This window comes from Thermobia domestica, chromosome 12 (genome assembly GCF_964235325.1).
Source record: "Thermobia domestica chromosome 12, izTheDome1.hap1.1, whole genome shotgun sequence".
Taxonomy (NCBI): Eukaryota; Metazoa; Arthropoda; class Insecta; order Zygentoma; family Lepismatidae; genus Thermobia; species Thermobia domestica.
In genome coordinates, this window is record NC_137465.1 from 120,196,465 (window position 1) to 120,340,643 (window position 144,179).

The 144,179-nt window shown below is 35.4% G+C and overlaps 1 long non-coding RNA gene across 1 annotated transcript; it reads left to right on the forward strand.

Moving 5' to 3' along the window:
• Positions 1-35,599: 35,599 nt before the first annotated feature.
• LOC145665780 (uncharacterized) lies at positions 35,600-92,008 on the forward strand. The gene is made up of 3 exons (XR_014127644.1): positions 35,600-35,695; positions 63,700-63,845; positions 91,134-92,008. It is a non-coding gene; the product is annotated as an uncharacterized LOC145665780 (long non-coding RNA).
• The last annotated feature ends 52,171 nt before the right edge of the window (positions 92,009-144,179 follow it).

Below are 144,179 nucleotides of genomic sequence, written 5' to 3' on the forward strand. Positions count from 1 at the left end.
TATTATTAGACTTCCAAACTAATTATAGGTTCCATCTCCTCCCTTAAGCTTCCAGTCAAACCTGAAGTTGATGAAATTAATCGCATATAGCTTCAATGTTTATTAACATAGAATTAAAATGGTAAGAGATGGTAACGTTTTCTGCAATATCTTTAGCATCTCAAAAGATCATATAATCACCATCTGCAATACTATACAAGAACCGAAGTGGTTTGAATTTACTATTACTTCAAGCTTCAATACTGGTTTTCATAGAGCAGAAACGGTAAAATATATCGAGAAGTATTTCTTTCAATCGATTCATCGTCCCAAATATGGATTCCATCCATTAAGCGTCTAAATAAACTGGAAGTGGTTCAATTTAACCGTTTTCGGTTTCAATTTTGATCCTATCGAGCAAAAACAGTAAAATATATCAAGAAGTATTTTTTGTTCAATCGAATTAAGTCTCCGGTTTCAACGTTGAGCCAAATTAAACAGAAACGGTAATAGATGTCGAGAAGTGTTTTCTTGCAATCGATTAGGCGTCTCAAGAAAATATCCCATCGCTACTCACAAAACTCTACGGAAACCAGAAATGACTGAAACTTACTAATACCTCCGTTTTCACTATTGATTTCCATAAAGCATTAATAGGAGATTCATATTCCCAAGGATGAGTTTTGTCTCGTGTTTTTCCTGTTTGTTGAAATCAAAAGTGGTGAAAATTTACAATTTTTCGCTTAAAACATTGATCAGATAATGGATAAAGCGGAAGTAAATAACGACAACCAGTACCGCAAAAATGTTTCATCTCTGATTTTATTTCTTTATTACAATAAAAAGTGATAGACGTCAATTGGGACTTCCGGTTTCAATGTTAAGCTCCACATAGCCAAAACAGCAAGAGATAGCGAGTAATGGATTTTTGAAATGGATTCAGCGTTCGAGGAATAGGTTCTATCTTTGATCTTATTTCTTTACATGTAGTAATGGATTCATCCGTTACAACATGTAGTAATGGATGTACTACTTTAAGTTTGAATATTGAATTCCCATAGTTTGGAGGTTTATCATAGTCTCACATTGTGAAACGAAACTCACTTGTTATTAATATACGGTGTCTCTTCAAGATTTTCAGTGCGTTTATCATAACTACTGAACAAAATGGAAAGAAAATTACCCAAGATTCTTAATATTAGCTATCATTATCAATCAATGTGACAGACGCAAGCAGAGGGAAGGAATGTTTCCTGCTCAAGATTTTTACGTGGAGGATTTTTATACAAGGAAAACGAATAGTAAATGCACATGTATATATTTAGGAAATTATACTCTGCAGGTATGGTAGAAGGGAAAATTTTACGATTTTAAGATATTTCTTTAGTGCGGTTCCCTATGAAAGAAGTAAATTTAAGAATTGCAAGTTTTCTGATACACAGAATACGAATATTATGTTCAATGGCCCGAACAAGTAGATTATATATGTTATTACAAGTGGATAGAAGTACGGAAAAGAGCATGTTTTATAAAGTAGATCGTGGAAATTCCTTTTTTTTTTTTTTTTTTTTGTAAACACACTGATACTAATGTACCAAATGTAGTACCATTTACTTGCAGGTATGTTGTAAATTTCCCTTTTAAAAAAGGAATGGCGAACGGTCTTAATGTGATCGCCAGAACAGAATTGAGCAAAGATTTATCATAAGCATTCTTCATAATGGCCTATAAGTCATATATACGGGAACTTTAAAACAAAACAATACACTGAGCAAGGCTATGTTATAATATGTAACAAAACACACAATCACGTAACAGTTTCAACACAATAACTGTGTCTTCATCAGACTTCCACTCCTTCTGGCTGTTTGGGAGTTGGTCACCTCTTATGTACTCTCGGGAGATCAACTTTTAATTAGGCTCCGCCCCTTCATTAAAAAGTAACACTTGTGGTTTGAGTCCAGTACTATCAAATATAGAATCGATGGCAGAAGGAGACGATAGAAAGAGGAGGAGAAAGACTGCTTCTTTTTTATCGTTATGTAGATAACTGTTAAGCAGTATGGGAGGGAACGAAAAAGCAGCTGAAGAAATACATAAGAGACTGGAAGATGAAAAGAAAGGGATTAGACTAGAGAATGAAATAGAAGTAGAGGAGATAAACTATTTAGATATGAAAATAAAGAAGTCAGAAGGAGGAGAGTTTATTACATCCTGGTACCAAAAAGAGTGTGCAGCGGGAGTGTATTGCCACAAACGAAGTGATGTGGATTAGGGTACAAAGAAGAATTTCATTAAAAAAAAACATGGAGGAAAAAAAGGAGACCTAACCACGAATGAAGAACAGAGGAAAAGAGATTTAAAGAAGTTCTGGACACAACTTAGGAGAAATGAAATCAACGGAGAGGATAGGGTGACAAGAAACATAGCAATAGAGAGAAAGAAAGAGCAAGAAGACAAGAACAAAAATGGATTTGAAATAGAAAGTCTAGGCAAAGAAACAGAGAAGATAAAGAGAATGCTTCGGAAAGTAGGAATAAGGACGTACAGGAAAGGAGGAAACAGAATAATTGAACTGGTCAGGAAAACAAGAGAAAAGCAATAGCGGACAAAGATTAAAAGGGGTGATATATAAAGTAGGATGCCCGGAGTGTAACAAAATTTACATAGGATAAACAAAGAAGAAGATGGAAGAAAGGGTAAAACAGCACAAGGATGATGTAAGATTAAATAGGGATAACAATGCGATATATAAACATCAGAAAGAGACAAACCACATAATAGGGTGGGAAGGAGCAGAGGTCATCCGTCATAGAAGTACAGAAGAGAACTTTGGTGAGAAAATGGAAAGAAGCCAGGGGAATTATGAAGGCAGGAGAGAAGATGATGAATTGGAATGCAGGATTCCCGATAAATAAAGAGTGGGAGAAGATTCTGCTTAAAGAAGAAAAATAAAAAGGAAGAAGAAAGAAAGAGAACAAACTAATAAGAAAAATAAGGATAATTAAAGGCAGAACGTATCCAGTGATAAAAGTAAACTTTTAATTGGACACGTGTGCAGCTAGAAAGCGAAAGTGAAAACCACACAAGTGTTACTTTTTAATGAAGGGGCGGAGCCTAATTAAAAGTTGATCTCCGGAGAGTATATAGGAGGTAACCAACTTCTAAACAGCTAGGAGTGGAAGTCTGATGAAAACACAGTTATTGTGTCGAAACTGTTACGTGATTGTGTGTTTTGTTACATATTATCACATAGCCTTGCTCAGTGTATTGTTTTTAGTACAAAATGGAAACAAGGCCGAATAGAATAGTTACTGGAATTTTGATTCACAGAATGAAAATACCACATGTATACGAACTTAAGAAATAACAACCTGAAACAGAGAAGCAAGAATTGAATTATTAGTACATATTTCTTCGCAGTCTTTGTACATAAAATTTACTAGACAGGGGCTTTTTGAAACAGAAAAAACAATTATATATATATATATATATATATATATATATATATATATATATATATATATATATATAAAGGGGTTTTATCAATTCCAGGACAATTCTCGAATACACCTGAATATTTTTCAATATTTATCTCTCATTTAACAAATTACATTATGTATATTTACGTTAGGTTTCAAAAGAATGCTGTTAATTTCTAATTCAGTACTTTCGTCCAATTTGACATATCTACAGGTGTGTGGTGATATTTCTATAATTACTATTGAAAAATTACTCGTGACTTCACATTTAAGGAATCTAACAATCCTAAGGCCTTCATAAAGCTTGTTTTAAAAAATGTAAAAGGTATACTTTCTGTAAGTGAAAACAAATAGCTAATATCAAACCGAGTGCTTTATTGCAGGTAGTTTTGGGTTCGATTTTCAGTGAAGACAGAATGTTTTGTGTTGATTAAACATCTTGAGGCAAATTTAATTCTTTTCTCAATTAAGAAGTAACGTACTTCGGTGTACATGCATGGAAGATAAGAAAAATAATAGTGAAAAGCAATAGTAAAAGAAATCCATAAGACTAATGGAATGAGAGAAACTTTTGATGTTCTTAAGCGATACAAGAAAGATAGTGCAACTCATTTTCAGTTGCACTGTAAGGAAAAATAATACATTGATTTTGTACATCAAGCAGAAAAGCAAAGTCAAATTTGATTACCAGGAAAGTGATGGAAACGATCTTTTGTGACTGCAAGGGCTTATGCCATTAGGAAAGAAAATAACTTCAGCACCCTACTGTGAGACTTTTGGATGACTTTGGTGTTTTACCCAAAAGAGAAACACCAAGATGTTACCTTCCAGGATTGTGTTGATTCACGCTCGATCTCATGCAGCTGCAGCAACACAATATTTAAAGTGGAACATTTTTGACCTTCCCCTTACAATCAAGACTTAGTGCCTAGTGACTTTCAACTTTTCCCAAAACTGAAAAGGTCTTCAGTCATTGGCGGCAGACGACTATAACATCGGTAGTGAAAAACTTGTCTCATTATGATAGGTGTCCCAATAACAATGGCGATTATCTACAAAAATAGAGTTAGATTTAGTAAGTTTGAGGCGGGTTTTGTTTTGATATATTTAATCATCCTTCACCTTCTGGATGATTCTCGTATATATATATAGTCTTTGATTTTACTCATCAATTGCAACCGAAAATGATAGGTTCGAATATATATTACTACTTATGGCTCCAATTTTCATTCCCGTAGAGTGGAAATAGTAATAGGAGAAAAGTTTTTTTTTTTATATAAGGGATTACAAAAACCGATAACATTCTATTTCCTAATCTTCGGATGAAACTAAAATTAAAGAAACGTTATAGACCTGGAATTTAATATTGATTCATATACATAATAACTGTAAATATGAAAGTGATATCGAGAACTGTTTCTGATATGAAATCAGCGTCCGAACAAGTAGTTCTATCACCACCCCTATCCCTCTATTGCTACCGGAAGTTAGAAATCTATTTCTTCCGGTTTCAGCACTGAGTTCACATAGTTTAAAAGTTTACAGTAGTTCCACAATGTGAAACGAAACTAATTTGTTTCAAAAAAAAGTAACTGATTCAAGTAGTAAATAATAAAGAAGCAGTAAATTATCCCTCTTTCCCGTTTCCAGCTACAAACAAGTAAACACTGTGTAACATTAAAACAAATAATGTGACTATGGTTAAAAAATAACCATATATTTTCTGTTAAACGCTACAATACTAGTTAGCTATATCTAATAGAAGAATTCTACATTCTATTTCTTGATAAGATACAGTTCGGGCCATTATTATTTATATCCACCATTTTTATATATAAAAGAATAACCAAACTCTCATTTGTCATTTATCACTTTTACAGGAAATCATATATATATATATATTCTTACAGTGCACAAAGCAGCTACTACGTAGTCTTAGTGATTTTCTTAATTACAATGAATCCAATGACACAGACACTGCACCCTAAGATAATATTTTGCGTGATTGAATACCAGTTATTATCTATTTCTCTAAAAATAAAATAGATACTTCTCGTATCTTATTAGGTACAATTTCACCATAGTATTCGAAATATTTTCTACTCCTTCAAAATGTTTCCGTAGTTCAAGTTCGTGATTGTAAAATCCTGCAAAACTAGCAGCAAAAAAAAGTTCATCTTTCTTATTAGATACAGTACAAGTGATCCAAAGAAACCAAAGTGCATTAGTTCATTTAGAAACAGTGCGTAACTGTAAATTTCAATTAAGAACTTTGACATGGACTGTGGACTAACACACATAATAATCATACTCTTATTGTTTTGTCCTTGTTTCGATAGCTGGCGTAAGAATTAACAGAGCAATATCCTATCAAGTTGGTTGGAAACATTCCAGGCAAATATAATTATAGTATCTGCAGGCTCCACTGCTCCATCAAACGGTTTCTGAAATTTAAAGTCCTGTGCTGCTAATTATTCTTCAATATTTTTCTCATTTAAATCATTTATATTCGGTAACCAATTTGTAGCTTTTGGCTGCACAGGAATCTGATGTAATTGGTGATATCCCGCTGCCAGACCTAAACGGAACATAAACACAATGTTGAGCAGACAATGATGAATTAAGCAGATGAAGTTTCTATTAGTTGCAATTTAAAAAAGGTCAGAAATCAAGTTGGTGGTTGGTTTGTTTTCAAAGAGAACATTAATAGCAGTCGTATGATATTCCTATAAAACATCGGATTCGTAGTCACAGACGCCACGAAGAGTGAAGACATTACATAGACTATGTCCACTCTTCCGCCTTCCATTACGCTTGCAGCTTCGGATGCAGTACTCATTTCTCTCGTAGCGAGAGGTGGATTAAGAGCCAAGGTATTGGTGTGGTAATGGAAGTACTAAATCTCAATACAAATATATTTTGCATGCTTTTCCAACTTTACTAATTACATTTTAGGTAGTCTTTATATATAAGTAATTTTAGTAGTTACGATTGTTTATATGTATGGAGTGTATTAATAGTTACTGTAGAAACTTAGAGTTGTGTATGTAAAATAATAAACATATAGAGGTTGTTTCTAACAATTAAGGAGAACATTTTGTTATGATGCAAAACAAATGTTTAAAATATACTTTACAATATCATTGATGCACATCGAAAATAAAGTTTAAGCAAAAGAAAGGTACTATTCGATATATCTCATTCAACTAAAGAAGATGATATGGAGAGGTAAAACCTTATACGCACGGTATGTTTCGAGAAATCAATAAAATATTTGGGGGCCTAAATCTATATATAAAAAAGTATAGTTTAAAGAATTATTTTGTACGAGAACCACGTGACCAATTAAGATAAAACTGATACTAAACTATGCACTAATTAAGCTTCTTATTGTATAAATACTAAGATGATTATAATGCACCGTGTGATTAATGAGATATAGCCAAAATTATGTTTAACGTTTACACTTTTACTTTTGTTTAACAACATTATTCTACAAAGATGACTTATATTAATCGATAGAGACTTTGATTTGAACAAAACGACATGCTTAGAGACAAATTACCAAGGTATATAGAATTACCATGCTTAATTTTGCAAAATAATAATAATAATAATAATAATAATAATAATAATAATAATAATAATAATAATAATAATAATAATAATAATAATGAAGACTATTTATGGCTTTAAAAAGTACGTGATTTGATGCCAATAAAATTGATAGGTTTTATTCTGCTTAATCAAATGGTTAATTTATTTATTTACTGTGTTCGTAAAACAAATATTCACTGTGAAGTACTAGGTTGTATCTCTAGTTATTTGTCGTCTCCTAAAGGGGATACACATATGCCTAAAAGAGACACATACACACCGTACTTTGTTTTTATTGGAACAATCCTACACAATTGTACTGTTATAAAGTAAATATATTTTCTCCATATGTTTATGAGGATCGCCATATTTCACGGTTGTTTAATATTGAATATTTTACTATTTTATCACATGTTTATCTTCTTCGCTCATGCAATGATAAGGATTACTGTTGACTATTTTTAAAGATGTACTAACTATTAGTTTCAAGATATATATCACAAGTTACAATTTACCAGCGATCTTTAAATCCTTCTTAACGTCGTCTCTAAATGTTATTTCAAAACATCAAGGTGCAGACAAATGTATTTCTTGTACTTGGAAACAGTAGATTTGCACCGTTCCATTAAAACTGTTAAGCTTCCCGAAATAAAAATTTTCCAAAACGAAATCCAAAAATCAAAATGCATTTGAATAGCATTTTCGCATCCAAATAAACCTTTTATAGAGGAAGAGAGGATATAGTATGTAAAGAAGATTGTAAAATAGGATCTGGCATAGTTCATAAAGTGCTGCAGAGATCCAACAGTCAAGTGAAAAATTATACCAAACGGCAGGTGCAGTTTGTGCTATAAATTGTAGTGTACAACTACATATTTTTTAACACTGAAGAACGTTATTTAAGTAGTAATTCAGTAAAAATAAAGGTATTAGTGCTGTATCATCGGACGAACCTGAAAATAAAAAAAAAGTACTGCATTCGGTTATATTTGGTTGGATTAGATTATGTTACATTAGATTACGTTACATTAACCTAGAGCCATAGAAACTACTGTGTAAAAAAAAACACAAACCGATCTGTGCTTGGTAGTCACTAAAAAGCACGAATGCTATCTAACCAAGTCAAGGAAAGCGCGAGGTGTGTCCGAAAGGTGTAGGCGTGTCAGCGAGGGTAGCAAAAATATGTGAGTTTTGGCATCATACAAATTTCAATAGCACTTGTCATAGTTTCATACTAGTAACGCTTCACTTGTAAACATAAAATACAGCTTCTGTACACTGTGCAGAAATACATTGCAGTTGAGTTAGAAGTCACTTACCTTCGAAACTGAGGCTTCCAAACTTTCGCAATTTCAAGAAGAAAATCGTGCACAACAGTTTCTTAACTGTCGTTCGTTATTTTTAATAGTTCTATAAAACACACACATGTGATACCCTTATCATACACTCGCCATTTCCGCACTGCCTTTCGCGCCACTGTATCATAACAATTGTATCTCTCCGCGAAATAGTCCATTCGCTTCCACAAATGTATTTTTTATACTTGGAAACAGTAGATTCGCACCGTTCCATTAACCAGTGCCTCTTACAACATCAAAACAACCACTTTCTTAATTTTTACTATTTCCCTCACCTGATTTTCACTCATTCTTTCTCAGAAACTTAAATAAATTTTCCATTTGACCCGGTAAATTTCTTAAAATTGGTCCGGTGATAACAGCACTTAATCTAAAATAAACCTTTATTCTTCAATGCAAGATAGTATTGATACATCTCTTAAAATATCATTTTAAAATCTGAAAGAAAGATGGAAATTTGCATTTCCAGTTGCAACGAGCGTTGCTACTGGATTCAGTAACATTGAATACATTGCAGGGAGGTCCTATTTCTTAATTTGTGGAAGCATATACATGCATCATTGCTATTCTCACGCGCTGTCTATTAGCAGTTCAGTGATTACGACAACCATTAGTTAACTTCTGTAATACATAGTTACGGATCAGTGTCTACCGTAATTCTTAGTAGGGTGGATGAGTTATGGTAAACTTGGAAGAAGAGCGTGATTCACAGAACACAAACTGGCAAAGTACAAAATATGCGATGGTGGTAGCAGTGTTTCTTCCAGGTACAATTTCGCGATGATACCTCTTTCCGAGCTAAATAAAATTAAATTGCTATTGCCAGTTTCGTATTTAAAGGGGTGGCTATCGGGCACAAGCCTTCCCAAAATAAATTTGTTATATGCACAACTTCATTAAAATTTGTCGGCACCCAAAAGGAAAAATATAAGTGCTTATTCACGTATTTTGCATAGCCCCTCAAAACAAAATTCTAAATACGCCACTGGCTATTGACAATATTTCAAAATAGTGTCCGTGCGCAGCTCTCTCACATTCAAATTTTCTGGAGGAAAGCCTGGAAGTAGTGCAAGAAATTCAATTAGAGAAGCAGCCTAATTTTAGAGTTTGCAATGCACGCCAAATCAAGACTTGGTGTCTCGTAGATTCCGTTCTTTTCTGATTGACAGAGGCCAGATTATGCATTATGGCGGTTTTGTACGATAGTCTTAAGTATTCTAGATACTAGTCCTAAGTAGAATGTTGACGAATGAAATGAATAATTAAGAAAGGAAGAAAATAGGAGAACCCCAAGAAAATCCACGGGCACAGTGCTTGTCTTTCACAAAAGTCACTTGGCTCGAACTGCGATCGACGCAGAGACCCCAAATCTACATCTACAAAATCTACGAAATATTTTGTTACGGTAAAAGAATACAGGGGTTTAAAATAATAATCTTATCTTGTAAAGAAGTCTACACTCCTTTCATTCTTAATTGGAGTCTAAATTTTGATTTTATCGAATTCCCTGATTTAAAACATAGTTTCACTTAAGAATTGAAATAAGGAAGACCTAATAGGCATCATACATGTAATATGGTCTACATAATAAATAATAAATCAAATCAAATCAAATAAACATTTTAATAACAGAAATATTTGGTACTTACATTTACAATCACGGTACATGTTTTCCTTCTTGCACAACCCATAAAATAAAAAAAATCTATTATATATTCAGAGTAATTCCAGCATCAAATCTATAATCAAATTTAATAGTTTTCCTATTCATAAAATTCTTATTGATTAAAATCCAACAAACTACTCAAAATATTAATATTTACTAAATAAGGTCTTGAAGGAAAGAAATCCTCAGATCTCATACTCCTTTATAGTAGAGCAGCAGACAAAATATCTGGTCAATAAAAATTTAATATCTGTTTCCCTATATTCGCATACAAAATGCCTGTCATAAAAGTAAAAAAAAATCATAAAAATTGTTTCAAGCAGTTATCAACGTTGTTATTATAGCTATCGTGAGTATAGTACCGCATTTAATTATAATGAAAAATCAACGTTGGGATTTCATTCTTTCATTATAAACTCCAGGTCTAAAAAGTGGAATTTGTTACATTTATTAAACTTAAGGAACGATTGTCTTCTATTACGGTTCAATTAAGACTTTTCATGTCAACTGACATTGTTGAAAAATTGTATTTCTTGGAATGTTTTTGAAGAACCCAGTGATAAGATACACAACTTTACGCTAAGGCCTACAAAGCCACTAATTCCCCTTCGGTGCTTTACAAAATGACCTCCACTCACAAATGGATTGAAATTATTCTTTTAGAAAGCAGTTTTGTGCTGCCAATTAATATAACAGTTTAAAAACATAGGTCTATACAAATAAAAATGGTCAAGCATCTTTTATCAAGTACGCTTGGGTTAACTTCATATGAATTTGTCTATTAGCGGTTGAAGAGGAGTTGTTCTGTTAGAGAAAGTCTTCCATGATTAGCTTTAAGCCTGGGTCGCGGTGGCTCAGTGGTAGAGCGTTCAATCTATCTATCTATCTATCTATCTATACAACACCGTTTTTCATAACTTTGTATTACATTAGTATTTAAAGCAATAAAAGAACTTAGAAGGAACTGAATCCCCATAGCATATAAACTAAAACTACGTTTCTCAAACTATGGTCATCAGATCACAAGTAGTCCTCATGGTCTACCCTAGTAAATCTCTTAGATTGAGTACTAGCCGAAAAAGAAACAGGAAAAATAAAATTTAAATGACTTTCGTGTTACACACAATCATTGAGAGTGTCCTAGTTTGGAAATTTCATATACCTGGGTAGTAAGTGTCTTTCCTTTTTCTGCTAGAATTGACATTTTATGAAATGTATTACCCAATTTCGTATATAACATATTCTTGATGGTTTGCCTTGACTTACTGAAAAAAAAACGAAACATAATTTTAATTAATTTCTTTAAAAAGATAAGTATACTGGTATTAACATACACTCATTTAATATATATATAAATTTGTCTTCGAGTGAGACAAGATTATTCCAGTTCGTAGAAATTCTGGTTAATAAAAGTAATCCTCACTTGAAAATAGTTTGAGAAACTGATTTAAACTAAATAAAGCAAACGAATGTTCAGAAATATGTTTAAAAATCCGGTTCAAGTAAAAATTATTTTATAGTTATGTCAAAATACCTAATTGTTTTACAGTATATATTGCATGTCTGTCATACTGTGTCTTTCAAAAAATATGAAATAAATTTATAGTTTATAGTTAAAGCACTTAAAGAAAGGAAATTATGCTTTAATGTCTGCAAAATTCAGCTTTGTTACGTTTTCTCATTTCGTGTTTCGTGCTAAAGAAACATATTTTTAGCTCGATGCGATCTCTAGACAAAGGAAGTGGTCACGCACATTCCTTGTTTTAAAACCAACTCTCCTCAATCAATGCTGTATTCTTAAGAAGCTTTTCTCTGAATTTTGAGTGAATGAATTTCAATCTTTATAATTTAAATAAATTGTGTTCATTTGAAGAGAATATGATTGACTCATTTGTATCGATATGTTTTACCGTTGGATGATAATCTTTAGATCGAGACGTCGTATTAAAATATACGCAAATATGCGGCACTATTAAGGCTTCTCAACAGAATTAAATCGGTGTGTATAGAGGAAGAACAAAACACCGTCTAATAGCTTTTCAAGCGCTGGTACCCGGCTTTGATCTTCAATGAGATATATTTGCCTCACATAGAAAACGCCACTTGTGCACTCTAAAGAGACAAGAAAATCGTATCCTATATCCCTTATATCATACATTTCTGAGTACAGAAACAATCATTTCTTAGCAGAGCAGAGTTGTCTTCAACATTGGGATTTGGGCAGATTTGAGGCTTATTCTGGGGGAAGGGGAAGATGAGATTCATATTACGGCAGATGAATCTGATTTGTGAGGTGGACCTGTTGTATATTATATATCAGAAGATATAAATGAAGTGGCATTCGGACACAAACCATCATATTTCTACCCAAAACATACATTTCAAATCGGATTATTGGGAGGACAGTCCCCCCAGTTCAAGATTGAGGGAAAATGTCCCCCTCATCCCCCGGGATTTGCGCCAGTGCTCGGGTGCGTTGTAATAAGTTAACTGTGTTAATGTTAATTTCATATCAGAAATTTATGCAAAGGGGTTTATTCACAGTTTCATTGCCAAAGACCCCAGAAGGTAGATGTTGACCAATAGGTGTAATAGGAAGTACACGCCAAGCCTATCTAGAGACACTGTTATTTTGGCTCTAAAGCCTAGTCTCAGGAAGTTGGTCAAAAAGAGCAGCAAACATAAGGGGTTCATTGGTGATTTAGAGAAACCGAGAGGTTTTAGGAGTGAAATCAATATAGGAATAAGATCAGTATGCAACCGCATTTAGTATATATGAGAAGCATCCTTAGAGAATAACGCTAAGCTGAGTTATCGGCATAGATGATGGGTCATTTTTTTTAAAAACCTAAATATCTCGAAAGAAATCCAAGGTAGACGAAAGAAATGTATGTCTCGTATAGAACCTTTCAAGAGTATGCATATGGCATGCAGTTTGTTATAAGGAACATAGATCTTTTCTTTACAACAAATGTAGGTGCAAGTGTAACGATATCTTTGTATTTTCAGCGTAATTCTAAATATCTTTTATTATACTTCTGGGCAATGTGTGATTTTAAATTATGCACTAACTAGTTAGAAGAAGAAGGAGAAACGAAAAAAAAGAAATAGAATCAAAATTGATTCTAATATGTTAATTTGATGAATTGTCATAACAACGTTTTATAAATAAACGATATAATAGTTCACGAACCACCATATAAAGTATGTATGCGCAATCATAGAAGTGTATTTTATTTCAATAATTGTGTGCCACCATAAAGTACGGAAAGATAAATACAATATAAATTATTTTTGGGTGAATTTAGTAATATAATATAGATAAAAATATGACTGAGGACCTGTATATAACAAGTTATGCTGTTATACAAGAGCTTCATCAATCAAAAAGAATACGAAATTCGATACATTGTGCTCCTTGTTTACATCAATTTCTACATCCTTCTGTGGTAATCCAAACCTAGTTAACGTTAAAAGATTCTTTCCTAGACACAAGTTAGCTTGGTGAAATATTAAGAAATCGTTTAATATTAACATTTTCGGCTTAAAATGTTCTAAAACACGGAATTTGTGGTGAAAAGTCATTCCATTAATGCAAAATCTAACAATAGCCATATATATTTATAACTACAGGGTTCTGAGATACACCCAACACTTAAGTCTGAGTTTCAATAAGTTTTACATTTCTAGGAAACAATGATTTGTCTATGATGCTGATAGTAGAAGCAGAATCAGCAATGGCATTGACTGTCTTAGAATTTACGTCTATAGGAAACTTAGCTATTTCATTTTCTATATTTAAAGGGAATTGAATTAATTCCTGTTTCGATTTTCTAGCATTTTTACACCATTCGTAATATGTCACTAGATTATCTTTCTGTTGACGGTTTTGATTATTAGGTTGTACACTGTTATTCTCCGAACATGCACCACCTTCATGCACGGATGAACTTAGTTTAAACCTTGCATTTGAGATCCATTTGCATTTGAAGCCCGCGTAATTTGATAAGTAGGAACTACATATTGAGGAAAACTTTGTTGTACTGGTACCATTTGCGAAACATACCAATTTCCCTGTGACATACAATTTGGATCATTAACTACTGGTATTTGCCAAGTTTGGTACGTCTGGGGTACAAATGACCGTTGTGGGTAGTAATTATTTCGATCTCTACTTCTAAAATTATTTTTACCCCTAATTGATCTGCCTCCATATGAACCTGTTCCAAAACTATTTTGTGACTGATAATTATTTTGTCTATAGTTTCTCGAATTTCCTCTAAAATTTCCACGAACATTGCCCCTACGGAAACCTCTGTTGCTCTGGTTAAAATTTTGTTTAGCAGAATTATTTCCTTGTGTTATCTGCACACTAGTTTCTTTACATTGTTTTTGTGTATCATCAAAACTTTCCATTTTCAAAACTTTCCATTGTTCTAGTTGCTTCTGGACATTCTCCATTGCCTTCGATATTTTATCTTCTTCTTTGTTATTAAATTCCGACCCACTAGTTTCAAATTTATTATCTCCTGTTTGTCCAATTTCGAAACCTGCAAACTAGATCTTATATTATTACGCGATCGCCTATTTTGCCGCAAAACTATATTATCTTCATCTTCCTCTGACTCGGATAATTCGGCCTCACTTGATTCTGATGATGTTTCAGAATCTCACGACATATATTTGCACAATTTTCCCAATTTACGCAGTTCCTTTTTCATAGGTGAATTTAGCCTAGCATGAAGTTCATGTTTCTTCCTATTTTTCACCCTATACCTATTTGTTTCGAGATTATTCAAGGCTTGCATAAACTCATCCAATGATTCAAATTGCTGTACGCCTACTCTTTCTAAAAAGTATGACCTCAATCAATTAGTCAAAATAGAAATAATCTGGGTTTCCGTTAATGTAGGCGCTCCTTTATCTATCAATCCTAATACATTATATGTGTAATTCTGTACCGACTCATTGAACTCTATTTTGAATTTTAGCGCTCGTATCTACATTCTCTTTCGGCGTTTTGAAACACTTTTTTACTTCTTCCTTAAATGTCTCATATGACTTAGTATGCAACTGCTTCCTATTTATTTTCCTGAAAAGCATGTTATTACTAGATCTTTAGCCTCCTCGGACGATAATTTGTTTAACTTTATAGTGTCATCAAACGCAGAAAAGAACAGCTGAATAGTCATTTCTTTTGGGCCATATTTGAGAAAAGGAAAGGCATTGCTATATACACATTTACAATAGGTCTTGAATTTTGTGTGGCTGCTCCTGACTGAGAACTAGATTGAAAGACATTCGTTTGGTTAACATTTTCACCACGTCTATTATTTGCTTGGGAGGCAGATGGAGGGTCGCCATGTCTGATCTCTACGTCTGCTCATAAGTTTTATAACAATAAATATTTAATTCTTTGAATGTGATTACTGTACTGAACTAACTTCGTATTTCAAGATAACCTTTGCACACGCTTACTGTCTACATAAGCATTTCCTGTTACAATGCACTGCAGTAAGATATCCTAAGAATGCCTGACATGTGAAAAGCAACTCCATCATAAACGCAAAACACATCTATATGTATATGCAATATTTATTTGTTGTAAGTTACTACAGAATTTTCTATAGGAAATGGTATGCACATATTCAAACATATATACCAGCACCATCCTAGATGATAACAAATCTGATATGCCATGTATTTTTTTTTCATCCGTTCTCTGCATGATTTGACTCCTTACTCATATATGTGTGGCTTCGGGATCGATATCTATATTTAAACAGAAAATTGTATTACCATTTATGTACAAAGACGTTCGACATTAATTTTCTTTTGCACTCACTATCATAACATGTTTTTAACAAGGGCGCTAGCCATAAAATCCGGCGCTTATTCCACCATAACGTATGCCAACTTATTGGAACGAAATCCGGACGTCGATATACACAATTTATATCCATACATAGCTCATGTAATAATAACCATATTAGCATGGGGGCAATTTAGGATGCATACTCATAACAAAACTTAACCATTTAATTTATAGGTAGAGCGATGACTTTGTTAAGTTGGATAGTTTTGATTGCATAAATAAAACTAGAGATACCAGATCAAATACTTACCCAAAACTGATGCTGTGGTCTTATGACAAAATCAATAATAACTGTCATATTAAATTAGAAGTTAGACTTAGATGTGGAATGAAATTGGTAATGAAGTCTCATAATGGAAGTGTGTTATCAATTTGTAACCAGCATGCACTCACCAAGATTTGATCGGTGAAGATTTGATAGGTCGAACCTTCTTCTGTGATGGTGGCTTCAAAACTCTCTCGAGTTCACTATTCTTTTGTCCACCTATCTTTTCTTCCTCGTTTTTGGTAGCGTTATTTCTTCTGCTTACAATTACATTTTCAAGAATTACCTCATTACTCGAAGTAGGAAGTGTTTGTTATTGACTTGACTCATTGCTGCATAACATAAGTTATATTTCCTACTAAAAAAAAATGTTTTATCTAGACATAGTTTGAGTTGTTATGGGACTTCCTTAATTTCTCTACCCATATGAACGACCTAACAGCACCAGATTGGAAATTGAGTCTTTATTTTCATTTAAAATATGAAACTTTACAAAATATTAATATCAAAATTAATAAAATATTATTTGTCCTTTACCAATTCGCTTCAGTCATATTACACTGCCATAGTAGAGTTCATTCTATAAAGAGGAAATACCATTTTTGTTTGATGAAAATAATCAGGAAAACTACAAATTAAGAAACACCGGACTGGAGAGGTGGTGAATAAGATACAATTTCGTTTTTACTGAAGTGTATCGCTGATGTCATCGAGCCCATGATGATTTCATCCAAGTACACTTCATCATAAAATCAAAGGCATTAATTGATGCAATTTAAAAAAAAAAGTGTAACAAAAAATAAGAAAACAGAATTTGAGGGGAAGGTGCCGAATTCAAGTTCCATTGTTTTTCAGTATATATACACATTACGAGAGCAGGAAATACGATATAAACAGGCTGCATAAGTGGAAAACAGACCAACACTTTTTTTTATTACAAAGGACGGTTTCTGGAAAATGCCTGTAAAATCCAAATTTTTCACAAAATCACAAAGAAACTTCTTCAACGAGTTTCACATGAAGTACCTTGTACCCACGGGTCTTTCATTGTTGTTATAGATTTCATGGTTTCGGCTAGAAAGGTCAGCATTAAACAACAGAAATTGAAGATGTTTGTCGAGTTAGGTTATCACATGTGCACAATAGTTGTTGCAGTGAATCCGAATATTTTACTACAAGACATATTTTTTATGTTTATATAGAAACAGAGTCAAATCCCAGGGAAAGCTTCGACGTGTAAAAGCAGAGGCCATTGATATCACTCCTTCAAAAATCAACACTCCACTCCTAGTAGAAATGGAACGGTATTGATCGTCAATGAGATGAAATTTCAGCTGTATTGTTTCAGCAGTTGTCATTACATAGCAGGTACTCATCTATCTTGAAGGTACTCATGTTGACGACCCTGAAAAATGTAGTTTACCTCACGCCGCAGAAAATAAAGATGAACCACTCCTACAGTGCGAACACGAAGAAGCGGATGACCAGATTTTAGTGCACATTTATCACGCAGTAACAGTGAGTAAAATCAACCATAGACATCAGTGTTTACTCTCCAGACACGGATGTATTTGTAAACGGGCTACACCATTTTCAAATTAGTTGGAAAATTCTTGGAGTTCAAGAGCTATGGTCTTTATGAGGATCAACCAAGATTGTGAGAATAATTCATACCTGCGTTCCAGGGGCGTCATTTAGGGGGGCAGAGAGGGGCAATTGCCCCCCTGAGTTTGAGATTTATATAGAGTTTATCAATAAAATAGTAATAAATCAGTGAAAAACGCGAAATTTTACTGATATCAAGGGGTCTTGCCCTCCCCCCCCAAAGCAAAGTCTGAAATGACGCTCCTGCTGCGTTCTTATTTCTCATTCTTCCAGCTATTCAGTATTAAATGGCTGTAACAGTCTTCCAAAATTGGGACAAAAAGGCAGTGCTGATAGCTGGCAAAGCGTGTAGACCAGATGTTCTTGAAAGCTTTGGTAAAACAGAGTTATTTGATGGCATGATAAACAGAGCTGAAACATTCCAAGTGCGAACTCTTGGTTCACAGTTGATTACATTCGATTAGTTACGCTCGTATCAGTACCATCGAAACGACTTTCGCGGATCTAGTTTCTCTAGACCACATCTTCCACCTCCATATTAAAAGAGTGTACCTTCAGTGTTGCAAATGTTTGCACACAACCGATAACATACACATCTTATTTTCTTGTTGGTGTAGAAACAACAGAATAGAAGAAATTCTTAATGCTCAAGATCAACAAGGAAGCAATAATGCCACCAGACTTTCCAAATCCATGTTCGTACAGAAAATGCTTCAGAGAAACTGTGCCCATGTCAGGTTCTCGAATTAACCTGTTGTACGAAGTAACTGAGGAGGTGTTTCTTCGTGCCAGAAACCTCACAAATAACATTAAATATTTATTTTTTATGTGATGTATTTTTGTGTTTCAGTACATCATGTAAAATACTTCTTGTAGTGTTCAAACACTTGTTTGCTTGTCACATAGACTAGGGGCTTTAGATTTTCATGATTTGAATTTCAGACTGTGTGAAATCTCCCACAGAAAAAGGGTGTAAAACTCAAGGGGAAAATAAGTAGGCATTTCAGTTTGTTTATATATGTTGTTTCAATCTGGAAATCGGAAAATATTTTTGTAAAGTTAATTCCCTTCAATTTTGTTCAGATCAAAAATTTTCATCGGATGTGAAATTTTGTAAAAGTGAACATAAATGCAAAATATACAGGGAGGCAGAGCGACCATATTGGAATCCAAGATGGGGTCTTACAGACCAGACCCAAATCATGTGACCAATTCTTTTATAAAGAAGTGAACTACCCCAAACATGAATCTGTAGTCAAATACAGGGTACATTTCAGTGCACACGGGACCAGAGCATGCTGTTGCTTGGCCGCCATATTGATGATGTCATTTTGAATAATGTCCAAATTCTATTTCCGCTAGTAAGTACAGAGTTCCCAAACAATGCTTGTTAACTTTCCGAATGCTCTTTTCCTCATCTTTACAGAAAGTTATCCGCCATATATCCGACCATTTTCGATTGAAATGCTGGTACTATGGATTTGCTGACGGAAGCAGTGTTGTGTCTGATCTTGTAGATTCGTAAATGTTGGTAGTGACTGTTATCATCTGGCGTCAAAAATCAACCGGAATTGGAAGGGTTACGTAATGGCCCTTTTCCATGCTAAGTTTGGGTACGTACGCTTTGTGAAACAGTGTCGGGAGAATGAGTTAACACTCGGTGTGACTACTATGAAAGCTAGTGTGGTACATGACGCACAACAGTCTCCCCTTGCAAAACATTCACCGAAGAAAATCACCAGGATAAAGGCTGCAAACAAAGAAACACGCGTAGTGCTAAGGGGGATACGTCGATTGCGTGTCAAGAAAATCCCTTGATGCTAGGTGATATGGAACACAGATTTCACCTCGCACTGTCAACTGTGAAAAAACGATACGCAAGCCCCTCAGGTTGAAGTGTATGCGGAAATTATTGACCTGTTTGTCAATACAAACCAAATGTCGACAACTGGTTTGTACTTTCAATACTCTGTAATTTTTATTAATTTTCCGGGTAAAAATTGAATTTTTGGAAAATTATTGATCTACTCACCAATAAGAGTCGAATGACACCCATTTCGCCCCGGTCGAAAACTCATTCTGACTGATTCCTGATTTTATTAATTTCCACAATAAAAGTGGAATTTACGGAAAAATATTGTGTGAATTATTTACCTACTTGCCAATGGGAATCAAGTGACAACCATTTTGTCCCAGGCTAAAACTGGGCTGCATTACCCGGTTTAAAGAACATACCAACGTACACAGTGAGGAAGCCAAGGTTGGTACTGTGGTGGCAGATTACCTTGCTGAACGCGTGAATTATATGGATCCTGAGAGTTGTAGATTGTGATTTCTAAATTGTCTGCTAAGTTTCCTGAAATATCCGTGAAATTTGGTCAACATTTGTGAAAATCGAATTACACTTAAAGTACTCGATTGTACTCGATATGGTTTAAAGTTCGCTACTCAGCGACGAATGAATGCCGTACTTTGTCTATCGTTTGGGGGGGGGGAAGTGACGCCCAAATGAATAGATTTGTCTTATCAGCATTTTACGTATTTATCTTCTGTAGCTTATCCGAAGTTCAAAGAATTGACCCTCATACATCATATTCTATCAAAATTAAATAACGTTTACATTATCGGGAAAGGAAATGGGGAATTTATATTTACTTTATCGAATAATTTTAACTTTATCCAGTTCGAATGATTGGGAAACCTCCAAGAAAATATAAGCCCCATTTTTCATAATCAGAAAGTTTAGAACATATTTTGAGAGATTTTTTTTTCATATAATTAAATAAGAAAACCTTAGCACTTTTTCTTGACAAATTTAAACCACACGAAATGAGGATGATAAATGTGTTGTAATGAAAATATTCGTTATATTTTCGTCAATATCAAATACGTATAACGTAGTTCATACTTAAAAATTGTTGTGTGTGTATATACGCGTGAAAATTGCAAACAGAATAAATTTCAACCATTATTCTTGTTGAATTTCAATCCGAATGAACAGTATTGTTTGGAAGAAATGAGGGTTTAGCAAAAACAGGTTTCATTAAAACAGACAGACCGACTGACACACGTGGTTTGAGTCAAATAAAATGAATTGTTTTTAGTTTAACATCCCACTATTATCCCCTTGAGACTAAAGAAGAAGGATAATTATGAAGCGAATGATTGTCAAATTGACTTTTTGGTGCTCTATCACCGGTACTCGAAACCGGGACCATGTGTACCAAAGCTAGACGGGCTAATCACTGCAGTAGCGGGAAAAGCTTGAATATAATAAAAGAAGCTCTCTATGCTAGCAATTAAGATAAATATAGGGTTTCTGAAATTTACAGCAGAAGGCAGTGTTAACAATTGTACCTTTTCACGAGGCTTTAGTTACTTATACAATTGTACAAGTTTCGTTGCTCATTTATTTATTTATTTATTGAACAAATTCCCAGATACAGCATAACTTTGGCATTTTACACAGGGAAATGTTAACAAAAGAAAGAAAAAATAAGACAACAATAGTAACAACAACATAGAACAATGTCAAAAAAAGAGTGTAAAAGTAACATTATTCCGTCAAAACTAGCTTTGCTCTATCAAACACTGGGTAGAGCGAAAAAAAATGTCCACATTGGTTATTACTTGATTATAACTGTTGGTATTCTGTAAAAAAGAGACCTCTGTATAATTGCCAACCTTGGACGGGCAAGATGGAATAGGTGGGTATTCCGGGTGACGCGGGAAGGGACATGTCAGGATAGTTCCTGAAGTAATATTTCTGATCTTAAGTCTCCATTCACTATTTTATGAAGATATTTCAGGTCAGAGATAATTCTGCGTACTTCCGGAGTCTGGATATTCAGATGTAACAAGAGTTCTTTCTTAGATAATATTCGAAGTGCAGGAACACGAAAACGGACTATAGCGATAAAGAAATTAAGAATAGAATCAAGTCTGGAGAGATGTGTAGGTGCTGCCATGGCCATATAGGAGAGCAGTATTCGATCTTGGGCTCTATTAAAGTTTTATAAAAAAGTTGCTAATGACGAAACAGTGCGTAGTTCAGTGAATTGATAAAGAAGTCTCAACATGCGCATTGAAGATGTGGTCAGAGAATGTGAGTTTTGAAATCAAAGATGACACCAAGATCATTATGACTAGCAGAATGTGTGATAGGGGAATCATAGACATGGTATGTGGAGGGGACAGGAGACTTTTTCAAAGTAATAGTAATGCTGTCACATTTCTTACTGTTGAGTTTCAAGTGCCACATTTCACACTAGTCTATAAGGTAATTTATGTTTTCCTGTAGAGCAATTGTGTCATGGAGACACGATATTTCTCTGTATAACTTACACTTGTCAACAAAAAGCAGAAGGACACTAGGTTGAGCTTGTAAGTGCGTGTAGAGATAATCCATATACAGGACAAATAGCAGAGGCCCAAATACACTCCCCTGAGGCATCTTTGAGATCACGGGTTGGGGGTTATATGTCGCCCCTGAAAGACCAACTCTCTGCTTACGGTCCTTCAAGTAGCTGGTGATTAAAGAGAGAAATTTGGCATTTACATTAAATCTATTGGAGAGTTTATGAAGAAGATGAATTGACACAGAATCAAAGGCCTTCGAGAGATCAAAGTAGATAACATCTAATTGAGTATTGTTATTCATACACTTGACTGTACAGGAAAGAAGAGTACTTAAGTTTGTGAGACTTGAGCTTTTCGGTAGAAAGCCGTGCTGAGAACTGTGGATGTAACGTGAGGTACCAAGATGGTAGAACAAAGAAAGACTACTATCTAGCACGAGCAGAATACGTTTTCAATTTGTATATGTTAATTTCTTCAGAATTATAATCAATTCTAATAAGGTGACTAACATTATAAAATGGCGAGCAATAAAAATAAATATAAATTAAAGATTATAAAGTATATTGTTCCTCTCAAATACACTGTTGACAAAATAATTATAATATTTAAACTTTGAAATTCGCAGCATTAAAATGTCCTTACACGTATACTATTTACAATACTAAACAAATCTAAGAACTAGATAACGTTTTTTTCCACAATGATTTGGAAAAACAGAAAGCATTGAATCATTAATTTAAACTAATGTTTTTATTATATTCTCAGATTAATTCAACTTCTACAATAAAAGCATCAATAGGTTATTATCATTCATACAGTCTATTGGTAATCATCACAAGTATATACATATCATATATTAACTGCAGACAATTTCTTAAGTAAGCTATGAAATCAGCAATACGCTATTGGTTGAATCCTTCTGCAACTGTACTTCCAAACCTTTCAGTTTACACAGTTAATATATTTTTTCTATATTAATTTATTTTTACATTTTAATACATGACAATAGAAGTTTAACATTTCAATTGTAGTGGATTATTCTTACAATGACAGTCTTAACAGAATTGGAACAGGCGGTCACCAAAAATTTCTCCGAATGGTAATCAAATTTAGATGAGTCTAAAACATTGGTGTTGATCCTATCAGGTGCGATGATGCATTCATTACATGTATATTATAAGAATTAATTCTACAAGGTGCGTTGACACATTGCCTAAATCATCTCTAGATGCGTCCATGCATTACATATGTCTTTTTTACAATTCTGGAAGTGCATTCAGCGTTGGTGCGTTATACGTATACTCTCTACTATACTGAAGGTGTACCTATGTGGTGTGTTGATGCATACATGTATCTTCTCTATAATAATGCAAGTGCGTCCATGAGGTGCTCTGATGCGTTGCGGTGTGTTGATGCATTACACGTATCTTGTCTACAATACTGGACGTGCGTCCATGAGGTGCTCTGATGTGTTGCGGTGTGTTGATGCATTACACGTATCTTGTCTACAATACTGAAAATGCATCCATGAGGTGCTCTGATGTGTTGCGGTGTGTTGATGCATTACACGTATCATCTCTACAACACTGGAAGTGCATCCATGAGGTGCTTTGATGCGTTACACGTATACTCTCTACAATACTGAAGGTGCACTTATGCGGTGCGTTGATGCATTACACGTATCCTCTCTACAATACTGGATGTGCATCTGTTAGGTGGGTCGTTCCGTTACACGTATCCCCTCTACAATATTGGAAGTTCGAAGTTCTCACATTTCCCTATGGAAATCATAAAATAGAAAATAGTCTGAGAGAGATTTAGTATATTCTAATAATGGAAATGTTAGAAAATATATTTTTATTATTTAGTGATTTGTGTTTCATGGTAGGGATACGACACTGAATACTACATTTATGTGTGTGTGTGTGTGAAGGGGGGGGGTATTGATTCAATATATGTAGCTATGTGAAGGTCCTATAATTCAGTGCCTTCCTTAGGCTAAGTCCAGATAAGTGTGGAATTTCAAGAGGTTCATGAAAATATTGCACAACAGTTGCAGACGTGTTTTGCTCAAATTCAAATAAACAGTGTATAGTTTACAATGTTGATGAACATATTGATCTGTCTATCCATATTAATGTTAAGCTACTCTCCGTAGAAGAACGTGGAGCAATATATATGTATTTAACAAGTGTTTGTTCTTCTGCAAAGAAAATGCGAGAAAGAAGTATAATTTGGGAAATTCCAATTTTAAAAAATGAGAAATAAAAACATGTTGATTTTACGTTGAATCTTTATGCAATAAATGAATTGTTGGTGTTTCAACTTTCTGATAGCATCATGTAACATTTTGAACTTCTTTCTAAAATTGTATAAAGCGGATTAAAAAAAAAAAAAAAACAAGGAATTCAGAAAGTCAATATTCTTTCAGTAATGGGTGATCCTCAGTTGGTGACCGTTTCCCAGTGTATAAAAGCTACAAACTGATTAGACACGTAAAGCAATGATTAATTGTATTGTTTAAAACGAACTAGGTTAGTGCTAACTCGGGGATGCAATAAAAAAGTTCTCGGAAGAACAAGTTTTTAAAAGTTCCTGGGCTTTTAAAATTTCCAGGTATTTGAAATAGAATTCTTTATAACTTTTCTACATTCATTTCTACATTCTACATTCAAGTTGGTTCCCTTTCGACCCTTCGTTGCTTTCTGAATAGTGCTTATTGAATAGTGCTCTAGATTACTTACGTTCACAAGTGTGGAACGCTGAAATAGCTACAACCACTGTTACTAAAGTGTCTTCTATATTTTTATTCTGTAAGTTTGAAATTTTCAATTATTTATTACTAGCATCAAATAGCACCTTCGCTGGGTTAAATCAAGAAAAATTAGTAATATGTGTTATATGCAGTCACTTTTTACTACTTCTAAAGCGCTTTCTCATATCGGTCATTTTTGATCATTTTTATATTTCTCTCCTCTCCTCCTCGCTCATGTTGCGTGGCTGAATTTAAATTTGAACAACATCGGAAGTGTTACTGTTCATCACAGCATCTTCGAAAACTATGAATTTGGCACTAGTATCGGTCATTTTTTATGATTTTTATACTACTACTCTCTCCCTTCCCCATGTTCTGAGGCACGCATCGGAAGTGTCAATGTTCATCTCAGCAACCACGAAAACTATGGATTCGACACTAATATTGGTCATTTTTGATAATTTTTATGTCCCTCTCCCCACTCCCAAGTTATGGGGCTGAGTTTGGACGTAAACGGGAGTAGAAGTGTCACTGTTCAACTTACCAATCCCAAAAACTATGGATTCGACACTAATATCAGTCATTTTCGATCTTTTAAAAGTGTCTCTCCCCTCCTCCTCCTCCCCATTCTCCCTTAAGTTGCATCGTCAAAATGATATGACAAAAATCATCCTAGGCCCGAACCTCATGTATGTTGAAAATTTGTTCGAGATCGGTCTGGTGATTCAAAAGTTGTTAAGTTTTATATATATATATATATATATATATATATATATATATATATATATATATATATATATATATATATACAACTACCCCTCCCCTCCCCTTCCCCTAGGTTCACCCGTCAAACTTATATTTAAAAAAACAGATCAGATCTGAACCTCATCTACGTTGAAAATTTTATTACGATCGGTCTTGTGGTTCAAGAGTGATGAAGTCACAAAGACAGTCACTTTCATTTTATTTTTTTACATATATCTCCCCTCTCCCTCCCCTACGTTGCACCGTCAAACTGAAATGATAAAAATCGTCCCAGGCCCAAACCTTATCCATGTTGAAAGTTCTATAGCGATCGGTCTGGTAGTTCAAGAGTTATTAGTTTTATTCATATATTCTCTTCCCTGCCCTAAGTTCTACCATAGTTGTCCGAATTAAGGATACTACCTCATCCTCTAGAGCTACCCTGGTGTAGCGTTTAGTTGTGGCATTATCGGCGTAAATCTGTCTTCGACATTGGGGGGGGGGGATAAGACCGTTCCCATAACCTTTCTTTTTAAGCGATGTTCAAAATATTTATTAAGTTGAAAAACAATGTGATGGAGAATCAGGGGAACAGAGTTATTTTCAATATTGAGAGACGGGCTAATTTGAACCTTATTCTGGGGGGAGGGGTACGACTCATATTACGGTAGATGAATGTGATTTCTGAGATAAACTTTTTGTATATTATACATCAGACGATGTAGATAAAGTGGCAATCGGACACAAATCATCACATTTCTCCTCCAAAACAAATTTCAAATCGGATTATTGGGTGATAGCCTCCGACTTCCAGAATTGGAGGACATGTCTCCCTAACCTAAACCCCCCGGGATTTGCGCCAGTGTGTGGCATTGCCCTCAATGCGTAGCAGCCGTTACTGTATGTGGTACAGAATACATTGCACAACATTACACTTGCCGTTCAACAATGTTCGTCGACAAGATTTCTCTGATTATCTGTGCCCTTTAACGTTGAATAAAAAACTGACACTGACTTTCACGCTTCCTGTTCGTTTATTCATCCACAGTAATAGAAGTCTTTTTGCACTACCCGTTCGTAGTGCTTCTCCGAACACCGAACCAATTAGATACATGGGCGTATGTGTTTGTTATCCATCTAAAATGATAATCTTTAGTACGTCATACCATCCAATACAACAGATCCTGAATATGAACACATTTCCCTCATTCCCGCTTGGTGTTTAACTTTCACAAACTGTGGTGCAGTATATTTCGAAAGATTAACGATACGAGGTCTGCTTTATTCACTGATTCAGTAATCAATTTACTACTCCTATAATCGTTGACACCTCTGGAGAAAAATTCTTGACCTGATATTCATGAACTCTACAGGGTGTATCCCCTTGTAATTTTTTCTTCTCCCTTTTCTTTCACTTTTCCAGAATGACGTGGACTATTTTAAGGCTAGATTTAATCATCAGGAAACTCTCCATTACCAAGCGACAGGACTCAAAATTCAACGATCAACAACATTTTAAATGTTTCGGTTCATTGCACGTAAGTGTACGACAAGGAAGGTAAAATTAGTTTTCTTTTATACCTCTTAAATGGTAATAGATGGCACAAGGATTCTATTATTGCGTGGTGCTCAAGTCTTTTACATCCATTATTGGTTGTTACACCACGCTATGTGCTATTTTCGTTAAAAGAATCAAATATATTTCGCAAATGATCATAGTTTGAGAATATTAATGAAGGCCATCATTTTCACTGATGGGCAAGTATTATAGACTTCAACGTCAATCATATCAAAAAAGTAAATTGTTTGAAACCGTCAAAATAAGTTGATGATCAGGTATTGTTGTGTTGAAATAACAAAATAGTGGTCCAAAAATTAAGCAGCTTTTAGTTGTATGCATTTGTTATATTTGCTTTACTATTTCAGAGTACAGATACTCTTCGCATTACCCTGAGAGTGATTTTTAGCATCAACAACTCTAATAGCAAAATCATACAAAACAACGGAGATTATGTTTAAAATAACATTGCTTAAAGTTTTAGACGGTAATTGCAAATACCGTACTCCTTTGATAGTAGAAGTTAAGTAACTGACTATCAAAATTACGTAATACGTACTCTAAGATGAGTCATCAGCTTATACAATCTTACAGCACTGAGACATGAGAGTTTCCACAGTATCTCTGGTTAGATAAGAAATTAAGTGAAATTAATATATACATATCTGGTCTTATATCCGTTTATTAGACAAATAACCATATGCCAAGACAAAACACCTGTGGGCTTATAAGTTAATCCATTAATTGGAGAGGATAAATCTGTTGTTGTTGTTTCAAGTCATTACTTTAGAAACGTATTTACACAACAGATGGCGGATTGAAAATTCTTCTCGTAGCAGGCAACGCTACATCAAGAAAACTGTTTTCTAGAAATGGTCAGGAGGCACATGTATTGGCGACGCATCCAGTTCATGCTACTAACTTAAGAAGTCGAAAGACATCACTTGAAGTTGATTTAGCTTTTCTTTTCGTTATTCAAGCCAAATGAAATACGAACCTATAGCTTAAAGATTTAAGGTGGAATCGAAACATTTTTTAATCTGAAATTTTAGCTATGAAAAAGCTCCAAATAGCCACAAGCTGTTGAACAATACTGAATGACACGAAACACTCTAGAATGATTTTATTTATTGCTGTCAGTCGACCAGGATTTCCAGTAACTGCTCCGGATTGCAAAATGTCTTGGTCCATCCAAAACATAAGTTAATATCATTAGTGACATATTTAAGAAATCCTGCTTTATATAGTCATCGATATTCAACTAATAGAAATAATATACTTTCTGACACTCAATTTTGGTGAGTATAGTAACCTAGTATTTAATCAATTCTAATATTTCAGCAACAGGCAAACGTTATGAATATATTGTAAATTTTTGTAGCATTTTCCAGATTTTAAGTCTAGATTTTAAGAAGTTCTTATCTTATTCTTTATATATACCCACAGAAAGAAATTATATTGTGTATAAAATACATTCCATTGTTAACATAACTAGGCCACTCACATCCCGAAGAAACCAGAGATGTTCATGAAATTAATTAAAATACCTGAAAGAATGCAACTTATCTGTTAATTACGGTGTGGTTAAATGCACCATAACTTTCTATATCTTGTTAATTTCTAAATTCTCTATGATATTTCAGAGACTTACTTTGTTTCGTTTAGTACCTCATTATTTTATCAAATCTTGTAGTTTGATTTCTATTGTACGAAATATTTACTTGAGTACGTTTTATGATACATTTATGGGTACATTTTATTTTATTATATTCTACTCTTGCCGTGTTTTTCTACAGTAAAGTCCCGAAAGCTGGGCCTAATGTGGACCGAAGGGTGAGCGAGTTTGTGAAAATGCAGGCTTATCGAGAATGAAGTTAAAAAAGAATAAGGAAGAAGAAAGAGTGTTTCCCCAGAAAATACAGTACTGTACTTGCATGCATTGGTTGCTTAAGAATATAACAGAGAATACACTGCGCAATTACCCTTAAACAACGGAAAAATACGTACTTTATGAAGGCATAGAGCCTTTAATATATACTGAGAAAAATGCGTTCTCTGGACAGTGGTATATACGAGGGTCATTCGGAAAGTAAAGAACGTTTTGCGCTAGCGCGTGCGCGTGTTCCCCCGCTGCCGCTGGGTTATTGACCTGGGCATGCTTTAGCCTCAGTATGACACCAGCTGCGATCCACTACGGTCCGTTATTGCTTCGCTGTGCGACTGTAAAATGTGCGATACAATTACTGATCCCGCCAAGTGTGAGGTTCGTAGTGTGATAAGATTTTTGAATGCAAGAAAAGTGCGTCCGATAGAAATTTATAGACAAATTACTGAGGTGTATGGAAATGTAATGAATGAAGCATCAGTTCGTAAGTGGTGCATTATGTTTAATGACGGACGGACGAATGTGCACGATGAGGAACGCTCGGGCCGGCCTTCTGTTGTGACTGACGAACTCAAAGGAAGAATTGAGCGGAAAATTCAAGAGGATAGGCGATTCACTATTGATGGGCTGCACGAATTCCCAAAGTTGAAAGACTTTTTGGGTGGAAGCCACTACGGCAGTGATGATGAACTTAAGGAAGCTGTTAAAGCTGTTAGTGATTGGTTCAACAGTTTGGCGGCAACTGTGTATGCCGAAGGCATAGAAAAACTTGTACCACGGTATGACAAGTGTTTAAATTTACACGGTGACTATGTCGAAAAGTAACTTAAGTATCACATAGTATGTAACACAAATTTCGCCTTTGCATATCAGTTATTCAAGTGTTTATACAAGAACGTTCTTTACTTTCCGAATGACCCTCGTAGTACAAATATTCGCTACTACAGAAATCAGTATGGAGCATACGTTATTCATATGCTACATACTCACTGCCCTTAGATGTTACATCATGCTGCTGCAGGACGTCTGACTTCTAACAGTTTTCCGTATATCATATGCATATACTTGTGTTATATTCCTCAGCTATATGTTATATTCGTCCATTTGTATGTGAGATCCTGACCGGCTATATTGGTTCATACGGAAAGAACATATAGATGGAACACTTATACGGAAAGTATTATAAAACACGCGTTTTCTGTTATACGTCTGCTATAGTTAAGTCCAAAAACTACAGGAATTAAGCATGTAAGCTACCTTTTTAAGTAGGCCACCTATTTCTTTTCTCAGTGTACATGTAAATAAAATTAATGAATACACACTTTACAATAATTTACTTGATAAGACAGACTTCAGAATTTTTTCGCCCTGCCAGGGTATGGCCCAGTTATTGGGACGTCCGGGTTATCGAGTACCGAGTTTAAGGGACTGTACTGTATCTTTTTATCTTTTTGTTGTTGTTGAGGCTAGTTTTTTCGGGCCTAGTTCCACATAAGTCATAGAGAAAATCTCTTATCAATTTATTTTTGAATAGCTCTATTTCCTTATTAGGAGGCTATTTACTATAATATATAAGTACACTTGACTTATATAACTCATAAATATGTTTACTATTATAACTGTGGTCTATGCAATACAAATTTTTTTAAAGCATGTCAAACTACCCAATTCAAAAATAGTAGAATTGTCACTTATCATGTTTTCCTATCCCCTTGATACATATATGATCTTTTTCAAGACGGTTAAAACCTCGAAACCCTTTTGCGTAAGACAATGATTACATGAAGACGAAAATTTATATTTCTCTACTTACGATATTCATGTTGCTAGTTTCTTTACAATTTGAACGTTGCTATGCATGTTAATTTATGAAGTATTGTTATGGTAAGAGTCTTTGTTAACAACGTCCACTAAACGAAACTTACTTGAGCTTCTTCGAATAGTGAAATATTGTGCATTATTGAAAGTTGCAGTTGGCATGTATGTACTGGTAGAAACCTGACAACAAGAAACTCGGGCTAACTTTCAATTGACTTTTGTTGCTAATAATTTATGTTAGGACTTCTGTTTTCGGACGAGATGAGACAGAATTTTCGTGACGAGATTCGAGAGGAGACTGAGCCCTTCCAATAAAAACACATTTTTTTTTTGTGAATGAAATATTACTTCGAGATGAAACAGTCTCAACTCTATCTCGTATGCATTGCAAATTTCCATGTTCAATTCTCTGAAGGATCGGAAAGTGATTTAAAATAACGTACCAAAGTCAACCAACCTATGGTACTTTTAACACTTTCCGGATCCGGGGTTTTGGGGCTATTTTTTAGACTTTCAGTCAAGCAGCTACTGCATCGTCACTATTTATCCTAGCATCATGGTACATACCTCATTCTCTTCAGAATAGAGCTGGCTTTCAAATGGTACCACTTGCATGCTCATACCATATACCAGGAGCGGGAAAAATGATGTCAAAGGAAAATTTCGGAGGGAAATTTTTTTCCTCGCACTTTGGGCCCCTCTGGAGCGGCCCGGTGTGAACGTAGCCATCTAAAAGAATCTGATAAATAGTACTTGGTATACTGAATGTGTGTGCCAAATTTCAAGTTTCTATCCTGAATACCAAGGGCGGGAGAAATTTTATCAGGAATTCCCACCATGCCCCAAATTACCGTAAAACACCATGATCTCAGGTAAAAAATTACCCTAGAGTCATGTTTCGCCCATCATTCTCTTCAGAATAGAACTGCCTTTCAGGCGGTATGACTCACGTGTCTCCATGATGTACCCAAGGCGGGAAAATGAGGAAAAACGGGATTTTTTGGGTAAAAATATCCTTTTTTCAACTTTTAGCCCCCCTGGACCCCCCTGTTTTATCGCAGAGATCTGAAAAAAAATCTGGTTAATACTACTCGGTGGGCTGAATGTTTATGCACAATTCCAATTTTCCAGGTGCAAAAGTAAGCCCGCCAAAAAAAAATATACCGACAATGTCCCATATTCCCGTATACAGAGGGAAATTTTTAAACATTCCCTGAGACATACCTAATTACCCTAGGGTCATGTTTCGCCCATCATTCTCTTCAAAATAGAACTGCCTTTCAGGCGGTACCATTCACTTGTCCCCATCATGTATCTAAGGCGGGAAAATCACCTGAAAGGGATTTTTTGGTAAAAATTTCCCTTTTTCAACGTTTAGCCCCTCTGTACCCCCCTGTTTTAACGCAAAAATCTGAAAAAATCTGGTAAATACTACTCGGTGGACTGAATGTTTTTGCACAACTTCAATCTTCTAGTTGCAAAAATAAGCCCGCAAAAAATAATACCGAAACTGTCCAAAATTCCCCTATACAGAAGTATATTTTGATAAAAATTCCCTAATTACCCTAGGGCCATTGGTCGTACATCATTCTCTTCAGAATAGAACTGCCTTTCAGACGGCATGACTCACATGTCTCCATCATGTATCTAAGGCGGGAAAATTAGGAAAACGGGATTTTTTGGGGTAAAAATATCCCTTTTTTCAACTTTTAGCCCCTCTGGTTCCCCCATGTTTTAACGCAGATATCTGAAAAAAATCTTGTAAATACTACTCGGTGGACTGAATGTTTGTGCAAAATTTCAATCTTCTACGTGCAAAAATAAGCTCGCCAAAAATACTTTACATACCCCCCCCCCCAAAAAAAAAATATTACACGAAAATATATATTTTAGAATTATGACGTCATCACCTCCTATGTCTCGACGCAGGAAGGTGTGAAACCATACGTAATATCTTCTACAATGCCTCTGGACTTGAAAAAAAAAAAAAAAAAAAAAAAAACCGGACGAAAAAGCTCAAATAGGAGAGTTATAACGCAATGTACCATGAAATACCCCGTATGGTACAGATTGTACCATGGGATCCCCAAAGGGTTAAGTTTGTTTAGTTATCATGTGATCATTCACTTCAAAATTATATTATTTATCGTACCATACTTATAGCAGACAATTGCAATAAGTATAATGAATACACTATGTTGAGTATCATAGTTTGTGTGGTGTTGTACCATACTGTACATTATTACTGAGTGGAAACACGTAACATTTGCATGCCGATACCTGGCTTTCTCATCAAAGGCTTGGTCATAGCGCACCGACCCCTCATTGGTTCACACCCAACGTGAATTCTGTTGTCGCGTAGTATAATGTACTAAATTAATATTTCTGTTATATTGTCAACCAAAACAATAACTTACAGTCTTTTAATTTACTGTTTGCAGAATCTTTTAAACAAATATCCATTTATAGGAAATGAATCAAAGATTTAGTCCATTTTTCTGGTTTTTGGACTTAGCTCAATTGGCGTCCAAGCGATCAAATTATCTTAAATGTCGAGAAGTCATCTAACGTCTTGCGAGATATAAAGGATTCATATGAAATCGAATTATTTCAGTCTCGTGAATATTAGGTATCGAATATACAGTTTTCCGATAGTCGGGCACCCTCTATTTGTTATTGTTTTTTCCCGAATTCGCGCAATCGTATTTTAGCAAATCTTGATGTTTCTTCTTCTTCCCACTCCTCCGTCACTTGCCTACAATAAATTAAAAAAAAAGAAAGAAAGGAAAAGAAAAAAGTTCAATGAAAAGCTGCTAAGTGGAGGAATTTGTAACTATTAGGAAAGTAGACCGCTGGCGGTCAAGTCTCAAGTGACTACAGAAAAAGATAAAAGTGATACAGGTATATGTGTACTTGTTCATCTTAAGAAACAGGAGCTCACTGCCATATGTTTAATGCAGGAATGCAAATATGCAACAAAATTTTACTAGACCAGGAAGAAAGCTACTAGCCCACATCCAACAATATAAATCATTTACTTACCTTTGAAATAAATCATAGTGATGTTGAAAACTCGACTGCTCCGATGAACCACTCGCCCCGGGCGAGTGGTTATTTGAATTCTTGGTTTAATATTACTCGATGTAGTTACAGTACTTATGCAATTATAAAGTAAACTCTTCTATCTTTCAGATGTTTTGCATGAATCCGTTAAGTAGTTATTTGACTATGTTGTATTTTGTTGTGTGCAGGAAAAATATATAATGCATTTGTAAGACTAAATTTTTCATACATGCTTCTTGTTTTTACTCTTTTTATGTAGGAGTGTGGTTGCTGTTCAAGTTATAAGGAAATTGCTTATTAACGTAAGAGTGAATTTGTATGACGAATGCTCTAAGTTTAACGATGATTATGAGACAAATGCACTCACAACCTCATGGACTACAGCTATAAGTTACTAGACAAACCATACAAAGTCGTAAATGTGCATATGTGTGAAATTTCTGGGAATGCATTACTGTCCATTTATGAAACTGCATTTCAATGAACGTAACGAAAAATAATTCTTGTGTTTACTTGACTGCAAAGAAACAAATATCGATTCCAATCAGAGCAAATAGTGGCACGCAATTGAACATTTAAGAATTAGACGATACCAAAAAAATGAAATGAAATCTTTAAGTTTTACGTCCCATGATTATGCCGGTTAGACTTAAGGAGACGGTGGTGATGAGAATTGAGTGAAATGGTGGAATGAAGAAAGTGGGAGAAAACTGGAGAACCCCGAGAAAGCCCACGAGTACGGTGTTTGTCCACCACAAAGTCCACACGGCGCGAGCAGGGATCGAACCAGGGGCCCCATGCACTGCAGGTGAACGCTCTAACGCTTAGCTACCGCGCCCCCTAGACGATACCAAAAGCTTCGCACTAGAATATTTCAGATAAAAGATGCTTGGTTATCATTAACGCGTTAGAATGCACCTTGCGGGCTGAATGTTCTTTCTTTTTTTGTTTTCATAGAGGCGTGCGTGTATTGCTCCAAATTACGTAGAACTGGCTGATGCGCTTGCGTAAGCAAAGATATTTCGTGTCACTGTAATGGACCGGTTTGATCTCTATTACAGTGTAAGATTAACTTCCTTTTCTATGCGCCCTTATTGTTTATCTTTACCATTGGTAAGAGTTTATTAGTTATGTTAGTATTGCATTTATGCCATTATTTCTGTTATTTCGTTGTATAAGTCAGGGGTGCCCACAAGGGGGGGCTATGACGCAAACTGCGTCATTGAAATAATTGGGGGGGGGGTTAAAAATCTATATAAATATGTTTGATGGGGGGTAAAATTAATCGAAAAGAAGATTTTTCATGGAAGAACACCTACGGATAGACAATTGGGGGGTGCGTCATGGACATAAGGGGGGGGCACCACTGTATAAGTTAATGTTGAGTTATAACTAATCTGCACCACCGGTGTACTGGCGTTAATGGCCGTGAAATTATAAGCAGTTGTCTTCTTTTTCTTCTGGTGAATTAATATTTTCTGCTGTTTTTGCAATTTAATATTGAAATAGAAATAACCATAGAATAATTATTATAAGAGGTTTCAGTGGGTTTCAGCTGGTCTTACTGCTGAAATTAAATGACGTAACAGGATACGTGGCACCACCACGCAAGGCAGTTAGGAAGCACAAGCTACTGAAAAGAATAGCGAATGGATTAGTCTGTGATCGTTTTCGTAAGCGGAGGCGGTAAGTTTGTAACTTGGACTTTTAACTGCTATTTTGTTATTTTTTGTGCTACTGCATGGCATTTTATTGTTGTAAAATGACTAATACTAACAAATGTCTTGTTTGTGAGATATACCAAAAAAGATGAGATAATTCAAGTTTATTACAGATATGGAAAGCCTAAGGGCGGGGAGATTTGCTGTGGGGAAAATAACCTCTGGTTTTTAGTAAAACACTAGGTATTTGCCCCCGAGGTGTTTTTGCGAAAACCCGGGGTTTTTCAGTGAAGAGATTTGCTCATTATCAACCGTGGGGTGAAATACCCAGGGTTTTTCTTGAAATCCACTGACTTGCTGTACATGTGACTGAAAAGTATTATTTTCCCAATAGAACCCAGCGAACGTTCTTTGCTTTCCTGTGAGCACGGTTATATCTTTCTTTTGCAGCGTTTTGAGGATTTGGAATAGGCGTTAACATGTAGCATGTACAAGCATAACCACCGTCAGCTATTAATAATTCAGGAAGGTTTCTTTCTTCGGCTATGACTCTCAGGGAACAGTTCCTCCAAACTGTTGAATCATGGGTGGAGCCAGGCCAACGTGCAACGATATTTAATATTTTCATATTAGAATCACAAATTAGCTATGTATTGATACTATGTAGGGGTGCGCACGAGACGAGTCGAGACCGGATTTTCCTGACAAAATTCGAGTCGAGACACGGCTCTTCCAATAGAGAAATATACATTTTTCGAGTCGAGACATCACTTTTACAGCAAATGTTCGAGACGAGACAGCCACAAATCTCTCTCGTGTGCATCCCTAATACTATGTACCCCTTTCCTGTTTCTGTACAACTCTGCAGTTGAACCAGAGGGCGACAGAATTGGTATATGCGTGCAATCAATTGCTTTTGCTTCAAATGCACCAGGGATTGTGAGTCATAGAACTCCATTGTGAGTCCACGTATTGTATAATTTCTTTTGTGTGGCTGGTTCTCAATAACATCGCCCACGTAATCGATGTGGTCTGTTTCGACCATGTTGATTACAGGAAATTATTCCGTCTGAAAAAACACTCCTACCAGTAGGATAAATTTCCCCCAGTAAAGTGCTAGGTATTTAAACCTTGGGTTTTTTCACTGTAGACCAAATATCTTCATTTTTAAAAACCCAGAGATATTTAACTCTCCAGACGGAAAAACCACTAGTGTTTTGCTGGTGTTTTTTTTTTTTGCCAAAACCAAGGGGGCAAAAACCTCAGGTTTTCTTGACACACACAAACCAAATCTCTCCAACTTTAAAAACCTAAATGAGAAAACCCAGGGGATTTGAAAACCACTAAGCAAATATCCCCGCCCTAAGAGAAAAACCTCATATTCTCCAAACAAGAATCGAAATTATATTGTGGTTTCTTTATTTAGAACCTAAAGTTAGGTTTCCATATGACACCGCTGCAAAATATTATACTCTTATAATACATTATGAAATGAAAATTATAATTTTATAACACATGATTGAGTAGGCCTATATATGCAAAACGAGTCTCTAGGATATTCATTTCCACAGGTGGAGCGTTTGTGCACAACGTAGAAAACACAAGTATTTTGTGCTTACATGTGTATCATCACTAGTGTCAAACATTAGAAGGGCTATATTACGGCAAAATGAGTGAGATTATCTTACGATTGTGAATGCTGTTAAAGTTTAAGTACACCACATTTGGCAAAGTTACAAGTATTGTATTCAATACTCTGCATGGAAAGGCATATTTATGATGAACAAATTTCTGCAGGCGGAAGAATTAGATACTTAGTAATACATTCCATGTCCAAAAGTGAATAGTGCACACTCAAAGTCTACAAATTTAGTGCACACTAAATCATATACACATCGTCAAATTAGCTTTTGATCTGTACTTCGTTACAGCGCCTCTCGTGGTAAGATATGGACATTGATAACAAAGGAAGGGAGAATTTCACGTACTAGAAAAAATAAACATGTTTTTTTTTATGAACGACTTTCCAGTTATATTAAAGATAAATATATCGTACAGATTGACAATATGGGATAACCATAAAATGACTTAAGAGTTTCTTTCATGTATGCCAATAGCTTCAGCTTCTCGAACCTGCGAATAGTTGTCATTTCGGATCTTTCACGTGCAGATTAAAAAGAGCGGAGCGTGTGAGTGACTGTGTGTGTGTGTTGTCTAATGTGCATATAGCCTCGTAACAACATAAAAACCACTAAACTGTTGGCGATATTCTATTTTATTAGGCATGATTCCGCGAGGAAATATTTTAATCCCCCGGAAGAAGAGTAGCACTGGCGGTTAGGGCTCTCGCTACACTATTGCGAAGTAGCTTAGATATTTTATTGCAAATGAAAGTAGGCAACATGCAAGAGCCTTAGGATGCCGAAGGTACCGAGGGGAATGCTATTTACAATGATGTGGCTCAAAACTACTTTGGGAGTTCATACTGGGTATAATTGCTTCCTGTACGGTAGATACACAACAATGACACTATAGTTGTCGTAGTTCTACTGTATTGCTCCAGTTACAGGCATGTTGATTGGACTATTTCTATGATATTGCGCTAATATTGAAGTTCCTCAGATGTTACTCTTTCTTTGTGAATCTATAGATTTTACCTGTAAATCTTCGAAACACTTACAAGGATGATAAGGAAAGAGGTGGTGAAATTGAACAACATGAGAGCCAAAATTTACAGGAAAAAGCTATTATGCCAATATGAAATAGGGCTACCAATTTATAAGGATCACATATAATCAAGGTGGATAACCCTAATTAAAGTAATATGGTAAAAATAACAAGAAATGTAAGACTACTCTCTTATAAGCCCGCTTAAATGGAGTTCTGTACATTGCATGCGCTTAACTATCCTTTCGGCGCCCTACATCTTTCCTGAAACACACCCGCTATCTCTCCTACATGTTTTCCACTGCGAAAATGGTTACTCACTAACGAAACAAATCCCCTCGTTCAAGGATAAACATTAAAAAAACTACTACTAAAATAATAATAAAATTATGAAAATTAAAGAACAGCTTTATGAAAAAATACAGTATGTAATGTAATGGCTCTCATGGTTCTACTATACGGAAAATCATTTGTTTATATTCGTTTCATAGTGGGTACAGTAATGGGATTATATGAATTAAAAGGAAAACAAGTATTTACTTTGACCATTTCATTCAATGAATCGATTAGTTATGAAGATAGAAAAGAACGTGCCCTGCGGAACTCTAACTCGCCTTCACCCGCTGACGCTCGCTCCGCAATAATATGTAAATTAAATATTAAACTTTGGCACAAAATAAAGCCAACCTAGCTACTAACTTATATATCTATATATATATGGGCTAACAGGCAAGTTCTCAAAACCGGAACCGAATAATCAAATCACTGAATCGAAGAATTAAAAAAAAAATGTGAATGAAATGGCCAAAGTAAAAACTTACCAAGAGGAATGTGAAATCTTTGATAAATGTGGAGAAAGTAAGTTTTGAACTGTGTTTCACATTTTGGCAGCTGTCAAATGCAAAATGTACGGTAATTGGCATATTACAGTCTCTCTGAACAGTGCAAGGAAATTTGGTAGCTTTGAAATGAATTTGTTTAGAATCAAAACTAGAAAATAAGGTCTATCTACCAACGAATTAACATTTGCAGCTTCAGCTGCAGCTGTAGCTATGGAGAAATGAATAATCTAGGTATTCATTATTCTATGCTAGAACTTAACATTTTAATTCATATGCCATTAAAAATTTGTCATTTACGTGGAAATATCTGGATTACCGATAGCGTAATTATTTCAATTAAGCTACATAAATCATGTAATATTTAAGCACAAATGTCTTATAGCAGTATTAAAGAAACTATTTGGTTGTTTTCCCTACACTTGTAATTTCATTGCATACTCAAAGAATCACTGAAAGTGATCAGTGGAAATAATTGTGTATATTAATGTCGTTCAAAGGAAAAGAAAAACCTTAAATATTTCGTACTAGATTCAATAGTCCGGAATCCATGAGGATTCCGTAAATGGATTATCTTCTCTCTCTTGTTTATAAACAACATCTTTCACGTTTAGGAAGAATAGAACATCTTACTAAGTTAATTACAAATAATAAATTGTATGCCTGAAGGTGAATAGATATTTGTTAGGATTTTTGCGTCGACTTTTACCAAAATGAACTCTGATTGCAGGACACAATCTTAAAAGACAAAGCTACATATTTCTTTGTTTCTCATCAATATACAGTAATTACAACCAATTACATTAATACAATAGCATCTGCCCTAGCAGTAAATTTTAAAGGACTAGTTTATATCGACAGTATCTCTAGTTTCATGTGTAAATTAACTAATAGTAATTTAGTTGACTAAAACATGTTCCCCCCTTTCCAGATACAAAATCACGTAAATGAATATCACAACTCGCATCAAAGTCAAAAAAGTGCCTTCTTCGTATCTCCTGTAGGGTCAAACAGAGAGCGCTATCATCACTTGCGCTACTCATACTAACACCATTAATACTGAGCGAAGAAGCTCAAGTGATAGAGCGTTGGCTTCGTATTCTGAGGGTGGTACCTACTAAATAGGCCCTGGCCGATACCTTTCCAAATCTTTTCCATTGTTGTTGTTGTTAAATATCCAGTGTAAAATGGCCTCTGAGCTGTATCTGGTGATTGTTAAATAAATAAATAACTCTTACCTGGTCCGGAATGGGAAAACAGTTACTCTGTACGTAGCCAGTGCTTAAATTATTTCACAGTCACCAAATCGTGTGGTACATATCAGAGCGTATATACAAAGATTGTTAGTTACTTGTAGGTATACACGTATTCAATTTTATATTAAAATATGTATTACACGTTTTTCAAGAACACATTTTAACTGATTTCCATCAATCATAGAGTATCGGAAAACGTCCATTAGAAAGACTTAAGTACAGGTAAGAGGACAATATTAAGATGGATCTAGCAGAAATTGAAATACAAAGTAGAAAATGGATCTAGTTCGCGAAGGACCATTATAAAATTACTGTGCTATAAGTATACTGCCACTGCTATTACTACTAAACTCATAAAACTGTGTGGCCTATGGAACCGGGAGGTTCAATGTCGTGTTCACAAAAACTCTCCATTGGGTCAATCCATACGAAGTGGTCCAGAGGTGGTTGCTCGATCATCTCCGAAAACTATAAAACTTTGAGTGTGACGAGCCTTGTGTATGAGAAAGTCAATAACACTATTCACGTAGTCGTATGTACAAGTGTTCCTGAATGGCGGCCATCTTTGTTGTCGATGGACTGCCATTTTTTCATTTGCAAGTGTTTACGAATTCTACAGTTCCTCAGGACGCACGTACCAGACGAACTCCGAACAAAGACGAATGCTTACAGGAGAGAATAAGGTACGAGGAGAATATATACTCTTGTTTCTAAATAAATATGCAGGGTTGCAAACCAATCCATGAAATCACTAGAAAAAGTACATAAAATTACACTTTTAAAGGAGCTGTATTTTGGAATGACTTAAAGTGGGGAGTTCATAAGTTTTGTGCTTAACACTATTGCATATAAAGAATCTGCAGAAATATCCACACCTATGATACTACAAGCATCGTAGATTTATGGGTGTCCGAAAGTTGTAATTTGTGATTTTGATGCCATGTTTGGGGAGTAATATCACAGGAGGGCAAAGTGCTAAAAAATTACTGCTTAGGCCACAAAGTAACTCTGTATGTGAATAAACTAATGCAAAAAAAAAAAAATCATGACTGATATTTCATGGAGAAAACAGCGAGGACATGGTAAAAACGCGAAAAAAGCACGCTGGTGACGATGGTCATAGCCTGAAAAAATTTAAATGTTTTGATATGTTTCATACTGGATCTCAAAAACTACGCAGTCTACAGAGTGGACAATTTATCTTGACCTTCCGCTATAACGGATAAACCAAAAGAGAGAGAAAAGCTAAACATTGCACGAATTAACTAAAAGTGGATACATTCATCTTTGTATGTATTAAGCAGAAAGACTCAAGAAGCAGTGTTGACAACCCAATATGAAGTTATATTTTTTCAAAAATGAAATTAAATCTTTGAGTTTTACGTCCCACAGTATGCCGGTTAGGCTAAAGAAGACGGTGATGATGAATGAAATGGTGGAATGAAGAAAGTGGGAGGAAACGGGAGAACCTCGAGAAAACCCACGCACACGGTGTTTGTCCACCACAAAGTTCACTTGGCGGGGGCTGGGATCGAACCCGGGACCCCAAGCACCAGAGGTGAACGCTCTACCACTGAGCCACCGCGGCCCCTATATTATTTTTTTCAAATGGCACTAGGCCAGATTATTACATATTTCAAATCAACGTGTCAAACATAAACTTAAAATTCAACTTTTATTATTCAGTTTTGCAAACTAATGATGTTATACTATCACAAACATCCAAAGTTCGGAAGCTTCTAACTCAAATATACTATAATCCTGGAGATGCATAGGATAATGCACATCGAAAGTACTTTAGTGTTGGATACCGTGGTTATGGTATGACTTGTTTCCAACGAATAGCAACGAAGTTACAAGAGCTTGAAAATTTTATTTTTTTAGAAAGAATTTATTTCGAAAAGATGCTGAGATAAGTATCATATCTAGTTACTTGTGTGGTTTGTAATGAATGTGTAAATTACTTTACCATTTACTGCACTTCGTTATCTCAAACCGTTCCGGATATATGATAAATAATGCTGAAGTTTGCAAGACTGCTTGAATCGTGTAATTGCGATAACTTGTAATTACAGCTACTAAAAGCTATTGCTGTAATGCCATAGAAGAGAAGGAAAACAACAATCATTTTAAACATTTCCCACAAATACGCCATTTTCAACAGGATAGGATAGATAGGTGTAACGCAATCTTATGATCATATTAACTTTCGTAACTGAAGTTGGATTTCAATGATAATTTGCTGATACATTAAGTGCCTTAATACTGCGGTCCAGTTCGACGATGGCTGTTGTGGGTGCAAGGGGGAGCTAACCCCCTTACTATATAGACGTGGCAACAATCATGGAGCAAGAAAGATGGAACAAACGCTACTCGCAGGCTTTTGCACAACTGAACACAAACAAAAGCGGGTCTAATTGCTGACCCAAGCGTAGTTTTTGAGGTCTAAAATGAAACATATCCAAATATTTCATTTTTTTCTGACTACGACTATCGTCACCAGGGTGCTTTTTTCGCGTTTTTACCGTGTCCTCTACATGCAATATCAGTCATGACTTTTTTGCAATTGTTTATTCACATACAGAATTATTCTGTCGCCTAAGCAGTAATTTTTTAGCACTTTGCCCTCTTGAGATATTATGCCACAAACATGGCATCAAAAGAACCAACTTCAACTTTCGGAACCCCATAAATCTACGATGCCAGTAATATCATAGGTGTGGATATTTCTGCTAACTAAAAACTAACTAACTAACTCTATTGCCTATGGAACCCGGAGGTTCAACGTCGCTTTCACAAAAGCTCTCCATTGACTTCTATCCTTAGCTAACTGCATCCAGTTTCTACTTTGTATTCCAATCTCTGCGAGATCCATCTTAATATTGTCCTCCCATCTGTGCCTAGGTCTTCCTAATAGTCGTTTTCCGATTGGTGTTCCAGTCAAGACTTTGAAAGCGTTTCTACTTTCTTCCATTCTAGCTACATGACCTGCCCACCTAAGCTTCCTAGACTTGACGACCCTAACAATGTTGGGTAAACCGTATAAATGATGTAGTTCCTCGTTGTGAAGTTTCCGCCATTCCCCATTCCCGTTCTTCTCGGATCCGAATATTCGTCTCAGGATTTTCTTCTCAAATTCTTTCAGTCTTTGTTCTTCCCTCAGTGTAAGCGACCATGTTTCGCAACCATACAGCACAACAGGCATGATTATTATTATATATAGCCCTATTTTGAACTTCAAATTCCTCGACAAAATTGCGACGACAAAAGATTTTCACCTGAAGAATAGCACAAATCTCCTGCTTTCAGCCGACTTTTAATTTCTTCGTGAAAATTGTTTGGGTCTGTTAATACTGATACACTTTGTCGAAAGTATTATTTAATATTTTGACACATCCATAATCTGCATTAGCAGCTACTACAATCCCAACGAACTTCCATGTATTTAGTTTTTTTCTCTGCATTTAAATCTAAACCAGGGATGCAAATAAGCAACACAATTTTACTAGCCCAAGAAAAAAGCCACTAGCCCACATCCCACAATAAAAATTATTTACTTATCTTCCGCATGATATTAAATACTCGTGCGCACCAGTGGCCATTTGCATCCCTGTTCTAAACCCATGTTCCTGAAGCGTTTAATAGAACCTCTGCATTTCTTTCAATTGTTCTATTACTACTACTATTACTACTACTACTACTACTACTACTACTAATAATAATAATAATAATAATAATAATAATAATAATAATAATAATAATAACTTCTCCACCATGTATCGGCCTCTATATATATATAATAAACAAAATAATAAACTATTTTGTCGAGAATGTTAATTACTAAAAACAAGAAAAAGTATGTTAATGAAATTATTCAAATGAGCAGCGCAATTTGAGAAGCCACTTTACTACCCACTATCACATTTACTCAGCTATTTTTATTACAACCAGGCACCAACGTCATATTAACAAACTGGAAGAGCAGAACAAAGCTGGGTAACTATTAAATGCGACAAATGCAAATGGTACTAAAGGGTGTTGCGTGAATTGAGGTAAAAATTTCCGTCCAGTAAAAATAATAGTGGGTGGCCAGCATTGCTTGTGAGGAGGCCTGGACTATAATGTCTATGAGCAAGACCTGCTTATAACGTTTTCATTGTTACAAACTATTAGAAGAACGTTCAATAAATACTGTTGTATCTTTATCTTAACATTATATACAAGAGTGCTCACCTCTGAAGCGTGGAGCCCTTGGTTCGATTCCAGCTCCTGTCAAGTGGACCTTATGGTGGACCAACACAGTGTGATTTGTTTTTCTCGAAGTTTTAACCGTTTTCTCATACTTTCTTTATTCTATAATTTCGTTCATGATCATCTTCATTGTTTTCCTTAACCTCGGAGCATAATCGTGGGGCGTTAGACTTAAAAAAATCATTGTGCCAATAACGTTTTTCTGAATAGCGTAATTATGACAGTAACACCTGGAACATAATTATATATCGTTGTTTATTTAGTTTCCTTTTCCTTTACCATGTAGATACGGTATATACCTATGCATAAAATATGTGGGTGTGTTACAAAACCCCAATACCAATATTATAAACATCATAGTATGTGCGTAAAGAAGTATGTGTGTCCCCGTTAAGAAAATACGAACAATAGATACTGTCTGTTACTTAAGAGCTGAATTTGTTGCATATATAATACATAAGTTTTAGTTTTATAAGAAGTAAGTTAGAATATACTAGCCTGATATGGTTTCCTTACACAAGAAAGAATATAGATAAAATTGAACGAGTGCAAAATAAGTTTCTGCGATTTCGTTATTATTAAAAAAAAATACAATAAGGCCTCGAATTGTGAAAGGATTTCTGTTAAATCTTTACTAGAAGAATTTGATGTCACTTCATTATGTATCAGAAGAGAAAGAGGTCAACTTATGTTTGTCTATGAAATAGTTAATGGTATTATTGACAATCCTGACTTTCTAGGATCACTTTGTTTTAATATGAAAAAAATGTATTGCGTATTATATTACCGTTTTATTATGGTATATCACACGCTAATTTTCATCAATTTTTACCTGTCATAAGGCTCAGCAAAAAGCACAATGAATTGATACAACGTTACTCAAATATTGATTTTTCCTTACCATTTCAAGTATATGTATCAAAAATTAAGGAAGTAGTTTACATTTATGTTTGCTGATGGTATTGCATATAAAGCTTTTCTTTTTTACTTTTTGATACGTATCTGCGTAAATATATTTAAAATTTTCTGGAATTCAAGTGAGAAGTTTCAGTTATAGTAGCAAGGTAGAAATGAAAGTGATAGTAATTTTACTTGTAATTACAAATTGTAAAAGCATAATGTACTGGGATTTTTTTGTTGACTGTACATATGTAACGATTTTATTTCGCTTTCTTCCTTTCCTCAGAATTTGGCCTAGGTTGAATATTCTCCTGGGTACTGAAGGTACTCCAGGCTATCCAACCGTAACTTAAATTGTATTGCACAACAAAAAAAGAACCTTAATTAAAACATGAAAGATTAGTAAAATAACATCTGCAATAATGAAGAAAGGAAGATTTAAAAAAATAAATAAATAAAATTAAACTATACTTCGAATCAGGAATTTCTCCTGTTGAGACCACTGCGAGAAGCACTGTAACTGTTGATAATATCCATAAAGTTTAATTCTTTCGTTCTAAGACCACTTGCCAAATATTGTTAATCGAGCTTATAACTAAGGGATATTCCGATCTCATAACACAATGACTACTACTTCATACAGTACAAACTAAATTTATTGTTAGAACAGAAAGAAAAAAAATAAAACTAGACAGAGCTCCCCTTCCCGCACGGGGAGGAAAAGACTGGAGCACACATTGCAAATGGAAAAAAAAAGTATAATAAGGTTGAAAATTTAGTTCCAAAATTATCTTCTTAATTCCAAATTTATTTTCACCAATCTTACTTTCACAACAATTTCTACGCGCTCAGAACAACTTTTTGACGCACCTCTTAAGCTTCCAAAAAAATTTTGTTCAGGTTATAGTTAGTATCACACACTATAAACTCTGTTTCGTCAATCCGATTCTTAGTGCAAGTACATTTTTGCATTTTGGAGATTTAGAATTACATAGTACAAAATTACAAGTTCTGTTTATATCGGGTTGACCAAAAAAATTGTTGTTGCCTGAATTCAATTTCGACACAATTTTGTATTAATTTTTACAATTGTTTTTAAACACTATTACATCATTCGAAAGGAAAGGGGGGTGTAACATTTCTTTGGCCTGCTGACATACATTAGGAATACAAAAAAAACTATTACAAGGGTTTACAGCATGCTTATTAAATCGGTTCACAAACTGAATACAATTTTCACTCAACAGCTTTCCTAATGGCTGAGCACCCTATGAAAGTGGCAGCGGTAGAGATAGAGAATGGCCGGGCCTACATAAACACACTGAAGAAATAAAATATTATCTGCCTTCGAGCGGGCAACCTGTCTATCTCAGGCGCAACACGTCTCTAAATACACACTTTCTTCATATATTTAACTATTTCTTTGCCCATGGCTCATTAAATAGCAACTTCTCCAGTCTCACTTTTGTTTAGCACAAATTTTTAACTACTGATCGTATCTGCCAAATATTTCTTTAAGTTACAGGGTGAGCGGACAAGCTTCAGGTAATTCCATTATCACAAGCATTTATGTTAACAAAATGCCAGCAGGATAGAGAGAGAAAGCAGTGAACGTTCTAAACATCACCCCCGGTTTATCATTCCATACTTAAAGTTTACTAGAAGGGTCCTATTAACCCCAAACAACAGAGCCAATTTCAGATTTTGGTACACAATAGTTAACAATACTAAAACTAACCTAACCAACTAACGAACAAGGAAATCAATTCACACAAAACGAAAGAGATTTGAACGAAGATTTGATATGGAGAGGTGCTAAGCTAAGCGTAGATTTTTGATATTTGAAGTTCCAACCGAGACAAGTGGAAGTGGAAGTGAAGGGAGAGGAAGGACGAATTCTATCACCCAGGCGACTGGGGACCCATGCTTGACCGGAAAGATTTACTTTAAGCAATCATGTTTCCAGATTCCATTACTCTAAAGAAACATATAATGTTACTTCTATCATTGTAGAAACAATTTACAGTAAGCAGGCGTATATCTTAACTTATCTTTGCTCCCCCCTTTTTATCTGATATATAAAAAAATATAAATTTTCGAAAACCGAGAATTTAGTTCCTAGTTCAAATTTTTAAGGTTTGTCACGGTTTATAAAACATCAGCCAATTTGTCCGAAACTAAATTTAGACGGCAGCAGTCACTTTCCCCCACGCCTGGAATCTTCCGAGTCGCATGTTTCTTCCAGTTTTACAACTGATCTTCAAAATTTTACTTCAGCCGCATTATAATAAAAATAAGCATTGATGTTACCTTGTAATCCTGGAAACCAACGGTCAAACCTTGTAATTTGTTACATCCACTGCGAACTAATCCATTATGGGTAAGCCACGTGCATCATCACCAGGGAAGAGGAATTCTGTCGTAGTTCGAATTAGGGCTGTCTCACTTCATAGTTGTCCTTTAGGCCTTCACCCCACCTTCCTAACTGTATTTTTCACTAATAACTCACATATTAAACGCAGTGGGTTTCTTCTATTTTCAAGGTTTCAGTCCACCGTAGCTACCTGGGATGTTAACACACGCCATAGTCAAAACCGAACAAAAAAGGACGCTATACCCTCCCGGCGAGGATAGCTTCACTTCACCCCCCTTATTTTCCAATTGGTAGGTTTAATACCGGAAGATGTTTGAAATGTTAACATACTTATCCACCTATTAAATGTGGTAAAATAATTACGATTAAAGTAAAAATATCTAAATTATAACTACTTACTTGAAATAGTTTAAAATTAAATTTTACAAAAAAACTTGGTCCTTTGTTTTTCATTTTGGGTTTTCTCACTTGGTGGCAGCACATTCACGCACAGCGAGGACTATAAACGAACACTTGATGTGGCTTTGGATCGAACTCGAAGAAGGGCGCCATTTTGGGTCCTCAGATCCCAACAATCTCATACTAATATAAACAATTATACATGAGCGGAAAAGGGACTGTCTCATCTTCGGGGCCCACCGAAGAAAAATAAATTATCTCGATCGAGATTATTTATTTTTCCATCTTGATTCTTAATTATTTAATTCGAGTTCACACGACACCAAAGCTAACTCTTACCTAAATCGTCAATGAAGGTCAGGTAGAAGACAACAAACACGACATAACATTTAACAAGCCTTACCAATGAAAGAAAAAAAATGACATATTATTACTGATAACACACGACATAAGTAAACAAAGGAGAAGAAAGAAAAGAAAAAAATCCTAACCTATACCTACAAAGATATTAACTGAGAGAAGAGAAAAAACTTCTTAAACTATAAAAAAATTTCAGGTTCCACTGACAATTCACATTAACCCGTACGACATAAAATTACACCTAAGACTCAGTCAATGAAATCATCTGCTAGACATCAACAACACATACACAAATAATATGACATAAGACTATACCTAACCAAAAAAATAAAGTACACGAGAATGGAAATACACTACTAATGGAAGAAAGAAAAGAAAAAAAGAAGAAAAAATCAATGAGAACTTGACATGAAAATACACTAACAATGAAAGAAAAAAACGCAATGTGACATGACAACAAATTTATAGCTATTTTAACGTAAGGAATATCTTCCTACCACTAACAAAATCACAGTATAAAACAATCACATACCATAATTAAAATTCAAAGACCTACAACTTTTTTTTACTCATCATATAGCCTGTCCTTGGTTTCTATTTCCTTTACCTTCCAATCATTACGTAACCTGGTCTTGTATGACGTGAGGATAATCACGGAGAAGTTCTAATCTCTTCTCCTTGGTACAGTCAAATAATTTTAGGTTTTGAAAGTTTTGGGTTCCTATACTTTCGCCTTTCAACGTATAAAGAATGGCGCTGTTTTTCAGAATTTTCTGGACCACATAAGGGCCGACATAGCATTTCATAAATTTATACGTTTCATGCTTAACTGCAGATGAGAGGTAATGGGTTTTTACCATCACAAGATGTCCCTCTTTCAGGATTACCTCTCGCCCAATTTTCTTTACCCTTTTTCTTTCAACTTTTGAGGTCACGTCCGGGTGAATTTCAAGATATTTATCTCTAATATTTAAATTATTTAAATTTGAGGGCCACGGAAATGATTTCTTAAAAACTTCCGCCGCTGAATACGATAAGAACAGTTCAGCAGGCGTACAGTTTATACTACCACATAAGGAATAGTTTAAAAGTTCCTGCGCGAGCTTTAATACCTGACTCCATTGCGTTTGTCTCTCCTGACACTCCAGTCTAATAATACGATTAAGTTCTTTATGGCTGCGTTCCGCTAAGCCATTCGCATTCGGGGTGTAGCTGGAAGTAAGAACATGCTTACTACTGTTACGATTACAATATCCTTTAAAAAGCTTAGAAAGGAACTGTGGGCCACGATCAGAAATAATAGCCCTGGGATAGGGGAACAAATAGAAATATCTCCTTTCCAACACTGCTATTATCTCCTTAGCGTGGGCCGTTTTAAGTGGAAAGAAACATACGTACCGAGAATAAATGTCTATTATTGAAAGAATATAATAGAAACCATGACTTCCTGGTAATTTCCCCACGATGTCCAATCCTAATCGTTCATGTGGCATTCTTGCCTCTATGCTACAATCATCCTTTGAAATAATGCGGTTCGCAAATTTTGTTTCTGCACATTTTATACAATTTCGTATGTATTGTTTTATACTAAGTTTTACCCTTTTCCAGTAGAAGAATGATCGACAAAACGACCAACATTTCCTCATTCCGAAATGTCCCTTGGAATAAACTAACTCAACGATTTTTGTTGTAAGTTCCTGAGGGATAACTAACATCCACTGATTCGTTTTACGATTTTTGATATAAAGGAGATCCTGATGAACCAAAATATGATTAGATTTAGAAACGTTATCCAAAGAGCACCGAAGTTTAACACAAAGGGGGTCGGTACGTTGTTTTTCCTTAATTTCGTTAAAGTCTAGAGCTGAAGAATCCTGTACCGTAAGAAAATTTGCATACCGGAGCTCTTGTTCCTTAGTTACCTCAGGAGGATTTCAGTTAAGTATATCAGCAATTTGATTGGACCGGCCGGATAAATGTTCGAAAATTAAATCAAAACGTTGCAATTTCAATAAAATTCGGGTGGTACGAGGATCCAAGTTCTTCATTGTAAACGCATGCGTAACGGCAGCGTTATCACAATGAATATACGTAGTTCGACCCAAAACATATTGAGAAAAATGTTCGCAGAGGAACAGTACGGCTAAGAGTTCAAGTTCAAAGATTGATAAAGACAATTCATGTGGTCGAACACGACGACTAGCATAAGCTATCACCACAGGGTCTGCTTCCGGAGAAGGGTATTGGCACAAATAGCCTGCTAAATTCTCTGCACAAGCATCCGAATAAATATGATAAGGAAGAGAAAAATCGGGTTGGCCTAAAGCTGAAGGTTGACTAATGATTTCTCTTAATTTGAAGAAAAGTTCTAGCAATTCGGGTGTCATCTGGAATTTCTTATCCTTTTTAAGAAGGTCGAAAAATGGAGCTGTTAGTCCTGCGAAGTTAGCTATGAACTTTCGTCTCCAACCAATTAAACCTAAAAATTGCCTGACCTGTTTCTTGAATTTTGGAATAGGAAAACATCTTATCGGTTCGTTGTGACGCGGGTCTGTCTTAACTTCCCGACCACTTATCACATGTCCTAAGAAGTGGATCTCTTTCTGCAGGAAACTACACTTCTTGAAATTCAAAGAAAAGTTAGCCGATTTAAAAATTTCAAAAACACGTTCCAAATGTTCAAAATGTTGGTCTAAAGTGATGCTAGAGACGAGAACGTCATCAAGATAGACCGTTACGTACGATTTCGTAAAATTTTGAAAAAAGCTATACATTACATTTTGAAAAATAGATGGAGCTCTTTTAATTCCCATCGGAAGAACAGTCATTACATATTGTCTGCCTAAGTAAACAAAGCTGGTACAGTTATACGAAGAAGGATGAAGTCCTATTCCGTAATAGCCTGACGAGCAATCAAAATTACTGAAATAGCATGCTTTGGCAACACGATTGAGGATGTCCCCAATCGGCTCCACCTGTATTTTAAATGAAATTACCTTTTTATTGAGATATCGCAAATCAAGGACTGAGCGTACGCCACCAGAAGCTTTTTTCACACAATGGATCGGGTTGCGGTAAGGAGAAGGTTGTTCTTTGGCGATCCCTAACTTAATCCATTTTTGAAGTTCTTCCTCAAATGCCGCCTGCATATATTGGGGAATAGGATAATACGGACCGACAATAGGCACTTCATCCGTCAATTCGATCCTGCACAGGGGTGTTCTAACTTCGCGGATATTCGGAAAAGAGATCTCTATTTTTAATAAGTAAATTTTGTAAGCGTTGTTTCGAAGAGGAGTCGAGATCGTCTCGAGAGGAAATATAAGTTCGAATTTCGTCTTCACTAAGATTAGATTCAAATTTCGTCACTGACCTAGCTATATTCTCCAACCTAACTGAATCTGTCAATGAACCCACTTTAGACTGATCTATACTATTAGAAGTTTCGCTTACTACCGCAACTATCTTTTCCAGTGACTTTTGAAAAGGACTAATTTCGATTTCAACCATCGAAATACAAACTGAAAGTATGTTCGGGTTTGTGGTTTCAATAACAATTTCCTTCCCGGAATTATCCTTCAATCTAACTTCTCTTCTACATTTATCAATCACTCCTTGGAACTTGTCCAAGAAGGGACAACCCAAAATTAAATCAGTCCTTAAATATTTTATGACAAAGATTGGCACATCAAAAATCCGGTTCTGAATGTTTAGATTAAAAGTTTGAACACCCTGCACAGAAAATTTCTCCTTGCCGGCAAAGGCGCCCAAAGTCAATCCTGAATATGGTCTTAACTTAGCAGATGGAAATTTCCGCTTAAGTTTTCTCCATATCTCCCAGTCCATCAGGTTCAGATCAGAGCCGCTATCTATTGTACAATTTAACGTTACACCCCCTATATCACCACTTACTACCGGAGACGATGAAAAATAATGTTCACTAATTGGTTCTAATATTTCGTCTTCTACTACAAAATTTACATTGAAATAAACTGATTGTTGATTAATATCAAAAGTCTGAGAAATTTCATTTGGTTCCAACGGTATTAAAGTTTTAGGAATAGTTTCTAATGTCTGATCAATTATAATGGGGTCTTCATCCTTACCGCAGCCAGCTTCCCCATTTCCAAAAGTGACTGCCTTTCTAGTTTTCCGGGGCCGGAGCCCGTCTGTCTGGGGTCGTACTATTTCCGTTTATGTTTCCCGAGTTATTGGTAAAATTTGTGTTATCACTATTTCTCTCATTACTTCGACCGAAAGTGTTTTCTGATGACTCATGCCTATAGTTCGTATTTCCATTTCGACTACCACGCCACCTTCGTCGGAAGTTACGATTCCTTCCTCGGTACGATCCAAAGCCTTGATTGTTTTGCGCGTTTTGACCATTCCGATTATTTCTATTATCATTACCGTATCCTAAATTATCTCGGTTAGTACGTTGACTGTCGAAGTAGCTAAGAAAATCAGTTTGACTCCCACTTTCTACTTGTTGAATTTTATTTTTGACGACTTCAGCCTGTTTGGCAGAAAACCGTCTCGCAGGAGGTCTTAAATCACTCGCGTGCGCTTTTGCGTGACCCGACAGTGCTGCAATCTTAGCCATCAATTCATCGATGTCTGAACACGGGCTTACCATGAACAACCGCGAATCCTCAGCCGGCAAGCAATCCAGTAAAATATCTATCAATTCGGACTGGTCTGGCACTTCAGTTATATTGAAATAGATCTCGACTATATACCAAGCAAACTCAAGCAATGTAGAAAATTTCGTCCTATCGAATCTTAAAGCTTGCAAAGCTTTCTTATGGATCCTTTCCATACTGGCAGAACAATACTGTTTCTTAAAAAGTTTTACAAAATCTTCATAACTTTTAATATCGCGTGCCACTGATTGCAGCCACGCTTCGGCCCCCCGCATTAAACACTTCGATACTATTAAAAGTTTTTCGGCATCAGACAATCTATACATATCCAAACATCGTTGTAAATTTCGCAAGAAAGATCGGCCTGCACCTGCAGTCACCTCTCCACTAAAAACCGGAAAATCTTTAAGGTCTTTAGGTTTGATAATAGACGATGAGAAACTAGGGGAATTTTGGAAACCACTATTAGGTGAAAGGAAAAATGGGTTAGAAGTTACTGGATGAACATCAGGTTTTTGGCCTTGCCATTGCCATTGAGATTCCAAATTCGGGGTGGTTGTCATAAAAGAAGATCCGAAACAACTTCCTAAGTTAGTACTCTCATAAATCTTGTTTTGCCAATTACCTGCCCTATTATGATAATTGCCATTACCACTCGACAAAGGAGGAGTCGTCAGGTTGTATACAAAAGGATTGTTAGTGGGGATATTCCTACTTCGGTTACTTGTTTGAGAAAGCCCAGTTTCAAAGTTCACGTGCGCTCTTTTTCTAGGAATTTCCTGATCTACAGACTTGTCACTTTTACTATCGTCATGCAAAGCTAATTCTAACTTTTCTAATTGCTGTTTCAATGCTGTTACTTCACTTCCTATTTCGCATTGATACTTCTCTAATCTTTCATTTGTTTTGGAATTCTGTGATTTTAGCTCGCCCACTGCGCCCTCAACTCCATCCTGCTTACTTTTAACTTCTTGTAAAACAATATTCTGCGCTTCTATCCTCTCAGGTAATTGTTGCAAACGCGTATCCTGAGATTCGAGCCTACTTAAAGTTCCCTTCATATTATGCTCAAGTGTTTGAATTCGTAATTCATTACTCTCGACCTTCGTGCTAACTATTCCAACATTATCCATTAATTTCTGGCTTGCTACTTGCAATTCCTCATAAGCTTGTATTTTTACTTGCTCCAACTTAGAGGATAATTGCTGCACGGTTATAGCAGTTCGTTCAATTTTAGACTGCACCTCAGTAATTTGAGTCCCAAATTTCTCGAACCCTTCGTCGATTTTCTGGTTAACTTTACTCACCTCCTTTTTACTACTAACTACCTCGTAACTAATTTCGTCTATCTTCTTGAACAGCTTTTCCATCATTAACATAAGACCGTCTTCTCGCGAGACAGACGACACAGTACAATTGTCTCGTAAGACAGGTGACGAGGTCGCGATGGGTGCATTGTCAGAAATACCGTCATCAAGCGTAAACTCTTTGTTTCCCTTTTCGGGATCCTCGTCATTGCCATTGTTAGGCTGAGGTAGCTTAGCTGCTTCGCACCCTGCACATACCCAACGGTAGGAATCAGCGCTTACTAAAGCAAACATGCTAGAGGTATTCTTCATACCTACACAATCAAAATGAAACCAGCGAAGGCAACTCTCGCACATCACGGCTTTCACTTTCTCTACTCCTTCATTACTCACTACTTGATGCGCATTATCACAACATGCATATTCTTTTTGCTGAGAACCCGAAAAACGCTGTCCCCATCGGAGCCACTTCCACGAGACGCCATTTTACAATCGCTTTACAAACACAGTTAGCATAAAATAAAACAAAAAGACATTGAAACTTTCACTTCAAGAACACTATATACTTATATAAACACTCATAAGATATTTCCAGTCAAGCCTCCAGTCCCAGCACCGGAAAACAAAACTCACCCACCATCTCTCCACTTCACTTCCACTTCACCTGCTTAATATTTGAATTATCCATTAATATTATTACACGTTACTTCTCGAGCAGTACTCAGACAAGAGAATCATCCTAAGGCTGGGTCGCCATTTTTAATGTAACGATTTTATTTCGCTTTCTTCCTTTCCTCAGAATTTGGCCTAGGTTGAATATTCTCCTGGGTACTGAAGGTACTCCAGGCTATCCAACCGTAACTTAAATTGTATTGCACAACAAAAAAAAAGAACCTTAATTAAAACATGAAAGAAAAGTAAAATAACATCTGCAATAATGAAGAAAGGAAGATTTTAAAAAAATAAATAAATAAAATTAAACTATACTTCGAATCAGGATCTTTCTCCTGTTGAGACCACTGCGAGAAGCACTGTAACTGTTGATAATATCCATAAAGTTTAATTCTTTCGTTCTAAGACCACTTCCCAAATATTGTTAATCGAGCTTATAACTAAGGGATATTCCGATCTCATAACACAATGACTACTACTTCATACAGTACAAACTAAATTTATTGTTAGAACAGAAAGAAAAAAAATAAAACTACAATGACAGAGCTCCCCTTCCCGCACGGGGAGGAAAAGACTGAAGCACACATTGCAAATGGAAAAAAAAAGTATAATTAGGTTGAAAATTTAGTTCCAAATTATGTTCTTAATTCCAAATTTATTTTCACCAATCTTACTTTCACAACAATTTCTACGCGCTCAGAACAACTTTTTGACGCACCTCTTAAGTTTCCAAAAAAATTTTGTTCAGGTTATAGTTAGTATCACACACTATAAACTCTGTTTCGTCAATCCGATTCTTAGTGCAAGTACATTTTTGCATTTTGGAGATTTAGAATTACATAGTACAAAATTACAAGTTCTGTTTATATCGGGTTGACCATAAAAAATTGTTATGTTCCCTGAATTCAATTTCGACACAATTTAGTATTAATTTTTACAATTGTTTTTAAACACTATTACATCATTCGAAAGGAAAGGGGGGGTAACATTTCTTTGGGCTGCTGACATACATTAGGAATACAAAAAAACTATTTCAAGGGTTTACGGAATGCTTATTAAATCGGTTCACAAACTGAATACAATTTTCACCCAACAGCTTTCCTAATGGCTGAGCACCCTATGAAAGTGGCAGCGGTGGTGATAGAGAATGGCCGGGCCTACATAAACACACTGAAGAAATAAAATATTATCTGCCTTCGAGCGGACAACCTGTCTATCTCAGGCGCAACACGTCTCTAAATACACACTTTCTTCATATATTTAACTATTTCTTTGCCCATGGCTCATTAAATAGCAACTTCTCCAGTCTCACTTTTGTTTAGCACAAATTTTTAACTACTGATCGTATCTGCCAAATATTTCTTTAAGTTACAGGGTGAGCGGACAAGCTTCAGGTAATTCCATTATCACAAGCATTTATGTTAACAAAATGCCAGCAGGATAGAGAGAGAAAGCAGTGAACGTTCTAAACATCACCCCCGGTTTATCATTCCATACTTAAAGTTTACTAGAAGGGTCCTATTAACCACAAACAACAGAGCCAATTTCAGATTTTGGTACACAATAGTTAACAATACTAAAACTAACCTAACCAACTAACGAACAAGGAAATCAATTCACACAAAATGGAAGAGATTTGAACGAAGATTTGATATGGAGAGGTGCTAAGCTAAGCGTAGATTTTTGATATTGGAAGTTCCAACCGAGACAAGTGGAAGTGGAAGTGAAGGGAGAGGAAGGACGAATTCTATCACCCAGGCGACTGGGGACCCATGCTTGACCGGAAAGATTTACTTTAAGCAATCATGTTTCCAGATTCCATTACTCTAAAGAAACATATAATGTTACTTCTATCATTGTAGAAACAATTTACAGTAAGCAGGCGTATATCTTAACTTATCTTTGCTCCCCCCTTTTTATCTGATATATAAAAAAATATATATTTTCGAAAACCGAGAATTTAGTTCCTAGTTCAAATTTTTAAGGTTTGTCACGGTTTATAAAACATCAGCCAATTTGTCCGAAACTAAATTTAGACGGCAGCAGTCACTTTCCCCCACGCCTGGAATCTTCCGAGTCGCATGTTTCTTCCAGTTTTACAACTGATCTTCAAAATTTTTCTTCAGCCGCATTATAATAAAAAAAAGCATTGATGTTACCTTGTAATCCTGGAAACCAACGGTCAAACCTTGTAATTTGTTACATCCACTGCGAACTAATCCATTATGGGTAAGCCTCGTGCATCATCACCAGGTAAGAGGAATTCTGTCGTAGTTCGAATTAGGGCTGTCTCACTTCATAGTTGTCCTTTAGGCCTTCACCCCACCTTCCTAACTGTATTTTTCACTAATAACTCACATATTAAACGCAGTGGGTTTCTTCTATTTTCAAGGTTTCAGTCCACCGTAGCTACCTGGGATGTTAACACACGCCATAGTCAAAACCGAACAAAAAAAGGACGCTATACCCTCCCGGCGAGGATAGCTTCACTTCACCCCCCTTATTTTCCAATTGGTAGGTTTAATACCGGAAGATGTTTGAAATGTTAACATACTTATCCACCTATTAAATGTGGTAAAATAATTACGATTAAAGTAAAAATATCTAAATTATAACTACTTACTTGAAATAGTTTAAAATTAAATTTTACAAAAAAACTTGATGTCCTTTGTTTTTCATTTTGGGTTTTCTCACTTGGTGGCAGCACATTCACGCACAGCGAGGACTATAAACGAACACTTGATGTGGCTTTGGATCGAACTCGAAGAAGGGCGCCATTTTGGGTCCTCAGATCCCAACAATCTCATACTAATATAAACAATTATACATGAGCGGAAAAGGGACCGTCTCACATATTGCTATGTTCTTTTGATTGTTGTAGTTAATACTGTAATGAGCACTTATATTACGTCTTCCTTATTCTTTCTTTCTTTCTTTTCTTTTTCTTTTCTTTTTCTTTTCTTTTTTTTTGTAGTAGTATTCGGGAATATATGTCTTGTACATCTATTGTAATTGGGAGGAAGACCCTGTCATAGGTATTAAATAAATAAGTTACCAAGTTATCCAGCAAAATAAACATCAATTATTATTGGCAGCGAATGAAAACATTTTTAACAAGTGGAAAGTTCGTTTTTCTTATTTTCTCGAAAACTGCACATGAGAATAAATCCTCAAGCATTTGATTTTATTAATCTCGATGTACTCTATCATTGTGTTAACCATGTTCAGTGTTTCTTCCAGACGTGTTTTTGGGGGGGCACTACCTCCCGGAGCTCTGAGAGTGTCCCCCAAGATGAGACCAAAATAATACATCTATAATATAATAATAAATAAAATAGTACCAGCAGTGTCTCCCCCGGAATACTACGTGTGACCCCCGTCTGAAAGAACGTCTGACCATGTTATATATTGCCATAGAATTAATGGCTTAATATAGAGCTTAAAGAAGGTATATACTACTCCAGTGAATAAGTTCGTGGAGTGGGTGCACTGTGGCGCTAGTGGTATATTACAGCTGATAAGCGGTATCTCGCAGGAAACAGTAGAAGTTCATCTCTCGACCCAACAAGAGGCAGTGTGCATAGAGTGTAAACAGATGTACTGTTTCTGTTGTGAAAGAAGTTGATGTACCACTTCGGACTTGGAGAACGTCGCAGTTAAGCAATGGGCAAACAACAAGTTCTGCCGAAAACTAGGCAAACCTGCTACAGCAACGTTGCAAATGATCAGGCAAGTGTTGAGTGACAACGCCCTGGGCCGCAGTGCAGCGTTTAAGTGGCACCAACCGTTTACGGAGGAGAGAAACAGCTTACAAGCAACCTACAGAACAAGGCAGGATCAGATCCGACTCAAACTTCGCCCATAGGACACATAATAGAAAAGAAGAAAATGTATTATCTTGATATTTGATATGCTATAACACTGACTTGGAGGCCATCTTGAAAGCAGCGATCTTGGATATAACGTAAGGTATTGCAATGAGAAGCGGTGTGTGTGATATATCAATGCAAGGTAAAATGCAAAAGAAAAACCTATGATGTAACCGCGAAAAACATATGTGTAATGGTGTGGACGGGACGAAGTGTGGAAGACTCGAGCAAAACAAACGTATATTGGAAGGACAGAATAATAGGGCAGGACCGCACGACAATTGTACGCGACAAGTAACAAAGTAACAAGCAACAAAGTATGTATGAATGAGAAAGCCCAGCCATGTTCTAGTTTACATTTCTTTACGAATGTTTCTTTTCCTTTGTGCGGTTTACTACACTGTTTCGCGACGGTCCCAAACAGTCACAATATCAGGGAAAGGCAGCGTTCTGCATTGACTCGATGAATTCCATGAGTTGTTGCAGTCTCCCACTAGAAGGCTAGTTTACCACAAAATGAGAGAACTCGAATTGTGTGTACTGGTTTCACTTGCACATATGGAACGAAGTGAACGTGATAGCAGGGGCCGGCCAGTGAGAAGTGATAGTGTGTTTGTGGCATACACAAGCCAAAACGCGCAAGATTCTGTATAGTGAATGTAGTCCGCCCTATCGTTCATCTACAAACACCAATGTAGAGCTGCATTGGCGAACCCTCTTAATGTGGTGTTACTGATGCAAAGTGTACTTCCAAAACCAAAGTGTACATCCAATCGACAGAACCGACAGTGGACGAACGACAAGCAACTGAACACATGCTGGAGATCTTGAACGACCACGATGTAACAAAAGTGAATGTGGATGAGATTCTCGAAACCAGTATAATCAATTCGAGTCGTTTCATTGTGTGGTAAACTAGCCTTCTCGTGGGAGACTGCAACAACTCATGAAACACAGCGAGTCAATACAGAACGCTGCCATTCCCTGATATGTTTGGGACTGTTTGGGACCGTCACGAAACAGTGTAGTTAACCGCGCCAAGGAAAAGAAATGTAAGCTAGAACATGGCTAGGCTTTCTCATCCGTACACACTTTGTTTCAGATAGTGTTGTTTAAACAAACGTGGGCCGAAATGTCCTTTGTTTACACAAAACAGCAAGAAAATTGAACAAGAAACGTACAAAACGTTGTCCAGGAGTGGGCTTCATTCCCAGGTAGGTCGTGCTTTTGATCACCAATCCAAGATGATATGTCTTGCCCTATTATTCTGTCCTTCGAATACATGTTTGTTTTGCTCGAGTCTTCCACACTTCGTCCCGTCCACACCATTACACACATGTTTTTCGCGGTTACATCATAGGTTTTTCTTTTGCATTTTACCTTACATTGATATATCACACACACCGCTTCTCATTTCAAAACCTTACGTTATATCCAAGATCGCGGCTTTCAAGATGGCCTCTAAGTCAGTGTTATAGCATATCAAATATCTTGATATCATCCTGGTTTTGCCCATCCTTTCCGTTTTCGACATAAATGGGTATCTTGCGACGTTTACCTTATATCATATTGTCCCGTAGTGCGTTATGTTGGAGAGCATATCTCTGGTGTTTCTGGATGGGGGCAGCTCCAATTTGGCATTTTTTCTTCTTTTCTATTATGTGTCCTCTGGGCGAAGTTTGAGTCGGATCTGATCCTGCCTTATTCTGTACGTTGCTTGTTAGAGGATTATGAACTAGTACGTTGGCCAACAACAGAATGAAACATCGAAGAGCTTACAATGGTTGTGCGCGCTAACCGTTTCCAGTCGGTAGACACAGCACATGACATCACAGCAACAACGGATTAGCCATAGTACGTGTCCCAATATTCTGACGGATGTCGCGTGTCATCCAATAGCGTGTACCACAAGACCAACGATCAGAAATGCTGACGCTGATGGAACGTTCCTGAACCGGATAATAATTGGAGATGAAACATGGTGTCTCCTCTATGATCTACAACTAACGATAATAGCAGCCAGCTGGAAATCGCCATGATTTCCAAAGCGCAAAAAACCAAGACAAGACAGGTCAAAAGAGAAAATGATACTTTAACTATTTTGAAGGACTGTATAGATCTGTGTAAATGTCTGTGTATGTGTGGACGTTCACGTCGAGTACAGCAACCATGGGTTCTACTGGCTGCCTATATCTGGGTGGCAGTCCTCGAATTTATTGACTGTACTAATATTAGTATCACTTTCACCTCAGTAAGTGCACTGAGAAAAAAACGTATGTGGTGTACGCAGTAAATACGCCAGAAATTTTTATACTTGGGGGTGTTCAAAATAAAAGGGGGGTGCTCTCAGAATAGTGATATACATTTTTAAACAAGCTCAAAGAAAACAGTGTATTTTGTTACGCTACTATTGCAATACTACTACTACTACTACTACTACTACTACAACAACTACTACTACTACTACTACAACTACTACTACTACTACTACTACTACTACTACTACTACTACTACTACTACTACTAATAATAATAATAATAATAATAATAATAATAATAATAATAATAATAATAATAATAATAATAATATCAGCTCTTCGCAGTACTAGGTTCAATAAAGGAAGTTTACACATTTGAGCATTTATTATTAAACTAAGTAATACAGTGAAACCTCTCAAAACGGACATCAGTGAAAGACGATTATTTGTCCGTAAATGAGAGTGTTTTAAAAGGAAGGGTTCTCTTTCATAACACCACACCACACATATATATGGCATGGAAGAATAAGAAAATTTGTCGTCTTATGAATGCGTCCACTATTGAGAGATTCCCGTTAAGAGAGGTTTCACTGTATTAGGAATTAACCACTACTATTTTACCCAGTAATTACATATGAATTGATTACATACGAGATATTGTAATCATTTTGCAAAATTTTGTCATTATTTCAATTTATTCGCTCCCAGCAAGTTTTAGTGAGTGTTTTTTTTTAATATTAATTGGGAAAAAATTCTCTCGTCCCATGCTGAAATCTCATTCGTTTAGTAATTAATACTGTACATAGTTGCAATTTCATTATTTTAATATTCTAACCCTATTGTTAACGTTAATTGTTTTGATATTATTTGACCTCTTAATCTCCGCTCCTGCCCCTTCCTGGCTCCTGCCCCTTGTTTTCCAGAAATCCAGTTTTTCAATTTACAAATATTTTCAATCTTTCTGCTTTGCCTTTTTTTAATGTAGAGTAATTTTAATAATTCGCTCAATGAATTTACGTGAATAAAAATATACTTTACAAAAAAAATTAAGCTAGCGACAAATGCGTTCCTGCATAACACTAGACTCAGTCTAAAATATATATAATCCTTACTTCGATCGATCTCTTCATTTCTAAAAACGTTTTGACTACACCCTTCTAACTTCCGTCCGTTGATACACCACTTGCAGAGTAGCACTTACTAACTGAATCTGGTATAGGCTTATTATTACTGCAAATTTTTGCTTACTGAGGAGGAGGTAGGTGAACGACCGCTCAAGACGTTGCCAATTTGAGTCATCTGCATTTGTCCATCAATCTCTTCTCTCGGAAACGATCGCGGAGCCCAGGAGGGTAAGTATGAGCGGGTCTGTTTTGTCAATTGTTTTGATCAAAACACCGCCCGAAACAATGAGGTCATGTGGTTCTCGAAGCCGTATGTGAGAACGAGGTCGCTTCGTATTTTGAAGTGAAATAAATAAATATGAATATTGCCTTCTTTCCTAAACGCTAAACCTTTTTAACTTGATGTAATAGATAACCTATGATACCAATTGATACAATTTGATTTGGGGAAGTATTCCTTTTCCATTCAAGGGTGTGTGTAAAGAAATTTGGAGCTGTTAGGGGGGTAGGTTACTCCCTGGGTGTACGTAAAAACGTAGGTTACATGTACCTGTAGTTTTTGAATTTAACGTACAACCCTATGAAGAATCTTACAGCAAACGCATAACTGATAACCTATGTTTTACACTTACTTTCCGTATAAGAGTTCTGAATAAACGCACTTTTCGTATGAAAGGAAGAACTGTATACAGCCAGTCAGGACCTCACATATAGATGGGCGTATATAATATATAGCTGACGATGTAATATACGTAAGACTATTAGATGTATGCAGCGGCATGATGTAACATTTAAATGGGAAAAAGCAGTATGTATATAACATATGGATTACGTATGATCTGTACAATGGACTCCGTATCTTTGTTCAATATACCGCTGTCCTTATAACGGATTCTTTTGTGTGGCATGGTTCTCATATACCATTATTTTTTATGTTTGTAAAGGAATTTGTTTCCCTCTATTTTGTGGAAAACTACGCATGAGATTTTACATTGACGCATATCATTTTCTTCAGTTAATTGAGTTCTGTTGATTGTTATTGATTCATTGTGTATCATCTTTGGACATTTTTTTCTAAACGCTAATAATATTCCCATTATTTCACCATAGATAACAATGGAATTGATAACAATATAAAACGATTCTAGATAATGAACAACAAACATTATTATGTATCCAGGGCAAGAGAGTGTCTGTGCTCTTATACGTAATTAGCTAGAAGGTGTGAACATATTTCGAGTTTCAAAAATTCTTTGGTAAGTACATTATTTATATTTCTCTGAATGATAATGATTATTGGTACTTTATTTTGATTATTACTTTTTTCCATGTTAAATCGTTTACATATTTATCCCTATTTTCAATTTACTTTCCACGTCATAAGAATCGCTAGCAAATAAATCAGGTGTAATGCAAAATTAGTAATATATTTAGTTTGTATGTCTGTCGAAATCTTCATTAAAATATTTGCTCATCCATCTCTCTGAAAATATATGTATCCTTATTCACTGATTGAATCAAGTACATCAAATTCGAATTTTTGTTGACTAATTGAAATGTTTATTGTAAGTAGTAGTATTAAATTTCTTTACGCATGGTTCCCAATATATGACACTCTAAAGAGAAGTGAAAGCTAACAGTTTTGCTAACAGCTAACCATTTAGTTTACAAAAGCTAACAGATTAAAATGAATAAATAATAAAGAATATTTTTAAAAGAATTCTTTCAATGTTCAAGCAATTAGACACTTAAAGTATGTATAACCTCTAATGTAGACAGATAAAAATAACCAGAATCTTATTATATTATTGTGTAATTCATAGTTTTTTTTTTAAATCCTTAAGTTGATTGGTGGTAGCAATGATGACACTTAAGCTCAAATTTAAGCAAGAAGGGACATGTCAGCTAGTCCAGAAATTGACAGAGGCAAGACATTGCTTCCAATGTTCGTAGTTTGAGGAGGGAAATTTCATGGGTAAATTTACCAAAAGGAGAAGGAGGGAATCTATCAATAAAACTTGAAAATCCAGGAAAATTATCGCGTTGCTGATTGACCAATATAAATGCTGAAATTTTTCTTCGTTCTTCAGAAATAAATCAATACAATAGTAATAATTTTCCGGATATGTGTGTGTGTGTCTGTTCAAAGTAGTATTGTATGCTTTCTGTATTTATTCGTATTTTTTTGTTTTTTAAAAAGAGAAGCAAAACCTAATGAATAAAACAAATGTGGTTGGCACTTCCTTTAATACACTGTGGCTAAATTAATCTCATCACATACATCTGTCAGGTATTAGATACTCAACAAACTAGGAGAAATTTGATAAGAAAAGGGAAAAGATTGTGTTAGTCGAGGGAAATTTTCTTAAGGAAACCTTCCCAACACTGATTGCTTCTCGTTATTTAATTATTTCACTCATATTGACAGGGGTTGCAATTAAAGGCGTTGGTCTTTGTTACTTATTTTATTTCACTGACATTCACAAGGCAACGCCGAAGACATTGGCCTTTTGCTATTTATGTATTTATATCACTCATTTCCCTACTATTTGCCTATGAATTAATGTAACACTAAATCAGAGGTTGAGATCTAAATCTTGGATTCGCTAGCGTTCCCCATGATAGTAGTAAAATGTTTCGCCTCTTACCGAAAACAAAACGAGAATAGTGGTGAGCACAAGAGCTTGGTTTTATATCCAAGACCCAGACGAAGACAAGGGATCCTAATGCAAGAAAAAGACCAAGGCCTAGGGCCTCAACACCAAGCATGAGTCTTTCACACGTATTAGATGAAGAAATATATTTGTAACGTGGAAAGGAAGAAAAAAATCATTATTTCTTTCACTTGAATTTCTTGACCTTAAGAAGTGCGAATTTAAAATTTATATATTGTATCAGCCAAAGCTATATATAAAGTATACAAATCTCATAAAACTGTACAAGGATTCTTTTCAATCCACTCAACATACAGAATTACTTTCCAGGCTTTCACGTTTCGCTCAATACAACTCTGGAAAATTCATGCCGCGCTTGCTCTTTACTGCTCTTTAGATATTTACAACAAACATACAATGAAAACAAAAGTTTCTTTAGAGCAAGATGTAACAAATGAGTTATTGATCACAGAAAGGCTTCAAATTCAGAATGTTTACGTTGATACATTCGTTCGACACTAAAACATTGCTCCACGATCTCGGAAAGTAATTTTATTTCCGATCACTATCTCCTGGCTACCAGAATTTTCTTGAGCCATGACCAGGGGCGTAAATAAGGGCTCCGCAGACCCCGCATTGCGGGGAGCCTCAAGCCATCAGGGGGCCCCAAATCGTGAAGTGGGACGTAGAGAAGGGGCCCCGCTCCACGCTGTCTGCGGGAGGGCCCTCAAGCCTTTAGTTACGCCACTGGCCATGACTAGTCTCATTGTCGTTAGTTGTGTCGGGTTGCGGGCACGAGCCCTTCTTACAAAGTAAAATCAGTGACAAGAGTTAAGTGTTAGTCAGATACAATCTTTATGTGTCTTTGGTATTCCTTTGAATCTTACCGTGAACAAGGAGAACGGTAATGAACCGGATCGGTATGTAGAAGACGACAGAGAGCACAATTCTATGAATCATAATAGGTAAGACACTCAGTCTCTGATTTTATGTTGACCATCATTTGATTCACTTACGATAGTACATGATTGGATTCTGTGAAATCCTATGAAAAAAATAGTTGTGGGTGCCTAACACAGGGTAAACTAGAAGTAAACTAATCAAATCATGTTATTGAAGTTCTCCAAAACCTAATGCGAAATGTAGTATTAAATTTCGACTACGCCATCGTATCACCATCGTATCATACTCACATGAAAGTGAACAATATTAATTTCAATAACATATTTCTATTACTGTTGACACATTAAGACAGACAATGATAAGTGTAGCTTTTATTATTTCTTACAATGGGGTGCGGTGTCTCAGTGATAGAGCGTTCACCTCTGGTGTGTGGGGTCTCTGGTTCAATCCCAGTTCGCGCCAAGTGAACTTTGTGATGGATAAACAACGTGTGCGTGGGTTTTTCGGGGTTCTTCCGCTTTATTCTTTCTACTATTTCATTTATTTCTCATCATCACCGTCTCCTTAAGCCCTTTAATGGGCAACCATTGATAGCATTACCATTAAAATATTTAGTTTGATTTTATGGTTGAACCATGTCTTCCTGATCATAATTTCGTAATTTTTAAAGTATTTTTGTACTTTGGTTATAAAATACAGGGTGTTTATTTCAAAGCAACATTCCCCTAAAATAGGTCTTATGTGTACCTTTTGAGCAGCATTGCCCTATTAAGGTGATTACCAACAGTTTCGTTGAAATATTTTCCTGCAGAGCAAGAAACCACAAATAGAAAAATAAAAAAGAACTTTCGCGGAACGTAGAAGATAAAACTTCTATAATACTAAATTTGACTTTCCTCTGTTGACGAAGATTAGAAAGAAGCGACCCGCAAATCATGTGTATCAATATTGTATAAAAGCAATAATGCCAATGAGATGATCACTGAAGTTTTAATTCGTGCGGATAACGCAATAGAATGCGATGCTGCTTGAGAACAACACTGCCCAATAAAGGAAAATGAAATGAAATGAAATCTTTGAGTTTTACGTCCCACGTTTATGCCGGTTAGGCTAAAGGAGACGGTGATGATGAGAGATGAGTGAAATGGTGAAATGAAGAATGTGGGAGGAAACGGGAAAACTCCGAGAAAACCCACGAGCACGGTGTTTGTCCACCACAAAGTTCACTTGACGGGGGCTGGGAGCGAACCCGGGACCCCAAGCACCAGAGGTGAACGCTCTACCACTGAGCCAAAGCGCCCCCTGCCCAATAAAGGGTTAGCCCACCCGGCATAATCGTGGGACGTAAAACTAAAAGATTTCATTTCATATTATCTCCTATATTCAGTGTAAACTTTATTTATGGAAAACTTTCGTCAGTATTTTTGTTATATGTATAAGGTCGCCCATTTTAATTTTTCCACGGAAATATCTCGGAAACGGTTGAACATAAATGAGCCGAACAAAAACTCAAAAAGAATATGCCATGGGGCACATATAATGGTGTTGTCGCGGTTCCCCCAGGACCAATCTTTAGGGGAAGGGGGGACAGGGCCCAACTTTAAAATTTTAAATAGAAACATGAGGCAAGTGTACTCCCATGCGCAAAAAAATTGCGCGTATACTGTAACTCAAGATTTTTCACATTTATTCCATTTTCCTTACGTTTATGGGTAAAATTCAGTTATTAGTATGTGGAGATAATAGAAAGCAATTCATCTAAGAAGATATTTCCAAAAAATATAATAAAATAATAAAAATATAAGCTAAAAACAAAATTATGCTCGGTTTTGTGTATACTGGCAACGATGATTTCTAGGGATTTTTCAGTAGCAGATCACAATTGCGGAGGGAATTCAGTAGGGGAATCGAGAAGTTGGATCAAGGAACTGATACTGGACTAAAATGTTGCATTTATTGGTTAAAACCTAGTGTGTAGATTGCCTGCCAAATATAAATTAGCTTCTGTAACTAAGATGTCGTACGAAAATATAGAATTAAACAGAAAAACTCTTATCTTAAGGTTCGAAGCGATACGCACCATGGTTATGAAGATTATTTCTTTAAAAAAAGAGCCAACACAACGTAGCCTCCGTGGTTAGGTGGATAGAGTGGCGGAGTCGTAGTTATTTTATTATTTTGACACCACATCGAATCCCATCCCATCCCATTTTTTTTTTTTTTTACAAAACATTATAGGAAGTGTATAATTTTGATGTTAATAAGAACCGAAACAATATAATAAGGAAATAATTTATTGGTAGTATCCTTTAATCGACGTATTTATTCAGTATTAGAATACGTGCACTATTGAAAACAGTTATTGTTTTCAGTTTATAGTCTTGCATGTTACTTCCCGTTCTTGAACAGCAGACAACTCACTTCGGGTTTGTGTGTCAGGAAGAACATACGCGACCTTGAAAGTCTGTTCAGTCTTACCCCTTGTTACATCGACCTGATGTTAAATGATCGTTTATGTGTGTGTGTGTGTGTGTGTGTGTGCTTGTTTTTTGCTTTTTAGAGTATTGACTCTCTCTCTCTCTCTCTTTTTTTCATATCCACAAGTGCAAGAATGCTTTCCTTGAACGTAACTAAATTATACAGATCTATGTATACGGAACACGAATATTTCCAAATATAGAATGAATATGAACGATAATCATACCATATTTCTACATTATATAGTAGCGTGAAAAACTGATATTAAAATGATATAACAAACAGGCATAAGCTTTTTTTTCTAGCATGGCAACACATTAAACGTAACTCATTAAATTTTGGGAATTACAAATTATCACCTTACGTGTCGTTGTATTCCTATTCTTTTTCACGTTCAAGCGACGAAAGAAGAAATTGTAGTAATAGTGATAAAAATCGAATTCGAGATTTCAATGAATTCAAGTTTCACGCCCCCACATATCGAAAAAGTGATTTTGATGTCTGTCCATCTGTTCGTTTGTCGGTTCGTCATGCTTTTACATGCATTCAAATAGAGGCCATACTTTTCGACGTATCTGGACCTAAGTCTAGACATAAAGTTTTTATAACACTTTATCGTTTCGAATTCTATATTCTCCGACACATAAAAATAAGGGTAGTTTACTGAAGGATGAAAATTTAAAATAATTAAATTGTTTCAAAAATAGCTGTAAAGATTTTGCTTATTTTTTTACAAATATAGTTTGAATCATTGCTCTGAAAAAGTACGTAAGGTGTAATTTACTGTATGGGATGCGTTTTTTCGAACAATTTTCTCAATCACATTTTATAAATAAATGTATCATTAATAACCTAACAATATGACACAACTCGTTCGTCCTGTAAACATTCAGAAGGGTAGTTTAGCCTACTCTTCGACGATTTCCCAATTAGCGCCTGACCCAATTTTGTTCATATTTCATAAATAAATGTCACATAAATAACCTAACGATACGGCATAATTCCATCATCCTAAAAAGCTAGAAGTGGTATAATACTTTTCGGAGTAAGATTTACCCTACGATTTTGTGGAGAACGACTCAGGCAATTTTGTTCGTATTTCATAAATAGCATAACTCGTTTGTCCTGAAAAGATACACAAGGGATATTTTATTCTTGGGGATGACTTTTTTGACGATTTCTCAGAAAGTACTCGGACGCTTTTGCTCATAGTTCACATACAATTATTTCCTTAATAATTCTAATATATGGCATAAGTTATTTCTAACAGAAATATGACCAATGGGTACTTTACTTTTGGACATAAGTTGCTTCGAACAAAGTTTTCCAAAAACACATTATTTTATTCGCATTTCCCAAATAAATGTTTCAGTAATAGCTGCAGCCTAACACGAGTCAGTTTAAGAAATTCGAGCGAGAAAATTCAGTGCGTTTCATAAGTACCCATTCTTAAATATATTTTTAAATGTTACACTTAATCACAATTTTCCTAACAAAATCGAAACTTCTATTTAAATGTGCCTTGTTGTTGCCAAATGGTTCAAGTCCATTGGTTCTGGATTTGATTCACGGTGAGAGCTAGTGTATTTTTATCCAACGTTAAGGTATAGGTAATAAGTAGGTGCAAAGAGAAAAGTGTTGAAACAAGTCTAACCAACCTAATAAATAATACAAAGAAATAATACAATATTACGAAATTATAGAAGAAACGTTGTTAATGTTAGATATTTGCGTGTGAGATTGTCCAACCGATGACTGTCAACTCCAAAGGTAAGAAAGTGAAACATCCAATACCAGGTTAATTAGTGGTCTCTAGGTAAACCTATCCTACTAGGAAGTGATTGAGATACCAAAAAATGTTGTAATCGCTGGGAGACATGTTAGGAGAATACATTGGGTGAGAGACTTTAATTCATGAATATAGTCTGCACCTTCGTTGGTGTATTGAAGTGCGTAGGTGGTGTGTGTTTAGCACATCGGGTTCCTTTGTTGTTAGTCCCAGCTTTCTAGACCGGATGCAGTTATTCCCGGTAGAAAATACAATATATATATATATATATATATATATATATATATATATATATATATATATATTTCTATTACTATTAAGTAAATAATTACACTCATTCCCTTAATGTGATACTTGCTTGTTTAATTGTATACAGAGAGCTGATCCGTGGAAAAATCATTCATAATAATAAATAAAATAAACTCGACAAATATTCTTGTAAATAATAGGTAAAAGTTTGCGTCACACTGTTCATTTTGCTGGGCACGCCAGTGTGCCACGTTATCCGGTTGTGGCACACTGGAATATAGGGTATGGCTTTCTAATTTTTCCCAACTATTTTTTACTGCTTCAATTGAAATGAATTTATAATAATAAGAGAGTGAATTTAGTCTTCTTACCCTTCGATTTAGAAATAAGGTCCGCTAGAATTGTATATATAAAAAATAATAATACTCAGAATTTTATAGAGTGGTTTGTTTTATTCGAAATGACATACTTCCTGCAACTGTTTGGGTTGGAATTATTTGAAATCAAATCTTTAAGTTTTATGATCCACGGTTATACCGGCTAGGCTAAAAGACACGGTGATGATGAGAAATGAATGCAATGGTGAAATGAAAAAAGTGGGAGAAAATGGAAGAACTCCGAGAAAACCCATGCACATGGTGTTTCTCTACCACAAAATTCATTTGGTGCGAGCTGGGGTCGAACCAAGGATCCCATGCACCAAAGGTGAACGCTTTATCACTGAGCCACCGCGGCCCCTCTGAAATTATTTATAGGAGAGAGTGACTACTTTTATGAAAACTTGATATCGAACACATTTGTTTAAAAATACCAGCTTTTTGTGAAATATTGCTTAATATTCAGGGAAACCTAAGTCAATAATAATAATAATAATAATAATAATAATAATAATAATAATAATAATAATAATAATAATAATTATTATTATTATTATTATTATTATTATTATTATTATTATTATTATTATTATTATTATTATTATCTTAAATTAAAAACTCTCCGGACCTAGTGCATTGGCACAATTCCACGAATCAAAAAGAATGTGTTTACTTATCATATAAGTGTAGAAGGACTTAATCCCTGTTGCTTTCAATATAAAAAGAAAGTGTCCAACTGTCAAATGATATGCTACATAAAATGCCCTATGCAACATAATGTAGTATAAAGTCATCATTCCAGGTTGTCTAAAGAACACTTTCGTTTTAGCAAGAAAGGAAGAAAATAGAAAATACTGAGTTTTAACCTAGTAGAAAGTTTGCAGATTTAAGGGAAAATGCACAGAGTTGAAATGAAATGAAATGAAATTTTGAGTTTTACGTCCCACGGTTATGCCGGTTAGGCTAAAGGAGACGGTGATAATGAGTAATGAATGAAATGGTGAAATGAAGAAAGTGGGAGGAAACGGGAGAACCCCGAGAAAACCCACGCACACGGTGTTTGTCCACCACAAAGTTCACTTGGCGGGAGCATGGTTTGAACCCGAGACCCCTAGCACCAGAGGTGAACGCTCTACCACTGAGCCACCGCGGCCCCAATGCACAGAGTTGTTGGATATAAAATGTAGTTCGGATTAATGGAGTAAGACACCGTAAATATTTTATTGTTTGAAATATACTGGGAGTGACCAAGCCATTACATATGGAAATATCGAAAGAGATACGTTAATGGTGTTAGTTGCAAACTTTTTTAGAAATGAAAAAATTAAGGAAAGCTCTAAAACTCTGATATCACAGATCCAAATTGACTGACTGTTAAGTAAAACTGATAAATCTGAGTAAACCAAAAAAAAAAAAAAAGTATTAATGACCTGTGTTAGTTTCAGACATATCATTCTCATATCAAAACTACGATAGAAGTAAATTATGAATAAAGGTGAATTCACAGTTCTGGAATACCAACAAATGATTTTGCTAGATGTAACTTTTCAGAAAACTTTTTTATAAGGCTTTAGATTTATTATTATTATTATTATTTTTTTTTTTTTGTTTGTTTATTAGCTTCCCCATGCCGTAAACGTCGCCAACTTCTAGTGGCTCACTTGCCGGTAAATGGCGATTGTCGATATAGCGACGCGTCGAAGGTTTGCCGCTAGCGTGCCACTAGTGGCAGGGATTTGTCGAGTCGAAGCAGATATCTAGAATCGGGGGTATTGAAGTTACCACAACGTAAGAACGAGGACTTCATTTTGGTCCGCGCTCGTTTGATTTGTCACGGAGAATCGTAAAGGGACCAACATGAACTATCGCCAGTCATGTGCATGCGGTTATTATTATATATTATTTTTCCCTGACGAATTGTTATTATAAGGACAATATTTGAGCTCCGGGGGTCAAGAGTAACTCCTGCCTTTACATCATGAAGTGAAAAATCTTGAGGTGGGTGCGTATAATTGTATGAATTTAGTTGGCAACTGTCGCCGATCACTAGCAAGTGAATATGGGAGAACTATGGAAAAAAGTAAATAGACGCTTGCCATTTTGTTATAAAATTACATGACGAGTGCATTTGATTTGATTCCGAGTGCATTTGATGACGAGTGCAGTTGTCTTCAAATATACACGGTTAAAGAAGCACTCTGATTAGAAATATTAAAAAGACTTCAACGATTTATCACTCTACAAGCTGTGTCTTCATAATCGCCTCCGTGACGAATTCCGAAGAACACGCAATTAGCAACCCTAAAGTTGATGGTTCACGCCCAGCTCAGGGCACTTTCGTTTTATTTTTTTAAAAATGTTTTTAGACTCATCTTGATGCAAAGAAATTACGCATATAGGCGATTTAACGTATTTTAGGGGAATAATTTTGTGGTTCGTTGGCGTTCCGTCGCTTCTCTGCCGGTGGTGGTATACTTTTCAAAACGGAAGTGGGACCAATTTTTGGCTGCGGAACGGCCAATTTTTGGGGACATGTCAGTAGTTGCCTATCGGTGGTCCACCGACGCTTACGGCATGGGATTGTCCCCTCACGAGTGAGGCAGATTGTAATCGACCAAGAGTGTTTTGGAAAAATGGGAAACATCTTCCGACTTCGACTACTGAATAATCCGTTTAGGATCAAGTCAAATCAAGGCTGCGCCACGGGAAGGTAGAACAAGTGAGGCAATCTTTCCAAGCACTACGCTGAAGAGCCTCTGTCTCATTCAAGACTTAGACTCTTCAGGAAAAGTAACAAGTTTATTACTTGTAATTTATTCTTTGAGTCAAAGTATTTTGCAATAAACCATCGTTTTGTAAGATATTTTTACGATTGTATACTATTAATTTCGAAAATTGTACTCATAATATAATTTCCCATCATGGATTTGAAACAATCAAAGTTGGAACAAAGACAGATCTTCGATTCACATGTCTCTTCATGTTTGATATTGAAGTCTCATCTTCATTATTGACCCTTAATTTATTTTAGTCCTAGGCAACGGGAATCGACGGGATGGCTCTAAGTGAAAACATTCATTTAGATGGTTAAGTAATCAGGAAATTCCTGCTGTTATTTCACGAAACACAACAGAACTTGAGGAAAAAAAACAATTTTGCTTACCAGGGGGAGGGAATAAATCATCTGCTTACGTTTGCTTAACTAGGAAGAAGGCAAGGGCGCCGATCCTGGGGGGCCGGGCCCGCTCAAAGCTCATGTAGGCCTCCTTTGTATTTATGAATATACAATATTTGGCATTATTTGAGTGTAATTTGTCTTAAAATTCTCATATATATATATCTTCTGCATTTGAATGCCCCCCCCCCCCAAATTTAAAGAGAAATTGGCGTCCTTGGAAGATCTAGTGAAATGAATAAAAATGTGATAACGTAATACTTGAACAACTCTATCTAATGGAGGAAAGTAAATTAGTATTCAACACTTCTTTCAGTTTTCAGCATTTCAAAGATTCTCGTAATTTAGTAGCGTCCCGGATTTGCATTTTTGAAGTACGGAAACTTTATCTATACCATAACGTGGGAATCGGTTTCGGACCATGCTCTTAAGCCGCTTTGCCATAAGAGGCACAAGAAGTTTTTCTTTCGATTTCCTCAGGAATATTGCGAATGGTATAACTTTTAAAACTATGTTTAAAAAAGAATACACATCGACATAATAAGATGATAATCTGATACCTAGGAAATATATTGAATTGTTTTTAATTTGTTCTCACGCTTCCAAATCAGTACTTATGCTTTTTTTATTCCAGCCTTTTAATATAAGCATTTCAGACTATTGTCTGTTCTAGGACGATACAATTCTAGTTTATGTATATGCTAGCTTTGGAAATACAGTAGAGTTTCGCTTATCCGACATAAACAGGCAGGCAGAACGCTGGATAATATGGATGTGTTAAGAAAAGACCTATTAAAATTAAAACTTATGATATAATTTTACATATTACGCATCTAATAATAATGTTTTATAACAAATAACTGCACTGCACTGAATCAGGGACGTATCCAGCGTGAGATCCTGAGAGCTGTCTCTCTCCGAAACTCAAGCACTTTTTAATAAACTTGCCTTTACCCTTTTGAGGTTCTTTTATATCAGTTTACTAGTAGTCAGTGTCCAAACTTTGGGCAATGTGCTGTTGTCTTGTTATAATTCTAAGAACATACCATAATGCCATTATACCAGGTGCAGTGGCGTATTTAGGGGGGTGGCTTCCGGGCTTAAGCCCCCCACGAAATCTTACTTAGTAAAGTAAATGAAATATCTTGCAGAATTTTCACATTTCCAGGCAAAGCCCCCCCTGAAAGTTAGCAAAGCCCTTCCCGAAACAAAATCGTAAATACGCCACTGACCAGGTGGAATTAAAGAACAGTTTTAAATAGGATTAACATTTCGTTTCCTTTCTGTTTTTAACTTTAATATATTAGAACGATACACTCCATGTCTTCTTGCTATTTTTGTTATGTGATATACGTAGTAGACAGTTTTCTTTAGTTACATTTCTCTCGAAAATATGTTTAATTTTGTTTGTGCTATAATGCAGTTTCCAAAATAAACCGGTTTATAAATGAAAAGTAGGAAAAAGTTTAAGAGAGGTACAGAACTGTTGCATTATTATTATTATTATTATTATTATTATTATTATTATTATTATTATTATTATTATTATTATTATTGATATTTAAAAACATTAGAATTACGTGCTTACGAGGATTCGTGTTGGGCCCCCTCCGAATAGAAAACCTGGATACGTGTCTGCACTGAATGATAGACGTATGAGTCAAGGTGTAGACGGGCGCGCTAGGCGATAGACTCCACAGCATGAAAAATAGATTAAGACCACAACTTACAGATCTTCTTGCCGATTGGTGCTATTTGCAATGATATATCGGATCATATGGTATGTGGAACAAAGGAATGTCGGATAAGCGAGACCATGGTGTATTGGTGTTTCACGCACCTAAACCTGTAAAATGTCTGTATAAACAATTATCTTTCACTCACTAGCTAAATTTGTTTGTATGATCACACACCTTGCCTCATAAAGTATAGTCTTATAAAGAAAAAAATATTTTTTTTTAGCTAAAACCTAAAGAAAAGCCAACTTCAATTTTTTTCTTTTTATTAATGGCAAACTAGTCCACTTCATCACGATAAATCACGTTTGGTACTAAGATGTCTTTTTCTGTCCGTATATATCCTTCACACTTCGTTGGAGACAAAATTATTTTTTCCCCAAGAAAACAGGATGAGAGAAACTATACAACAACATGAACAGAAAACAATAGCTATTAACAATAGTTCTCTAATCCTGGATAAATACGTCATTACAGCAAAATATCAGTAAGTTGTCCTTATTATATTGCTTCGGTTCTTATTAACATGAAAATTATAATGTTTTGTAAAAAGAAAAAAAGAAAAAAGAAAGAAAGAAAGAAAGAAAGAAAGAAAGAAAAGAAAAAGAAATGGGATGGGATGGGATGGGATTCGATGTGGTGTCAAAATAATAAAATAACTACGACTCCGCTACTCTACCCACCTAGCCACGGAGGCTACGTTGTGTTGACTCCTTTTTTTAAAGAAATAATCTTCATAACCATGGTGCGTATCGCTTCGAACCTTAAGATAAGAGTTTTTCTGTTTAATTCTATATTTTCGTACGACATCTTAGTTACAGAAGCTAATTTATATTTGGCAGGCAATCTACACACTAGGTTTTAACCAATAAATGCAACATTTTAGTCCAGTATCAGTTCCTTGATCCAACTTCTCGATTCCCCTACTGAATTCCCTCCTCAATTGTGATCTGCTACTGAAAAAATCCCTAGAAATCATCGTTGCCAGTATACACAAAACCGAGCATAATTTTGTTTTTTGCTTATATTTTTATTATTTTATTATATATTTTGGAAATATCTCCTTAGATGGATTGCATTCTATTATCTCCACATACTAATAACTGAATTTTACCCATAAACGTAAGGAAAATGGAATAAATGCGAAAAATCTTGAGTTACAGTATAACCGCAATTTTTTTTGCGCATGGGAGTACATCGTTCGATAGATCTTTGAAAACTAAAAAGTGTAGTGGCAAAAGATCTTTCATATCGGTCACTGTATCATATAAAACGTCCAGTCCTACTAATATCGAAACGGTTGAACATAAATAGGCCGAACAAAAACTCAAATAGGAAAGGCCATGGCGCACATCAAATTGTATTGTCGCGGTGCCCCCAGGGTCGCCATTCATGGGATCCAGGGCCAAAATTCAAACTTTTAATTAAAAACATGGGTCAAGTGACCCATTGGCCATTTTTAAAATGGTGGCCCATATGAAAAATATTTTGTGTCAGTGCTGTATAGTGTTTAAACATCTATCGAACTAGGTACTGGTATCACTCGACACATGTTTCTATTTAACATTTCGAATTTCCACCCCCCACATAAAAGGCTTTCCTGAGCGTCACCGAGCCAACATCATTTGACGTGCCCCATGTCACTTTCCTGTTTCACTTTTGGTTCTGTTCATTTATCTCCAATCGTTTTCATATTAGTGTTACTGGACGTTTTATTTGATACAGAAACCATGTCTTGGCGGGCACGTTCAAAACAGTAACTAGTGTTGTAAAAAAAACGTTTTTTTTCTGTGAAGTTTTTTTCAATAAAAAACATCATTCTTTTTCATGTTTTTTTTAAATGTCTGTTTTTTTTCTGGCACCTATTATTTATTGATTTATGTTGAAGATTATTGACATAATCAATAGAACTTGAGTCGAAGCCCTCGTAACTTACAAATCGTTTGTTTCCCCGTACCTATACGAGCAAAATCGTGTGATTATTCCTTTCGGACCCAGGTCATTTTTGGCGTTTTCCTACCTTGTCAGTTAGTGACCTATTGCTGAAAAACCATTTGCCCTATTGATATGGTTAAGACCTTGTTTTTAAGAAAAGGAATGTGGCTATTTTTTGGTGTACGTTACATTGCAGTGTTGCGAGCGGGTGGGAAATTACTAAGGGAAATGTAGGGGTGAAAATTTACCAAAAAAAAATCCGTAACCGAATTTCAAGACTTTTTGTATCTAGCAATACTGTTGCCATATGGGTCCAAGTCACCTAAAAAAATTTCTTTGGTGCGCTGACAAGGTACAGTGAAAACCTGAAGTCGCTGGCTTCCATTCAAAGAGAGAAAGAAAACATTCTCCGTTTCCATACACATGAAATTTTGACACTTTTTACGCCTCAGAAGCAAAATTCAACAGATATGCTGGGGCTATCGCTTCTCTCATTATCCTATTTGAAACTTTTTATGGTGCGTTCTGTAGGCTAAAGAGAAGGCTTTCAGGTAGTGGTACATTTGTTCCAACGTAGCGAGCAAGAGGGAAATAATAGAGGAGAAAGGGAAATTTACCGAATTTTTCACTTAAAATCGGGAATTAATTGTTTTGGCTGGAAACACTACCATAAAACATGTGTAAACTATCTGAAAGTAAACCTTGGTACCATAAGAATTTATCCTACAAGTATCATGGCGATATCTAAGAAAGTAAGCATGATTTTAAAAAAAAATCTCATTCTATCTCAGAAATGCAAATATTTTCTTACCATTTACAGAACATGGTTTATTATAGCCTCAACTGTACTTCCCCTAATTATTCTACCGAAACTTTTTATGGTGCACTGTGTAGGCTAAGGACGAGGCTTTCAGACAGTGGTACGTTTGTTCGAATGTAGCCAACAAGAGGGAAATAATATAGACAAAAGGGATTTTTCCAAAATATTCTCCTAAAATCGGAAATTAAAATTTTCTGTAGCTGGCAACAGTGCTAGCAGACACACACAAAATATCTTAAAAGAAGCTTTGGTATCTCTATAATATATCCTACAAGTATTGTGACGATATCTAATAAAGTAAGCAGGTCATTAAAAAATATTTCAGTCTCCCTAAAAAAATCAGTTATCTATCCACTTAGAGAACAAGGTCTACTGTAAACGTCAACTATACTTACGCTAACTATCCTATTGAAACTTTCTATAGTGCGTTGTGAAGGGCAAAGACAAGACTTTTAGATACTGGTACGTTTGTTCCGATGTAGCTAACAAGAGGGATATAAGAGAAAAAACACGTAATTTTCCCCTAACATCTTGAATTAAAATTTTCCGTAGCTGGCAACACTGCTACCAGACAGACGAAAACTATCTTAAAATAAACACTGGTACATTACTAATATATCCTACAAGTATCATGGCGATATTTAAGAAACAATGCTTCTAATTAGCAAAAATATATTTCGATAAACAGAAAATAGGGGAAAATCAAGTTAGAACCTAAATCCGAATTTTTCGTGCGTCCCCTAATTACCCCACTGTAACGATATGTACCCGAGTTTGTTCAGTAAGGACAAATGTTCGACTGGCGTAAGTTCGACTTGCATTCGGACGTATAGGTACGGTTTATAACAAAAATTTCGATTTTTTTGCAAAAATTTAAGGATATTTTAATTTTCGTAGTTGGCAACATTGCGCACAAGCCCGTCCAATTGATGTCAACAATTAGGTATCCATCCGACGTATCTATCTGACAAGTCTTAAGGAGGTCTCTCTACAACGAATGAAGCTACAGGGGAAAAGTAATAAAGAAAATTCGAAAATTCTCGAATTTTTAACTGGGGTGAAATTTGAGAAGGAAATTCGACACACAGAAGAAAAGCAAACTAAAATGATAAACTATGGACCAACCATATTTGGCAAATATATATACAGTAAAATCTGTCTTCAACGGACCCTTTATTAAACGGAAAACTGTCTTAAACGGAAATATTTCACGGTCCCTGAATTTTGGAGAACAAAACGTGTAAAAAGTCCCTTCATTCAGCGGAAACTGTGTTACGCGGACAACGGAAAGAAAAATAAACGTTTAACGGAAAATTCTGAGTTCCGAACTACAGCGTTTAAAAGATGTTTAGACATTTTGTGAGACATATACATTACACTGTCTGCGATAAAATGCTAGTTCTTTTGTTAAATATTTCTGGACAGTGTTTACCTTCCCCAACCACTACTCATGTTCACCCCCACAAATTGTCCTTAATCTCCGCAACTTAATCAAAAATCATACGGAATGTCGGAAAGAAGAAAACGAGATAGAGGAAGAAGAGGAACACGATACCGAGTTCGAAGAAGAGTGTAGAATATATACATATCAAGATGTTCTCAGAAGTTTAAAGGAACTGAAAAATTTGCCTTACGGAAAAATGATTCTGATTCAATTAGTATAATTTCTCAGGCTAAAGTGTATGCGGAAAGACAAGCAGCCAAGCAGCAATGTACACAGAAAACCCTGCTTGGCTATTAGAAAAATAAAGAAAACGTGTGCATAGTATATTTTGTATTCATTTTAATTTTTTTTGTGTATTTATTTGTAGAAGAAAGAAGTACTGTAATCGAACAATGTACGTACAGCAATATATTTTCTCAGTATGCCCCTTTATAAGCATGTATTTTTTTAAAAAAAGAGGAAAGGTCTACCTCCACTAAGCGGAAACCTGACTTTAACGGAAATTTTTGCAAGTCCCGCTCGATTCCGCTAAAGACAGGTTTCACTGTATATATATATTAATTAGTGACCATACAGGAGCGGATTAAAAAAAGTGACACACCCGTATGTGCCACTTTGGCCACCTGGGTCCGAAAGGGTTATGAGTGTACATTTAATTACATTTTTTGACTACTAACTTGTATTGTTGTAGTAATTATAGTCTTGACTAATAATAATATCGTTGTTGTAAACAATTACAATCTCTCGTTTTTACATCTTAGTTCCAATACTGATGCTGAGAAATGCAGGGTGTTTCAAAATGAATATCAGGAAATTAAGTCTTCGTAGTACTTACTACATTCTACGCACAATTATAAACAATACATCAAATAAAAGAACACCTCAAACAGTTTTTGCTTCAAGTGTTCGATGTGAACTTCATCGTCACATGGCACACATTGAGGTGAGAAAGGCCCATAAACTTTCCGCCATATGGCACAAAACATTCAATTCACACAGACGGTTGCACTGTAAACACAGATCCATTCTTTGCAAAATTAAAACACACAAAGCTTTCTGGTCTCTAGTCTCCATCTTTGCTACTTGCTCTTTCTAACGGCAGACAGAGGAAACAATGCATGGCATGCATGTGTACAAAACTGTTTGAGTTGCTCTTTTATTTGATAATACTTATAATTGTAAGTTAATTGTAATAGAAACTACAAAGTTTCAAACCCTAATATTCATTTTGAAACACCCTGCATTACTTCAAATTATGTCATCTTATATTCATGTCTTGTATGTACACTCATATCCAAAATTATTGTCGCATGTCTATAAATATGTTGTTGTAGGAATATAATTTGATAACGAATCCGCCTGGTATTTCTTATAATATTAGTATGTGTATAATCGGCAAAGACATGTATGTGGCAAATTTCATGTCAAAACAGCAGTAAATAAGAACAATAAAACGAAAATAAAACTTTCTTGTCCATTTAGCAACATTTTCTTTTACTCTTTCTCATTTTCGTATTTATAATTCTTTTCCTTTGAAATTTACCACAAATATACATTTTCCGATTATACATACAGCATCAGTATTAAAAGTACCCTGCAAAATCATTATCAAATTATATTCTTACAAGAAGACAGTTATAGATATGCGACAATCATTTTGGACATGAGTATACATATCATTAGGGCCGGCCCTAGGCAATTTGTCGCCCGTGCAATGACATAATTTGCCGCCTCCCTCTTTCTCCAGAAAGAACAAATCTTAAAAGTCAATTTTAAGTATGCTACTCCAGCATGAACAACAAAGGGGAGGGAAACTACACTCGCACTCAGAAAGGCTTTAATACTTACTACAAATACAATATTGTTGTGTCTGTTTTTTTCTTTAAATATTAATCTATTATGTTAGTGAAAGATAAAGGTAATACATCTGAAGGATGGTAATCCTTTTTATAGAATTCAATATCGAGTTTCAATCTCAACATATCAGTTTGCAATTATAGTGCAACTAGCTCTTTTACCTTTATTCCTTGATTTTCCTTCTACATCTGTTATTTTTTTTTAAATAAGTGTTGCCACCTTCGATGATAACGATCTTATTTGCGACAAAGACAAGAGAAGCTTTCATATCAGAACTCTGATAACTAACCAAAGGGGACAGGCATTCGAGAATTGAGTTCTTGTATTTGACAACAATCAAGCAATTTATTCTGGGATTTATTTTACTATTTCCTTTAGCACTGACCATGTGACTTTAAACTAATGCGACCTAAACATAATTTATGAATGTAGTATTCAAATAGAAGGTCAGCTTAGTAAATTTAGCTACCATGATCATGAAGTCTGTTTCCAACAAGAAATATTTATTTTAAATAAAATACTTATGACAGATATTGCAGCCCCGTACAAATGCACGTGTTTCACATTTGGTAGAGCCAGCAATGCATATCATAAATCTAGTCGACAAATTATTTATATATGATATTCAGAAAAATATTAGTAGGCAAATTAGTATTAGTTTTTACCTTTAGACAAGTTATTTGCATTTTATACTGTTCATGATATTATTTTCGTACTTATTAAAGACCTACTTTCACGAAAAAACATATTTCTTCGTTGATATTGGTGAAACAGTACAGAAACCCAGATTATTAGTAGGTACGCTACTCATATAAATTGTAAAATATTTGTACTGTATCAGTATCTAGTGTTTAACACTAGAAGCATCAGAGGGGTCATTTTGACCCGTCTGAACTATTAATTTGTTTTAATTTCTAAAGTTATGGAAATGTGGCCACTAGATATCACGACTTTTCATCACTCTACCAATACTCTAACCTAATCATATTTTGACACTTTAGAATATTTATTTATATCATACATTTTACATTTTACCTAGAAGCCTCACAGGGGTCATTTTGACCCTCATGCCTACAATGCGAATTTTTACAATTGCAAACATAATGATACATATTTTTATATACTAATTACTATTACTTTTGCGAATGATATAATTCACTATATATATGTTCTAGGGGGTTGGTTTTAGTGTGGTGCATGATGAGTGCTGAGAAAAAAACTTTCATCGGAAGAAATACTACAAGAACTACAGGCTGTTGATAGAATCGACTCTGGTGGTGGTTGTAGTGATAGAAGTGACGATGAATACATTGGTGATATCAGCATTGATGAAATGTCAAATGGTGAAAGTGTTTCTGCGAGTAACGAAGAATTTAGTGACAGTGGAAGCATGGGTGACGAGATGGATGCTGAAAATTTTGAATTGTCCAGAGATCAGACAGTTTGGGTCGAACAAACCTGTTCAAGTGTTCGTAGAAGGGCTAAACATCATAATGTGTTACGTAAAACTCCAAGTCCAACCCATATGCTTTTCGGCATGTCGACGGCACAGTTTCTAGTTCTTTCAGACTTATAATAGATGAACCTGTATGCGACATATAAAGAAGTGTGCAGAAGTCGAAGCTCAAAGAGTTTTGAAGGACCCAACTTGGTCAGTTTCACTTCAAGAATTAGATGCCTTTATAGGGTTGTTATATTTTCGCGATGCTTTAGGAATGAAGGCGATTAGCATAAAGAGCCTTTGGTCAAAGAAATGGGGACCACGAGTTTTCAGTGATACAATGCCAATAAGAAGATATAGAGAAATCATGCGGTTTCTGAGATTCGACATAAAAAGTAATAGGATGGGAAAGTATCAATCTGGCAAGTTTTGTATGATTTCCAAGGTTTGGAAAGCTTTTATTGGAAACTCTGAAAAGTGCTACAATCCAGAACCTTATTGTACGGTGGATGAACAACTGTTTCCAATGAAGACGCGGTGCAAATTCATACAGTTCATGAGCAACAAACCAGATAATATGGCGTATAATTCTGGATGCTAGTGGAAGTGGAACACATATACATATCAGATGGCTTCCATATTTAGGAAAGGTTGATGGACGACCAGGAAATACACAGCTTGGTGAATTTGTCGTACAGAAGCTTGTGAGACCTTTCGCAGAGTCCGGGATGGAATGTCACATGTGACAACTTTTTCAAATCCCTACGCCTCGCTCCTGATCTCAAGAAAAATAACATTAGTTTGGTATGAACTATCCGTAATAACAGGAGAGAAGTTCCAGATTCAGTAAAAACAAAAGTCGAGGGAAAGGACCTATATAGTACAACTGTACTGAAGACTGAAGATGATATCACGTTCGCAGCATATAATTGTAAGAAGAACAAAAATGTCCTTCTTTTGAGTAGCCTTCACTCTCATGTTGACATCGATATCAGCAATAAGAAGAAACAGCCTGAAACAATTTTATTTTACAATAAGCAAAAGGTTGGAGTTGACGTAATCGACCAAATGGCACGAAAGTATTCCGTGAAAGCTGCGAGTAGAAGATGGGCAGTACAAATTTTCTATAACATCCTTGATTTGGCAGCTATAAATGCTTTCGTCCTCTACAAGCTGGTAACGAAGAAAAAAATTACTCGCCATCAATTTCTTTTAGCATTAGGAGAGGAACTGTATTCGGAAGTGAAGACACTAAAGGAGGACGGTAATCATACCAAACATTGTGTACTTGAATTGCTTCAAACAACCAAGCGGAAGAGATGTCAAATTGCTGAGTGCAATGGAAACAATACACAAGATCAATGTTTCCACTGTAAGAGGCACTTCTGTGGTTTCTGTACAAAGATCACCAGAAAGTACGTTGTTTGTTCAAAATGTGATGAGTAGGCATGTAGATGTGAACGTTATAAAACATGCCCTCTTTGCAAAGAAGGTCATGTTCTAATTAATTGGTTATTATATTTTATTCTAATTCCTACTGTGTATGATGTTTGAAGGGAAACTAAAAATTTTTACAGTAACAATAACTAGTGTTAATTATATTTGCTATATAATGTAACTTCACTTTAAGTAACTTTATAGATTAAGAAACTTATAATAATAAAGTTATTCATTAAGAACAATAATAAATGTAAAATAAAGAAAGAAAATAATGAAATTTGAATCTATAATTAATAAAAACCCAACAATGAAACCAAAAGTATAAAAAAGTTAAGAGTAGTACCGCTTAATGTGTATATTTTTAAGCAGGGGTCAAAATGACCCCTTTGATGCTTCTAGTATAAGCAAGATTATGATGCTCCTAGTGTTAATTTATGTTGCATTTTATGGTAATTACACCCACATAAAAATACTTCAGACTTAAATGACGTAAGATGCATTACAAATGACTATTTGAAAGAAAAAAACGAAATTTAGAAAAAAACGAGATGCAATGTTTTTTTTAAAAAAAACGTACATTTTTGAAAAAATACGTTTTTTTTCTATTTACAACACTAACAGTATCCCATATGAAAAATATTTTGCCTCAACGCTGTTTAGTGATTCAAGATCTATCGAACGAGATATCTCCCGACCCATGTTCCTATTTAAAATTTCGAAGTTGGGCCTTGTCCCCCACCCCATGAAAGCCGGCCCTGGGGGTCACTGCAACAAAATCAGTAAAAATGCCCCATGCCACTTTCCTGTTTCACTTTTTGTTCTATTCATTTATCTTTAACCGTTTTCATAGTCATGGTACTAGACGTTTTATATGATACAGGGACCATGTCTTGGCAGCCATTTTGAATATGGTGACTCATATGAAAAATCTTTTGACACTACACTTTTCAGTTTTTAAAGAACTATCGAACGAAGTATCACTAGATCCATATTTCCATTTAAAATCTTAAAGCTGGGTCCTGAGCACCAATGTAGGATGGCCCTAGAGGGCACCACGACAACACCATTCGATGGTCCCCATGGTATTTCCTATTTTAACTTCTGTTTGGTTCATTTATGTTGAACCGTTTTCGAGATATTTCCGTGGTAGGATTAAAATGGGCCACCCTGTGTTATATATATATAGGGGGAGAGAGAAAAAAGCATAAATGTTTATTTTTTCATAACCACCTTCCTCGAGTAATTTAAACATCGAATCCACCCATCCGTACGCCACTGCTATCAAATATTTTTTTTGTAATTTGCTGACTTGCATTGTCAGTAAATTACACAGAAACTTGATATGGCAAATAAATAAAACCCACAAGATCACAGTACTTTCTATTAGCAGCATAAGTCTAATTAGTCAAAATGGTATTGAAAATTGATAATACTGTAAATAAAGAAAAAGTTTCGAGTATTGATTGTAAGAAATCACATAAGCAGTCATAATAAATTGTTAGATTTATAAAAATAAGGTACCACTAAGGAAGGATTTCTGGAGATCAAACAAGAAAATATGAAAAAATACAGATGACAGTTATTATAGTAAAATGTACAAATTTCCGAATCTTTAAGAGTGTATGCGTTTTATATTATATTTCATGTATGTGCTGCCCATTCAAAATACTTAGAGACGAGTTTCATTGATATTTTCCCTAGAAAGGAAGAAAAAAGTGAAGTTAAAATTGATGTAATATTATGACGATATCTCGAAATCCTTTAAGGTTAGAGTCGTGAGTTTTGGTATTTAGATTATGTATATATATATATTTCGACTTGTAAGGGAAAAATTAGGAAGAAAAAGAGTCTCGAAATCACATAATGTTAGACATGAAAATTTGTAGTTAAAAATTTAAAATAATTGAAGACATATTAAGCGTTTATGGATGTTTCCATTGAAAGGGAAGAAAAAACGCAAATATCAAAATGTGAAGGAATACGTGTCTAATTATTTTAAATGAGAACACAATATACCAAATTTCATGTTTCTAACATTCTGAGATTCTGAGATATGGACATTTTTAATATAATAATTGCTATAAACCTTCCCATCTTCCAGTCAAATTTCCAAGGATCCTTCCTTAGTGGGATCTAACATCACAAATCATATACTCTATCCAAATTTCAAGTTTCTAGCTGAAGCGGTTTCCCCCTGTGCGTTGATTAATCAGTCAGTCAGAACTTCTTTTATACAGAGAAATTATGTAAAATTAAATGAAATTAAAATTTTTAGCTTTACTTACCCGGTTATGCCGTTTAAGCTAAACGGATTATAATGAAATAATTTATGAATTCAGAATGCGGGAGGAAATTGATGAATCCAGAGAAAATCTACGGAATTGATATTGTCCACATGTGAAAACGTATAGTGCCTATAGAAGAAAGTACAAAAACGAAATAAATGTGAAACGAATGGAATCTTGAACTACTTCCACGATCTCTTTGTGGGCACTACCTTATATCAAACTGAATGAATTCTCATTATTCTAAGATAAACGGTTTCGAATTACGTCCTGATAAAGAAGACATTAATCAAAGCTAGAATATATATATAAAGCGAGAATAATAAAAGGTGAGTCTCTAAGAGCTACCAGAAGATCCAGCGGACCAATAAGAGCAAATTCAGTTCGATCCCATCGAATGTATTCAACCATGTGATAGTATGTAATTGTTTTTCCAAGTGTGGTGTCAGTCCACTTGTAAGAGTTAAGGAAATCATAGAATGTCTTGTGAGCTCAGATTCATTGCAAAATATGAAAAAGTGAAGAAACGATGAAATAAAAAAAAGCAAAGAAGAGCAACACCTTTAGTGCCTCCTGTTACGTAAACCAGCATAAAAAAATATATAATGTAAGTTACATACCGACAAGGAATTCTAAGGAACAGCCAAGAACGTACATAAATTTTCACTCCTTCGTCGATTCCTCTGATCCAAAAATCAGAAAATGAATGCCTTCGGGATTAGATCTGGGTACAAACCTTGGTGGTTCTAAGTGATTTCTTTGTATGTGAAAAACGCCTGAAAGACAGACACACATACACGATACCTTATTATTATGAAAGACTGCTTGAAATGACTGTCCACCGAAACCTTCTAGACTTATTGATCTTAACAATGTTAGGTAAACGGTATAAATTATGCAGTTTCTCGTTATGCTCTATCCGCCGTTTCTCACTCCCGTCTCTCTTGGATTTGAATATTCGCCTCAGAATTTTATTCCTTAATAATTTCAGTTTGCGTTTTCTTCAAAGTAAGTGACATATTTCACTAGCGTACGCGCCTTTGGTGTGGGAGATTCGATTCCCGGCGGAAGCTTATGTGGTTCGGATTCCACGTGAATCAGTAGGTTCTGTCTCATATAGCCTAGTTACTGAAAAGGACGTTAAACTCAAAATCAACTCAACCCATATCTCACTACCATACAACACAGCATGCATAATTATCGTTTTATATATTTTAAGCTTCAAATTCTTCGATAGAATTCGCGAAGAGGAAAGAGATGACTGAATAATAACACGAATTTCCTGCTTTCAGTAATATTTGGTTTCTTCGTGTATATGGTTTTATTTTGTTAATGTTGATTCTAAATATTTAAAAGTATCCACTTTGTCGACAACGAATTTCCATCTAGAAAAAATATTTAAGTTTCCTTCACATTAACTTCTAAACTCGTGTCCCTGAAAGCTTATAAAACTCTGCAGTTCTGTCTATTCATATATCCTTCCCTATCAGATTTACATAATTAGAATAGATCATAACCTGTAGGCCCTGGTTGCTATCTTAGATTTTCCTCATAGCATATTGAAGGAGAATAACACATTTATTAAAATTATATACAGTGGACGCCCAATTAACGAACCCCTCGCTTCACGAACAACACAGCTTAACAAGAAGTGTTGTGAACAGCTCTTTCCTCAATTTCTGCACAATTCTGCGGACGCACACCACGCCTATACCGACGATTCAACATACCTAGTACTGCTTTTACACGTTAGTCATCTCTTAAACATTACCTATAAGAGCTTTGTATTCAAAACGTTTTAAAAAAATATCCTGCATATTATTTTGCTTAATTTAGTGTTGCTCATTATCTTTAAACTGTATAATGGTATTTCCATTCTATACTCTTCATCACAGAAAAACACTATTACATTCAATATTATATTTCTCTTCTCCAACGGATTAAGTATATATAATTTTAAATGACAAGACTTTGGTTATTATTTATTTATTTATTTATTTTTGTTATGAACATTTTGATTTACTAACAGCGCTACGGAACGGTTAAGTTAATAACTCGTGGGTCCATTGTATTATAAAGTGCGCATGCTATTCTTTCTTTCATTCTGATTATGTTTAACCCATATTTTATCTATAGTTTTGGTGTGAGAAAGCGATTTATCTAGAGGTAAATTATGATTTCGCCACTATGAGGTGATTACAGAAAGCCTTCTTTTGTCGATCCAAAGCTTCTTAAACTGAAATATCAACTATTATAAATTCATCCACATTCTCATTATTCTTGAGGTAGCCTATACATCATTCTAACAGTACACAAAGAGAGAAATAAATTGGATGTATACCAACTTAAAATCCTATTTCGTAGTTTGTATGATATGAATTGGAGATATACTAGATAACAAATCACAATAATTTCCACTAACAAGGTACATTAGTGAAGTGAACCCTCAGGATCCGTGTAAAAGTGATGCAAATACAAAGTTCTCCGCAGCCCAATGTGTATTGTACTAATTTTAGTGGTCCATATCAGTAATTTTCATATTAATGAGCCTTCATATATATATATATATATATATATATATATATATATATATATATATATATATATATCCGGAATTCAATTATAATCTACTATAACGCACACAAAATTACTCTTAGATTCTTTAGATGTAACTGGACGTGAAAAGGTATATGCAAAGCAAACTGGATCAAATACTGCTTCTTTCACACATGTTCAATACTCAACAACATGATTAGACATGCCTGGAAAGAACCTGCATTCCCCGTTATTTGTGATTTCTTTGATCCTCTCGACAATGTTTCCTTGCAAACTGAAAATTCGAGTTGCTCGTCTCCCAACGACACAATAACTCATTCATCCAGTGTGCTTACTGTCGTGTATATTTATGCTTATAGGATTGGTTCATGAAGTCTCATAACCATGTATAACTCCCCTGTAGCAAATAGATAAATCCACACGGCACAATACTTTCTATTTCGTTCAATATTCGTGAAGCGCCTGACATTTGACATGCAATACCTTGCAAACGGTAAAAGATACGGCAAAACTCACTACACCACCGAATTTCCGAGAAAATTGTACATGAATTTGATGTATCACTTGTACCTATTCCCATTTAGAAAAGTGAAAGTTGAATCCAATGTGACGGATCCAAAATGGCGACTAGAGTGTGCAACATGTGTCAGAGAAGCAGTACTCGATCCAGTTTGTTTTGCATATGCTCATATTCATGTCCAGTCACATCTAAAGAAATATAAGTTATTTTGTGTGCGTTGTAGTAGTTTATAATTGAATTCTGGATAGATATATATGAAGACTCGCAATATGAAAATTACCGGTATTGGCAGCTAAAATTAGTACAACATACATTGGGCAGTACAGAACTTTGCATTTAGATCAATTTTACACAAATCAATTTACCTTGTAAGATGGAACGGTAAGACTAATATTAAAATATTATCAGGGGTTGAGTAACCGCTCTGTCTGGTGCGCCCTCTCCTTTGTGACGCCTACCCTTGTTTAAAAAAAAACTATTTAATAACGGAAGAAACTAAATATTTATATTTTTCTGGAATAATACACAAAATAAGACGCATATCTTGCAAATCTTTGTTGGGAATAACTTTCCACAGAGTGTGTAAGTTTGGCTAATCTGAAGTTACATCTATATTTCTGAGGCACCATGATTATCTTCTGTACTCAAGCATCAAATTAAAACAGCACCTTAGCATGGCGTCCTCCCAGTAATTTCATGAAGTTACTTTACTCATCGATGTTACGTATGGAACTACCTACCTTAGTGTAATCAGTTTCAAGCTTTATCTCGTAGTAACTAAATGTTACTTTACAAAATTTCTTTTTAAGTAGCTAATGTTATTTAGACAGTTATGTTATATCACCAAAAAAGTAAATTTATATTTTACTTCATTTTTATTAATAGGACTGTGTTCTTTAAATAAAAAAAAACAATGATGATGGAAGTGGAAGACCAGGAGCCCGGAGGAGCTAGACAACCTAAGAAACGCAAACAACCGAATTCCAAAAAGAAGAAGTTTCCAACTTTTAAATGTCCAGGAGAATACTGTAAAACCACTGTTGAGCCAAAAACCCTTATAGATCACTTAGTAAATGTCCATAAAGCTGACAAGTGTGAAAAATCGTCACAATCTGATTCAATCTCTTGGGAGGTGACAATTCCAAAGGAGCCACATGATGATTACTTTTCTATTTGTAGTGTTAAAGAATGGGGGATTTTTTTATTCCGTGAAATCTGTCCCAGCATTGAGGATAACTCAAATGTGATCAGTTATATCTTTATCCAGTACTTGGGTAAACACCGAAAAGCTTATTATTTCCAGTACGAACTGAAAAGGAGACAGGTATGGAGTGATCTTTCAGTGATTGGTTACGTAGAGCATCTTTTTGTGCCCCCTGCTCATATGAAGTACGTCTTCAAGTGGAAACGAAGCTCTGATGACGCAGCGGAAAATCCTAACGATCGCAAATTTTCTATTACTATTACCAAAAGACAACTTCCGCAATGAAAAATATCTTTGGTTATTCTCAATACCATTTCTATTTATTACTGTACAGCATTTGTTCAATCATTATCAAAAACAATTTTTAAGATTTTACTCATTATTTTTGAATAGCCTCTCGATGCAGTAAATTTTACATAAGCTTCCATAGTCACAATCTGTTTATACACTCAACAAAATTAAGAAAATGTATAACTTTTTTGCAATTTAGCTGAATGCAGGTTATTTGGAGTTTTTCTGTAAATTTAATAAATAGATCTTAATTTAGTTATGTAAAGTTGAGTTCTTTAATTAAAATCTATATTTTAAGCAAATACCTTATGATTTAGAACATACAAAAATTTCTATCTGTCTTGTTCCAACTTCTATAGGAGCATCAATTGAAGGTAATCCATTATTTTGTTCTTAAATGAGAGTTACATTTCTAAATTTGCATACTACCTTTTGGATGGCTGGGGGTTATGTCACCAGACCCCCCTCATTTGCTCTGCATATGATATCGCGTCTCCTATGTATCAGTCTTTGCAGCAAAGTGAATTTCGTGCAATTGCTCTTTACATTTCCTGAATTTTCCCCAGCTGAGGATTTCGCTCCTTGACCACCGCACTTACTCGGACTGCGGTCTCGCACCTCTTAAACCCACAATTCTACAAAATTTCATGTTTGTTTTCTCATTTCAGCTATCTAAAACAGTGACTCTCAAAGTGGGGTCCGCGGCCCCTGGGGGTCCGTGGGATCTAGACAGGGGATCCTCGAGTTCTAAAATTTGAAATGTGTTGTAATAAAATGGAACTCACAGCTGTTATGTAAGAAGTATTTGACAAGAAAGTGCAGCTGTGGGCAGTACGAGTAAAAAACAATAACTATGCATCATTTCCAGTGCTGAAGGATTTCATTGACCCTTCATGTGAAAACTCTCTGCTGAAATGCACAGAACATTTGAAGGTCACTTGAAAGCATAAGCTGCAAATTTTCAAGAATATTTCTCTGTCCCACAACCTGGTAATGGTTGAATTGAAAATTCTTTCACTAATGTAGAAATCCATGACATACATTGCATGAATCTCTCTAACACAGAACAAGAACAGTTATTAGAACTATCATGCTACACTTCATGGGAAAACGTTCTCAGAGAAAATGAACTTCGTAGCTTTTGGTTGAGTGGTTGCTGTGAGTATGAAGAGTTGTATAAAAAGGCATTGCAACATTTGATGCCTTTTCCTACCTCTTACTTGTGTGAGCAAACCTTTTCTGCTCTTTGCAGTATTCGAACCTTAAAGCGAAATCATCTTTATGTGGAATCGGACCTAAGATTGATGGTGACAAAATTTATTCCAGATTTGAATGCAATTATGGAAAAACAGAAAGAATTTCATTCCTCATATTAAAACCCCACATTTAAGAATTTATCAAGTGAATTTCCTTAAAAGAAAAAAACATTGATTTTCAGTCTTGAAAGTTTCTGTATTTTCAATAGAAATTTCGTTCACTACGAAGCAATCATGTATCTTTAAAATAAATTCACTATTGCAATATTTTTCTTGATGTTTTTATTGTTAGTGGTAATTCAAATTAGTACATATTTTAAATACCTTGCGAAATTGCAGATAGCGTTGCAAGGAGTCCACAGATCACTTTCCGAATGAACAGGGGATCTGTGTTATCGAAAAGTTTGAGAATCCTCTGATCTAAAAGGTAAGATTTTGTATCCCAAGAAAACGCATATTTAAATAACATGGGAATTTCTTCATCCCCCTTTAGAACCCTCAGAAATTAAAAATATTCACTTTTGGCAATTTTCTTGTGTGTTAGTCCCGGAAGGCTAAATTGTGCCAAATTTCATCACTCTAATCCTGTTGGAAGTACCTAAAAATTTTGAAGTGTAGAAGCTGTCCCATATAAATGACATGGGAAAGATTATCCACTTTCCCATAAAATCACTCTACAGTTGGAAATTTTTATTTTTGGTGATTGCGTTATGTTACGCTTACAGAAACGTACAAGCATACCGAATTTCAAGTATTTTTATTCTAATTCCAAGTACCTATAATATGAAATTATAAGTAAAAAACAGTCCTTCTTTCTTCATCGGAAATTTCTTCATCGCCCCTTTAGACCATCTAAAAATTAAAAATATTCACTTTTGACAATTCTCCAGTCGGTTAGTTTTGGAAAGCTACAATCATGCCAAATTTGAACTTTCCATGTCAACCAGAAATATTCATTATTTTATGTCAATCTAAGTTGAAGATATAAACACAATCATAGGACAGATTTATTTAAAGTTGAAATAGTCTTGTCATGCTATAGCTAACTGATGATTCGAATTTTTATTTATTTATTTATTTATTTATTTATTTATTTATTTATTGGACATCGCAGTAGCTCAGTAGTAGAGCGGTCAATTCTGGTGCGCGGAGCTCTTCGCACCATCCTCTCACGCTGATACAAAAGATAGTGGCGTTCAGAATGTGAAATTAGTAATTTCTGTCCGGTAAGTACGTTAGGTAGTTGAGTTATTGTCCAACTTCTAGGTAAATTGTAAGAAAACACCAATTTCATTAATGTAAACAAACAAATATGTAGCTTTGATTTATGAGCCTTAATCAGTCATGAAACGGATAAGGAAGTTATTCAGGCAGGTGTCTAATGGCGGAGGAACGAGCAAATAAAATTCTATATGTCGAAATAAAGTAACTCGTAGACGTATGGCATTGCTAGAGGACTACGTCGAGAAATACTGTAGATACTTTCATCTATTTCTAATAAGATCTAGACATTAATATGTGCATTGTTTGCTGGACGTCCGTCGTATTAGCGTATTTCACATTACAATATATCATTTTTAGAGGATATTTTAGGATCAATTCTATTTACAAGATCTATGAAATCAACGGTAGTGAAGCAAGTTATAGTGAGTGGTTTATTGTGTCACAATAGCTATATCTGAACCTGTGAAATCTTCAACGTATTAGAGCATTAAAAGCAGTAGGGAACCAAGAAGGAAACGCAGGTAATGAAACATAAGAAAATTTTAAGAGGGAAAGATAGTTAGGAGACAAATGCAAAAGAGAGGATAAAAATATTGTATAATAGAAAGTTAAATATTCCATTAGCTCAGAACTGTAAGTATATTTAGGATAGATTCTATAATAGAAAGAAATTGAAAAAAAGAAAAAAATAGAAAACGTTGTAGATTGTTCTTAACGTACAAAACAGTCTTAATAATTGCACTTACAAAAACTGCAAGCTCTCAAGCAACATGCATATTTCGGAATTTTTCGTAAGCGATAAGTCATATACTCAAACGATGTATCTATCAGAATAACATCACTTCTTCTTCCGAGATTTTATTCTGTACTGAGACAATAGATTAATGCAACACGTCTATATCTTCTTCCTTTGAATTTTAATAGGGTTGTTTTAACTTGAACAATGTACCATAATTTTTATTTGTTGAATTATTATACTTGGATTGCTTATTTTCCTTATTCAACTTTCGATAAATACTCCAGAATTTCTGCAGTTTCTTCGGAAGTCAGCCTTGGGCTGCTCCTCCATCACATTCAATTGTGCATTCATGGAATCTAAAACTAAATGTAGTGAGTGTCTGTTTTACTCTACTTTGACCCAAACTTTTGTTTTTGAGTGATCCTACTTTTTGCATTATTTCGACAAATATTAGGCTGGTCGTAGCCCTGAAAGAAACCATTTCTACCCCCAGGTTGCTCATAGTGTTTGTCTTATTTTGTTGTCACGGACCATCTCCCAAACGTTATCAGTTTAAAGTTAAACAGTGTATTGTATCGTGGCGGACATAAGTCTTTGACCAGGTAATGGCGACTGCTGTGAAACAAATGCAGAGTATGACAATTAAATATGTCGTATCTGTAGTTTGGTGTGCAGAAGAAACAAACTTGTGAACCAAAGGTTTAAGAACAACTCAAGTTATTAACATAAATATAAACTTTGCCGAAGATTATTCACTTATATCATCATAAAAGAAATACGAAAGACTTTTTGAATCGGAGAAATATAACATACAACTTTGCAAGCGGATTCAAAGAAACCTAACGTAACAAGACTAAAGACGAATCCTTTACCGCGTAGTGATCGTGGTTCAGTGGTCAAGGCGCTTTACCAGTAATCTGAAGGTTTTTGGTTCGAGTCAACCTTGAGCATTTTTTTTACTTTAGGATTTTTGATGACGATAGATCGGCGATGACATACGTTTTATTATATTCAGATATTTCAATACCCGGATGTTTCAATACTTCAACTATCAAATCTACAGGAATAATAATAGTAATAATAATAAACTAATAATTATTATTATTATCTCGTAGAAGATTAAAAGCTAGGAGCTAATTATCGCTCAGGGTATACCATTACAAGTAGAAACGTGACATTTGGAAAGAATATTTCGGTTTTGTTTAATGTCGCCCACGAGAAGAGGAATTTTTCATCTCGTTTCTCAAACAAACAAAATAACATGAGAATTAACATTTTATATTCGAGACGGGACAAGGCTATCTCAAATTATCCTCTCGCTTTGGAGATGAGAATCGAGACGAGAAGAAAAGTATCGTAAACATTTCTCGTCTTCTCTCGATTCTCGAAATAGTGTATATCCATTCTTTAAGTAACAATTGCTCTGTAGACTGAATCTTATAGGCTATTTTGTTACTTTGTATTTCAGAGCTCATGAAATTATGGTCTGTGTACGTATTTTTGTAGCAAAGCTTTTATAATTACCTCTGCATATCCTAAAAATTGAGTGATATTCAGTTACTTTTATTACAGTTATTTTCCTTAAAACATAAAGTAGAATACTTTCTACATGAAACTTAAAGAATACTTTAGTTTAAAATTTGGGTAGTTGCAGAGGTGTGTCTTGGACCTACGGAACCTCTTCCCCGAAATCTCTACTTTTAAGTAAGTTTTGCCAAATTTTTCGGGCAACTTTTAATACCATTATTATTATTATTATTATTATTATTATTATTATTATTATTATTATTATTATTATTATTATTATTATTATTATTATTATTATTATTATTATTATTACTGAAGTGTTGTGAATTTAATGGTTTACTCTGTTCCACCCAGCTCCTGCCTAGTAGGCATTGTGCTGGACAAACACCGTGTGTGCAGGTTTTCTCCGAGTTCCGCTTCCCCCACTTTCTTTATTCCAAAATTTCTTACATTCTCATCTTCTGTATCTTCTGTAGCTTAGCCGGCGTCACCATTACTTCAAAATAAATTTTCTTAGGGCTCTTGTGGGTTCAGTAGCCCTACTTTCCACATGAAATTTGCCTGGAACATTCTGTTTAACATTTAGCTAATTGTAGGGACGTATGCAGAGGATATGTCCTGATGATAGTGACACTTCTCTCCAATCCCGACAATTTTGTAACTTTTGCCTAACGCTAGGGGCGATTTTACGGATTTTAATACAAGCTACCCTCATACGGAATTTAACTTCTATATTATTATTATTATTATTATTATTATTATTATTATTATTATTATTATTATTATTATTATTATTATTATTATTATTATTATTACTGAATATTTGAGACCTAAATATTACGTCCTATTCCAATGCAAATAAGCATACTGAAGTTAAGAAAAAAGAAAAGAAATTTTTGGATAATCTATAAGGATGAACTGTCTTATAAGAGATACTTTGGAAGGAAAAGAAGGGAAAAAGGTGTAAGCTCCTGGGCAATACGACAATCGAACCTTCGGATGTCTTAACAGAAACTAAGTAGAATTTGTCTTCATCACGATACATAGAATTCTTTGACTAAAAGACTTTGGATTATGTATGCGTTATATTGATATATTAACAAAATATCCATACAAATATAAAAAAGAATAGTTCTTATTTACAAATTTTGGTTGAACCGGTATATATTGAACGTGTTGGAAATGGCGAACGAAAATATTATTATCATTTGTAGTAATAGTGGAAGAACTTAGGAACAATTCCACAATAACGTTTCAGACACATTTATGAATCATACTTTATGTATTCATGAAATGTTTGCTAAACACGCTGTTTTCAGAGAGTACGAATCAAGATTGTAGACTGTGACGTCATGTTGTCAGTATTTCCCCTGTGAAGGAAGTCGTTTCAACTCGAACTTGTAAGAGCGACTACTTTTCATGTTAATATACGTCAGAAATATCAACATTATAATGACAAGAGTGTTTCTTAATATCCTCACAGGGAATCGATCCGCGGTCCTCTAAGATACGAAACGAATGCTCAAGCCACTACCCTGAGACTGCTGTGTTAAGTAAGAGTCAAGAAACACTCGTCTCGCACACAGATACATCGAGGACATTTAATATTTCAAAGGCCCTCCCACCGGGAATCGAAACTGAGACCTCGTCTACTGAACTATCTGATGGGTGGGGTACGTGGTTCGTTCCCAAGGCAAGTAAGCTTGAGACGGACAACATCGTGCTCGTGGGGTTTCTCGGAACACTCCCACTTTCTTATTCCACCAATTCGTACATCATAATTCACTTCGTTTAATCATAGTCTTTCTTAACCTAACAGCTAAAATCGTGGGACATTAAACGTAAAAATTACATTTTCAAGCTGTTAACCCAAACAAATCCGAACCTAAAAACAGTTATATTTTCTATTGCTCATTAACGTAGAGAAAAAAAAAAACATAAGGAATCGCAGTCCCATTCAAAAGTGAAACAGCAGATTCATAATACCTTATGCTAAAACGAAACCATTACATTTCGTTTGGAACTTTTCCAAAATATATACGGATATTCTGAAAAGTGGCAATATAGTGTCTGATTTCAAACAAAACTGAACCAAATCATGTTTCGTTTTCTGAAATAAAAGGACACATTCTGTTTCAAGATTAAACCGAACCCAAACCAGTTAATAGAGTCGTGAGTCAATGAAAACGACCCACGACCCACTGACCCACCACCCACTGCGACCCACCACCCACTGTGACCCACTCGGACCTACTAACCATCATGAACCACTGACCCACCAAAACACATTGTCATCAACTTTGACATGATCCACGGCCTCTTCTCTAATGTTACGTTAGGTTTCCTTACATGCAATATTTATTCATTATTTTGAAACGTAGGGTAGAGTAGGAAGGGTTAGGTTAGCTTAGCTCATTGTATTGCCACGTCTCACTATGACATTTTATTTAAGACTTATCCCTCCCCACGACTCTGTTCGGACAAGATTTTTAAAACTCAAATTTTGACAGATTTACATTTACATCGCAGCGCCAATTCCGCTCAAAAAAAAAAAAAAAAAAAAAAAAAATAGCAAAGATTTAAGTTTACATTTGCGTCGCCAGTTGATTATGCTTCATTCCAGAAATTAGCTCTGGTGTACATAAATATCATCCTCTTGATTAAGCAACGTTTATTTTAGTAATTCACTGTCGGGTTTGCATAATGTTAACAATTGGCGATGCGGTGCTGCTTTATGTAGCTACGGATCGGAGAACAAGTCCCTTGCATTTATATTTATATTTCAGCAAATCGACTTTTTGTATCTTAAATAGTTATTCTTGGGATGTGGACTTGCATTTCTTAATGAGATCCATTTTATGGGAGCTTGAGTGTATGTACACGATAAGAGCTATTGCCCAAGTCACTAACTAACTTGTACTAGATGGTCACTAAAAAGCATGAATGCTATCCTACCGAGTTAGAGTAGGTGCGCAGAGGAGTGGCGCGATTGATAGTGACGTTGTGGGTTACCGAAGGTGGATATATATACATTATAAACAAGGATAGTCCAAACACTATATATGGCATCAAATTACCTCACATGTTGAATAATATATTTGTATATACAATAAATATGATCTGCATTATATTACATGAGATATGTTCAACTACTGTGCTACTATCTTTTATGATTATTATTATTAATATAAGAATGAAACTCTTCCTGTTTTGGTAGCTGATAAAGTTTCAACTATATCCTCAAAATCCAAAGTACTCGATTTTACCATTTTATGTTAAAGAGAATGAATTTATAAATATATATATCCAGTGGCGGATCCAGGATATTATCAAGGGAGGGGATAAGTCATAGGTGGCCGCTTTATCCAGTGTAAACAAGGATTGAAGCCCATTTTATCCAGTTCATGCTTGACCGTCAAGGGAGGGGCTATACCCCCTTAGATCCACGTCTGTATATATATATATATATATATATATATATATATATATATATATATATATATATATAGATAGATAGATAGATAGATAGATAGATAGATAGATAGATAGATAGATAGATAGATATAGATATAGATATAGATATAGATATAGATATAGATATAGATATAGATATAAAGAAACTTTTCTACAATTCTCCAATGTAATGCGGTGTATCTTTTAATTTCTGAACTGGAACTTCGTATTTGATAATCCTTGTTATTTATGAGAAAAAGTTGAAAGTTTTAAAAAGAAATATTTCTTATAATTTTTAGAATTTAAAGCCAAATATCTCTAAACGTATGCTCTATATGAAAAATTGTTTCTCTACATAAAATAACCTCCTTTTTTGTTGTTCGGAACAACACCAAAGTTATTTACAATCGTGACGTAAACATCATGATTTTGTCAGTGGAACATGTCCTAAATTAGTCTGCCTCATTTGAACGTTCGATCGGAAATCGTTGAACAGAAAATCGAGTTACTCGCTTAGCTTATTAGATACAGTAAATATGAAAGCACCACGAGAAAGCTTACATAATGTTCTTTTATATTTATCTCAGTTCAATTTTTTGTATTCCTTGTCGTTTGTAAGAAATTTAAAGATCAAAATTGAAGAGGAAAAATATTTTACTAAATTTTAGAATTTAAAGCTAAATATCTCCAACGAAAATTGTCTCTCTATATAAAGTATTGTCTTTTTTATATGCTTTAAAAGAACGCCAAAATTACTTCTACATGTTATTAAACAGTAACGAATATACAGTGGCGTAACTACGTTTTATGAGCCCTTCCCACAAAAGAATATCCAGGGCCTTAATATTTTTTTTGTGAAATGATAGATAACATGAGAAATAACCATACTTCCCTGTATCTGTTAATAATGACTTAAATGCATGCAACTACTAGGCCTAAATATTCATAAATGGTAACCACTTTGTTACACATATAGTTTGTTCAATAAGCTTCACAATGTAAGATGGACTTACTTTTTTTGCAATCAGTGACATCAGTCTTCGTGACGAGTAGCAGGAATTAATTGAATGGTTTCCTTCTTGCTTTCCTGTCAGCAAAATCCTTTACTAACTCCCGCACATCATTTTTTTTTTTTTTTTTTTTTTTTGAGATCAGTGCTAGATTCTTAAGCTATTTTGGCCCATTTTGCTTCTCACATAGTTTTATATTAATTTCAAGTTTGAGAACGACCTCTCCGCAGAACTGACAGAGACAAGGAGCGTCAAAAACAACAAACACGCGTTAATAAGTTCTGAAAACCTAGATGCTAATGACTTATATTTCACAATTAAAAGCCTTGTTAGGTCAAACAAAGAATTCTGAAAACTTATTTCAGATGTTTCACAAAAAAAAAAAAAAAAAAAAAAAAAAAAAAAAATTACTTCCATCGGAAACGAAGAACCAATTTCACAGCTGTAAGTTGTTTGAGGTATCTCTCCTTAGAATTTCATCATCACTGAGATGAATTATATTGGCAGGAAATGAAAAGAAAAATGCCCATACTATATGACGCAAAGATATAAAACGACAATGGAACTGTGAATTTAGTATGTCAAATAGTTTAATATAGATGTAAATTCTAACGTTTGATGTAATATTTCTCGCCGAACAAAAATATATAGCCTATAAAAGAAGATCGAACTGACTTTCCCTCTCTTTTGTTCGGAGTGCTTGACTTACACGTCAAACCTCCCAAAGATAGCCGAAAATACAGGAAAATCGAAGAACATTGCCGATTAATACAAAACTAAAAGCATGTTGATTCGATCTATTAGGAGGGGCCCCTTGGAAATGTCGGCTCCGCGCATTGTGGGGTTCCGAGCCTTAGTAGTTAGGCCACTGCGAATATATCGTTGCTTTGTGTGGGAAACTCGTTTGGCAGCGGCCGCCATATTGATGATGTCAGAGAATGTGCTCTACTGCGATTTCCGAGGATTTTGGTATGTCACTTGAGGCACTCTTCTTAATATTTCACCAATTTTATATCTGCCAGAATTTTTTCCATCCTTAATACTAATTTGCCTATATAGGGTGGTCGTGCATCAATGACGGAAAATTCGGGAGATGAATCTACAGGTAAAAACAAGCAAAGGGGTTTCCTTTGATATCTTTTGACCCGACATTCTTATTCCACTCCGTTACAAAAATACTTTATTCCTACATTCCGCTTCCCATAGTGCCCCTACAGCGTAGACATTGTTGCCTTTGTTCATTAACATTTGTTGCTGATGTTCCATGTAACATCCCCTTCTACAGTTTGTCAGTGTAAATTGTTCAGTTTTCTCCGCGTTGCATTCACTTCGTTTGTGCCCCCTGGTGCCGCCACTGTTTCGCCATCATTTATGCATAACTGAATTCTTTAGATGGGGTTTCCTTTGACATCTTTTGATCCAACATTCTTATTTCTTTCCGTTACAAAGATACTGTATTCCTACATTCCACCTCCCATAGTGTCCGCCTCCCATTGTTGACTTTGTTCATTAACATTTGTTGCTGATGTTCCACGTAACATCCCCTCCTACAGTTTGTCAGTGTAAATTGTTCAGTTTTCTCCGTGTTGCATTCACTTCGTTTCTGCCCCCTGGCGCCGCCACTGTTTCGCCATCACTTATGTATAACTGAATTCTTTGGATGGGGTTTCCTTTGATATCTTTTGACCCGACATTCTTATTTCTTTCCGTTACAAAGATACTGTATTCCTACATTCCGCCTCCCATAGTGTCCCTACAGCGTAGCCATTGTTGCCTTTGTTCATTAATATATTTGTTGCTACATGTTCCAAGTAACATTCCCTCCTACAATTTTTCAGTGTAAATTGTTCACTTTTCTCCATGTTTCATTCACTTTCTTTGTGCCCCCTTCTAGCGCCGCCACTGTTTCGCCATCAATTATGCATAATTGGATTCTTCGGATGGGATTTCCTTTGATATCTTTTGACCCGACATTCGTATTTCTCTCCGTTCTTGTGATATTGCAAATTGCCACCTCGGAAGGTGACATTTCAGACGCCTCTAGCATCCAAACGAAGCCGCATTCACCCAATGTTCATATGACATTTTTTGCTTGTTTTTACCTGTAGAATTATCTCCCGAATTCTCCGTCATTGATGCACGACCACCCTGTATATAATTGTTGCTTATTTTTTTAAAAAAAAATAGAATAACATTTATTTTACATTTAAAATTTAACAATGAAATATTGTTATAACCCACGGCCTCATTCAAATTTATATTTATTAAGTCTTCTTCTTCATCATCTTCGTATTATTATTATTATTATTATTATTATTATTATTATTATTATTATTATTATTATTATTATTATTATTATTATTAAGGGATAATTTTATCCCTAATAGTTCATAAATTGCCTACAAAGGAAGATCTCTTCTAATTCTTTGCCTGTTGGCGAAGTCCCCAAGAAAGCTGACACATTTCCGCGTTGAATTGTTATGCTAATCCGTTGAATGAGAAATGACCTAGCTCTGGTATCTCCCGATTTTAACGATATGCGTTGGCCAACTTCTTTCATAAAATTAAACCCTTCTTGGCCCCATGAATCACTGATTCAATTGCTATTCTAACAAACAAATATTTTCCCAATAGAGTGATATATTTATTCCTTTTCTCGATCTCTTTTCGAGCTGCTACGAGTCCTGCTAGAGTCCATGTATCTGGTACATTTGAGTGATCATAAGTGTTAACACAGGTGAAATATATGGTTGTGATTCTTGAACCCCCCGACCGCCTAAATCAAATTTTCAACATAGGTGAGATTCGGATCTTGGAGCGTTTCTATCATTTCACTTTGACGGTATAAGATAGGGGAGCGGAATATATATATATATATATATATATATATATATATATATATATATATATATATATATATATATATATATATATATATATATAAATGATCGAAAATTATCGATATTAATGTCAAATCCATAGTTTTTGGAGTTTTTGGATGCCGTTTGAAACCAAATTCAGTACCCGTTGCCCTTTGTGTCCAAAATGAAACGTATTCTCCGAGAAGTTGCGAAAGCATGCTTCAGTGTCAGTTTCACCTTAATAACTGCGTTGTTCATGTATAGCATATTTTCATCTTCATTTTCTTGAAAACTTCGCAAGAAGTGTTACATTGACAAACATCATTTTGTTGAGCTTAATAAGTTCTATCAACTGCTATGTGGCTCGTCTTTGAACATTTTTCTGTTAAATGGTAAAATGTTGAACATTTTTTCTGTTAAATTTTGGTAAGATTTCCAAAATTTACAACATAGAAAAACATACTGTTTACCACTATAGTGTACGTATTTTCTTCACAAAGTTTATTAGTGAAACCATTCGGAAAGTTCGAAAACTTGCGTTGAGATGGCATCTTAGTAAGAGGATAAAATTAAGAACAAACCACAAAAAGGCTTTCAATTTATCCATGGCAGTTTAGTCATAATTAAATATTTTTACTGAAAGCAATACTATAAATTGCTGCCAACATAACAAATATCAATGAAAATTTACAAAATATATTTTCTTCTCGTTCTTATTAGATACAAATAAATCGTTATATATAGAGTTTTAGAACCTTTACTACAAAAATAGTTCAGTTAACGTATACTGAATATACTATAAAAACCACTGTATTTAACGGATTTTGGAAATACAAAGCCCAGCTTCTGGATGTTTAGTATTATAGTAACAAATCAATACAATATTAGACTTTTCATGTGAATGAATGACTTTTTTTTTTGTAAATTCAAACTAATAACAATAAAAATCTAGCTTGCTAATATACAGAAATGCAGTTTCATCAGAAATGGTACACAGGGAAATTTTCCAAGAAAACTCATTTTCAGATGATCTAATAGAAATGATAGGGTAGCATTACAAGGGTGAAGATAAGTATAAAATAATAAAATCATCACTATACAATATTAACCTTTTACTTGTATGAAACAACGAATGCAACGATTACACTTTACAATCTTAAACAAATGTACATCATCAATGACAAACAGAATATGTTCATTTAGTAACATTGCAGTTCAATATGAAATCACAAATATGTACTACAAGTCTCTCAAACATAAGAACTTCATCAATTAAATACATTGCCTATTAATATATATACATTGTTTGCAACATTGAGGATGCTCGTATTTGAGTTGATGGATGTAATAATGAATTTTATTTACAATATTGAATTCATCCCTATGGATCATCAATATAGTAGGTAGTGTATTGCATTTGAAGTATCCTCTCTAACAAATTGTAAGCATATATATTAGGTACTTTCCATGCGTTTAACGTATCTCCGTAATAATTTTCGTCGTGCACCTACTAGGTGCATTCGGACATAATTAATGTAACTTCTAAATAATATTGTTCTGCACTGCAAGGTGATTAGTGATATATGTGACGTATGTATTAAATAAAATTGGTCTTGCACCCATTAGGTACGTAGAAATCCATTTAATGTTTCCTTTAAACATTGTGTGTGCACCACAAGATTCGTAGAAATGCATACAATGCATCTTCTAAATATTGTTTGCTGCTCTTCTATTAGGTGATGTATTTAACGGATCTTTTAAATAATATAGGCTCCGATCCACTAGGTACCTTGAAATACATTTAACGTATCCTCTAAATATTACTGGCAAAGCACCTATTAATTACGTACAGATACATTTAACGGATCTTTCAAATAATGTTAGTCGTGTAACACAAGATGTGAAGTGGTCTATGTAACGTATCAACTAAATAATATTTGTCGGGAACCCACTAGGTGTAAGAGATGCATCTAACATATCTTCTAAACATTGGACGTCCACCCACTAGGTTTCTTCAGATGTATATAAGTATCCTCTAGACAATATTGGTGTGTAGAAATACGTGAGTAACATACTCTTCCAAATAATATTAACTGTGCACCATCAACATCACTAGAGATGTATTTAACGTATACTCAAAATAATGTTGGTCGTGTACGCATTACATGCCTTCAGATCTACTTAACGTGCACCCACTGGATGACTTGAGATGTAATTAACGTGTTCTCAAAATAATATTGGACGTGCACCCACAAGATGACTTGAGATGTATTTAAAATATCCTGCATATAATACTGGTCTTGCAGCCAATGGATGACTTGAGATGTATTTAACGTATCCTGATAATATTGGTAGTGCAGCCACTGGATGACTTGAGATGTATTTAACGTATTCTCAATATAATATTGGTCGTTTTAAACATATCCTGAATATCACATTGGTCGTGCAGCCACTAGATGGCTTGAAATGTATTAAACGTATCCTGAATATACTATAAGTCATGCTTCCAACGGATGGCAAGAGCTCTATTTAACGTATCCTGAATAAAATATTGGTTGTGTTAGTCATTGGATGACTTGAGATGTATTTACGTATCCTCAGTAAATTATCGGTCGTGCAGCCACTAGATAGCTTGATATACATTTAACGTATCCTGAATATAATATAGGTCATGCACCCACTGGATGATTTGAGATGTACTTAACGTATCCTGAATACAATATTGGTCGTTTAGCCACCGGACGACTTCCGGTGTACTTAACGTATCCTGGATATAATATCGGTCTGCAGCCATTGGAGAGTTTGAGAGGTATTTAACGTAACTTCAATATCATATTGGTCTTGCAGCAACTAGATGGTTTAATCTTTATTTTACGTATCCTGAATATAATATAGGTCCTGCGGCACCTTGATGACTTGAGATGTATTTAACGTACCCTGAATATAATATTGGTCGTGAATCCACTCAATGGCTTGAGATGTATTTAACGTATCCTGAATATAATGTTGATCGTACAGCCACTGGATGGCTTGAGATGTATTTAACGTATCCTGAATATAATATTGGTCGTACAGCCACTGGATGAATTGACATGTATTTAACGTATCCTGAATATAATATTGGTCGTGCAACCACTGGATGGCTTGAGATGTATTTAACGTATCCTGAATATAATATTGGTCGTGAATCCACTCAATGGCTTGAGATGTATTTAACGTATCCTGAATATAATGTTGATCGTACAGACACTGGATGGCTTGAGATGTATTTAACGTATCCTGAATATAATATTGGTCGTACAGCCACTGGATGGCTTGAGATGTATTTAACGTATTCTGAATATAATATTGTTCGTACAGTCACTGGATGGCTTGAGATGTATTTAACGTATCCTGAATATAATATTGGTCGTGAATCCACTCAATGGCTTGAGATGTATTTAACGTATCCTGAATATAATGTTGATCGTACAGCCACTGGATGGCTTGAGATGTATTTAACGTATCCTGAATATAATATTGGTCGTGAATCCACTCAATGGCTTAAGATGTATTTAACGTATCCTGAATATAATGTTGATCGTACAGCCACTGGATGGCTTGAGATGTATTTAACGTATCCTGAATATAATATTGGTCGTGAATCCACTCAATGGCTTGAGATGTATTTAACGTATCCTGAATATAATGTTGATCGTACAGCCACTGGATGGCTTGAGATGTATTTAACGTATCCTGAATATAATATTGGTCGTACAGCCACTTGATGACTAGAGATGTATTTAACGTATCCCGAATATAATATTGGTCGTGCACCTACTAGATGACTTGAGATGTATTTAACGTATCCTGAATATAATATTGGTCGTGCAACCACTGGATGGCTTGAGATGTATTTAACGTATCCTGAATATAATATTGCTCGTACAGCCACTGGATGGCTTGAGATGTATTTAACGTATCCTGAATATAATATTGGTCGTACAGCCACTTGATGACTTAAGATGTATTTAACGTATCCTGAATATAATATTGGTCGTGCACCTACTAGATGACTTGAGATGTATTTAACGTATCCTGAATATAATATTGGTCGTACAGCCACTGGATGGCTTGAGATGTATTTAACGTATCCTGAATATAATATTGGTCGTACAGCCACTGGATGGCTTGAGATGTATTTAACGTATCCTGAATATAATATTGGTCGTACAGCCACTGGATGGCTTGAGATGTATTTAACGTATTCTGAATATAATATTGTTCGTACAGTCACTGGATGGCTTGAGATGTATTTAACGTATCCTGAATATAATATTGGTCGTACAGCCACTGGATGGCTTGAGATGTATTTAACGTATCCTGAATATAATATTGGTCGTACAGCCACTTGATGACTTGAGATGTATTTAACGTATCCTGAATATAATATTGGTCGTGAATCCACTCAATGGCTTGAGATGTATTTAACGTATCCTGAATATAATGTTGATCGTACAGCCACTGGATGGCTTGAGATGTATTTAACGTATCCTGAATATAATATTGGTCGTGAATCCACTCAATGGCTTAAGATGTATTTAACGTATCCTGAATATAATGTTGATCGTACAGCCACTGGATGGCTTGAGATGTATTTAACGTATCCTGAATATAATATTGGTCGTGAATCCACTCAATGGCTTGAGATGTATTTAACGTATCCTGAATATAATGTTGATCGTACAGCCACTGGATGGCTTGAGATGTATTTAACGTATCCTGAATATAATATTGGTCGTACAGCCACTTGATGACTAGAGATGTATTTAAAGTATCCTGAATATAATATTGGTCGTGCACCTACTAGATGACTTGAGATGTATTTAACGTATCCTGAATATAATATTGGTCGTGCAACCACTGGATGGCTTGAGATGTATTTAACGTATCCTGAATATAATATTGCTCGTACAGCCACTGGATGGCTTGAGATGTATTTAACGTATCCTGAATATAATATTGGTCGTACAGCCACTTGATGACTTAAGATGTATTTAACGTATCCTGAATATAATATTGGTCGTGCACCTACTAGATGACTTGAGATGTATTTAACGTATCCTGAATATAATATTGGTCGTACAGCCACTGGATGGCTTGAGATGTATTTAACGTATCCTGAATATAATATTGGTCCTACAGCCACTGGATGGCTTGAGATGTATTTAACGTATCCTGAATATAATATTGGTCGTACAGCCACTGGATGGCTTGAGATGTATTTAACGTATTCTGAATATAATATTGTTCGTACAGTCACTGGATGGCTTGAGATGTATTTAACGTATACTGAATATAATATTGGTCGTACAGCCACTGGATGGCTTGAGATGTATTTAACGTATCCTGAATATAATATTGGTCGTACAGCCACTTGATGACTTGAGATGTATTTAACGTATCCTGAATATAATATTGGTCGTGCACCTACTAGATGACTTGAGATGTATTTAACGTATCCTGAATATAATATTGGTCGTACAGCCACTGGATGGCTTGAGATGTATTTAACGTATCCTGAATATAATATTGGTCGTACAGCCACTGGATGGCTTGAGATGTATTTAACGTATCCTAAATATAATATTAGTCGTGCAACCACTGGATGGCTTGAGATGTATTTAACGTATCCTGAATATAATATTGCTCGTACAGCCACTGGATGGCTTGAGATGTATTTAACGTATCCTGAATATAATATTGGTCGTACAGCCACTTGATGACTTGAGATGTATTTAACGTATCCTGAATATAATATTGGTCGTGCACCTACTAGATGACTTGAGATGTATTTAACGTATCCTGAATATAATATTGGTCGTACAGCCACTGGATGGCTTGAGATGTATTTAACGTATCATGAATATAATATTGGTCGTGAATCCACTGGATGGCTTGAGATGTATTTAACGTATCCTGAATATAATATTGGTCGTACAGCCACTGGATGGCTTGAGATGTATTTAACGTATTCTGAATATAATATTGTTCGTACAGTCACTGGATGGCTTGAGATGTATTTAACGTATCCTGAATATAATATTGGTCGTACAGCCACTGGATGGCTTGAGATGTATTTAACGTATCCTGAATATAATATTGGTCGTACAGCCACTTGATGACTTGAGATGTATTTAACGTATCCTGAATATAATATTGGTCGTGCACCTACTAGATGACTTGAGATGTATTTAACGTATCCTGAATATAATATAGGTCGTACAGCCACTGGATGGCTTGAGATGTATTTAACGTATCCTGAATATAATATTGGTCGTGAATCCACTGGATGGCTTGAGATGTATTTAACGTATTCTGAATATAATATTGGTCGTGCAACCACTAGATGGCTTGAGATGTATTTAACGTATCCTGAATATAATATTGGTCGTACAGCCAATGGATGGCTTTAGATGTATTTAACGTATCTTGAATATAATATTGGTCGTAAAACCACTTGATGACTTGAATGTATTTAACGTATCCTGAATATAATATTGGTCGTGCACCTACTAGATGACTTGAGATGTATTTAACGTATCGTGAATATAATATTGGTCGTACAGCCACTGGATGGCTTGAGATTTATTTTACGTATCCTGAATATAATGTTCGTATAGCCACTGTATACCTTGAGATGTGTTTAACGTATCCTGAATATAATATTGGTCGTACTGCCACTGGATGGCTTGAGATGTATTTGACGTATCCTGAATATAATATAGGTCGTACAGCCACTGGATGGCTTGAGATGTATTTAACGTATCCTGAATATAATATTGGTCGTGAATCCACTGGATGGCTTGAGATGTATTTAACGTATTCTGAATATAATATTGGTCGTGCAACCACTAGATGGCTTAAGATGTATTTAACGTATCCTGAATATAATATTGGTCGTACAGCCAATGGATGGCTTTAGATGTATTTAACGTATCTTGAATATAATATTGGTCGTAAAACCACTTGATGACTTGAGATGTATTTAACGTATCCTGAATATAATATTGGTCGTGCACCTACTAGATGACTTGAGATGTATTTAACGTATCGTGAATATAATATTGGTCGTACAGCCACTGGATGGCTTGAGATGTATTTAACGTATCCTGAATATAATATTGGTCGTACAGCCAATGGGTGGCTTGAGATGTATTTAACGTATTCTGAATATAATATTGGTCGTGAATCCACTCTATGACTTGAGATGTATTTAACTTATCCTGAATATTATATTGGTCGTAAAGCCACTGGATGGCTTGAGATGTATTTCACGTATCCTGAATATAATATTGGTCGTACAGCAATTGGATAGCGTGAGATGTATTTAACGTAATCTGAATATAATATTGGTCGTAAAGCCACTGGATGGCTTGAGATGTATTTAACGTATCCTGAATATAATATTGGTCGTACAGCCACTGATTGGCTTGACATGTAATTATCGTATCCTGAATAAAATATTGGTCGTGAATCCACTGGATGGCTTGAGATGTATTTAACGTATTCTGAATATAATATTGGTCGTACTGCCAATGGCTTGAGATGTATTTAACGTATCCTCAATATAATATTGGTCGTACAGCCACTTGATGTCTTGAGATGTATTTAACGTATCCTGAATATAATATTGGTCGTGAATCCACTGGATGGCTTGAGATGTATTTAACGTATCCTGAATATAATATTGTTCGTACAGCCACTGGATGGCTTCAGATGTGTTTAACGTATCCTAAATATAATATTGGTAGTGCACCTACTAGATGACTTGAGATGTGTTTAACGTATCCTAAATATAATATTGGTCGTGAATCCACTGGATGGCTTGAGATGTATTTAACGTATCCTGAATATAATATTGGTCGTACAGCCACTGGATGGCTTGAGATGTATTTAACGTATCCTGAATATAATATTGGGCGTACAGCCACTGGATGGCTTGATATGTATTTAGCGTATCCTGAATATAATATTGGTCGTATAGCCACTGCATGGCTTGATATGTATGTAACGTATCCTGAATAGAATATTGGTCGTGAATCCACTGGATGGCTTGAGATATATTTAACGTATCCTGAATATAATATTGGTCGTACAACCACTGGATAGCTTGAGATGTATTTAACGTATCCTGAATGTAATATTGTTCGTACAGCCACTGGATGGCTTTAGATGTATTTAACGTATCCTGACTATAATATTGGTAGTGCACCTACTAGATGACTTGAGATGTCTTTAACGTATCCTGAATATAATATTGGTCGTACATCCACTAGATGGCTTGAGATGTATTTAACGTATCCTGAATATAATATTGATAGTGCACCTACTAGATGACTTGAAATATATTTAACGTATCCTCTAAATAATTTTCGGCGAGTACACAAGATGCGTAGAGATGGTTGTAGGGTATGTTCTTTATAATGTTTTCTGTGCTACCGTTAGTTGCTTTCAAGTGTATTTAACGTATCCTGAATATAATATTGGTCGTGCAACCACTGGATGGCTTGAGATGTATTTAACGTATCCTGAATATAATATTGGGCGTGAATCCACTCAATGGCTTGAGATGTATTTAACGTATCCTGAATATAATGTTCATCGTACAGCCACTGGATGGCTTGAGATGTATTTAACGTATCCTGAATATAATATTGGTCGTACAGCCACTGGATGGCTTGAGATGTATTTAACGTATTCTGAATATAATATTGTTCGTACAGTCACTGGATGGCTTGAGATGTATTTAACGTATCCTGAATATAATATTGGTCGTGAATCCACTCAATGGCTTGAGATGTATTTAACGTATCCTCAATATAATGTTGATCGTACAGCCACTGGATGGCTTGAGATGTATTTAACGTATCCTGAATATAATATTGGTCGTGAATCCACTCAATGGCTTAAGATGTATTTAACGTATCCTGAATATAATGTTGATCGTACAGCCACTGGATGGCTTGAGATGTATTTAACGTATCCTGAATATAATATTGGTCGTGAATCCACTCAATGGCTTGAGATGTATTTAACGTATCCTGAATATAATGTTGATCGTACAGCCACTGGATGGCTTGAGATGTATTTAACGTATCCTGAATATAATATTGGTCGTACAGCCACTTGATGACTAGATATGTATTTAACGTATCCTGAATATAATATTGGTCGTGCACCTACTAGATGACTTGAGATGTATTTAACGTATCCTGAATATAATATTGGTCGTGCAACCACTGGATGGCTTGAGATGTATTTAACGTATCCTGAATATAATATTGCTCGTACAGCCACTGGATGGCTTGAGATGTATTTAACGTATCCTGAATATAATATTGGTCGTACAGCCACTTGATGACTTAAGATGTATTTAACGTATCCTGAATATAATATTGGTCGTGCACCTACTAGATGACTTGAGATGTATTTAACGTATCCTGAATATAATATTGGTCGTACAGCCACTGGATGGCTTGAGATGTATTTAACGTATCCTGAATATAATATTGGTCGTACAGCCACTGGATGGCTTGAGATGTATTTAACGTATCCTGAATATAATATTGGTCGTACAGCCACTGGATGGCTTGAGATGTATTTAACGTATTCTGAATATAATATTGTTCGTACAGTCACTGGATGGCTTGAGATGTATTTAACGTATCCTGAATATAATATTGGTCGTACAGCCACTGGATGGCTTGAGATGTATTTAACGTATCCTGAATATAATATTGGTCGTACAGCCACTTGATGACTTGAGATGTATTTAACGTATCCTGAATATAATATTGGTCGTGCACCTACTAGATGACTTGAGATGTATTTAACGTATCCTGAATATAATATAGGTCGTACAGCCACTGGATGGCTTGAGATGTATTTAACGTATCCTGAATATAATATTGGTCGTGAATCCACTGGATGGCTTGAGATGTATTTAACGTATTCTGAATATAATATTGGTCGTGCAACCACTAGATGGCTTGAGATGTATTTAACGTATCCTGAATATAATATTGGTCGTACAGCCAATGGATGGCTTTAGATGTATTTAACGTATCTTGAATATAATATTGGTCGTAAAACCACTTGATGACTTGAGATGTATTTAACGTATCCTGAATATAATATTGGTCGTGCACCTACTAGATGACTTGAGATGTATTTAACGTATCGTGAATATAATATTGGTCGTACAGCCACTGGATGGCTTGAGATTTATTTTACGTATCCTGAATATAATGTTCGTATAGCCACTGTATACCTTGAGATGTGTTTAACGTATCCTGAATATAATATTGGTCGTACAGCCACTGGATGGCTTGAGATGTATTTGACGTATCCTGAATATAATATAGGTCGTACAGCCACTGGATGGCTTGAGATGTATTTAACGTATCCTGAATATAATATTGGTCGTGAATCCACTGGATGGCTTGAGATGTATTTAACGTATTCTGAATATAATATTGGTCGTGCAACCACTAGATGGCTTGAGATGTATTTAACGTATCCTGAATATAATATTGGTCGTACAGCCACTTGATGACTCTAGATGTATTTAACGTATCCTGAATATAATATTGGTCGTGCACCTACTAGATGACTTGAGATGTATTTAACGTATCGTGAATATAATATTGGTCGTACAGCCACTGGATGGCTTGAGATGTATTTAACGTATCCTGAATATAATATTGGTCGTACAGCCAATGGATGGCTTGAGATGTATTTAACGTAGTCCGAATATAATATTGGTCGTGAATTCACTCTATGACTTGAGATCTATTTAACTTATCCTGAATATTATATTGGTCGTAAAGCCACTGGATGGCTTGAGATGTATTTCACGTATCCTGAATATAATATTGGTCGTACAGCAATTGGATAGCGTGAGATGTATTTAACGTAATCTGAATATAATATTGGTCGTAAAGCCACTGGATGGCTTGAGATGTATTTAACGTATCCTGAATATAATATTGGTCGTACAGCCACTGATTGGCTTGACATGTAATTGTCGTATCCTGAATAAAATATTGGTCGTGAATCCACTGGATGGCTTGAGATGTATTTAACGTATTCTGAATATAATATTGGTCGTACTGCCAATGGCTTGAGATGTATTTAACGTATCCTCAATATAATATTGGTCGTACAGCCACTTGATGTCTTGAGATGTTTTTAACGTATCCTGAATATAATATTGGTCGTGAATCCACTGGATGGCTTGAGATGTATTTAACGTATCCTGAATATAATATTGTTCGTACAGCCACTGGATGGCTTCAGATGTGTTTAACGTATCCTAAATATAATATTGGTAGTGCACCTACTAGATGACTTGAGATGTGTTTAACGTATCCTAAATATAATATTGGTCGTGAATCCACTGGATGGCTTGAGATGTATTTAACGTATCCTGAATATAATATTGGTCGTACAGCCACTGGATGGCTTGAGATGTATTTAACGTATCCTGAATATAATATTGGGCGTACAGCCACTGGATGGCTTGATATGTATTTAGCGTATCCTGAATATAATATTGGTCGTATAGCCACTGCATGGCTTGATATGTATGTAACGTATCCTGAATAGAATATTGGTCGTGAATCCACTGGATGGCTTGAGATATATTTAACGTATCCTGAATATAATATTGGTCGTACAACCACTGGATAGCTTGAGATGTATTTAACGTATCCTGAATGTAATATTGTTCGTACAGCCACTGGATGGCTTTAGATGTATTTAACGTATCCTGACTATAATATTGGTAGTGCACCTACTAGATGACTTGAGATGTCTTTAACGTATCCTGAATATAATATTGGTCGTACATCCACTAGATGGCTTGAGATGTATTTAACGTATCCTGAATATAATATTGATAGTGCACCTACTAGATGACTTGAAATATATTTAACGTATCCTCTAAATAATTTTCGGCGAGTACACAAGATGCGTAGAGATGGTTGTAGGGTATGTTCTTTATAATGTTTTCTGTGCTACCGTTAGTTGCTTTCAAGTGTATTTAACGTATCCTGAATATAATATTGGTCGTGCAACCACTGGATGGCTTGAGATGTATTTAACGTATCCTGAATATAATATTGGGCGTGAATCCACTCAATGGCTTGAGATGTATTTAACGTATCCTGAATATAATGTTCATCGTACAGCCACTGGATGGCTTGAGATGTATTTAACGTATCCTGAATATAATATTGGTCGTACAGCCACTGGATGGCTTGAGATGTATTTAACGTATTCTGAATATAATATTGTTCGTACAGTCACTGGATGGCTTGAGATGTATTTAACGTATCCTGAATATAATATTGGTCGTGAATCCACTCAATGGCTTGAGATGTATTTAACGTATCCTCAATATAATGTTGATCGTACAGCCACTGGATGGCTTGAGATGTATTTAACGTATCCTGAATATAATATTGGTCGTGAATCCACTCAATGGCTTAAGATGTATTTAACGTATCCTGAATATAATGTTGATCGTACAGCCACTGGATGGCTTGAGATGTATTTAACGTATCCTGAATATAATATTGGTCGTGAATCCACTCAATGGCTTGAGATGTATTTAACGTATCCTGAATATAATGTTGATCGTACAGCCACTGGATGGCTTGAGATGTATTTAACGTATCCTGAATATAATATTGGTCGTACAGCCACTTGATGACTAGATATGTATTTAACGTATCCTGAATATAATATTGGTCGTGCACCTACTAGATGACTTGAGATGTATTTAACGTATCCTGAATATAATATTGGTCGTGCAACCACTGGATGGCTTGAGATGTATTTAACGTATCCTGAATATAATATTGCTCGTACAGCCACTGGATAGCTTGAGATGTATTTAACGTATCCTGAATATAATATTGGTCGTACAGCCACTTGATGACTTAAGATGTATTTAACGTATCCTGAATATAATATTGGTCGTGCACCTACTAGATGACTTGAGATGTATTTAACGTATCCTGAATATAATATTGGTCGTACAGCCACTGGATGGCTTGAGATGTATTTAACGTATCCTGAATATAATATTGGTCGTACAGCCACTGGATGGCTTGAGATGTATTTAACGTATCCTGAATATAATATTGGTCGTACAGCCACTGGATGGCTTGAGATGTATTTAACGTATTCTGAATATAATATTGTTCGTACAGTCACTGGATGGCTTGAGATGTATTTAACGTATCCTGAATATAATATTGGTCGTACAGCCACTGGATGGCTTGAGATGTATTTAACGTATCCTGAATATAATATTGGTCGTACAGCCACTTGATGACTTGAGATGTATTTAACGTATCCTGAATATAATATTGGTCGTGCACCTACTAGATGACTTGAGATGTATTTAACGTATCCTGAATATAATATAGGTCGTACAGCCACTGGATGGCTTGAGATGTATTTAACGTATCCTGAATATAATATTGGTCGTGAATCCACTGGATGGCTTGAGATGTATTTAACGTATTCTGAATATAATATTGGTCGTGCAACCACTAGATGGCTTGAGATGTATTTAACGTATCCTGAATATAATATTGGTCGTACAGCCAATGGATGGCTTTAGATGTATTTAACGTATCTTGAATATAATATTGGTCGTAAAACCACTTGATGACTTGAGATGTATTTAACGTATCCTGAATATAATATTGGTCGTGCACCTACTAGATGACTTGAGATGTATTTAACGTATCGTGAATATAATATTGGTCGTACAGCCACTGGATGGCTTGAGATTTATTTTACGTATCCTGAATATAATGTTCGTATAGCCACTGTATACCTTGAGATGTGTTTAACGTATCCTGAATATAATATTGGTCGTACAGCCACTGGATGGCTTGAGATGTATTTGACGTATCCTGAATATAATATAGGTCGTACAGCCACTGGATGGCTTGAGATGTATTTAACGTATCCTGAATATAATATTGGTCGTGAATCCACTGGATGGCTTGAGATGTATTTAACGTATTCTGAATATAATATTGGTCGTGCAACCACTAGATGGCTTGAGATGTATTTAACGTATCCTGAATATAATATTGGTCGTACAGCCACTTGATGACTCTAGATGTATTTAACGTATCCTGAATATAATATTGGTCGTGCACCTACTAGATGACTTGAGATGTATTTAACGTATCGTGAATATAATATTGGTCGTACAGCCACTGGATGGCTTGAGATGTATTTAACGTATCCTGAATATAATATTGGTCGTACAGCCAATGGATGGCTTGAGATGTATTTAACGTAGTCCGAATATAATATTGGTCGTGAATTCACTCTATGACTTGAGATCTATTTAACTTATCCTGAATATTATATTGGTCGTAAAGCCACTGGATGGCTTGAGATGTATTTCACGTATCCTGAATATAATATTGGTCGTACAGCAATTGGATAGCGTGAGATGTATTTAACGTAATCTGAATATAATATTGGTCGTAAAGCCACTGGATGGCTTGAGATGTATTTAACGTATCCTGAATATAATATTGGTCGTACAGCCACTGATTGGCTTGACATGTAATTGTCGTATCCTGAATAAAATATTGGTCGTGAATCCACTGGATGGCTTGAGATGTATTTAACGTATTCTGAATATAATATTGGTCGTACTGCCAATGGCTTGAGATGTATTTAACGTATCCTCAATATAATATTGGTCGTACAGCCACTTGATGTCTTGAGATGTTTTTAACGTATCCTGAATATAATATTGGTCGTGAATCCACTGGATGGCTTGAGATGTATTTAACGTATCCTGAATATAATATTGTTCGTACAGCCACTGGACGGCTTCAGATGTGTTTAACGTATCCTAAATATAATATTGGTAGTGCACCTACTAGATGACTTGAGATGTGTTTAACGTATCCTAAATATAATATTGGTCGTGAATCCACTGGATGGCTTGAGATGTATTTAACGTATCCTGAATATAATATTGGTCGTACAGCCACTGGATGGCTTGAGATGTATTTAACGTATCCTGAATATAATATTGGGCGTACAGCCACTGGATGGCTTGATATGTATTTAGCGTATCCTGAATATAATATTGGTCGTATAGCCACTGCATGGCTTGATATGTATGTAACGTATCCTGAATAGAATATTGGTCGTGAATCCACTGGATGGCTTGAAATATATTTAACGTATCCTGAATATAATATTGGTCGTACAACCACTGGATGGCTTGAGATGTATTTAACGTATCCTGAATGTAATATTGTTCGTACAGCCACTGGATGGCTTTAGATGTATTTAACGTATCCTGACTATAATATTGGTAGTGCACCTACTAGATGACTTGAGATGTCTCTAACGTATCCTGAATATAATATTGGTCGTACATCCACTAGATGGCTTGAGATGTATTTAACGTATCCTGAATATAATATTGATAGTGCACCTACTAGATGACTTGAAATATATTTAACGTATCCTCTAAATAATTTTCGGCGAGTACACAAGATGCGTAGAGATGGTTGTAGGGTATGTTCTTTATAATGTTTTCTGTGCTACCGTTAGTTGCTTTCAAGTGTATTTAACGTATCCTGAATATAATATTGGTCGTGCAACCGCTAGGTACCTTGAGATTTTTTTTTTAATTTCTTGTAAATAATATCGATCGTGCACCTAGTAGGTGCTTAGAGATGCATTTCACGTATCTTCCGAATAATATTCGTCGTTACTACTGCTAGATTAATATAGATGCCTTTTGTGCATTTTCGATATGATTCCTGATTAATTGAAGTATCTTCTTTAGAAAATGAAACTTTTACCTATGGATTATATTTCGTAAAACAAGTAAGCATGTATACAGTATTTTTTTCTATTATATCTAAATCAGATAATATTATTTTAGGAAGTTGAATGCTCAGCTTTCAGGCATTTTTGTGTGTATAATATACTGTCTTTATAACACTTGCAATGTCTGTCTGATATTGAAATGCATCTTTCTAAGCATTCTAATCTTTCGAGTTTATATTCTTGTCCGATGTCCTTAAAATTTCTTAAGCATATGATCTGGTTCTGTTCTTCTTCTCTCTGCCTAATCAGGTCATAGAATAGGAGCATTAGTATGTTATACTCCTTAATTGATTGAAAAGCATGATAAAATGTATTATTATTATTATTATTATCATTAGAGCCCGGATTTTCATGCACAAACAACAGAATATGCATGCAAATATGCACTAAAAATATCAAAAGTATGCACTAAAATGTGCATTTTAAAATTTAACATATGCACTTAAATATAGACAAAGAAAATAAAATGTCAGTTTCTAACAAAAATATCTTAATCATCTCTGTTGCAATGAACTATTAACATCTTTCTTAGGTTTTCTTCCGTCAACCCTCCGCGTTTATGAGTAAGAAACGTTTTGTAAGTCGAAAAGTTTCTTTCTACATCAGCAGAAGTCCCTGGCGCATGTGGAAAAACGTCAATTGTCTTTCTATGTTATGTTCTCTTTCAATTCCATGTTTTCACTATTAAGTACATTTGCAATGCATAGAGTGTTTTGTACCCAGGATTTTTGCCTAATATTTTGCAAAGTTTATCTGACGCTATTTTCGCTACACCATGAGTTGTTTCTTGGACAAAGTCTAATATAATTCGCCCAACAAAGAGAGTGAATGTTGCAAAGCATTCTTACAGGATTCCAACTGTCTCATAATTTTAGGTATTCTCGAGAAGTGGTTGTGTATGTACTTAATTTTGTTCTCAATGTCACTTGTGGAGGAACAGTTTTGAGACACAAAAAAAGCGGCTGCATCATCGGTGCTTACTAAGTGTACAAGTGTTTTCATTTGATTTAAGTTATCTGCACAATACAGCACAGCTTCTAGCCACGAGCTCCTTTGGTTGAGAAGGTACAGGAAAACTTTTCGCAACTTCGCCTAAGATACGTACGTGCGATGCGCCTTTCACAAATACTTTCTTTACATTTGGTACAAGCGCGTATACTGCTAGATATTAGCATCTGGTTGTTTCTGCTACAGAATGAAGACCGTGTGTAGGGCAAGTCACGTGGACTAATTTAGGATAGGATAAAAAACACTGTTTTCTATTACTTTATACAACATTTTATTCTACATCTGCGTTTACAAAGTGAGTCAGTTCACTTTAAGTATAACCTACTTTCTTGTGATCTACTCTCAAATATGGTAGTATGCAGCAATAAAGTTCGGAAATATGCAGTATCCTCCACAGTTTACGAAATATGCATGAACATGGAATTCACTCAACAGATGCACTTATATGCACCAACAGAGGTGTCTCAAACGAATCCTTACAAGTCCGTCGGAAAGAAGAAAACATTTTCCATATGTTTCTGCATGTTACTATAAACATGCATTTTACATATAAATCCGGGCTATTATTATTATTATTATTATTATTATTATTATTATTATTATTATTATTATTATTATTATTATTATTATTATTATTATTATTATTGTCTACTGACCCCTCACTTAAACCCTATCTGTTTCTCTATAGTTTTGTCTCAATACTAAACTAAGACGTATCAAAGTAATGTGGAGACCATACTTATACAAAGCTGATCATTAAAATTCAACACGGAGAGAGACATGCGCGAGTGCAATGAATTTATAGCACATACAGGGTTCATTATGAAAGTAATGAGCATTGCTTTAGAAAAACTTTTATTGTTCCGATTGTTACAAATCATTAAAATTCCTCAAAATACGCTCCTTCTGCATCGATACACTTCTGGAGACGTGTTTTCCACGCCTGGAAAGCATCTTTAAAGTCCTGGGTTGGAATGGCTTTCAAAAACCTTGTAACATGTGTTTGAATGTTCTGCACGGAGTCCCAATGTTTTCTTTTGAGGTGTCTCTTTAAACGGGGAAACAAAAAAGTCACTAGGAGCCAGGTCAGGACTATAGGGGGTGAGGGACCACTGGGGTTCTGCTCCGTGCCAGGAAGTCGACGACGGTGAAGGCGGTGTGACTTGGTGCACTGTCGTGGTGGAGTTTCATTGAGTCTTTGATGTCACTTCGAACGCGGGCGACCCTGCGTTTCAGTCTCTTGAGCACTTCTAGATAAAATCCTGCGTTGACAGGTTGTCCTGGTGGCACAAACTCGAAATGGATGAATCCTCGAACGTCGAAGAAGACAATGAACATGATTTTGATTCGGGATTTGCTCATACGCGCCTTTTTGGGGCGGGGGGAGGATGAGGTGTGCCACTCCTCACTCTACCATTTGGATTCTGGATCGTATTCGAACATCCGGGATTCGTCTCTAGTTACGAACAAGTCTAAAAAGTCCGGATCACTTTCACACAATGCCAACAACTCCTTGCAGCGCAAAACTCGAAGTTCTTTTTGTTCGTTCGTCAACACCTTCGGCACAAGCTTCGCACAGACCTTTCGCATTTGCAGGTCCTCGGTCACTATCCCATGTGCCGCAAATGTTGACATGTTTAGGTGTCCGCGATTTGTTGAATGCTCACACGCCGGTCTGAGCGCAACACTTCACGCACACGGTTAATGTTGTTGGCGGTCCTGGCCGTTGTTGAGCGTCCAGAACGGGGCTCGTCGGCGACCTCCTCCCGACCCTCCTTGAACGACTTGTGCCATTTTCCGACCTGGGATCTTGACAAACACTCCTGCTTGTAGGCCTCTTTCAGCATCTGGTAAGTTTCGTAGCATTCTTACCCAACTTGACGCAAAATTTTATGGCGTAGCGTTGTTCGAGCGAACCCTCCATCGCGCCGTGTTAAAACTTGTAAAAACGTGCTTCACGCGGATCGACATCCACACGCTGTCACTGCTCGCAGCAGACTGACTCCGAGCGCGTTTGGAAGGACAGACCACCGACTACTTTTTCCACGCCGGCAGTGCTGCGGTGGATTGTTGAGTCAGGGTAGCATCATGCTCATTACTTTCATAATGAACCCTGTATGTATACTTGTACATAAATTATTGTAATGTCACAACTTATACATCTCTTACCTTGATAAATCGGTATGGCGTTAAGCGTCTACGTGCTGAAATTGCACAGCCGCTTTACTTGACGCATTGAATGTAACAGGGAATAGATTTCTCCCTTTCAGATTGCTTCTAGGTTGCTAGTCAGTTCAAGTCTAGACCATATTGGCCTGTCTGATAAAGGACAGTAAAAATCAGGATGATGCAGTGTCGGACTTCCGACTAAGCAAGGAAGGCAAACTGCCTAGGGTCGCAGAACTCTTAGAGGCTGCAATAGAAAAAGAAATGAAGAGTACTGTCTAAGATAAAAGGCCAAAAAGTTCATAGTTTAATATCTTTAGAGAAGTAATCCCTATATAAGCAAAGGATAATTTATCTTCAAAATAAATCTCTCTTCAACAAAGAGATTCTCTTTCCACACGAGTAAAAGTGTATGAATTCAATACTGGACATCTGCAAACTTTTTTTATTTAATTTCCTAATTCAATTGTGAGTATAATTGTATTTAGAAGTAATCATTTGTATTATATTAAAACAGTAAAAAATAATATCATAGAACTGAATTGTATTCGCATTATACTTTCTACAATTTCATTTTCAGTTTTATGATAAATATTTGAAAACAAAAATTTCAGGAATGATCAACAAATGCATCAAAAGATTGTGATCTTGGCTAATAATTAGTTTTTGGACCAGGGACCACAAAATTCTTGAACGGCTCCTAAATCGATTTTTCGTATTTTAGTGATAGCTTGGGTTTGGCTACACTACATGTAGTTCTCCAAATATAAGAAGTACAAGAAAATTTTTGCCTGAAATATATTGGATCTTTTGATCCAATAAGATACATTTATGCATGTAACTTGTTCTGGAAGAACAGTATTGTTCGTCATACGGAAGCCATTGCTGTAACACTTCAAAGCAAGACGATTGACAATTGAGGACTTTGCGAAGTGGAGTCTCGAAATCCTCTTCTGTAATGTATAACGAAATAAAACTGAAGAAATCCGGAAGTGATCGTGTGAGAAGAAAAGGAGTCGGGTGAAAACAAACCTGAATTTTACTAGTATAATTAAAGTAGACAATGAAGCATATTTAAGTTGGCAGCGCACTGCTCTAAAGAGCCAAATCGAAGGTTTCACGTGTGACCAGAGCTAGATTTAGGCTTGATGAGGGCTGCTGAAGGTGATGGGCCCCTTTATGTGTCCAGATAAACGTAGGCATCCTATATGCAGAAATGAAGAAACTAGTGATATTTTAGGAAGCAGGCTAGCAGAAGAGGCCTCATTACTTACATCATAGGGACCTGCACAACACGAAGCACTATTGCTATATGTTGATTTTATTTTATTTGTTGTTTTTCTTATATTTTAGAAATATACATTTAATTTTTTCCTTAATTTTGGGACCCCTAAGGGAGCTATAGCTTGTTTAGCTTATACGTAAATCCGGCACTGCGTGTAGCCAAATGAAAATCTGAATTGAGGGAATTTCGTGTTCCCCATTTTTATTTTGTGTGTTTTAAAGTGTACTAATTTTTCATATAGCAGTCATAATGCTGCATGTTATAAGATAGAAAGATAAAGGTTGAACTAGCAATAAATACGTTGTATGTCGATTGATATAACAAAATTCCATGAATTCCCCGTTTCCATCTATACTTTATGCTGAAACCACTGTTGATCAATTTTCTCAATGTAGCCGAACCGGCACAATTTGTATTTCTCTGGTGGCGCGGTGGCTCAGTGGTAGAGCGTTCACCTCCGGTACTTGGGGACCCTGGTTCGATCCCACCTCGCGCCGTGTGGACTTTGTGGTGGATAAACACCGTGCTCGTGCGTTTTTTTGGGTTCTCCCGTTTCCTCCCACTTTCTTCATTCCACCATTTCATTCATTTCTCATCATCACCGTCTCCTTTAGCCTTACCGGCATAACCGTGGGACGTAAAACTTAAAGATTTAATTTCATTTCATTTTTGTATTTCTCTGAGTAGCTGACACTGCAGTGTTCAGCAACATTACTATAGTTATGACTGATATGATACATGTCGTTTTGAAATTTAAGATGAAAACTATTAAATGCATATGTATGATTCCTAATGTTAAAATTACGACTGTTCCTGTATGTCATTATGCAGGTAATTTAGTCGTAAGCGCTTGAACCGGCAATTGACAATACGTACTGTATGAGAGGCAGGGAAAGACAATATTAATTAACTTCATTTTGCACACTTATTTTTATGAATTACTACAATATATTATCAAATGATAAATAACATTACGAAAATTAATAGTAACACCAGTCCTTGTGATATATAGTTATACTTTAAATGCAACTTTAGTGTAGGTTATGTGGCTGAAACAGATATTGGATTGCTTTAAAAACCAATCTTTCAATTTGCAATTGTCGTTAATTTGTAGAATCAAAATCACGCCCGTCCACTGTGACCAATTATTGAAGAAATAACGAACGAGCAAAATTAGAAAGGTATAAAAAGCGTTTAAATGAGATTGAAGCAAAAATATTTAACACCAAGTTTTCAAACTTCTGTATAATTGACTGAAATGCTCACAATTGTGAAAAGAGGTTAGTATTTGGAGAAGAACTTACTAGTCAATTAATATAAAATCGAAGTTGAGCAACAAACCTACGATATATTAGTATCTTCAAAGTCATTTACACTTAAAATGGATGGAAAATGTTTGATTCAAAACCTACCTATCTAAGCACGATTGGCTTTTAGCGTCGGAGATCCTGATTCGATTCCCAGCGAGAGCTCATGTGGTTGAGACCCCACGCTAAGGTATAAGTCCGCCTCTCATATAGCCTCGCTCTGAAAGGGACGTTAAAATAAAAATCAAATCAAATCAAAGCCAACAAACTCTTAAAAATTATTAATAATAAAAGATTAATAAGTGTGAAAACAATGAAAAGTTTGTTTGGTCACTGAAGCGAAACATAAACAGAATGCATTCACAGAAAATAGATTTAATTTTAGAATTCTTAACAAACCACTAAATAGCGCTTTCATTTATTCCTAAATACCAAGATCCAAACAGTGGCGGATCTAGAAGGTAAAAACTGAGGGGGACAGCCAAAACCCAGACTATGATAGGTATACCATGAGTTTATTATAAACTTTCAAAAATATATAAATAATAGCTTAAATTATTTTTTTTACTCAAAAAACTGGGAGGATAGGATCCCCGAACCTGGGATGGATTCATCACTGGATCCAAACATGGAACTAGTAAAAAGTATTACCTTCCAACATAGTAAATTAGCAAGAAATTTCAGCAACCGTGTATTACGTCATTATGAAGTCTCGTCGCCAACCGTTGGTCTTTCATTTCATTGCAACGTGTAATGGCGGAAGGATACAATTGCAATTTGTTTACATTAAGATTACAATATCATTTTGTTTACATTAAGATCATGGGTTATCCTTGGAGGATTACCGTCACAGAGCAACATTCCAGGCTGCTGTTAGTAGTAGCTAGAGTTGCTATAACATATGGTTGTTATTACCAACCTCATCTTGATTAAATCATAAATCAAGGTGAGGTTGGTAATAGATTTAAACAGGGAACTGTCCCAATCTATCCCAAATGTTCTATGTAAAGCCTAAAATTGACTAAGAGAAAAAACACGTAAGGAGAAATATATTTTTCTAATTACATAGAAAAAGTACTGCACAAACAGTGATAACAAATATACAATGTGTTTGAGTTACTTGCTGCATGTTGGCTTGGACAAACGTCATTGAGGATTTTACTAAATATGTCTTGAATTTGTGTCCAGAAAACATATATAAAAGCAGGGTTTGATTTCCGGCGGAAGCTCATGTGGTTCGGATTCCACGTTAATCAGTAGGTTCACGTCTTATATAGGCTCGCTGCTGAACGGGACGTTAAACTCAAAGTAAACTCAATTCAACATAATATAAGAAAACAGAAGAATAGTAATAATTAATGTTACTTGGATGCGTAACTTCTCAATAAGGAGAAAGAGGAGCTGATATCCTCGTGTAAGTTTTCTCTGCTAAAGAATTAGTTGACGAGGCATGGCTTTGAATCCCTCTTCTCTCAACTGCTGGTCGTGTTTTTCTATAGCTCAGTTTGGATCTTAAAGTCTTGGCTTCAAACTCGGAGAAAGAAGATTGTTGGTACGACAATTCATCCTTTTAACAAAATATTGGGAGGCATGAGAGATGGCAGTTCAAAGGACATTGTGAATGATTGTGGATCTTGCCATACAACACATATCGTCAACATAACTTAAAAATTACGTTAGAGAATTAAAGTGTATTGGAATTTAATTTTAGATATGTCTTGTACCTTCAGTATTCGCTATCAGAATCTCACCTTTTCTCACTACGACCTGTCCATCTTATTTAAATGTTCTTGAAAGCAGCTCTGAAATTGCAACTGAGATTTTGTAGGCTCAACTACGATAATGTAATGGGAAGATAACATGTGACTTATCCTATAAAGACTAGATACGTATCTCGCTACTTACTAGACATACCTTACTTGTCCATTCTCAAGTTTAACGTTACTGTGATTTAATAAATTTAGGAGCCATTGTTATAACAAAAGTATTTGTTACAAAACTTAATATTTTCTAATATCTAAGCATTGTTAGTTACAAGTGAGTTTCTCTGAATGTTGAAATGCATTAACATTGGAAATAGTGTGCTGTTACTTGCAGCATACTTTGAACTTTTCATGCCTCTGAACAAATATCCTTAGTTTGATGTAAAAATAACTCTCTTTACAATTCATTTTCAATTGTACAAATCTACGTATTTCGATATTAAAAATGCAGATTATTTCTATACAAAAGCTGAATTGAAGGAAAATATCAACAGGAATGTGTATTAAACTAAATTTGATGTACCCATTTGTGTATGATCATTCTATCCTAATTATAAAAGGGGGACATGGTGGCTCTGTTTTAGAGGGCTTGCCTCTGGTGCGTGGGACCCCCGGTCAATTAAGTTTGTGGTGGACAACATCATGTCCGTGAGTTTTCTCCGGGTACTTCGGTTTCCTCCACATTCTCATTCCACCAATTCTTTCATCATCAATCGTTTGCCTTAATTATCGTCTCTCTTAGCCTGACAGGCATAAACGTGGGAAGTTAAACTGAAATATTTCATTTCATTTTTTCTAAATATAAAAGTGCAACATCTGAGTCCTTCATTCTGTGCGTCACGCTAATTTCTAATAGTAAACAGTCCTGTTAATAGGCTTCGTTATCTGCTTTCCTGAAGGAGAGTAAATATATATTACATTCATTCATATACTCTGGTTTGAAACCAATAGATCGCTTTCGTGTAGGCAATTTGCCGATTTAAAACTGTTGTGACGATTTAATTGCAACTTAAAAATTGTATTGTTTCAATTTAGTTATTTCAGAAGAGGCCAAGGACCGTAATATTTAGATTTGAGCATTAATATTTGTGTAACTGCAAATATCAAATCAAACAAAAAAAATGTAAATAATTAGAGATTTTAATGAAGCACGATATTAACCTATAGTGGACATAAATTTTAAAGACGTGGTCACATATCAGGGAGAAATTTTATAAAATTTCTAGCGAAAGTGAAGAAAAAGGTTACAATGATACTTTCCATGTTATAAGGCTTGTACATAGAACGAATATGGATAATAGCTCTCCTTCAATAGAAAACTACAAGTGTCCTACCGGTTCATTAACACCAAAGTCGAGATTCCCTAAAATATTTATCAATATCCCAAGGGAAAGTAAAAGTATGTTCTACATGCCAGTGTCGAACTGGTCAAGTTGAGGGCTCTTGGCGCGTGTCCTTAAAGGTCCCTCACCTATATATAAACTTAACACGTCAGTTGCAAAACATAATAAGTGACAACATCATATTTTCTGTATTGAATAAATATATAGTATACACAAAGCAGATCGCAGAAAAAGTCACAATAATCCTAGGACAATCAAACGTAATCGTGAAGTTACTTAGATTTTTCCGCAGTTTTTTACTTGATGAGGCAATCAAATCTATTACTTTTTCTTTGTCTACATTATGGAATAAATCTTTTTATGTAATCATAAAAAATAAAGGAGACAAATTTTTTTGACTTATCGTAGATCTTAGACTAGTAATAACAATTTTCAGTTTAGAAAATGACCTCTTCCGTTGGACTTGAGTACAGGGGAGGGAAAGAAAAAATTTGAAAGAAGTGTACGAATTACGAAACAAATCACTCTGTTGCGAAAGCTGATACAGAAGAGAAAATGTACATACATGATAGACATTTAAAGAATTTTTGAATTTTTACATTTTCAATTTTTTAATACTCAGTTTGTGTCGTATTCAGTTCCGCTTTCAGACTCAGATTCGCTATCGCTCTGGTTTTCGTTAGGTTCTGGCTTTGGCCTGTAATGCTCTCTCCACGTCATTTGGAAATTATTATATTGACTAGTAAACTGCTTTAATCCTAGAAGTAGACAATGCCGATAAGTTTAGTAATTTTCACAAACACATCACTAGGGATTTCAGCAACATCAAGACTAGGAAATTTCACTGTATCTTTGGGGATCTAGCCAAGAACAAGCAAGAAGTAAACCTTACGGAGTAGAGGGAGCTTTTACTAGGTACGAAGTTTTACTAGTTCGAGGGGCCAATAAGGGCAAGGGGGCACAAGAAGACTTCTTTCGGAAAGATGAACTTACGCTTCCGCAATCTTTTTGGTAGGAAGAGTCAAGAAAGCATTTGTGATCGTGAAAATTCGACCAAGGCCTACAAGTCCTGTACCTCGTGATCTCTGCGGGGCCCCTCGGGCCCTTGGCAATTAGCAAGTAGCAACGTGGCCAGCCCGACACTGCTACACACATATTTACACACTGCCACACATATTACCACCCTACTCTTCAACTTCAATTCTCTATTATACCTGACTCGAAAACTTTAGTATTTATATTTTATTTTAATGTCCCTAGAATAAGGAAGATGGTGATATTAAGAATGAATGAAATGGAATGAAGAATGTGGTAGGGAACGAGACAACTCCGAGAGAAAGAAACACACAATGTTTGTCCATTACATTGTCTACTTGTGATCTAGGGTTGTACCAGAAACCCGTGGTGGAAAGACTACAAGGTAATTGCATGCGTATGTGGCCTCAAGTGCTGTCGTGGATGTGGCGTCACCTTGGTGGCAAGGGACTACGGGAAAAGGCTCGGCTGCAAGTGACAAGTGGAAATTCTTTTGTGTTCGATTAAGTGATATTGAGAGTGTGTTCCGTTAAATGATATCGAGAATTAACTAACTAACGAATGGAAGGTTCGTAATAATAATTAACGGTTACAAAGATGTGTAACAATGCACTGGACCAAGAAAACAAAGTATCCATCCCTTATGTCATGGGCGTCATTGTCGGTGCATTTTTACACTCAATTTTTGATATTTTTGTTCATTTTAATCATAACTTTGAATAATTATTTATACATATTAAAGTGGCCCTTCCAGTATTATGAATGTAGTAAATATAGAAATACGGTATATTCTCGAACAATTAATTAAGCACGGTGGCTCAGTGGCAGAACGTTCACCTCTGCTGCAAGGGGTACTGATTCGTTACCCGGTCAAGTGAGTTTATGGTGGACAACATCGTATCCGTGAGTTTCTCGGAGTGCTCTCGCATTCTCATTCCACAAAATTCTCACATAATCATTCACTTGCATTTATCGTTTCTCTAAGCGCTGATGTTCTTCCAATTTCTTTGTTTGAGGTGCTTTGTATAAACATATTTTATTTCTATATATTTTTAGAACACGATACAAAGAGGTATACGTATCGTTTTATTTCGTACAAATATTTAAAAATACAATTTATCGTGGTGTATGTTTATATATATATATATATATATATATATATATATATATATATATATATATATATATATATATATATATATATATATATATATATATATATATATATATATAAACGACACTTGGCACATATGATAAGTATGTACTTCAGCTACATACAGTTTTAGGTACTTGTTACACCTAATTGATATTTTTATTTTCAGTTAGGTACCACAAATATAGCATTTATATACCTAGCTCAGTTTCGCACTCTAACATCATTTGTTTTTATGTCCTCACTTGGAACATATATCTGTCATGTTCTAGGTACGTCCTTTAGGCACATACTGTTTCAAATACCCTAACAGCACAAGATGTGCTAAGCATGCGCAATTTAGGTGTTCTAAATTCATCTCTCACATTTGATGCATTTGTTGCTTGTTTTTCTAAGTGATTGTGTACTAGAAGTAACAAACGCATCAATTTTATTAGATGGCAACTCTCGCCGATCATTTGAAAGTGAATATGGAAGAACCATGAAATAAAGTAAATAGACACTCGTCATTCTGTTATAAAACTATATGAAAAGTAGATTTTATCTGATCCCAAACGGTTATCGTCGAATATACACAGTTAAAGGAGCACTCTGATTCACCAAATTCAAAAGACCTCAACAATTTATCCCTCTACAAGTGACATTGTCTCCATGGCCTCCGTGGCCAAGTAGAACACGCGACTAGTAATCCAAAGGTTGATGGTTCGCGCAAACCCTGGAGTACATTTTTTTACTTGTTTAAAGTGTTTTTAGACTCCCCTTAATGTAAACGCATTACGCATATAGGCGATTTAACATATTTTAAGAGAGTAATTTTGTGGTTCATTGACGCTTACAGCATGGGAAACATAACTAGAACATACTAGGCACGTTCCCCAGGTACATGTCAGGCATATGCCTAGAGGCGGACATAGACTGTGTCTATCGCTTGCCATCCATGTGATTTCTTTCTCAAAGGTACATAAGGCACATACTGGACACATTCCCATGTACCTGAGGGAACATGATAAGCATATGCCTGCTATGTGATTGTGCTGTTGGGGTAGTAGTCCAAAGGTTGGTGGTTCGCGTCCATTCTGGGGTACATTTTTTTACTTATTGAAAGTTTATTTTATACTCACCTTAATGTTAGCACATCCCTCTACAAGTGACATTGTCTCCTTTATTTATTTTCGGGTAGTAATATTGTGGTTCATTGACACTTACGTCATGGGGAACATACCTAGAGCATACTAGGCACGTTCCCCAGGTACATGTCAGGCATGTACCTAGGGGCTGACATAAACTGTGACTATCACTTGCCATCCATGTAATTTCTGTCAGAGGTACATAAGGCACATACTGGACACATTCCCATGTACCTGAGGGAACATGATAGACATATGCCTGCTATCTATACTTCATTCTCAAATGTGCGCCCCTATTCAATCAAATTTTAACCTCTCCTGAGATTCTGATAAAACTTATATGGCAGCAACCTCTTTTAAAAAATGTGGAAACATAACTTAAATATACATATGCGCACCTCCGTTTACGAAAACCATGAATTCGCCCCTGAGATATTCTCAAAATATATCTGTAAAGAATTATCTTGCAAGCAAACTAATAATATAGTATATCGAAACCGATCAATGTGTTACGAGAATATACTTGAGCATGCAGAGATATACAGGGTGCGCATGGGATTAACAACGTGTGCGCACGGGATTAACAACGTGTGATACTTCTTTTCTTTACAGCATCTCCGGGAATCCCTCTGTTCCTTTGGAGAATCCCGTGCGCATGCACAGCTGCGTTTTCAAACATGCACTTGTCAATAGATTAGGTATGACTTTCTAAGTGATGTTTTTAACCCCACTCTCTACGATATATTGTTTTTAAGCTGTTGGCCTCTGAAGATCATGTTCCCACGCTTTCGACACTCTGTCACTCCTAAACGGGACGGAATTTCCCCCATGTTCACTAGGACATTTTTGCTTCTTTTTAGCTGAACTATCATCCGTCCAAGTTTCCTCCACTTAGTTACCGTTCACATTGTATAATCATGAAGTGCATTAACGACACACTACATTTTAGACCATTCAGGCCTATGTGCAGAGTCGACCATTCAGTACTCGAGTGTATTACTTCATATGTTAAAAAAGAAGAAAGTAATAGAAAGAAAGAATAAAGAGAAAAATGTAGTGAGCAATATTAGTTTGTTCAAGTTGTTTAATATGGACTGATATTGCTGTTTCTTTTGCTATTGTAAATACCTTACTTTGAATTCACTTAGCTTAAGCATTAATTACATTACGTTTATATAATTACTAAATAATAGTTTATAAAATACTAAATAATACTTTTGATAAAGTGGATACTTTCAAATATCTAGGATCAATATTAACAGAGGAAAATCATATTCACGGAGAAATTAAATGTCGACTAAAGGTAAGGGAATTCTTGTTACTATTCGGGTCAAAATCTCTTGTCGTCGCGAATTCTGTCGAGGAATTTGAAACTTAAAATATACAAAACGATAATCATGCCTGTAGTTCTGTATGGCTGCGAAACATGGTCACTTACTCTGAGGGTAGAACACAGACTGAAAGTATTTGAGAACAAGATCCTGAGACGAATATTCGGACCCAAGAGGAACGGGAATGGGGAATGGCGGAAACTTCATAACGAGGAACTACATAATTTATATGCTTTACCCAACATTGTTAGGGTCGTCAAGTCTAGGAGGCTTAGATGGGCGGGCCATGTAGCTAGAATGGAAGAAAGTAGAGACGCTTTCAAAGTCTTGACTGGAAGACCCATAGGAAAACGACCATTAGGAAGACCTAGGCGCAGATGGGAGGACAATATTAAGATGGATCTCGCAGAGATTGGAATACAGAGTAGAAACTTGATGCAGTTAGCTAAGGATAGAAATCAGTGGAGAGCTTTTGTGAACGCGGCATTGAACCTCCGGGTTACATAGGCCATAGAGTTAGTTAGTTAGTTAGTTATATAATTACTGTTTGTAGTAAAATTTTCACTCCGTTCAAGATCACTACAAATACAAGCAAAGTTCGCGTATGAGGCATCAGCGAGCAAGCGCTAGTTAAAAGTCCATCTGCCACCTAGGTGACATCATGCGCCAGAGCGACAAGAATTTAGCACCGCATTGCATCCACCTTGTAGTCTTTCCACCATGCAGAGACCTTACGGAGTAGTTATGAGCGGTCTATTACTGAGCTCCCGCTTCCAAATTTAAATTTTTCGTTTCACTCATTGCAAAGATTTGTGCATCTCAAATGAATGCTTCTTCCGTTACCTCATATATTTGATTATCATTGCCTTCGAAAACTGTCTTGAGTACCTTATTGTCACAATAGTTCCATCAAATCTTTTTCCTGCATAGCAAATTAAGAAGAGACACTTCGCCGCTCTCAGTTGTACTCTCTGCTCAGTAACTGCATTCCTATCAAATCCCACACTAATTTTTCTTTCCACTCCGTTTGCCTCTATATTTAGGCTAAGGATGCCCAAGTAAAACATGTCCGTGTATAGGCGTGTGTACCTAGGCATGGTGGTCCTCTCAATAGCGCAGAGGGTTTTGTAGTGGAGATTTATGTAAAAACCAACTCTTAAAAACCTAACTAACTAACTAACTCTATGGCCTATGGAACCCGGAGGTTCAGTGCCGCATTCACAAAAGCTCTCCACTGACTTCTATCCTTAGCTAATTGGATCTAGTTTCTACTTTGTATTCATATCTCTGCGAGATCCATCTTAATATTATCCTCCCATCTGCGCCTAGGTCTTCCTAATGGTCGTTTTCCTATGGGTCTACCAGTCAAGACTTTGAAAGCGTTTCTATTTTCTTCCATTCTAGCTACATGACCTGCCCACCTAAGCCTCCTAGACTTGACGACCCTAACAATGTTGGGTAAACCGTATAAACTATGTAGTTCCTCGTTATGAAGCTTCCGCCATTCCCCATTCTCGTTCCTCTTGGGTCCGAATATTCTTCTCAGGATACTGTTCTCAAATACTTTCAGTCTATGTTCTTCCCTCAGAGTAAGCGACCATGTTTCGCAACCATACAGAACAACAGGCATGATTATCGTTTTATATATTTTAAGCTTCAAATTCCTCGACAGAACTCTTAAAAACCTATAAAGAAATATTCACAGAGATATTTAATAAAGCTGGTACAGGCAATAATTAACGTTGTAACATTTTTCTGGCTTTGATAAGTGTATTATTTCGAGATAGTCCAGTAACATATTGAACGACCTGTGTAAAGCGTCTTCTTCCGACTGACTGTCACAAATCTTGAATGATTAAACTCTATCCTCTTGTCAAATCATCTCCCGCCACTTGAGCTAATCCTATTGGTGTAATAGAAAATAAAAATATAAATAGTATACATATTAAAACTATACACTAAAACTTGATTGGAAAATGACGAATTCTTATTATATACGCTATGTCCATAAAACTTCATTTCATGCAGTGGGGTTTTACATGTTCTAACATAAACTACTTAATTGATAAACGACGTATCATTGTAGGATATGAATAAAGTGAAACCTTCCGAGTATATATATTTTCACTTCATATATTACACCGTATTCACGTAGTGATTAGTTTCTGAAAGCTTTTTTTAAACTTAATATGAAACCGAAAAAAGAGTCTATCACATATATTGTAACGTAATCCCTCTGCAATATAATGCATGTAGCATCAAGATACTTCTAACAAACACATCAGCTCGTAAAAGGAGTGTACCATGTGTCTTGTGTATTTACGTAGTTCAGAAAATAACGAAGAACCAAATAAAAATAAAAAAATAAAATGTAGGTCGGTGTTGTAATAAAGAAGGGCTTGTGTACTTAGTTCATTTTACAAATGACAAAACCATGTTAGTTGGTAATTTTGATTGTGAGATGGACTGTCATGACGTTTGCTAAAAGCATATAATCTGTAATTAATTCGTAACAGAGAGCCCGCACAGCAGTCACTATGTCATACGGGTTGTTTTCATTTATGAAATATGCTGTTTATATTTAGATACAGTAGGGAGGAAACTTTCAAAGTTAACAAAAGTAAAGCTTGTCAGAAACACTCACAGATGCTGGGAAAATTTAGAAGATGAGAAAGGCTCAAATTATCCACATAACATGTAACATACAGTAGGAAGGTATTTTCATTAATTGTTATAACATGAACACATTAATTTTGTACAGAAACTGACAGTTCAGTTTATCTGATATAAACCTTAAACATTAGTGATGTACTGTATTGGTTGCTTTTAAGAATGGCTAGACATGGTAATATTTCTCAATCGTAAACTGAGGGCTAACAATTTCAATTTCGAGCGAGATTTGTAATGGTAAAAAATCAACTTCTAGATTTATCATGTTTCATAGGTCCTATTCTGGACGTCCAACAAGTAATTGTCGTATACAGGCCTCTGTCTCTTGCACCAGAATTGGTACACTGACTTGGAGACCAGGCCACTACTCAATGTATCGAGCTGAAAATTTAAATTTACGGCTGTTATGAGATTTTCCAGAGGGAACTTAAGAATTATCATTCTACCCAGAAAAAAGGTAGTTTAGTTGAAAGTTAAAATCGAAAACAACTCTTGCAATTTTGTAAATCAATACAGTATGCCACAAAGATCTCTATAATTTGATGGATGAGGTGTTCTCCAACTATTTTCTTTTTTTAAAAAAAAGAAAATGTCTGTAGCACACTCTTTAACCCTGTTTTCATTGAAATACTCAAATAATAATAATAATAATAATAATAATAATAATAATAATAATAATAATAATAATAATAATAAGAAGAAGAAGAAGAAGAAGAAGAAGAAGAAGAAGAAGAAAAAGAAGAAGAAGAAGGAGAAGAAGAAGAAGTATATTATTATTATTATTATTATTATTATTATTATTATTATTATTATTATTATCATTATTATTATTATTATTATTATTATTATTATCCATCGCTTCTCGGCTTTTGGTCCCATGGTCGCTCTATTATCATAGGATTTCCTCATTTCCTTCGTTTCTGGCAATTACCATCTTGAGTGACTGTCCCTTCCTGAAGATCCAAAGAGTTTTTTTTCTTTTAACTTTGGTCGGTTGGGGCTGGTAACACCGTGAGCAGTTAGTCAGCCATTCACAGTGGTTACTTCGTTCGGTCGTGCTACAGTGTTTGCGTGCTGCAATAGGGCTCTCAGTGGCTAAAAAGGGAACTCTATATCTTTCCTTTCTTTTCAACTCCAGCTAACAATTGAAGGGTTGTGAGGTCTCATCTTGAATATTGTACGGTAATTTGGAATAGTGAAGCAAAATATTTTAGTTCTTCGACTGAATCAGTTCAAAATTAATTCCTAGCCTGGTTAAAATTGAAGTTTAAAGAAATAGGAGAGGCGAGCTTGTCAGACATAAGGGAGAATCTTAATCTTAACATTCTGTCTGACAGGCGTCGGCTCTTTGGCTTGAAATTCTTCCATGTAATTGTGCATGGAGATTTTGTTCTGGAGAACTTTTTCTCTTTAAAAATTCCTTACAGAAACATTAGGAAATTTGTTCCGTTTATTAGTGAATATCTAATTAGGTCTTCAATTAGGTCTTATATAAAAGTATAGAAACAGCTAATAACTTTTATCCGGTTCTTGGTTTATTCCATAAGAGTTTCAAGGAGGTGCGTGAATTATATTTTAATTCTTTAAAATAAAGTATGAAATGTCTCTGTACTTTTAGGCTTGCAACTGATTGTCTTAATTGTGTTTTGAATTTTTACTAAACACTGTATGGATTTGTTATATATATATATATTGTATTTTTAAAATCAAATTGTAAGAACCTTTTTAATTCTGAACAGATACACATGTTTGTTTCTTATTTTTATTATATTTCTGGAGGTCATTTTGTAAAGTGCCATTTGGAAGATCCTTTTATGTTTTGTTAGGCTTTTTTTATTATTCTCTCGTCTTTTATTTTCCTATCATCTTTTCTTTTATTCTATGCTTAATTCCTTCTTTACTACGTATATTGCACTTTTTTTAAACTTGGTCATCAATTTTTATTTGTGTCAATAAAATTTTTTATGCTTATTTATTTCCATTATTACTAGCCTTATGAATCAGTGTATTTTACTTGATGTGTTTAACTTAGAAACATTTATTTTCAATTTGTAATAGCAGCTACATAGTGTCTCTTTGAACTTTTTTTCTTTCAATATTTTGTATACTGTTACAACTACATGGTAAATAATAATCTATTTTTGAATTTTATACTGTATACTTATCCTATATAGTATACTTTTTTATATATGCATGTTAATTATGTTTATTTTTTTACTATTATTTTTGTATTTCCCAGTTTGTAACAGATACTGCATGTTTTATGTTATTTTTTGAACTAACATTTTATCCATTTCATCTATTTTTGTATAATCAGTTGTATGATGTTAATTCTATTTGCATACGCCCTATGTTTGTAAAACCTTTTTTTTTTTGGGGGGGGGGCACTTGTGGCTGTAATGGTGTTTGCTTCCAATAAACATATTTCAAACATTATTTTAGTATTTCAATAATAATAATAATAATAATAATAATAATAATAATAAGTATTACTTATTGTTATTACTTATGGTTATGAAGGTGAATGAAGAATAACACTAGGTTACGTTATTAGCTGTTTACAAATACAGTACACTTGCGGAATATCTCCTAATAGATGAAGGTCAGAAAATAATCATCATTCTAGGTATTCTACAGTTTTCTCGACGCAGCTATAGTACTCGCGCCAAGTCGTGAAGCTTGGGCTCTAAACCAATCATGGATATATTTTGCTTGAGCTCCAACACATTGGAAAACTTCGGTACAATTCGTGGAGCCGCTTCCCGAGCGCACACTTGGGGAAACGTCGAACAGCTGAAATTCACCAACAATGTTGCCAAACTTTGAAGACATAGTAAACGAGTATATAAAAAAGGCATTTAAAAATTGCCAATAATAACACTACACAACAATAACTACTGTAACAACTATTCTAAAATGGTAACAATAGCACAAATAGTAACAACGAAAATATAACGCAACAAAAAAGAATTAACAAAACGGAACTTGACGCCAATTCGACAACACTGTCCTCTCGGGAGATGTTTTCCGTGTAGTGCGAGAGAAGACACTGACAAAATTTGATGGGTGGGGGTAGACGACTGGAATACACCCTCGCTTTCTATTGGGTGGTGAAATCGGTAGATCTAGGTCAAGCTTCACGACTCGGCGCGAGTACTATAGAAAGCTTCCATGCTACATGATCTTCAGCTAACCTTCTGATCTTCAGTATGATTTTTCTGTTTTGATACAGTCCATCAATTATAGCACCCTTCACCCCCTCCTTTCCGTTCCTTCCACCATACCTTCTAGCCTGTCTCTCATGATAGAGCTCCTTCTTAGCCAATGTCCCAAAGAGTTTATCTTCCTCTTTTCAATAACATCTAAAATTGTTCTTTTTTCACCATTTTTAACACACTCTCATTCGTTTTCCTCTCGACCCAGCTACTTCTCTCCATTCTTCTCCACTCCCACCTTTTCGAAAGTTTCTAGTAGTTTTTTTTTTTTTTTAATATTTTTCCGTGATATCCATATTTCTGACCTCTACAGTACAATACTCCAAGTGAAACATTTTATGAGTCTTTTTCTCAACTCTTTATTCAAGGTTCAACAAAAACAGATCTTTCTTTCTCCTAAAGTCTTCTTTCTCCATTCCTATCCTTGCTTGTATTTCATATTCGCACTTCATATTATCGCTGATAATACTGCCCAGGCATCGAAAACTAGTCACCTGTTCTATTTTTTCCCTCCTACTTCTGTATTTGACACCGACCGTTACGTTCTAATCATCATGGCTCTTGTCTTTCTAATATTTATTTTTATCTCATATTCTTCACAGCTTTTCCTCAAGTTTTTTTAACGTCTTACTGATTTTCTTTTCAGATTCCGCAGCAAGCACCATATTATCTACAAATCGTATACACCTAATCATTCTACCTCTTACCAAAATGCCGTCTTCATTATGTAGCCTATTTTCAGTAAGTTATCTCTTCTGAATAATGCCAAGATATAGAATTCCTGTCTAACTTTCCTTTCAATTGTACTCTCCTCTTTCTTCTCCTCCCCTATTCTAAAACTTACTTATTAACTCATTATATTTTTATGAGCCTTCCATCTTTCCATCCAATCCAACCTTTCTAGAATTTCCAACAACAATTCCCAATTCACGTGGTCAAATGCCTTTTGTTTAGATCAATATATACAACATACACCTATTTCCCTGTTTCTAAAACCTTTCACTGATTGATCACTAATAATCCAACTGCGTCACTTATGGTCTTATTTCTTCAGAAATTATTCCTTCCTTATTATTTATTACTTCCTTAACTTTTTTCATTGTTCGTAAATACAACCTTCTATTCAGTATTTGAAGCTATTTATTACGGCATCCGATATGATACTAATAGTACTACAATCCTCACATCTCTCCGGGTTCGATTTCTTAGCCTTTCATATATTTCATTGCAGCATCGGAATTATTCTTTCTTGCCCCTGTTTCCCACATTCTTCATAAATTGGATTAGTATGTTATATATCCTAGTTAAATTTCCATTCCTAATCTAGATATAGCTTTTTCAAACTCATCCTGAAAATACTTAACCGTTTACCATCTTCATGTACTTTATATTATACTTCAACATCTAGACCACAAGGTCTATCTCTACTCTCAAATAAGTCCTCAACATATTCTTTCCATCTTCCTAAGACTTCACTTCTCTCGCTGACTAGATTCCCATTCTTAGTTTCTACTGACATCATAATATCCCCTTCTTTCTTCCGAGGTTCTATTGATTTCACCTTCTTGTACATTTCCTCATATTTCCCAACTCCTTGCAATTATTCTACGTCCTCGCAATATTTCTTTTAAAACTCTTTCTTGCTCTGTATGTTTCCTTTCATAACTCGTTGTTTAACTTCCTGTACATCTTTCTGGTCTCATATGTATCAACCTATTTCCACGTTTTTCTTTGACTCATTTTATATAATATCTGTTGTGTAGCCCATGGTCTCTTAGTTTTGTATTCGCGGTAATCTACTATTTCTTCTGCAGCCAGCTGTATGAAAAGTTTAATATACTCCTACCGTCTGTACTACCCGCACCTATTGTTTCCAAAAATGTTTCTTACTTCCTCGTTTTCCAACTTTCTAGTATTCAGTATCTTGTTACCTAGTTTTCTTCTACCTACATTCTTTAGTTGAATATCCACTTTGGCAAGGACAAAGTTATGATCAGAAAAAATGTCAGGCCTGGGAAGGGTCTTCGCTTTCTTCAACCTATTTCGATACCTGTCCTGAATCATAACGTAGTCATTCTGATATCTATGGCCATCTATTGAGGATTTCCATGTATATATTTTCTCTTGTGCAGATTGAACCAGTGTTGCCAATTATTAGTATTACTAGTGAATTATGTCTACAAAGATTGGCGTCTATCTCCTCTTTCATTTCTTTCGTCTAAACCATATGTGCCTATGACACTACTTCCGTATATTTCTTCCACAATTGCATTGAAATCTTCCATTACAATTACTTATGCATCCCTCTTCTCTCTGTCTAAATACTTTACTACTTTCTCATAGTTTTCCTCTACTTTTTCAGTTGTATGGAAATCGACAACGCATATGTCTGTATAACATTAAATCTTTCTTTTTTACTTTAAGTCTTTAGTTCATAACTCTATCATTAAAAAAATATGTTTCCACTGTTCTCTTTTAATTGCTTACCAAGATTTACTCCCGCACCATTATGACTTCCCTTTTCGTTAACTGACAGGGAGACTTACGGAAGTGAAACTCACCGATTTGAATGAAACTTTGCATACTTGTAGAACATCAAAAAATAATCGACACTTATTTTTTTATTTCGGCAATAGTGCGAGTTTAAGGGTAGAAACCACCCTTTGAGCGTTAGGACGGGTCTCCAAGCATAGACAGAAACGAATCATTTAATGTAGAAGAAAACATACTGCCAATGGGGGGTTTTAGGACAGTTGATTCAGAATCTGACGCCAAAATTACGAAATTCAAAATGGCGGATCCAAGGTGGTGATTACAATTACAAAAAGTATTTTGGGTTGAAATGCTCTGCAGTTAGCCTAGAACAATTACAGTTGGTAGAGGTTACTTTGAGAAGGTTGCAGACCGATTTGAAACCCCTTTGTATGATTCGTTTGCAAAGGAGTTTGAATGACTCATTTGCAATTGCATTTCTGCTTGTCTTGTCGACTTACTTGTACTCTGCAAACGTTTCGGAGATCAGACGTCTGTTCCCTGCCGTATAAAGATATCATGGTCTTCCAGTTTGATCTCAGTGTAAGTGTAACACGATTTATTGTCTCAACTTTCTGGTTCAGTTTCAGTAGCTCTTTCTAGTGTCGCCACGTTTGGCCTAATCCTCGTTTCGCCTAACCAATTATCTGACACTTTTATGACAGATAAATGATAAGATTTTTGTCCGCCGTTTTAGGCGAAAAAAGGATCCTCGTTTGGCTTAATCCTCGTTACGCCTAAAATGGTGCACAATAAGAAAAAATCGTGGAAATTCAACTAGAGGGAAATTATATAAGAGAAAATTCCCTAGTATATAAAGAATTAAGAAATGCAAAATATATAGATTAATATTATATTAACTATTTTCGAGGAGTTAGGATTACCAGGACCATGGATATATACGAATATATATAAGTAGATGAATAGCAAAACCCGTTAAATTCACATTTTAAAATTTGTGACAAATCGAGAAAAACTGTTTAAACACGTCATAATTGTAAAATATTAGAAATTAGAGAACATTAAAAAAATTAAGAATAATGTGAGTGTTGGTCTGTCGAAAGCTGTATAATCACACTAGTCTGTGAATTGCGTTATTGAAGAAAATAGTTTGGATTTAACAGGTTTGGCGTATGTAAATGGAAATAACAGATTTTGCATCTGGACGAGCGGCCATTTTTGTTGAGGCTCAAGATACAAAACCTATCAAAAAGAAAGGGAGTCAGAGTCAGAAATCAGTATTATGCCTACTAAAATATTGGGGGGAGATGTATTATCAACTATACATTGCACAAGATTGGCACAAATGAATATGGATACATAAATGCTACATTAATTTTGTTCTAAATTGAAAACAATGGATCCAAATGTGCAAAAAATTGAATTATGCAACTCCTCTCTACCATCATCTACTAAATAAAAATCCATATCGTCGTCGTCCTCTGGTGCAGCACCATTTTCTCGGTTTTCTATTCCTCAAAAACCTCTTTGTAAAACGTGAGCTTTGAGCTGCTTTCAATCGTCAAACCCTTCGTAACTACAAGCGGAGTTAATGATACCTATCCGTATACATTTCTAAGCTGAATGACTATATTTTGGATAGAGTTTGTAACCTTTTATGGACTAACATACGGTGAATATTAATTTGCCAATTATCCCAATATATAAATTTGAAATATAGCAAAATAAAATGTGCAAATGTTGAGTTTCAGCAAAACAGTGGCAGAAAGAGAATCAGAAATGATAAATAAGTGGCAAAATTTTTAACATGTTGTACCAGAAGCATGTTATAATTTTGAATGATAATTGACACGAGACATTTTAAGAAAGAGGTTCTGCTGAAGCTGAAGAGGCCGTTTAGAGAAGAACCTAATCCAACTATGTTCTGTTCAAAGTAAAGAGTTACCATGAAATACAAAACAAACATATTTTAACCATAGATAGTCCACTCACCTTCCTTTTGGCTACATTTCGTTTCCAGTTTTTCATGTGTCTTGTGCGTTTTCTAGACAATTTTGGTGTTGTCTGATAAAATTATGATCATCGCTGCTTAGAGTATCGTTTTCTTTCGATTTTGCGTGCATTTGTCTAGTAATTATTAAAGAAAAGCAAATAAAAACAGATAAGTTTCACGAACAGTTAGGTTAAGACGTATAGTGTCTCCATTTTCAGTCCAGGGTGCGCGGTGGCTCAGTAGTAGAGCTTTCACCTCCGGCCCTTGGGATCCCTAGTTCGATCCCAGCTCTCGCCATGTGGACTTTGTGGTGGACAAACACCGTGCTCGTGGGTTTTCTCGGGGTTCTCCAATTTCCTCTCACTTTCTTCATTCCACCATTTCATTCATTCCTCATCATCACCGTCTCCTTTAGCCTAACAGGCATAATCGTGGGACGTAAAACTACAGATTTCATTTTCTCTTTTTTCAATTTTCAGTTCAAAAATTAAAAAAAAATAAATAATGAAAGCACACACTTCAAATTCTGCCAAATAAAATTTCG